General features: G+C 39.9%; 9 protein-coding genes across 16 annotated transcripts; 4 read left to right on the top strand and 5 right to left on the bottom strand.

Annotated features, from left to right (window-relative positions):
* The first annotated feature begins 10,344 nt into the window (after positions 1-10,344).
* LOC128733415 (MICOS complex subunit MIC13 homolog QIL1) lies at positions 10,345-11,019 on the top strand. Its single transcript, XM_053826986.1, has 3 exons — positions 10,345-10,415; positions 10,485-10,635; positions 10,707-11,019. Exons 1-3 carry the CDS (start codon positions 10,408-10,410, stop codon positions 10,929-10,931), a joined length of 384 nt encoding a protein of 127 aa, XP_053682961.1. The 5' UTR covers positions 10,345-10,407; the 3' UTR covers positions 10,932-11,019.
* A 26-nt stretch (positions 11,020-11,045) lies between these two features.
* Positions 11,046-15,162, bottom strand: LOC128733413 (proliferation-associated protein 2G4). Its single transcript, XM_053826984.1, has 6 exons — positions 14,832-15,162; positions 14,239-14,336; positions 13,680-13,816; positions 13,133-13,610; positions 12,488-12,620; positions 11,046-12,186 (listed from the first exon to the last, which is right to left on the bottom strand). The coding sequence occupies exons 1-6, from the start codon at positions 14,929-14,931 to the stop codon at positions 11,747-11,749; spliced, it is 1,386 nt and encodes a 461-aa protein (XP_053682959.1). The 5' UTR covers positions 14,932-15,162; the 3' UTR covers positions 11,046-11,746.
* A 4,172-nt stretch (positions 15,163-19,334) lies between these two features.
* LOC128737089 (nedd8-activating enzyme E1 catalytic subunit) lies at positions 19,335-20,866 on the top strand. Its single transcript, XM_053831650.1, has 2 exons — positions 19,335-19,564; positions 19,628-20,866. Exons 1-2 carry the CDS (start codon positions 19,408-19,410, stop codon positions 20,818-20,820), a joined length of 1,350 nt encoding a protein of 449 aa, XP_053687625.1. The 5' UTR covers positions 19,335-19,407; the 3' UTR covers positions 20,821-20,866.
* A 13,477-nt stretch (positions 20,867-34,343) lies between these two features.
* On the top strand, positions 34,344-40,825 carry LOC128734134 (vitellogenin-1-like). Its single transcript, XM_053828166.1, has 4 exons — positions 34,344-34,548; positions 39,493-39,741; positions 39,814-40,447; positions 40,511-40,825. Exons 2-4 carry the CDS (start codon positions 39,498-39,500, stop codon positions 40,770-40,772), a joined length of 1,140 nt encoding a protein of 379 aa, XP_053684141.1. The 5' UTR covers positions 34,344-34,548; positions 39,493-39,497; the 3' UTR covers positions 40,773-40,825.
* A 2,937-nt stretch (positions 40,826-43,762) lies between these two features.
* Positions 43,763-62,727, top strand: LOC128736640 (centrosomal protein cep290). Its single transcript, XM_053831127.1, has 13 exons — positions 43,763-44,151; positions 44,215-44,278; positions 44,337-45,441; positions 45,498-45,653; positions 45,717-47,254; positions 47,321-47,474; positions 47,544-47,772; positions 47,833-48,049; positions 48,108-48,499; positions 48,554-49,216; positions 61,021-61,782; positions 61,848-62,020; positions 62,085-62,727. The coding sequence occupies exons 1-13, from the start codon at positions 43,981-43,983 to the stop codon at positions 62,725-62,727; spliced, it is 6,267 nt and encodes a 2,088-aa protein (XP_053687102.1). The 5' UTR covers positions 43,763-43,980.
* Positions 62,728-62,852: 125 nt separating this feature from the next.
* On the bottom strand, positions 62,853-63,944 carry LOC128737111 (charged multivesicular body protein 5). Its single transcript, XM_053831676.1, has 4 exons — positions 63,803-63,944; positions 63,543-63,694; positions 63,028-63,484; positions 62,853-62,950 (listed from the first exon to the last, which is right to left on the bottom strand). Exons 1-3 carry the CDS (start codon positions 63,869-63,871, stop codon positions 63,028-63,030), a joined length of 678 nt encoding a protein of 225 aa, XP_053687651.1. The 5' UTR covers positions 63,872-63,944; the 3' UTR covers positions 62,853-62,950.
* Positions 63,945-68,243: 4,299 nt separating this feature from the next.
* On the bottom strand, positions 68,244-83,705 carry LOC128734789 (integral membrane protein GPR155). Of its 6 annotated transcripts, XM_053829136.1 has the most exons (9): positions 83,551-83,705; positions 82,726-82,851; positions 82,243-82,611; positions 71,598-71,887; positions 71,390-71,532; positions 70,239-71,174; positions 69,667-70,181; positions 69,096-69,605; positions 68,244-69,036 (listed from the first exon to the last, which is right to left on the bottom strand). In XM_053829136.1, exons 3-9 carry the CDS (start codon positions 82,467-82,469, stop codon positions 68,835-68,837), a joined length of 2,823 nt encoding a protein of 940 aa, XP_053685111.1. In that variant the 5' UTR covers positions 82,470-82,611; positions 82,726-82,851; positions 83,551-83,705; the 3' UTR covers positions 68,244-68,834. The 6 variants fall into 6 exon arrangements, with proteins under 6 accessions (XP_053685111.1, XP_053685110.1, XP_053685113.1 ...); XM_053829135.1 differs by lacking the exon at positions 82,726-82,851; XM_053829138.1 differs by lacking the exon at positions 82,726-82,851 and having other exon boundaries at positions 82,243-82,669.
* A 335-nt stretch (positions 83,706-84,040) lies between these two features.
* On the bottom strand, positions 84,041-92,562 carry LOC128733572 (probable E3 ubiquitin-protein ligase HERC4). 3 transcript variants are annotated; one of them, XM_053827240.1, is made up of 9 exons: positions 92,358-92,562; positions 91,854-91,970; positions 91,624-91,795; positions 90,954-91,347; positions 90,485-90,899; positions 88,774-90,410; positions 88,489-88,714; positions 88,311-88,424; positions 84,041-84,897 (listed from the first exon to the last, which is right to left on the bottom strand). In XM_053827240.1, exons 2-9 carry the CDS (start codon positions 91,920-91,922, stop codon positions 84,745-84,747), a joined length of 3,180 nt encoding a protein of 1,059 aa, XP_053683215.1. In that variant the 5' UTR covers positions 91,923-91,970; positions 92,358-92,562; the 3' UTR covers positions 84,041-84,744. The 3 variants fall into 3 exon arrangements, with proteins under 3 accessions (XP_053683215.1, XP_053683213.1, XP_053683214.1); XM_053827238.1 differs by having other exon boundaries at positions 91,609-91,795; XM_053827239.1 differs by lacking the exon at positions 92,358-92,562 and adding an exon at positions 92,035-92,146 and having other exon boundaries at positions 91,609-91,795.
* A 1,194-nt stretch (positions 92,563-93,756) lies between these two features.
* Positions 93,757-96,595, bottom strand: LOC128737999 (uncharacterized). Its single transcript, XM_053832795.1, has 4 exons — positions 96,521-96,595; positions 95,490-96,461; positions 94,158-95,438; positions 93,757-94,101 (listed from the first exon to the last, which is right to left on the bottom strand). The coding sequence occupies exons 1-4, from the start codon at positions 96,593-96,595 to the stop codon at positions 93,757-93,759; spliced, it is 2,673 nt and encodes an 890-aa protein (XP_053688770.1).
* Between the last annotated feature and the right edge of the window lie 47,029 nt (positions 96,596-143,624).

The following is a 143,624-nucleotide window of genomic DNA, read 5'->3' on the forward strand; positions in this document are numbered from 1 at the left end:
CATTGGACAGATTTTTGCACAGATATTTTTCTTCGCCGTACAGATTGTCAGATTTATCCAACAAAAAACACAGAATTATATGTGGCATCCCTGTATGAGAGTATGAATATCGTTCCCGAAACGAGCGCGTCAGTTTTTGGACGAACGTAGATTTGGACGGACGTCTTTTGGTGCGTTGTGCGTATTTCGGAAATTTGGCGTAGAAAAACGACCAGACACTACATTGGCGCAAGTAACGCTCTCAAAGTGTGAGTATAGTTTTCTCGGCAAAATATTGTGTGCTAAATCGTTACTGAGCTGCAAATTAGAAGCGGCTTTGTGTTGTAAGCGATATAGCATGTGGTATTGAAAAATGAACGGATGCTTGTGCGCATCTGGTATTCTGGTGACTTTTTAGACTGTCTCTAGAAGGTTATGAAAATGCGCTTGTGTGCGCGGTTTGAATGCCTCTGAGAGGGCTACGAGTAACGCGCTTGTGTGCGCTGGTTGAATGCCTCTGGGAAGGCTGTGAAAATACGTTTGTTTGCGCTGCTTGAATGCCTCCGAGATGGCTACGAATAATGCGCTTGTGTGCGCTGTTTGAATGCCTCTGGGAAGGCTATGAAAATGCGCTTGTGTGCGCTGCTTGAATGCCTCTGGGAAGGCTATGAAAATACGTTTGTTTGCGCTGCTTGAATGCCTCCGAGTGGGCTACGAATAATGCGCTTGTGTGCACTGTTTGAATGCCTCTGGGAAGGCTATGAAAACGCGCTTGTGTGCGCTGCTTGAATGTCTCTAAGAGGGTTACGAATAATGCGCTTGTGTGCGCCGTTTGAACGCTCTGGGAAAGCTATGAAAATGCGCTTGCGTGCGCTGTTGGCGTTGATAATTTTAATGATGTTGACGATTTTGAAGATGATAATTTTAACGGTTTTAATTGCCAATATGCCAATATAATATAATAGGCGATATCAAAAAAAGATGCTTGTGCGCGTCTGGCTATGTAAACTGCCCCTGTGAGGGCTACATCTTTAGCATTTCCAACTGCTTGCATGCATGATTTGTGCAGTTGCGGGAAGGCAGAATCCGTTGTTGAAATAAGCTAGTATGCGTTGTTTGAGCGCCTCTGGGAAGGCTTTGAAAATGCGTTTGTGTGCGAAAAGTCCGCTGAGAGGGACGCCTAGTAACGCGCTTATATGCCTCTGCGAAGGCTATTTGTCACAACCATTTGATTGTGCAGACATTAGGTAAATATCTATTAGTTATTTACAGAGGATGCCAAGCTTTGGTTTCTGTATATCAGTGCTACGATTCGAGTATTTAGGAAGGATTGATAACGATGATAACGATGACTTTGATAAGGTTGACGATTTTGATGACTGATGTTGGTCATTTTGATGATTTTGGTGGTGTTGAGAATATTGATGATGATGATTTTGATGGTGTTGAAGAAGTTAATAGGGTTTGTTGCGATATGCAACGAAAAAGAAGGCGATTTTCCGATTTGATAACGTGTATTTAACAGCAGCGTTAAAAAATTCCTATGGAACGAAATTATAAAATTTTGTATAATATAATTGATTGGTTTTGTTAATCATATCGCTAAAGTTCTTTGTATGTTTTTATGTAAATAGTAAGAATGTTAGCCGTAGACATAAGAGAAACTTACGTTTAGTGTCCCTTCAGTACTTCGTTACGCAATCGGGGTGTCAATACTGTTTTCCGCGTTTTGTGCTTATTTTTAGTTAGATTTTATCATATTTTTCATCAATTTAGCTCCCGAACAGCAGCTGTAGCACAATTAACATAATGTTAGTATCTAATTACAGTTGCATGATTCAGCAAAATGACTGCATATACAAACCTAAACGCTACGCTGGTTGACCGTACTAACTCGTTTAATAGCTTTTTTTCACCGTACTATAATTTTCAAACTTTATCACCGTAATACTAGTTGTAAGTTCTATCACTGTGATACTAGTTATAAGTTTTATATATACTAATATTTATGGAAAATAGCCAAAAACTAAACTCGCTGATTCATTCGCGGGCACATTTCAATTTTCGATTTTGTTTATTTTCATCTCCACTGACGTTTCAACACGATCCCGACGCACACCGGCGGCACGTCATACACGTCGTGCGAACAAGAGTGGTACACAAAAGGTGCGCACTATCGCTGCAGTTGGATGTGTTGGTGCGACGCAACGAAAAGTTGCGACACTCCCCCGCAGTACTTCGAAGTCATTAATCAGAAGTACTCACGCTTGCACCGATGTCCAACACTGCGATCTTTTCGGCTGACCTTCTCCAGAACTCCAGATGCCGTTTGCAATAGGGCGCGACGAACCTGTCCATTGCTGGACTTGGTTTCGTGAACCACACAACTTTTCGACCAGCAGTTCCCTGGTAATGTCATGTCTACGATGACAACGATGACTCCTACGGTAATTATCGATTTGGCTCGTACTATCGTCGTACGCGATCGGGGGCTTAGAACCGTCTGACGACTCGATCCACAAGTTATTCGGGATGAGCGTTTGGGAAAACTCGTCGTCTAGCGGTAATTCCGTCCGAGATCGAGAGTTAGCGAGAAGCTCGTTTTCAGTGAGTATGTTTCCCAGTACTTCGTCCGTGAATGTGCGGGTGAATTGGTGGTACATTAGGGCTTTCTTTGTAAAGTTTGTGGCAGCTTTAGCTTTAGGGTTTGGTCCGAACACTGTCCATCCTAGGCGTGTTCTAGCGGCGATCGGTTCGTCTTTTCCACCTTCCCTGCTGTCTAACACATGACCCAAGCGGCAGTTGTCCATCCCGATGAGTATCCGTGGCTGGACGTTGCGATAGGAATCCGCTGGAACGTCTTCCAAGTGCTGATAATTTGATGCTAGTTCCGCAGTCATCAACGTTTGCTGTGGGAGACCAAGACTCTCCACCGTGTGCACTTTCGTCATCCGATATGTCTTCGCATCACGCACACCAGAAATCTCCAGCGATAGCATCACGGAATTCATCTCCTGTCGTTGATAATCTCCCGTCCAACCTAGACACAACGGATATGAATCGCCTTCAAGATCCAGCTCATTCATCAAACTGTGCTCCATCAACGTTACTGATGAGCCTTCGTCCAGGAGAGCGAATGTACGAACGGACTTGCCTCGTCCGTGAAGGATGACTGGAACATAGCGGAAAAGAATCTTGCTATCGTAGCTGACGTGAGTATTGCACTGTTCGGTAGGTGTTTCTGGTGTGACATGGGAGTACGATATTTGGGGATTTTCCGCTCTCTGGTATCGGGAATCATCATGAAGCAGCTCGTGATGCATATACGAACAGCCATTTCTTCCGCAAGCTCGCTTGACTGCACACGCTCCGAAATGCTTGGCCAGACACTTCCGGCACAACTTATTCTGCTTCAGGACTGCCCATCTTGCTCCGATATCAAGTCTTTGGAACTTCCTACACGATCCCACACTGCTACATCCTCCTTGGCAAATCACACACTGTTTTTCAGCTGACTTCGATGCATTCCTAGAGGACTCCGTACAAGTCGTCGATGCTGTCGATGACCGGCTGGAGCTGGGTTGAGGCCGAACGTAAACTTCATTCTTCCTTATACGTCTTTCAGGCTTGCTAACGTAGGCACAGACTGTTGACGGAATCGTTACAACGCACGCCGCCTCCACTAGTGTCTCCAACCATTTGCTGAAATTCTCCAGTGTCACCGTCTTTAACATTTGACGATGTCTGGCCCAGTCGAGCTTCACAGTTGGTAGCAATCTCTCGACAAGTTCTTGAAGGAGTGCCACGTTACATAGATGCTCGTTCAACCCACAGGCTATGATCGTTGCACACATGTTCTGGACTGCAACACCAAAATCGATCAGAGTTTCTAGTTTCTCCGTCTTTGGCGCTGGCATTTCCCGAATTTTGCAGACTAACGAGTGGACGATAACCTCTGGTCGTCCATATAGCATTCGCAGTGTCTTGATGACACCCGCGAGTCCCACTGGATGCAGTAACCGGCTTCGAACGGTCTCAAGAGCTCTTCCCTTCAAACTGCGCTGGAGTCGAAGCAGGTTTTCCTCATCGCTGAACCCACACATCCTTGTACTGCTCTCGTACGTCGAAATAAAAAGAGGCCACTCTTCCGGATTTCCCGAGAACGTAGGCAACTCCTTTGACACTGCATGTCGCGCGGCCAGTTGAGCTTGGCTGAGTTCGTTGGAACCAGCGTCGGAGAGATTTGACCGGCTTCTGTTCATTTCCATTGCCCTTATTCGCTCCTCCAGAGCCCTGGCTTGCTGACCTTGCTTCTCCGACATCTCTGAAACCTGTCTTTCCAGCCTGGCCATTGCCGCTTGTACCTCATTCGGTGACTGATCACTTGAACTTCTTACTATCGTCGAATTTGCAATCGGTGGAGCGGTGTTAACGCTCAACTCCTCTCGTATCTCCCGCTCTCTTGCTTCCATACGACGGTCGAACTGGTACTTGAGTTTTTCAACCACGGAAAGTAACTCACGATCCTTCTGTTCAAGCAGCACCTGGTACGTCCGCTGCTGTTCCTCGAACCTTGCCTGCATCTGGTCCAGCTTCTTCTGAAATTCACTGAGTTGCTTAGCTTGCCCCTGCTCGCCTGTCGACTTGGAATCCGTTCCACCCCTTGCAGGATTTGTGACGATGACCGATGAGATTTGAGTTGATCGTTTAGACACACACGCAGAACAGCTCCAATCTTTATCTTCAACGTCCTCATTCACATCCACGCACTCGAAATGGAACCATAATCCACATTCGTCGCAGCAAACCATCCGGCTATCGTCCAGATCCCGGCACACACCACAGCTCACACTTCGCTTTGCCTTTGGCGGCATAATTAGAGCCTCCCCGATCGCGAAAATAAACGAATTTTTTAATATGTTGCGATATGCAACGAAAAAGAAGGCGATTTTCCGATTTGATAACGTGTATTTAACAGCAGCGTTAAAAAATTCCTATGGAACGAAATTATAAAATTTTGTATAATATAATTGATTGGTTTTGTTAATCATATCGCTAAAGTTCTTTGTATGTTTTTATGTAAATAGTAAGAATGTTAGCCGTAGACATAAGAGAAACTTACGTTTAGTGTCCCTTCAGTACTTCGTTACGCAATCGGGGTGTCAATACTGTTTTCCGCGTTTTGTGCTTATTTTTAGTTAGATTTTATCATATTTTTCATCAATTTAGCTCCCGAACAGCAGCTGTAGCACAATTAACATAATGTTAGTATCTAATTACAGTTGCATGATTCAGCAAAATGACTGCATATACAAACCTAAACGCTACGCTGGTTGACCGTACTAACTCGTTTAATAGCTTTTTTTCACCGTACTATAATTTTCAAACTTTATCACCGTAATACTAGTTGTAAGTTCTATCACTGTGATACTAGTTATAAGTTTTATATATACTAATATTTATGGAAAATAGCCAAAAACTAAACTCGCTGATTCATTCGCGGGCACATTTCAATTTTCGATTTTGTTTATTTTCATCTCCACTGACGTTTCAACACGATCCCGACGCACACCGGCGGCACGTCATACACGTCGTGCGAACAAGAGTGGTACACAAAAGGTGCGCACTATCGCTGCAGTTGGATGTGTTGGTGCGACGCAACGAAAAGTTGCGACAGGGTTAGTGATGTTGGATGATGCTGCCGTTGATGATTTTGAACGTTTTGAAGATATGAGGTTTGAGGCGTATAATTTTGACGATTTTGTTGATGTGGATGGCATAGATGATTTTGATTGTTTTGAATAGGATTGTGATAATATTGATGATGATGATATAGATAATTTGATAATGTTAACGATTTTGATGTGTTGATGATTTTGATATCGATAATGCTGATAATATTGATGATGTGCGTGGAATTAATCATGTTGATGGTGTTGCTAATCTAATACCGATTATTTTAATAATGTTGACGATTTAGATGATTATAATGATGTTGATCATTTTGGTGGTGTGGAGGATATTGATGATTTGGATGATTTTCAGGTGTTGATGATTATAATAACGATGTTTTTGATTATGTGGATGATATTGATTCATTGATATTTTGAATTTGTTGTTGCTCATGATGAAAAGATGAGCACCAGAAAATGTTGAAAATTTTGATGTGTTAAAGATTTTTGTATTGTTGATGTTATTGATCTTGATGATGTGGATGGCATTAATCATGTTGATGGTGTTGATGATATCGATGATTTTGCTGTTGACGATTTTGATTGTTTTTGATAGGATTGATCATATTGATGATGTATGCTAATGACTATTTTGATAATGTTGACGACTTTAAAAAATTGGTTGATGCTGATCACCTTGATGTTGTGATCATTTTGATGACGTTGATGATATCGATGATGTTGATGTCTTGGATAATGTTGGCGATGTTCATGATATTGATGGTGTTGAGGATTTTGATGATGTGGATGGTGTTGATGATATTGATTATTTTGATAGTGTTGATCATTCTGATGATTTTGATGCAGTTGAGGATATTGATGACGATAATTTGGATGGTGATGATGTTCATAGTGTTTAAGATTTTGATAATGTGGATGGTGTTGATCAATTGATGGTGATGAGAATTTTGATGAGTTGATGATTTTGATATCGATGATGTTGATGACTTTGACGACTTTGATGATATGGATGATGATGATTTTGAAACTGTTGATGATTTGCATGATATATGATGATTTTGATAGAGTGGTAATTTTTTATGGCGTTAATGATGATGATAAAAAATTCTAGATCGATGCCCATTAAGGTAAAATGAGTCGTTTTTTTCATGACAATATATTTACTGTGTTCAGATTGACAAGAAGAAGGCAGTGAATACATTTTTAGATACAAAACTCCTTTGTTGTGCTCGAAAACTTTCCGAAATTGGGCTTTCCGAAGAAAAGTTAATGACTACTAATTTCCCGTTAAGGACACGTCGTTTCTGATGTTGGGCTCAGCGTGTTCGTTCGAAATTTCCTAATGAAATCTTTGCAGTGGCGTCGAGAATTTGCATGTAAATAATGCTTAAATGTCAGTGACATCCACCGGGCTTTAGAGCCGAGAGTCTAAACGAAAAATGTGGCTGATTTTATATCTGTCATCCAGGTGATCAAAAGGATGATTAAAACCGGAAAGACTAAGGAAATTGATTTCGTGTCATATTTATCAATAGAGTAGGGGAAGGGGTGAATGTAGGGAACATGTCAGGCTAAATGAATTAGCGAGTTAATGAATCTGGATCGATTGTATCATTTGTTTTAGTGCAACTGAAATACATGCATGCATACGACATTCCGAAAGTTCGAAAGAACGAGAGAACGAACATACATTGTGTAATTCGAATCTCACTGGTTTCGTGAGACGAATAGTACGACAAAGAGGGAGATCGGAGATCGTCCGAGACGAGACGCACGGATATGAGAGTATGAATATCGTTCCCGAAACGAGCGCGTCAGTTTTTGGACGAACGTAGATTTGGACGGACGTCTTTTGGTGCGTTGTGCGTATTTCGGAAATTTGGCGTAGAAAAACGACCAGACACTACAGTGGATACTGTCGGCAAAACATTTGAGGCGGTGGGAGATCAGTACACTAGACTTAAAACACGAAGTAGAGAGGATTGGATTGAAGATAAATACGTCTAAAACGAAGTATGGTGATCATCGGTAGAATGTTTATCTTCGCTGTATCTCCTGCAGCAATCTCTTAGGATAATGGACCGAGGCCAGATCCGGAGAAAAAACCACATCCTTTACGCGATACTTCTCGATGAAGGCGGCAACTTCTGGTAGGCACTTCGTACTAGGTATATGTTCGTATCTTCTCGTTCACTGTAAACACCGACAGCGCTCTTCTCGCTGATCGCTTGCCACAGAAGGATTTTCTTCGAGAACTTGGAGCGGAAGATATACTTGCATTCTTGGAGGAGTACGTGAAGTACTTGGTCTTGTGGCAGTCATGGTTATCCAGTGTCAAGTAGTTTTTGTCGATTGTTTTCACCAGCACCTTCAACCGTTCTCTGGGCGGTTGCCTGCTACTCAGATACAGTCAGCCTCGACTGGCGCATTCGCAGAAAAATGTCCATTTTGGCCAAGTACTTTTTCACCGTCTAGCCAGTTGCCCCGACCTACCGGCCCAAGGTGCGGAACGATAAGACCACCAGTCTTGATCATTTTAAGCTGCTGCTGCACGTTACGGTCGTGCAGTACTGTCGGACGTCCGGAACCAGGCTTCCATTCAACGCTTTCGGCTTTCTCGCGGGAGAGGATGGCGCAAATGCCAGATTGGCTCTATTCAGCGGATACGAAATGCTTCACTTGTCCAATTTCTTCTGTGTGGAGCTGGCAGTACGAACAAAAGCATCAAGCGCAGTTGTTAGACTGTTTTCGCCATGGCTGTGGCATGCAAATTTACTGATAACGTGGAATGAAAAGTTATTAAAATCAGTCCAGTTTTTTGAGGGCATGTGTTACTGCTAATGCTTTACTGAATACAACTAGGAATACGAGCCCTTTTTAGCGCCCCCAAGAGCCTGCGCCCTTGACGGGAACCAGTCTGGCCAACCGCACGCTACAGCGCTGATTAAAGAAATGGTTTTTTATCCTCAACATACACATCCTCTCATTTATAGCCTTCCAGTCCATTACGCGATCCTGCATTTTGCCCATCACTACAAAACCTGTTCCCAGCTCGTTAGTCGACAAGTCCTCCATACCTTTTTGCCTCTGCGACCGGTTTCCTGCAGTGCCATGATGCCGAACTTTCGGGGTTCTAACCGGTCCAGTAGCACCCTGTCGCCATCCACGAAGTTTAGTGATCTGCTCCAGATACCAAGCATTCATTCGATGCCCTTATTCTTATTTCGTCCCCTTTGCCAATGCCGAATGTTCCGAGTCGAATTTTCTGGATTTTTCGTAGTTAGATTGGTTTGAGTATAGGTTGCCTCACTATAGGACCTTGCAATCGAGTCATGTAAAAGGGGCTGCTATCTTAGCTGTAGTGCCAACACAAAACATTTTGTAATTCAGCCGCCCGCCCGTTGTCGTGAGCCGCTCCTATAATCTGGAATACAAACGCGCATTTGGTTGGGGAATCGTCAAGCCAGCGCTTCCCCAGACATAGGTACAGTGATACAAATCCGTATTCGTACGGCAACATGCAGGTTTCGTTTTTCTACATTTGAAAGTTTAACAGAGATTTTAGAGACAGGTTATATAAGTAAAATCTTGTTCATTTTAAGGTATGATACCTGGTTTTGGAACAATTAACACATTTGACTTCAATCTATTTTGACTATTTAGCAATAGCATAGTACATTACAAAATTGCTCGACATTTTATATCAAACGACGTATTCAGATAAAAATTCTATAGAATATATATGCATATAGGGTAACCAACGTATTTTGGACCCCTTTAGCAGCTGTACATAATTTGGACACTTACAGCAAAATCAAATGGAAGTGTCCAAATTATATACAGCTGCTGATGGGGTCCAAAATAGGTTGGTTACCCTATGCGATGATAAACAAGTTATTGAATGTTGTTCGAATGTTACAGTTTCGTTTTCATTTTGACAAAGTGCTAAATGGGCATCCGCAATATGTTCACATACTATGAATTAATAAACAGTCTATTATTTCCAAAGTACATATATATTATGTAGTACAGTGGACCCCCGTTCGTTTGAACGATTCGTCATGCAAACTAACGCGGTTAGTTTTTAATTTGAACAACTGGTAACCTTAAATATGCTGGAACTTGTGTGAACTGGCTGCCTTGCTCTTTGTTATTGTTTTGGGGGTTTGATTCAGTTGGCAGTTGCAAGCAGCGAATATTCATTCTCCGATCGGATTTCTACCATAATCGTTGGGAAAACGCAATGTGAAACAGATTAAACACGCTAGATCAGCACAAACAAATCGTGTTTATGTGCATTGTCTGCATAAGCAAATGATGTCATATTGAGTATGACGTTTGAACCATTTTTAATTTGCACGTCGTGCAAACCAACGGGGTTCAAATTAAAAAGTGTTCAGATTAAAAACGGTCAAACGAACGGGGGTCCACGGTATATATTTTATAGACTAACGCGATTCCTTCTCACTCGATCGATAAATTATATTAAATCAATACTCTATTAAATTAATTCCTCATTTTTATTATTTATATGGCTGCGTAATAAGTTCTCACCCTCAAGCGCGTATCGCAATTTGTGAACAGTACTGCTGCTTTCGATGACATTGTTCTGTTTTCGTTTCTGTCTGCATCAGCGAAGATTACGTAAGGAAACAAGAAGAACAACAGACTTTTTTGTCATAATTTTTCTTTTGACAATTCCTCCTTTCCTTCTGGAACCATCAGGTCCACTGAAATGTTCAGGTGATTATTTTCGAAATAAATTAATTATTGATTAACAATATTAATATCTGTCAATTTGACTATTCAAAGGTTCGCTATTAAAGCTAGCCTAGCGGGCGGTGCCGTTTACTACTCCCGCCAGGAAGGAATTTGGAAGGAAAATACCGATGAAGTTTACGAACGATACTCGAAGGCACTGCAGCCACATCTGGCGTCGGTAAAGCAGCAGCTACCTTTCGAGGTGAGGCTATTTTTATCTACATCCTCCGAAATTAGTTCTGACTGGTGAAATGTGATAATTTATCCACACAGGTTCCAGCCCTTCCGAAGTCCGGTGAATTGTGCTTTCTAACTTCGCACTATTACAACCAGGGCGTGAAAAACACCATTTATTTCATACATCGTATTCCCTGCTACCTGGGCCAGTGGACGAAGAAGGCCACAGATGCCGTCAAAAAAGCCATGGATGCATCGAGCGTTCCGGCAGCAGAGCCGGCGGCAGCCAGTCCTGCCCCGACCGCCGGTTCAAAGAAATGAATTTGCTTTTTAAATTACCATTAATTGTTAATTAATGATCATTTCTACAATAAAGAATTAACAGTAAAAAGTAGATGGCTGTCATCTGATTTTAGAATACGTCGTGAAGGATTAACTGGTTTTGTCATTTATTTCGGAAAAAACGAAATTACATTCTTTGAAACGACTCCAAATCGGTTATGACTCTTTTATACAATATGAATGACGCGGCTTTACCATGTTTGTTGTAATGCAGCTTGTTGGTTCACAAGCTGTCACCTAAATACTTTCTCTTGACTAAAGTATGAACGCTACTAGTACGTGGATTTCAATTACTGGGATTTTCAAACAAAACTTTTTCAACTACCATCCACTCTCAATGCTTAAATGTTTTTTTTTCTTTCTTGTAGCTTATGGAACAAAACACAAATTTCAACACGACTACTGCTAACGCTTCCGGTGAGCGACAGCCACTAATCAATCGGCTGCGCACGAAGAACCATCGAATTAGGCTTATTCTAAAGAATGTAACATCTTCCTTATTTTGTTGCTGAGAAAGCTTTCACAGCATTTACTCGCACAAACGAGCACTACGCAAGTCAGTCACAGGAAGAGAATCCAAGACTATATTCTAAGCCGCCAGGATATAAGTAGAATTTGCGAATTAGAATGCTCCAACACTGAGTGAGCTTAGAGAAAAGCTTAGTGGACACAGCGAAGGGTGGGTGTAGGACTTCGGCCAGAACACAATTAAGAACGCCCTACACAAACGAACGTTAGGAGGCATCGGAAATAGGAAAGTGGGATCGGAAGGGATACTCAGCTGTGTGGTATTACTATGGCTTTGCGGCTCCGGCGTTCTCTTTATTGGCTTCCGTCGTCTTTTTCGAGCTGACGTTAGCGGCCACATCCCCGGCTCCAGCTTCTGCGTTAGCTGCTGCTGCAGCAGCAGCAGCCTTCTTCTTCTTCTTTTTCTTTTTATCCTTAGCAGCTCCACTGCCGGCTTGCTGAGTGCCATCGGCCGGAGGGGTGCTGGTACTGGCTGCCGGTCCAGTACTACCAGCAGCACTGCCAGAAGCCGCTTTGACCAGATTGGCTACTGCAGACCGCTTAGCGTCGGCCAGTACCAACTCACTTTCCAGCAGCTTCTTCATCGCCTCGTCCTGTACGCTGTGTTCGCTTTCGAAACTGGTCAAATCGAACGGATTGCTGGTGACGATTTGCAGACCATTCGGCAGAATCAGTACGGTATTCTTGAACTGGGCGACAATTTCATCTGAGGGAAATAAAGAAAACAATGATTAGCTGAAATTCAAATTTCTGTTGATTTGAAAAAGTGTTGGTTTGTCCTTTAACAATCATGGAAATAGATTCATGCTTGTTTTATCCAATTGACGGGTCAAACTCTGGTCGACTGAGCCGATTGAGAAAAACACGTCAAGTTGGAAGGACGGAAACCGGCAATAATTTAGCAAGGTGTCTGGTCGAAAATCCAAGAAAACACGGAAGTGCGTAATTCTCCTTGCATAATCAGCTCTTATCTTTCCTCAATAATTTATAACAATGACTATACTTACTATGTTTTTCATATAATACTTGGAATGGCTCAACCAATTTGTGGGTTACGCACTCATTTACTCCCATTTTCGCCTTGGCTTCCTCCTCGAAATTACGCAAGTTGAATGGCATTGAACCATACTTTTTCTTCACCTGTTGAAAAGCACACTCGTGAAACCACGTGTTTTTGTTTATAATTTAACAAGTTTAATTTAAAAAAATATGCCCTCATCTCTCATAATCTTACTACTCATTGGGGGCGCCCGTCTTCCACAGTCTCGAAGCATCCGGAATACAAGGATACGACTCTACTCGGAAACACCTTGGCGCAAGCAAGCTCAAGCTTACAAGGGAATGTCCTATTTCTCGAAACAGACACCCGCGGCTAGAGTTTCTTAAGTAAAGATCGGCCCCAAGCATCCTTCCTCAACTCGACCACAGAGAAACGAGCACTCTTCCCTCGAGCGCTAGTTTTTAATCATCGGGCACAAATCCAATATTTTTTAAACTACTCTTCTTTATCGACAGACAAAACACGTCAGCCGAGATTCGAACCCATCATCAATCATGACAACAGACAGTAGCAGAATGTTTACTGGCTTGCGCCGGCAAACCTACCGCCTGTAGCTCTCTCCCAAAATAGAATATCCAAAAAGTTGACTTACCTCGGCGTAAAACGAACGAGATGCCTTCAGTTTGAGCAAGTAATTCTCCTCGGTTTTCTTGTAGATCGAAACTTTAGTACCCAGTTCTTTGCCCAGGCCCTCTCCAGTGCTAACCAGAACATCCATTGCGTACACTTCGTACTTCTCGAACTGACATTTTTCGTGTTCCTTCTTCTGGGCAATCGTCGGATTCTGGATGATAGTCTTCTCACCGTCGATCTTGAACTGCTTGAGTTGATGGCTCAGCATGCCCTCGATCGGTTTGCATTTGTACTCGTTGGCAATCTTTTGCACGGCTTCCGTCACGGCGTAGTTGCTCGTACCGTCCTTCAGCAGCCGGAGAGCGGCTTGGCTGGCATAGTGTGCTGCTAGCACGACATCGGCGGCACGACCTTTGCATTTGTTTTCCGCATTGGCCCCAACTACGATGGTGTGTGCCGCCACTGCGATGAAACCGTCAATATGCGCTCCAAGGTCACTGAAAAGGGAAAAAAAGATTGTAACAAAATAGGCCAAACCAATCTAATGTCTTATGTTAAACACTTACATTTTAACCACATCACCTGCCTTCAAGGTATAATCTGGGTCATTCTTCGAGGGCGAAAAATGGCAGATACAGTTGTTCACCGAAAGACAGGTCGGAAAAGCGATTCCCTTTTTCATATCATCTTCATTTTTATATTTCTGTCAGAGTAAACCAAGGTATACAAGGGACGTTAATAGGAGTGCACAATAAAAATGAAAAAGGAGGAATATGTTTGCACATCTCTTTTTTTCTATGGTTTTTGGTGGTCCCAATTGCCCTCATATATCATTGTGGATAAATCACGGTGAATCAAATACAATCTAGCTCTTCCGTTGGGATTTATAATCATTGGGCAATAATGGACATCACACGAAAAAGACCATTGAAATGACCTTTTATTCATAGAGACAAAGAGATGTCAAAACTCAACCACAATACAAGGGGAGATTCGAACCAAAGACAAGCCGCTCGATGGCAAAGCATCGTTGCCTCTAAGCTGAGTCCGAATTTTTATATTTAGAAGCGATTTGTGTTTGACCCTGCACCCTTGTTAGAAAAAAAACCTTTGCTTGAAAATTACCTTGTTGGCTTCCTGTTCCAGCAGATTGTCTCCCTTCTGGCATAGTGCTTTCGCCGAGGCTCCTACTTTACAAGACTGAATGAGGTTTTGGAGGGTCTCTAATGAAATTAAATTAAAAAAAAGATATTCAAAATTTTGAGCTACCCTACGGGAAATCAAGACAATCTGGCAACCAACACTCCTTATAGATGTGTTAAAATCCGAATGTTTTCAATTCCAGTCCGAAGAGTTTTTAGGTTATACATGGGCATCAACGATTTTGAATTACTTCCACGTTTGCGTACGGTCTAGTTTATTGCAAATTAACTTATAACATTAATCAAAACATTTCTGAGAAAAAAATACTAAAATATTTTTCTAGTAAAACAATAAGCAGCAAAAATTACCAAATCTTTCGAAAACGTGGCTCCTTTCGCAACAATCTAGCTATTTCACTCGCGCGAGCACAAATCAAATAGGAAATCAGAAAGAGAAGACCGATCCAACAAAAACAGCCTATTGCTCTCGAAGGGAAGGTATCAGATTTCCCACGGACAGGCAACGGCACGCTGCTGCCCGGAAGCAATCTAGATCTAACAGATAGAGGTACTCACTGTTCACGATCGCTCCAGCTGTTTTGTACTTTTGCACAACCGAGCTGTCGGCAATGGTATTCTCGTCCTCCTGCGGTTGCTGCTTGTCGTTGTTGACCATTTTGTTGAGTCGCAAAGAAAATACCTCTCCTCAGCGATCGACGATGAAGGTTTCACAAGCCGTGTTTGTTGACCGTAGTTTGGCAAAATATCCCACACTGACTATAAAGTGCTGCGATACTTTCCGCAAGTTTGAAGAGAAAAGAAAGTAGTAATTTGCAGTGGCAGAAAACAAAGAAAGTGCGCTTTGACGCGGCAGATTTTTCGCGGACCCGATCTACACACGGACACGAACGAATGAAAAACGCGAATGCCAACCAATGCTGGGGAGCGCATGGTTGCCATCGTGCCACGTTAATTTCAAAGATGTTAGAATGAACATATTAACTTGGATATTAATTAAATATATTAATATGAAAAATAAGCGCCATTGAGATTGATCCCAATGTTTTTGCTGTTCTGCATTTCTAGTAAATTTTGGCAGACATTTCAAAATTGCTGAATGACAATAATGGTCATTTTGAGTGTCTGATCATGTTTTATAAATTTGTTTCACGACATTGAAAAAATACTGGCCATTCTGTTCTACGAAATGCGTACGCGTAAAAAACGGGGGGCAATTTGACATTTGTTTGCTCTCTTGGAATGATGAAAATTGAGGGAACACTGAAAACTGTGAAACAAGAAAAACTTTTAAATGGGGCCTAAGTGCATAAATATCGTTATTATTCAAGTTATTTTGATCTCACTGATTATATTGTCAATTGCAAGGAAAATTGTACCATCCAAAGTGCGATATCGCTCATGAAAGTGCTATTTTGCATTAAATCGTTTCGGTATCTTCGGCGCACTTTTTCGTTATCTTCCGACCAATAAGTGCGCCGAAGATACCAAAACGATTTAATGCAAAATAGCTCTTTTATCAGCGATATCGCACTTTGGATTGTACAATTTTCCTTGCAATTGACAATACTCACAGTCAACTAATTTTGTCACATCACATCTAAATATGCTCACCAGTTTACAGTTAGCTTACAGTAAGATACCGAAACGATTTAATATAAAATAGCACTTTTATGAGCGATTGCGCACCGAGTTACGCACTTTGGGTGGTACAATTTTTCTTGCACTCAGCAAAAAATTGCGCTTTGTGTCTTGCATCAATTTTATGAGTCCTACACAAATTCATATTTTAATAATATTCATCCTAGAGACCATTTTACAAAAGAATAACATTGCTGATATTAATATTGCTTTCCCGTGGGGTCATCTGTGGATTGTCAAAGTACCAGCACGGGAAAGCGCTGGCAATATCAATATCAGCACGTTACCTTGCCACTTGTCATAAAATGGCCTATACTTACCAAATACAATAAAAATATGTCGTCACTTGCTGTCAAGCAAGCAGAGGTACACTGTGGAGGCACAGTGTCTACAGAGTTTGATAGTGTCTCCAATAAGATGAACCCATCAGTATTATATAAAAGTTGCTAGTGTGTTACTGTATTGGTGGTTTGTGTGCATCTCGAAACGATTTCGTTATGGAAAAAAAAATTTCGCGATAAATACAAATCGAGTACCGTGTACCCCCGTTGGTATGACCTCCTTTAATCTGAACATTTTTAATCTGTACCCCGGTGGTATGAATGCGTTCACATTAAAAACCGATCAAGCGTCACACACAATTGACGTTAAAGTTGACCGGTAAATTAAAAAAAAGCAAAAAATCTTAATGCGTTTCCTCTTGCTCAGGAACTTTGGCAATATAGCTCATATGCAACTTACCTCTCTCCAGCACTCAAAATAGACCATTTTAGTCGAAACTACCGAGCCAATTTCGTCTTCTACAAACCGAACCTTTAGAATTCGCGCATGTTTGAAATGTTTTCAAAACGTTTGTTTTCGTCAAATCAAAACAACAAGTTCATAGGGTGCACGTCTTGCGCGTGTGTGAAATTGAATAGAGTTACCAAATATTCAGATTAAAAATGAACTCGCCCAATCTGAACGAGCTGTTTTTCACATTAGCGGGGGTTGAGTGTATACCTATGCGCGGTGAAGTGTGCGTAAGATAAATGTCAGCAATCTCTATTCTCCAAACAACAATGGCTGTCGTATTGATTTTCTATGAAGTGATTTCCCGCCCAGTGTTTTTGACGTTTCAGATTCAATCACAGAAAAATGGCGTCGTTTTGGGGGGTTGGATGGTTTAAATTGCTAAATTCTGGCTTTAGTTTTCAAAAGGTCGCATGATGTACGCAAAAGGGTTGATTATGAGACCTTCTGAAAACTAAAGCCAGAATTGTAAGCTTGATCCACATCGCAAGCGCAAGTGCAAGCGACATGCGACGCGACGCGACATTTCTTGCTGTAGTTATACGCGCAGCCCTTTTTCGCCCGAAGCAGGACTGTGCATTTAGCAACATGAGAGCGAAGTCGCGTCGCGTCGCTGTAGCGTTTACTCTGTACGGGGCCTAAGGGTACCGCTAGAGTGCAAGGGACATGCGACGCGACGCGACATTTCTTGCTGTAGTTAGACGCGCAGCTCTTTTTCGCCCGAAGCAGGACTGTGCATTTAGCAACATGAGAGCGAAGTCGTGTCGCGTCGCTGTCGCGTTTACTCTGTACGGGGCCTAACAGTTGCGCGCAGCTCTGTTCTGGTTGCTCGCAGTCAAAGTATCTCTTTTACACTCACACGAAATCTCGTAAGAAACTGTCAACGCAAGAGTGATGAGAAAAGCAACAATATTGCTCTCTCGCTCATCAGCTGAATGCTAGGGTAGCTCTACGGGGTGAAGTGGCTGTTAAATTCATACATTTTCGATATCCCACGCATAGGTACCAAAATGTTAATTTTGACAGGAACCAAGAAATTTGCTGGGAATTCCCCTTTACTGAGGACCATTTGAAAGTTGCTCTCTTCACTCCTACATGAGAAAGAGATAGCAACACACCATGCTCTTGGGGTAGCTTACTTCTTGTTTGCCCATTCAAACATGGACAAATTTTTTACAAACGCAATCAGCATTTAAATTTTATCATTTTCGGTTAATGTAAGACATTGTAACTGTGTTGTTTGTACCCAAGTAACAACGGTAGCTGAATTGTAAGAGCAATGGCTGTTTACGGGTTGGTTTAAGGCGATCAAAGCTGCATAAAGTAAGCACTCAAATGGTGTTTAAATAAGCGATGTTTAAGCTACTTTAAGTTTTTCAAACCAGTTCTCTGCCAAAAGCTGATAATAAAACTTAATAACGGATTTTTCTGCTAAACAATCTGCTTCTAAACAGCCATAAACATCAAACCGTTTTACGGCTGCTTAAAGGTGTTAAAATGTAGAGTGGAAGCTTTCATTAGGCTCACAGCTTTCAAACTACTTTAAGTCTGCTTAAGGGTGTTAAAGTGGCTTTACAAACTTCTACCGCGTTTTTTTTCGGCTCACAGCACACATACTGTCAGATCATAGAATTTCGCAATTCGGCTGACAGCCAAAGTTTATCAGTTATCGACATTATCGACTGCTTCACGCTAGGCGGGCTAGGCTTCAGGTGTAAAGATATTATCACCGTCTGTTCTGCAGATGCAAAGGGGGCGGATCATACGGTGAGTGCTTATGGATCAAAAGATGGCGGGTTCAATTCCCGGAAAAAAAACATGCATTTTTAATTAGCTAGCTTACTTGTACGAATTAAAGTTATTCGAAACTAAAAATATATCGCGTTGACGGCGAAATAAAAATGACGCGTTCCATTTTTTTAAATTTAAAAATAGATTTTTTTTGGCTGCATAAAGGTTGATGAAGCGTTGATTAAGCGACTGGAAAAGTAGATTGCAAAACTATTTCTCGTTCTAAAAATAGAATTGACAGCGTTGCGCAAACTGGCTATTTGAAAGTGCAAAAAAGTTTCTATTAAGCTTCATTGCAGCTTCGAAAGCAGCTATTAATTAGCCTGAAGCTTGATAAAATCACCAGATTTAGATGTTTAAGAGCTGAAAAAAGGTTTTCATTTCTAAATCAAAACCATAGATCAGCCGCAGGTTGAATAAAATCAGCTATAAAAGCGTTTGATCAGCTTGAAATTGTTACTTGGGTAAGTCTGTACGTAATAGAACAAAACAAAAGTAATCTAAGCAAAGAATAAGAGCATAAACATAGAAAACTTACACGTGCTTACACTGTCAATAATACATGATTTACCTTTGCGCACAACTATATAAAGCTGAAAAACGAAATATTTCCTCGGGAAGCACAATATTCAAACCAATTTTAACATATAGATTTTAACGTTATTTATTTAAAAAATCTCAAATGGCTCACAGCCCTATTCAATTTGCATGCACTTCTCTTCACTAGAAAGCTTTAGAATAATTATCAGCTCTCTCCTCTCTTCCTTTCTCATTCATTACTCATATCAGCTGTCAAACTACCGGTTTGTTATTATCACGATTTTTGCTTCGAGCTGTATATTCTTGTAAAAGTTAATTCGATAATTATTGCGTGTATTCGTACATTCGTGATAAATTAACCTGCTTAAAAATGGACCTACTTTTCCAACCTGCTGAAGTGCAAAACAAAAGATGGAATCACTTGCGGAAGATCCTGGAACGCTCTGGACCTTTTTGTCCGCCTAATTTTACGGCCTCGACAGAGACACTGGAATTTATGCTAAACACTTGTAAAATTTTGGTTATTGGTAAGTGAGGAAGCCACCTATGTTCCTGATAGATCTTGAAGCTATTTGATTTATTGTTCACAGGAGCTGGAGGCCTGGGATGTGAGCTGTTGAAAGATCTTGCGTTGATGGGCTTTCGGGATATTTACCTTATTGATATGGATACCATCGAGTTATCAAACTTGAATCGGCAGTTTTTGTTTCGCCGAGCCGACATTGGACACTCGAAAGCATATCGTGCAGCTGCTTTTGTCAATTCACGAGTTCCAGGCTGTACTGTTACTCCGTATTTCTGCAAAATTCAGGATTTTGGCGCTGGGTTCTATAGGCAGTTTCATATAATCGTTTGCGGGTTGGATTCGATCGTAGCTCGTCGTTGGATTAACGGCATGCTCATTTCGTTACTCGAATACGAAGATGATGGTTCGGTAGATGAGACCACTATTATTCCACTGATTGATGGAGGAACCGAAGGCTTCAAGGGAAATGCGAGGGTTATTCTGCCCGGAATGACCGCTTGCATCGACTGTACACTGGACTTGTTCCCGCCACAGGTTAGCTATCCATTGTGTACGATAGCCAACACCCCAAGATTGCCAGAACATTGTATCGAATATGTGAAGATTATACAGTGGCCAAAAGAAAATCCTTTTGGTTCAGATATCGCTCTAGACGGCGATGATCCGCAGCACATTACATGGGTGTACGAGAAAGCACAAGAACGAGCGAACACCTATAGTATATCTGGGATGTCTTATCGATTGGTGCAGGGTGTTCTGAAGAACATTATTCCGGCAGTGGCAAGCACCAATGCCGTAATCGCTGCGGCTTGCGCTACTGAGGTGTTCAAGGTGGCATCCAGCTGTTGCGAACCTTTGAACAACTACATGGTCTTCAATGACAGTGACGGCATATACTCATATACCTACGAGGCAGAGAAGAAACCGGATTGCCTTGCATGCAGCCAAGTGCCCCGTTCTATCGAAGTGGAAGATCCGAGCGCGATGACTTTGCAGGATCTGATTCGGCATTTGTGCGACAGTGTCGATTTTCAGATGAAGAGCCCAGGCTTGACGGCGACCATAAACGGGAAAAATAGAACCCTGTACATGGCAGCAGTGAAAAGCATCGAGGAGGCAACCAGAGCAAATCTCACCCAGTCCCTCAGTGAGCTCGGTTTGAAGGACGGACAGGAACTGATGGTGGCAGACGTTACCAATCCGACAGCAATTTTGATCAAGCTTAAATTTCAGAGCAATGAAGTTGAGATGGCTTAATGCCTGATTAATATTTATGATATTTTTTTGCTGAAATTAATGATAATAAAACAATACTAAACTAAATCAATTAAGTGGATGCTTTTCTTTTTGATGCAGGGCAAGATATTCGTATTGCAATTGTTTGCATTTCTCCTTAAGTAAATGTGCATCCAGAAAACTAAAATTCAACGAATCTAACTGGGGAAAGGTCAGAAACGCAATACACTGGAAATCTTGTGTAAAGTGCTTATTTTTAGACCATTGCTTCAGCTTTATTACCATTCCTTAGCCCATCGAACTTTTTCCCAGACGCGGGCCATCATGCCTTGCAGCCAACCGTTTTTCTATAGTTGTTCGGCAGGTAAAGGTTCTATTTTCGCTGGAATGTTTTACTCGTCGCTTGCAGTTTCTTCCTTCTTTAGTTTACCGTTTATAACCGATCAATAGTCCTGTGCCGTAGAAGCACCAAATTTGACGCGGTTAAGAATTTGAAACTTTACTATAAAAATAATAAAGTCTAGGTTTTGTACAGTAATAGTAAGACTAGCATAGAATATGTGAAAAACTTAAAAAAAGTGTTTTGTATTCTTTATATTGTATCCAATAGCGTGCCCAGACATAAACAAAATGTTGAAATGTTTTGGCCTGGAAAATGGAGTAATCGTAGGATGGCGAAACTATTATTACTTATCACAAAAATACCGGTCGATCAGTTTAATTGGTTTTGAAATCAAAGTTTAAATTGGAACTAGAAAATAGACTTGGAACTGGACCAGAAATTAGGCTTGAAATTGGACTTGTCATCGGACATTAAATTTAGACTTGAATTGAGCTTGAAATTTTGAAGTAAAGTTGAACTGTAAATTGAACTTTCACGTGAAAATTAACGATATTTATTAAATTTATTACGATTTATATTAAACTACTTTACTTGACAAAAGTGAAGGAAAAACTAGCACGATCTAGAAAAAAACCTACAAATGACTTAATAGTGGATTTAATATTGGACTTGAATTTGGAGTAATTTGAACTGGAAGTTTTATTTGGAATTAGACATGAAAACGGACTTAAAAGAGAATTTGATGTTTTTATTATGAAATTGGCCTTACATTGCAATTCTAATTTTACTGTAAATTGGATATGAAACTAAAATTAGACTTTAAATTGGGTTTACAATCGGACATGCAGTTGGACTTGAAATTGAACTTGACATTCGACATTAAATTAGACTTAAAAGGACCTAGACACGAAGTTTTACTTGAAATTAGAATTGACATCATTCGTCTTCCTCTCTCACACGTTCTACCTGTTTTCTATTCCTTTTTTTTCCAGTGCCTTTTTCCTCTTTTTCTTCTTTTTCAGCACCGTTTTTGCCCTTTTCAGTCATGATTTTCCATTCATTTTCTCTTTTCTATTTCGTTTTTTTTCTTTCATTTTATGGCCCGTTATCCATCTTTTCTAATCTCACTTTTTCTTTCCCGCTAACTCCTTTGTTATTTTTTGTTTTCGTCTGTTTCGCACTTGCTTTTGTTATGTCCTCCTTTTCCGCTTTTTCTGCCACGTTCTACTTTTAGTTTTATCCCTTTGTCTTCTACTTTTATTTTAATCTCTCCATTTTTCTCTTTTTTGTTCTCGTTTCTCAATTTTCCTACTCTTTGTTTCATTTCTTTTTTTCTTTTCTGTCCTTTTTTTCTCGTTTTCTTTAACATTTTTCATTCTCTTCTCTCATTTTTCTTCTTTTCTCTATGGTTATTCCACTTTTTCTATCCAGTCTCCCCTTTTTGCCTCATTTTCCCTTTTTTCCTCTTTTCCGTTGTGCCATTGTGTAACGATTTTTCTTTCGTTTTTCTTTTTTTCATGCCAGTTTTTCTTTCTTTCTCGCGTTTTGACGTAGAACTACGTCTTACGGTAACGAAGGTTTGGCATAGGGTGTCATTCCAAAAAATCTTTCTGAAAAGGCAGGTTTTAAACGCTAATAACGGGTAACAACTAAAATTTTGGAATTTATTTCTCAAACTGTCAAAAAAAAAAGAAAGATATTTGAAGAAGATCTGATTTACTGAAATTAAAGATAAGTTGTCCATTGTTGAAAACGATTAAAAACGGTCCGTAATCGACTGTCCGGCGAAGCTTCCGTTTAATGTCAGAACGGGAGCGTTGTACGGCCGTCATGTCAACTTTGCGAATGTATTTTTCCATTCCACCAATCAAATGTGAAAACTCTACCAGCTGGTTGTGTTTTTCTGTAGCTGTGTTTTGTTTACAACGCTCAAAAGTTATAAAAGTCTTTGCCAAGCTTCTACTAACAAAACAAAAAAAGTTTGTTCCGATACGTGGTGTAGTTTCTGAGAAAAAGGTACATAAAGTTTGAAAACCGTGGTTTTGCAGGAGCGACGTTTTATTCCGTCGAGTTTGTTCCACGCCGCACTGGAATGCTTCTGTGTTTGATCGTTTTTCGGCAACTTCCCGTGGTCGGATCATCACAAAATTAGTATCATAATTAGTCAAATTAGTCAAAATTCAAAAATCAAAATTTGTATAATAAGCGAAAAAGACTGCAGAATCAAAATCAGAAATAAAAAATTTATGACTTTTTCAAACAATTCAGTCGTTAATGTCTCCTTAATTTATATGCCTGACCGCATTTCAAGGTCAAGACCAAAACACGAGGTTGGTCTAATGATTCGTTTCTTAGCTTGAACCTCTTGTTTCGTGGTTGGTTGGAATAATTTCTAATTTTTTTTCGAAAAAGTCTTAGTACAATTCACAAATCAACGAGAAAGTTGAAGGAAAATTCCATTCAATTCAACTATAACTATGTTACAGCAAAATTAAATGGGATTTTCCTTCAATATTCTCATTGATTATTAATAAGATATGAAGCTATGAACAAGTGTATCCATTGAACTCTACTGCAATTAAACACTAATTCACCGTACAAATGCAGTGAAAACTTTGCAAGATAAAATTGCTTTAGTGACACCAAATGAAAGCAAAAAGAATCTTTTACATGATCATATAAGAATGTGTTCGTCCTTAAAAGAACGGTTTTCGGTAATTGATGAAACTGTTAGGACTGAACTGTTCTTTGGCAATAGAACAGAACGGCTTGAATGTTCGGCAGTACACCATCTCGGGCAATGGTAACCACACTGAGAAGTTTATTCAATTGTTTGCCGCTTCCAGCTCCAACACTTAGTAGTAGTGTGGTGGACGCTCATGATTGAAATGGTTCAGCGCGACGCGGATCGGTTATGCTGTATAAGCGTAAACGGACTGTACCGCGTCGAACGGTGACAATTATACGCTGACACAGCGCATAGCGTACAACGTACGACACATAGCATAGGAAGAAATATTTCAGTACAATATAGTCGAGAACGACACGTTACGAGGACCACATCTAGTATTCTTACTCCAAACCGAACCGCCATATCCCAAGAATATTGCATGGCGATCCTCGCCAGTATGCAGTGAAAGCGAGTTTCGATACGGTTAAATTTTCTGATTCACGCGTTGGAGATGCCCAAGTAAAAAAAAAAAAAAAAAAAAGTGGTCGAGTTTTGTTCCGGAAGTTATAGTTTCAGAAATTGTGCAATGAAAAACGTCCTTGTTGGTTGCAAAGCGAAAAAGCACGCTTCGAACAGTGTTCTGGAAGAGACCACGTAATACGTGAATCGTAGAGTGAAAAAAAAAAAAAATTACAATGGGATGGTTTAGTGCGGATGAAATCATCGCACCGGCCGCATCAAATAGCGTCATTGAAAAGAACCATACCGCACAGACAATTGCACCGTGCGTGATAGCAGCGTTGGCTGTAGGATACATTGTAGTGCGGATAGTAGCAAAACTGCACCGCCAACAGACAGAAAGTGTCGCCCAAAGAGCTATTAGTATGGCAAATTTGCCAAACGTGTAAGAAACTACCAAATGTTGTGATTCAAAATAAAAACAATTAAAACAATAAACAATTGCTTTAAAAAACAAACGTATAAAAAAAAAAAAAAAAAAAAAAAAAGTGTAGTGCTGTCCCAAGTAGCTTCCACGTTGCATTCGTACATCGACATACATTCTACGGATAAAAGTGCTGATTCAGTTGTACAACTGGAAATGATTTCAATCAACCAGACGATGACTGCGAGAGAAAATTTCGTTCGATGATTCCAGCTTCGGATGGATGGAAAATTTCACACTAGCGAGATATGGGAAATTTCGGCTGCTGCGGGGAAAAAATGTCAAATGTGATGACCATAGAACATCTCAAATATAACCAGAGAAATAATTGGGAAGTATCCATTAGTAAAAAAAGAAGAATATAAATTACTTTACAAAAAAAAAAAAAAAAATTTTGTTTTAGGCACTATCACTGGAATGGAAGAATTTTTCAAAGCAGGAGATGCGTTAGGGAAATTACATGCTAATTTAAAAAAACATGCCAATTATAAACCAGGCACTAAGGTAAGGAAAATAAAGGAAATCCAAACCATATTAGAAGAGCTAAAAAGGGCCGTAAACAAATGTAAAGCAATAGAGACTAAAGCCCAATTTAAAAGAAGATATCTACAACTGAAGTCTGTTGCTAGGCAGTGCTATAAGCTGCTTGGCTCAGTACCTGCTAACCTAGACGACACCTTAGCCCCTGAAGGCACTAAAGGGGGTGAGGGTGAAAATTCGAAAATACAAGATAACGAAGAAGACTCAGAGGAATCAAACGACGACGAGGAAGTTCTTCAAGAAGAATTTTCAGACTTCGAAGAAGAAGAACGCTACGAAATGGCGACCAAACTAGACCTTAGCTTGGCCATGAAGGTAGTCGACAGATATAATGGCGAACCATCGAAACTGTCCATATTTATTGAAACCGTCGAATTGCTGGAGGAATACTCCAACGGAGTTCCACCAGCAGACGTCCTGAAATTTTTAAAAACAAGACTAGTAGGCGCAGCCCACGGGGCAATCGATAATGTCCGAACAACCGCCGAGGCGTTTGATGCACTGAAAAGAAAATTTTCGGTGAAGATTACACCGAGAGCGGTGGAAAAGGAGATGGCATTGAAAAAACAACATTCTAAACAAATCGCAGAGTTCGGCACGGACATAGAAAACCTGTCCGCTAAATTGGCAGCCGCACACGTTTCAATGGGAACTTTCCCAAGTGAGGCGGCAGCCCTAAATATTGTCGAACCTGTAGCGGTTCAGGCATTTGTCGAGGGATTGAAAGATCCCTCAACACAATTTTTCGTAAAAGCACGGAATCCGACATCGCTAAATAAAGCGATATCGGATGCGTTGGAGTGCCAAAGTACTCCAAAAACTGAAAATAGTTTAGAAAATATGATGGCACTATGGTGCACATCAGGAAGAACGCCCTATAGGGGCAACGATCGAAATAATTGGAGAAGCCGAGGAAGCTCTAGAGGTCGTGGTGGTTACCGAGGAAACACTAGGTACCGTGGTAGGGGTACACAACACAATAACAACTATGGTTATAACAATAACCACCAAACCAACCAAACCTACCGAGGAAATAACAGTCGCGGGAGGAACAACGGACATGTGGCACATATGGCCGAACCTCAGCAACGACAACAACAGCAACAACAAACACAACAACAGCAACAACAACAACCTGTAGAAGAGGCACATTTAATCGATCTTTTTCGTTAATTTTAGTGCGAAGAAGGCTCTCAGAGCAAAATTTAAATTATTTGGCAGAGTAATAGAACTCATAATTGACAGTGGAGCATCTTGTTGTATTCTGGACAAAAGATGTCTTCCCGAATTTATCAATATCAATAATTCACACACATTAGAAATCAGTGGTGTAAACGGAGTAACCCGTACTCTGGGATCCGTTGACACTTTTGTGGGGTACAAGTCTGTGGAATATCCCATTAAATTTAATATTATAGAGAGCTTGCCGGATGCAGTTAACGGCTTGATTGGCACAGATTTTTTGAGAGAATTTGGAGCCATTGTTGATTTTGTGGGTATGGAGATGAGATTGCAACAACCAAAAACTGAAACATGCTACATTATACCGGCTCGTACTGAGGTGGTAAGGTACGTTGATACCGGTGTGACGGGTACTTGTGTGGTACTACAACAAGAAATAATGCCACATGTTTTCATAGCAAATTCAATATCAGTTCCAAAAGAAGGGAAATTACCCGTAAGAATTATTAATATAGCAAATAAGGAAATTTGCATTGAAACAAAAAATATTGAAACAAGGGATCTAAGGGATTACAATGTGGTAGGAAAAATTAAACTGCCAAAATACGATACTAATAGAGCAAGTAAACTTTTAAATGAGTTGAACTTGAAACATTTGACAAAACAAGATCAGGCAGAGATGCAGAGGCTATGCTTAAAATACGCTGATGTGTTTTGCTTGAAAGACGATAAATTAACAGTAACGGATAAGTACACATCCAGTATTAAAATAAAGGATGGCACAACTCCAATATTTTCTAAACAATATCGCCTTCCCCTGGCGCAAAAAAGGGAAATAAATGACCAGATTGATAGGATGATGTCAGATGGAGTCATTGAAAAGACTAGTTCCGAATGGAATAGCCCAATTTTACTAGTGCCAAAAAAGTCGGCGAATGACAAAAAGAAATGGAGGTTGGTTGTTGATTATCGGAAACTTAACAATGTTCTTGAGAACGATACATTTCCACTCCCAAATATAGAGGAGGTCATAGACTCATTGGCAGGAGCGAAGTACTTTTCGCATTTAGACTTGTCCCAAGGGTACTACCAATGCAATTTGAAGCAAGAGGATAGGCCACTAACAGCTTTCTCGACGTCGTCTGGACAATATCAGATGACAAGGCTTCCAATGGGACTAAAAATAAGCCCAGCATCATTTTCAAGACTAATGACCATAGCGATGGCAGGTCTTAATGGAGAGAAGTGTTTAGTATATTGGATGATCTCATCATATTTGGTAGAAATCTAGAAGAGCATAACAAAAATCTCTCGAACGTTTTCCGAAGATTGCGAGAGGTAAATTTAAAACTAAACCCCGAAAAATGCAATTTTTTGCAAGAAAATTTAGTATACCTGGGACATTACATATCTGCTGAAGGCATCAGGCCTGATCCTGCTAAAATCGAAGCAGTGAAAAAATGGCCGATCCCTTCCACTGCGGATGAAGTCAAGCGATTCGTTGCTTTCGCAAATTACTATCGGAAGCACATAAAAGACTTTGCTAGGCTTTGCACACCGTTAAACAAGTTGACCAGAAAGGGTGTAAAGTTTGAATGGAGTAGCGAATGCCACAACTCATTCGAGAATTTAAAACAATGTTTTATAAATCCACCAGTACTGGATTACCCGGATCTAACGGAGACCAACAAATTCAACTTACATACGGATGCGTCTGGATATGCGATTGGTGCTGTGCTATCTAATAGCAACGGCAAACCGGTTGCATATGCCAGCAAGACTCTGAATAAAGCCGAATCAAATTACAGTACGATAGAAAAGGAGTTATTGGCTATGGTGTGGGCTATCAAGCATTTTCGACCATACCTGTATGGAAGAAGATTTGAAGTCTACAGTGACCATAGACCATTAGTTTACCTTTTTACTTTAGCTGACCCCTCCAGCAGATTAACAAAATTCAGGTTAGCTTTAGAAGAATATGATTTTGAAGTAACTTTCAGGAAAGGAAGCGAGAATGTGATAGCGGACGCGTTGTCACGCATTTCGATTCAAGACCTGAAAACACTTCATGGAAAAACTGTTCTAGTCGTTACCAGAGCTTCGAAACTTAAAGGCGAAAAAGCGAATGACGATAGGACTGATCAACCTTCGTCTAAACAAGACAAATACGTTAAAATGGTAATGAAAGATAACATAAAAAGCATGCAAATCTCCACAGATGTAATTGAAATTCCCCTCAAAAGGACACAAATTGACCTACGGGCAATGTTGTCGAAGGTGGCGGAATATTCAAAAATTAATAATATAAAATATATAATCATCAAAAATAATAAGGAGACATATGACGTCATTAAAAAATATGAAGAACTACAGATATATGGTCGACCATCATCAGTAAAAACATTACCAATTTTAATAAAAATCGGAGAGCAAATAGAAGAAGTAACAGACGAAAGGTCAAAGCTTTTAATACTAAACGACTACCATATATTACCGACAGCGGGACATGCGGGTATTAGACGCACACTTGCAACTATAAGCAAAAGATATTTTTGGAAAAACATGAAATGCGATGTAGAGAATTTCATTAAAAAATGCAAGCAATGCCAGATATCAAAAGTTGGAGGATGCGGAAAAACTCCAATGATCATTACGACAACAGCAAGCACAGCATTTGAAAAAATCTACGTAGATTTGGTTGGTCCTTTGATACCTACCAATGGATACGAATATATACTAACAACGCAATGCGAGTTAACAAAATTTATAACCGCAACACCGATACCTAACAAGTCAACAGAGACAGTAGCTAAAGCATTCGTGGAGCATGTTATTTTAAAATATGGTGTTCCACAACGAATTGCGTCGGATAGAGGAACAGAGTTTATGTCGAGTTTGTTTACATCCATTGCCAAATTATTGAATATTCAAAAACTAAATTCTACAGCTTACCATCATGAAACTATAGGTTCTTTGGAGAACACACACAAATGTTTAGGAAACTTTTTACGCATCTATTGTAACGAAAAATTATTTTCTTGGGTACATTGGATACCATTTTACACATTCGCATATAACAATACCGTTCACACTAACACTGGATACACACCTTTTTATTTAGTATTCGGAAAAAATAGTAACATGCCTTCAAATTTAACAAATGATAATCCAGTGCCTATTTATGACATAGACAACTATAGCAAGCAATTGACGTTAAAGTTACAAGTATGCCATCAAGAAATAAGAGAAAACCTTCTTTCTAGCAAGATGAAAAGAACAATGAAAAATAACTTAAACATTGTACCAAAATGTTATAACAAAGATGACTTAGTCCTAATTAAAAATGAAATAGGTAAAAAATTGGACAATAAATTTATAGGTCCATACAGAGTAGTAGAGGACATAGACCCAAATATAAGGGTAGAGATCAATGGTAAAGAGGATATAATACATAAAAATAGAATAAAAAGTTATAAGGAATGAATATAATAATACATATAATTTGAAACAATAGGACGTGTGGTGGACGATTGTTTCATAATGAGTTCTTTCAAATTACATGGGAATAATACGCATTATATAAATCCTAGTTCATATTTCCTTGTTTAGTTTAAAAATTCTTAACTATAGATAACAATTTTTAAAAAATGTAAATAGGGCGTGTGGTGGACGCTCATGATTGAAATGGTTCAGCGCGACGCGGATCGGTTATGCTGTATAAGCGTAAACGGACTGTACCGCGTCGAACGGTGACAATTATACGCTGACACAGCGCATAGCGTACAACGTACGACACATAGCATAGGAAGAAATATTTCAGTACAATATAGTCGAGAACGACACGTTACGAGGACCACATCTAGTATTCTTACTCCAAACCGAACCGCCATATCCCAAGAATATTGCAGTAGTGTCCTATCACAAATGCTATAAATAGATGGTACAGTTAAATGCTAAATAACGCATTCAGCGCTATTTCTCTTTCGCATCGAACGGTTTAACTATGGGAACAGGCGACACGAGCACGAATTGAACGGGACTTTAACTTTACCTCCTTTGCCGTGTCCAGACTGAAATTGAAATATCATCAAACTGGTGCCGTCTGCCGATTTATCTACCCTGAGCAATTGGTTGCTCGAGTGTTTCTTAAATCGGGTAGGAGTCGATGGAGCGCCTCAGCTTGTTAGAGACGGCGATCAACACAGCTCCGCCACTGGATTTTCTGATCTCCACCGTATTCGATTACGTCTAAATGCGGAAAAAGCGCTTCCGGATAACTATTGCGAGTAACTCTGTGCCGCAAGTCAGGTTTCCGTTAAAACCATCATATTAAAATCCGTTTTTGTCGTAGCAATAAAATATACATATATTGGTCCGCAATCCACGTACGTTCTGGTAACAAATCAGCAGTGGATTGGTAGGGTTCAGTTGCAAATCAGGCACAGAGCTAGAACTTGTTACAGAAGTGACGTATCTCCGGGCAAATTAGTAGTTGTTCTACGTTCTCTTGTTATGTGGATATTCTCAGAATTTTCTTTGACATCGAACATATTTCAAAAATTCATAATTCTTAAACCAAACGGAAAAGAAAAATGTTATTTTTATAACAATAAAAGATTAGGAATTACCGAATGCTGTTTAAATTTTTTTTCGTATTATTTTTCTTGGATCTAAATGTAGGCGAGTTTTCATAAAATATTGTTATAGCTCTGTTCAAGAGTTATGCACTACAATGATTTTCCGATATTTCAACGAAATCGATGACGTCGAGTTTTTAAATATTGTTTTCATTCCGCACACATAAAATTTCGAGACCCTTCGGCCAAAATGCCAATAACCATTTTCAAAAAACTCAGTTGTAGTGCAGTTTCCAAAACATATGCGTAGCGTAGGGGAACTGTGGGTAAGACGAACAGGGTGGGTAAGACGGACAGGTGGTTGATTCTACCAGTTAAGCATTAAAATTCGTAAATGTTTTGATGGGAATCCAACCAGCTTGCTATCTCATGATGTCTGAACGTTTCAATCATCATTTAAAACTTTCCAATTTTGATAAAGTACAAAAAACTAAATATTGGACATGATTCTGCGTTTGGATGTAACTTTTTTTCCGTCGGAATTAAGCTTTTTGAGTGGTTTAATTCCAAAATGTTGCCCATAGCATGAAGTATTTCGATTTAATACCTTTTCAAGTAACGTCTGCATTGAAATAATACGTAATTTCATTTGCGTATGAAAAATTGTGAACGCTTTCAAAAAATGAATAATGATGGGGTGAAATGGACAACTGCTAGTGTGGGTAAGATGGTCAGTGAACATGTTATATTAAAATTGTTGATTTTGCTTCTTAGTGATATCTCAAGCATATAAATGAAAATATAACCGGAAAACGTGAACTTCAAACAAATCAGCAGCGGCCAGGCATGAAACAGTTTCTGGAATGCTTGTTCATATTGCCGCTGCCAAACAACTTTCTATTGGCTGCCTCTAGTGGGAGGGGGTGGACTGCCCCCTTCATTTTTTGCACGCTACATCACCATATTTTACGTACACTCAAGTCTTTTTTTACACAGTTTGTTTTTTTCGATTACTCGAAAACGGTGCAGCTAAGGAACTATTTACAATCTACGTGAGGAATGTTGAGCTACTCACAAATGTATTGAGAAATAAATGAATGGTCTCTAAGTTACCCCGTTCTTAATACTCAAAAAACTAAACCGTGTAAAAAAAGTACTTGAGTGTATTCAATTTGTTAAGGGTCAAAAATAATAATATGCGCTCAGTTGGGGCGATTCACAATACCTGTCCATCTTACCCCCACACATTGTCCGTTTCACCCGCAGCACTAAAAAAGTTCACTTTTTCGGACCATTTTTAAAACTCAAAATACACATTGAAAAACGTTTTTTGTTAAATATTTCACTAGCTCCTTTTGAAAACAATATGTTGAACTGAAGTAAACTGTATTTAGGTTTTATAAATCATAAGTTCTCTGTATTATATTAGCTGTTCTTCTTAACCTGTTCGTCTTACCCACAGTTCCCCTACTACCTTCTTAGTGTTGTAAATGAAGTTTCGGTCGAAACATTCGATCCACGTTCGCGGAATTTCAATTGATGAAATAACAAACTCAGACTGCAGAGTAAATACAGCTGAATAGAATCTAATTAATATTGTATTTCAGTTCTATGGTGTCTCAGATGAATGCTTAATGATATATGGGTGATTTGGAAGTTTTAACGGGGGAACTCCCTCACAGTACTGCATGCTGCAGAGGTACAAAAGAAGATGGGTTTTTGCCGATATCAATTCTATTAGTATACAGTGATTGATAAAACAGTTAATCCGCACAAATAAAAAAAAACATTCTGTCGAACATAGAAGGCATATTTCGACAATAGGACGCACATGCACGCAAGCTGGTCATATCAATGCATATTAAAGGGCTCGAATCTCTAATGAGAATGAGACTGAGAAGTTATATTGAAAAATGTGAACGGTAACCTAAAAAGGCTACCTAAGTCGCTAAAAAATCTGTATATTTTTATTCAATCAACTGTACTTAACGTAACGTAAATTACTTTAATGATATTTGCTCATTTAATTAAAGTAAAGTAAGTAAAGAAAACTTTTACTTTTTATTTATATAGTCTTACACTTTTGTCCATCACTGTATTTGGTTAAAAAAAACAGGTTTCTGCAATCATGATTTCTGTTCCAAACTAAATATTCTATATCTATTCGACATAAAATTGCATAATTATGTTACTTTTTATCGAACTGAAAGTAACAGTAAGATTTCGCTTCTGAATCGGAAGAAAGCTTTAGAAGCAAAAGGGCATCTCTTCTGACAGAATTTCTATCTCACTAAGCTCTAATCTTGATCAACATAAGAATTTCGATCGAAATTGAAAAATTACAATGTTAAGATTTTAAAACTCGGCACACGTCTGGAGAAATATTCATTTTAATGAATTACTCACAAAAAAACATTTTTTCCATTCTAAATTATCAAATGTTAACTGTAGGCCAACCTACCGAACTTCATTTATCTAAGCGCTCTGAATAATTACGTGATCGAACATATCTTGATCAACAGTTACGTTTGAAGTCTAGTGGAGCTGGAGGTAGTAAGGTATTGCCCATTTCTCTTCCTTTTTATCAAGACCGATTTAAAGGAAGCATATATTTTGATCAATTGATCCAACCTTTTGGTTAATTTGAAATCGCTTTTAATAACATTTCATTCCAAGCAAGTTCGTTCCGTTGTAATGCGTTTCCTGTAAACCGGTAGCAACTAGCAGCAACTGCACTTTCAAGTAGCTAGCTAACTGGTTAGCATTGCTACGGCATTTGTGATCTCGTGCGGACGAATAATGAATTGCCGAGTGAATTTAATGACAACGTGACACTCCGTTTAAGTTCTGTGTGGTACCGCCGCCGCCGCCGCCGTGAGCGCTTTTCAAACAGATCGAGAAATATAGTCATCGAATGGAAGTAACTTATGAATTCTATAAGCAATTCGATTCGAAATTCCAGCAAAAGCTGCTGCCATCGTAAATATATCTTTATTCTTAAAACGTCACGGAGTCCTAGGGTTGATCGAACATATTATATATACCTACGTTTAAGTGATTATTAGAGCAAAGCATATAATTTACTCAGTTTAAATCTTATGATTCAGAACATATGAACGTGAGAAACAACCCACGTGAAAGTATATAAGCTATTGTTTTTCATTGGCGCGTAAAACCGCCGATATTCGAGCCGGACGATTAAAAAACGACGACGACGACGACGTCGTCGCCAAGTAGCGCCAACATCTTACGCCGTCATGTCAGTCAGCTGCATTCTATTCTAATGCGAATCGAGCGACGCAAAATTTCATTGTAGAATAATGGGTATAAAATTTAATATTTTCCCAGACGATAGAATAGTGCGATTCGATAATCCAGACGGATAACACCTGAGGTTGAGGATCTTAACGCGGAAAAGTTTTAAGTGTGTTGTGGTTTTAGATTGAACTGAGACAGTTTTTTTCTAGTAGTTTGCTTTTCCGATAAAGAATAGGTGAGTTTGAGAGCATCACAACATAATTGAAGAAAAAATACAAGTTATTGAGCATCATTTAATACAATTGGACTGTAAATCAAGTGGCGCTGAAAGCAGTGTTGGGCTGGTTATACCTAACTTTATGAGTGATTCATTTATGACTTTTGAAATTATGCTTGACTGAGGTGGTACCGTCAAAACGGAAAGATCGAATCAAACTGCGCGTGCTAATCATGACTGAAAGCATGCTATCGGGAACAATGCGTTTCGAAAATGTGCCGTTGAGGAAATCTGTGTGAAAACAATTACAAAATCATTACTGACAGCCGAAGGAAAACAAATCACATAATCAGTTAGAATCAGTCAGTAGAATAAACGAACAGGGATGCATGTGACTAATTATACCCCAAGTCCAGAGTCGGAGTAACCAGGACGAACTGCTAGTAATTAATCAATATTCTGCGTCAGGTATTACCTAACTGAAGAGTAAATTGTTATCTATTGTATGAAAAGCATTTTTCTAGTGCAGTTTTATAGTAGTTCGTATAAAAAGTGTACGTTCATGGTCACATGATATAGATGTCAAAGTTTGCTAAAAATTCAACTTTTTTTTAAACTGTTTGGCCCCTTGGCGAAGGAGGTCTCCAAAACTGCTTTAGGCTCGCAAAACTGCTAGTACGTATTTTAGGAACTAACAAGGATTTCTCATTCACAAGAGACTCAGGTGTAGAGTTTAGCCTGATAAAGTGTAAATACATCTAGTCTTATCTAGCGATATTTTCATTGCACTGCTTAATTAATGATGGAAATATTCACCTTCGTTATGTATTCTGACGAACCTTAGTTTCGTTCGGCTTATTTATTAGGGTTTATTTCTAATTCCCGTCGTAGTAAGTAAAGCCATTCTAATTTTCCTCATTTGTTGGATGGATTTAATGAATACTCCAAAAGTTCTTGTGCTGATTTGGCTAAAACACACTTACCTTCCGATTCGTGAAATCACTGAAAAGCGATTATTGAAATTACGCAACTGACTTTATTTCTTAAATTCGTCGAACCGTTTTAAAATCCGTCCATCAAAATTGTTCATCGTCCGAAGTAAAAATCACAACAATTTTTACGAAGCTAACGCGCGTGTATTTGTGTAGGACGGCATGACAAATGTTATTCTGCAAAATTTCTGCAGGTCAGGCAAGTTTTGCTGGCTGTAGAATAACGACAATGCCTTGCGTAAGTTATTTCCATTTATGAATGATGGAAATTGAAACGATTAGTCGACATTTTCTTCTTCGTCGCCCGAAAAAACGTAGCAAATTTGTCTGATAGGACTTCTTTAATGATAAAAATCATTTAAATAGATCTCAGCTCACTTTGATTGATCGCGTATGATAGACAACAAACTAAAATATTAGGGAATAACTAGTTTTGCATTGTGTGTCATAAAAATGGTGATATTTTTAATAATTTGTGTTATTAAGTGTCTTTGTTCAACGAGTTCTAACGAATCGTATTTTGACATAAAAGATAGGACGGGAATAGGCAATTACGACGAAGCAGCAACATACCCTACGAGTAGTTTTGCCAATTTGATTTGTCGTTTCGCTGAGACGACTCAACGTATTTGGGTATTGAAGCGAATAAAAACTTATACTTGTTCAGAAGTTTCAACTTTGTTTCAATGAAGAAGGACAGTAATACAACTGAGAAATTGAATAGCAAAGCAAAGAGATTAATATATTAGTTTGACTACGGAACGGAAGCTTTTGCAACTTTTTTTTTTTTGATTTCTTTCTTGGAAATATTGTAAAATTTTCCAATATCCTTAATTCGTTTATAACGGCACAAGTTTACTTTTAATGACTTTTGTTACTCTTACTACTGAAACTTACACTTTTGTCAAACACAATTATTGCTAAGCAAGTTAGAATTTCTTATTATTGACCCAAGTAACAATTTGGGTTTTATTATACTCTTATGATGGCATTTAAGACCAAAACTGGTCCCGAACACCGCCATAAGAGTACAATGAAACTTGCTTGGGTAATTTCAACTCTTTTAATTTTTAAGTAAAGCATTGCAAGGTTTTGTTCTGCAAAGAACCTTGAGAATCAAGTGGACTGGATGGTTCTCGTTTAACCCTCTAACGGGCAACATCATAAAAACGATGCGATCGAGCAAATGATTACTTTATCATGAAAGTACACTCAACAAAAGAAGCTCGAGTGTTGATTTTCATGGGAAAATATTTATCTGGAGGACCGCTAGGTATGAAATAGTCCAATATCTCTTCTTAGTTTTTCATGCCTAACGCTCTATTCACAAAATTTTTCAGTTCAAATATATCACAAAATTGAAAAAAAGGATGTAAATTACTCATAGGAAAAATTTGAGATCGAACATTCTGTTCTAGATGTCCTTTTTCTTCAAACGTAAAAAAGAGAATATTCGCACCATAACTTTTTCCGAATTTTTTGGGATTCTTGTTTTTGAAATATGATAACTTTTGAACGCATGGTCAGAATCTTGTGATATTAGTATCAACATATCAGGAAATTTGTTCTGAACATATTTCTCATATTGTCAATTCAAGACAAATTTCGTATGTGGCTCTGGAGCTCCAAAAGCGAAGGCCGTCTACAGACGGTCTTACCCGTTAGAGGGTTAATTATTTTTTCTCTAATGACTGTTTATGGCCATTTTCAAGTAAGATTTCGAGTCCAAATGCAAGTCCAGTTTCAAGTCTAATTTCATATACAATCACAATTCCAATTTCAAGGACAATTCTTAATTTAATTTGAAGTAAAATCAAGCAAAGTTTGAACTTACTTTGCTTCCGTTGATCCAAATTTAAGTCCAAATCATGTGAATTTGAAGTCTACTTTCAACTTCAATTGGAAGTTTAATTTGAAGTGTAATTTAAGGTCCAATTAAAGTTCAATTTTATGTCCCATTTTAAGTCGGAAGTTTTTGGGGCGTCTTAGTAGAATACGAAACGTGAAATTAAATAAAAAAGAAAACTTTTCCAATTAAATTCTACTTACTTACTTTACTTTTTCGGCGACAATCCGTTTATTGAATCCTTGCTGAACTCGGGAGGCGTCTCCACATTACTCGGTCTCTGGCTGCCGTTCTCCAGTCGCCCGTAATACCCGCTGTTCTAGCATCCTCGTCAGCAGCGCTCATCCAACGGGTACGGGGTCTGCCTCTGTCGGGTTCTCTGCTGAATATTGTTTTCGCTGATATCTCGTCCGATATCCTTGCTACGTGGCCAGTCCATTGTAGCCTGCCGTGTTTTAGGTGGTTTAAAATATCCGTTTCTTTATATAGCTGGAATATTTCATGATTCATGCGCCTGCGCCACACTCCTTCATCTAATATGCCGCCAAGAATTGATCGCTGGATCTGTCGTAAGGTACCAACTCGCCAACAAAGGTTCCCTGCAACGGCCTCAGTCTGAGAAACAGGATGTGAGAGAGAATTTTGTATGCAGAATTGAGAAGAGTAATGCTTCGATAATTGCTGCATTCGAGTCGATGGCCCTTTTTGTAAATAGGGCATATGAGACCTTCCAACCAGTCCGTCGGTAATTCCTCCTCAGTCCATACCTTTAGTACAACCTGATGGATTGCACAATACAGCTGATCGCTCCCGACTTTCAGAAGTTCGGCAGGGATGCCGTCCTTTCCAGTCGCTTTGCCGTTTTACAGGTCTCTCGCTGCTTTCCTAACCTCGTCCAAAGTTGGTGGATCTGCAGATTGTCCATCATCCTCAATCGTTATCTTGTTTCTGTAGACCGCTCCGTCTTGTTCACCATCCAATAATACATCGAAATGGTAGCCACCTCCGATCTTTCGGTAATCAGGTTCACCTCGTTGTCGTTGCACATAACAGGAGTTGGCACGGTCCGGTTCCTGACTCCGATGATCGTATTAAAGAAGCTTCTCGTATCGTGCCTCTCGAAGCAATGATTTACCACCGACCATTTATAGTGCAATTTTAAGTTTAGTTTCATTCCTTATCCTATTTTATGTCTAATCTCAAATTCATTTTCCAGTTCAGTTTTAAGCCCAGCTCTGAATAAACTTTAAGTCCATTTGTGGGCCCAGGCTGGCACACGTTTTCCGCATTCTTTATAGACTTTAATGCAAAAAAATGTAACTGGACACGAGAGTCCGAAGTTTTTAAGTAGATTAATAACGTAAAAATAAATTCACCATACTACGATTACTTGATTTTTCCGCCCCACCATCTGTTTATGTCTACACACGCCAGTGATAGTAACTGATGGTAGTCCTGTCGTAAAATAGTTCGAATCCACGAGGCAACTTCAAGCATGTTTTGAATAAGTTTGCAAAATATGTCATGGTTTGTCATGGCATAGTCTAATTGTACTGAATTTAGCTATACACACTTCAGAATCATAATCTGCAGTTTCTATATATTACTGACAAATCAATTAATAATTAATAACGGAAAATTTCCATCCTATGTTGGGGGAAATAGAGTTATCAATTATTGCGTCAATCAAAGTCAATATCTTGCTTTAATTACTCACGCATATTAATGTTAAGCGGCTAAAGCGAACCGTAACAAGATAGAGCCGACAGGGTTAGTTACATTTGTATTTTACCTGTATGTCGTCAACATTGAGAATCACAATGTTTCCTTACGACACGAAATCGAGGAAAGTTTCTGTTGAGACTTGCGTGCTCGCGGTGCACCCTGCTCAGCTCATTGAAATGCATTTAATGAATCATCTTTACCCGGACGGTTGCAGTAACTAGCTCAAATCACATGTGTATGAGGAAAACCCTTTGATGGCTAAGGTTTGAAACATGCTTTGATTGCATGTTTTAGATATGCAACAACAACCTGGCGTCTTTGTTTAATTAATAGGAATACTTTTGTATGACAAGACAACTACAATTAATATAATCAACTTCACTTTGATTCACATTGCAGAAACGATGACTAAATTCAAAGCAACGCTGATAGTACTTCTATCATCAGCACTTTGCTTCTCAACAGCTTTCGACTTTAACGACCTGGCAAAGAAGGCAGGCGATGCCGCTAAGGTAGCTGGTAAGGCCACCAAAAGTCTGGTGGAGAAAACTCCTGAGATCTTTTCACCGGAGCAGCTGCTTGATTTTGGCAAACAATCTATCGCTGGAGTGCCACTTGAAGCGCTGGCCGCTACTATCAACAAGATTTGTAAGCATTTTGTTAACATCACCAACAATCTCGATGGATTACTTACAGATAGCAGTTTTCTCATCATTGTAGGTTCCATAGCTGGATCGACGAACGCAACAGAATCGGAGAACTCTGTCAACATCACGGAAATGAACTACGTTTTGCTAACGGAGAAGGAGAACGTTACTATACCTCTACTGGAGTCCGATGATCTGTGGAGCCATGAACTTTTTAATGATTCATCAGAGACCGTTATACTGGTAACAGGTTGGACTACGAATATCAAAGGACTAAACAAGGCGATCGATACGATTTATAAAGCATATCAAGCGCGGGGTGGCTATAATTTTGTCGTAATCGATACTTCCGATTATGTAGATACTTTGTACACTTGGTCCGCTTTTAATACGAACGATCTGGGGAAAGGCTTGGCGCAGGGCTTGGAGGAGTTGATAAACTATGTACAGTCATCATCCATACATCTGATTGGACACAGCTTGGGGGCACACATTGTCGGGACTGCAGGACGCCAATTTCAGTACAAGACCGGCCGGTCTGTTCCACGCATAACCGGGTTGGACCCGGCGAATCCATGCTTCAACGAAGGCGAAGCTTTGAGCGGAATATCTCGCGGCGATGCCGATTTCGTCGATATTATTCACAGTAACGCCAAAGTTCTCGGAAAGCGTGATCCAATCGGGGATGTGGATTTCTATCCCAATGGGTAATGTTAATTTTTAATGTTGTTTCGATTGATTTTGACACACTTTTACGCATTTGCTTGCAGGGTGGTGTCCGTACAGCCGGGTTGCTTGAATCCAGCCTGCTCTCATGCTCGAGCTTGGGAACTTTACGCGGAAACCGTCTATCCGGGAAATGAGGAAAATTTACTGGCTACGAAGTGTAATTCCATTCTGTCGCTGGATACGGGTGCTTGTCCTGGAAATCCTATCCCGCTAGGATTTGCGTGTCCGAAAACTGCCAAGGGAAACTATTTCCTTAAGACCAACGATAAAACGCCATTTGGGAGAAAGCTAAAGGGGCAATAGGATGCTCGGTTGTTAACAATAAAGATTGAGCTGTTATTATTCTGGCAATGGTATTAGTTTGTTGTAATATTCATTCCATATCACATTTCACTTTTCATGTGCTGCCACAGGATGTCTACCCAGTTTCGAAAAGAGAATTTCGAATGTTTGGGAAACGGCCGCGAATAACTAAACGCATCTCCCTGTGCTGTGTTTTCTCTATACAGCGGGTCTTAACATAAGCTACCGAAACGTGGAAATTTCCTCACTTACTCTATTTCCCTAGGCGAGTTCGCCATGGGAAAATCGCTTTCTTCTACTCTGCTAACCGGCAAATTACACTCCGGGCGTGAGTTCCTTATCTGTTATTTTCCCGGGCAAGTTCAGAACAACAATCGCACTTTAATCACTTACCAATGCGCGCTGTGTACTCACAGCACAGAATTCTTTAGCGCCTATTGCGGCTGACTCTAGAACTCGCCGTGGTGTTTTTCTGCAAACCACACAGAAATGTTTATATGTTTAAATTTCGTCCTCCAAGCCACAAGGCACGCAAAATTTTTATGCCAACGTCGGTCGTTCTATTTTCTTACCAACGCGGCTATAGTTTTACTTTGCATAGATTGACCGGGATTTAATTTTCTGGGTCCAATCTAGATTTCTGATAGAGATCTAGATTGGAAGATAGAAAATAGGGTTGTTATCCAAGTCTGGGTACAGTACTGTGAAGAAAACATTACGATAGGTTTTAAGAATTTCCTGAGGTTGGGTGAAATTCGAAATTCGGCTTTTCAAATAATCGACATTTATATTTGCAGTAAAGAAACAAAATTTAAAATTTTTGGATTAAAAAGGATTAGATAAGAGTGTGCAAAAAAGTCTATTCTCTGCTATACGTTTACAATATTGCCCACAAGCTCTTAGAAGTTATTGTTTTTTTTCCACAGGAGAGTTTAGAAACGAAAAATATTGAATTTCCGAACACTACCCTGTTTTACAATTTATTATTCTCATTAGCGTGCTGTGGTAAAATTCAATGCAAAACAAAAAAATATCTGTACCTTATTCAGAAGTTCGCAGACCACTATTACGGTAAGCAATTGCGTAATATTCGTTACTGGCTGTTTGTTCTGTTATTCCATGTGCGAGAAATTTTTCGAAACATTTTTTCTTGCTGATCAATTCGGCACCAACTTTTCAAAAGGGTCAATCTGCAAAATGTAAACAAACCGAGTGAGGGTTATTTTCTGCTGGACTAGCATAAGGAAAAAAACCCTCACTCGGTTTGTTTATATTTTACAGATTGACCCTTTTGAAAAGTTGGTGCCGCATTTCTAAATAAAAATAGAGGAAATGAGACGGTAGGAGAAAAAAAGGGGAGAAGAGCACGAAGGAAAACGTGACAAAAACTGGACAATCGAGTTAGGAAAAGAGAAAAAACGCGAGAGAACAAATAAAAAGTGACGCGAAAATAAGACAAGAAGATACATGAGAGATCGGGAGGAAATATGGGACATAAAAAAGAAAAGACTGCACTGAAAAAGGAGGATCGGAATCGAAAAATGAAAGAAACGAAGGAAACCCCCTAAAGAAAAGGAAGAAACCGAGAAAGAAATTGAGGATGAACTAGACATAAAGAGAGAAAAACGAGATAAAAATGGAGAAACGGGGTATAAAAATGGGAAAAGAGAAGGCGAAAAAATATGGGAACAGGAGAATTGAGCAATGAGAACATAAAACGAGTAAAAACAGAACAGAAAACAAAATAAAATGAGAAGCAAAATATGATAACAATAAAAACAGAACGTGACAGAAAAGAAGGAAGAGCAAGGCATAATAAGAGAAAGAACGAAACATACGAACGAAACGTACGATTGTAAAGTAAAACAAACAAATAAAAAAGCAATGAAAAAAAGTCTGGTAAAAAGAACTGGTCAAAAGACAAAAAGTTTACAAGAGTTAGAGAGCGAGAAAGGAAAAGAGGAGAAACGGGCCTGGAAACGGAAGAAAGACGAAAAACAGAACAGACGAAATTTAGGACTTAACAAAAAGGCGCAAAACAGGACAGGAAAAGAAGACAAAAAGAACAGAGAAAGAGGAAACAGCGCGCATAAAAAGAGGAAAAACGAAAGGGAAAACGAGACAAGAAAGGAGAATGAAGAGTCATGAGAGAGAGAGACGATAGAGGAAACGAGAAAAAGAGTTCGAACGGGATATAAAAAGAGAAATTTGGCAAAAACGCAAAAATGGGACAGAAAAGAAGGAAAGAAAAACAAGATAAACAGACAAAAAAAAGGAAACATGGAAGAGACGAAGGCCCAAATCGGAGATAAAAAGAAAAACTGGAGGAAAAGGAAAAAAGGGAGCCAAAACAGAATGACAAAACAGACAGAAAAACGGGGTATCATAAAGAGGAAAAAGTACAAACGAAGACGTTCGAAAGAAGGTAACGAAAACTGGAAACAAAAAAAGGTGAAAAAGTAGAGAGAAAAGACTGAAAACGGGAAATAAAATAGCAAAAAAACGAATAACAAGCATGAGGAAAAACCGGACTAAAAATAAGTAAAAAATGCCAGCCTACGATTACTTCGTTTTTCCCGGCCAGAACAATCTTCTGAAAACTCGTGTGCTCCACCTTTTGTTTATCTTGGTTTATTTTGGTCTGTGCATGTGCACGCTAGTCAATATTCATAAACGACCCTTGTCAGTAACTTGTTTTGCTCATTTTTTGAATTTCTAATTTTCCAATGCAAACAACGCAAATTATTAAAATAATTTAGCGTAAAAATTTATATTATATAATTTATATGCACTATTCTTTGCTCCACTAAATTATTAATTTTAATATAACATAAAATAAAACACGTTTCACTGTTAATAAAAATACTGAAAAATGTATTGCTCTTTTAGAGTAACAAAATTGCCAAGCGTAGTTCTAGACCGCTAAAGTTGAAATAGTCTTATCATTTAAGGGATTAAATATGCGCTTTACAGCTATCTGTATATTCTCCTCCCAAGCGGAAAAGCGACGCATATCCTCTGTCACGCGGTACGGCAAAGATACGCTACGACGCCCACCCGTGGCAACGCGGTTTTTCCTTAGCAACGGTTTAACAATAACAAACACAGCATACCGAAAAAGTGTTCACGTTCTGCAACCGATTACGAATCGTTTGATTACTTCATTTAATTCAATTATTTTTGTACTAAATTTCTACTTTCACCCAAAATGGATTGGCGTTCGTTGCTGTCCGTCTCGCCGCACAATGTAGCCGACGAGAGGAAGGACGAATTGGCCGTAGCCGTAGTGTCCGTTCCTACCGATCAAAAGTTGGACAGTAAAAGCAGCAAAAAGCTTTTCCGGCTTGCTCAGGTGGTGTTACGCTTTCGCAATGAGCAGGTGCGGGATTAACTATAATTGTGAGTGAGACGCAATTAATGTTGTGGTTTTGGCTACTTTCAGGTTGGTCAACTTCGTATAGAGAATGATCGTTTAGTTGAGCAACATGAGCAGCATGTGCTGCAAGGTAAGTCGAATGTTTCCCCTATTGAGAAGGTGGGGTTAATCGCTCAGTTCTGTTTTAGAAACGTCGACTGAGTCGCTGATCCGACAGGAGGTACAGGAGTTGAAGCGAACTGTAGAGATATTGGAAGCAGAGAAGCTGGCAAATCGTGTCAAAATTAAGGAACTATCGGAGGAAATTTTTATGCTGCAGAGAAAACAAACTGAATCTAGTCATTTTGGTAGTGATGCGGAAGATTCACCGGATGCTTTGTCGGAAATCGATCGCCAACAGGAGCTGTATAACAATATCAGTATGAAGAACAAACACATTAAACGATTGCTGCGGGACATAGATGATCTGGAAAAGCGGAACAATTCGCAAATTGATACGATTAATAGTTTGCAGGTAAATTTGAATGACGCAACGATGAATTTGACAGCGTTGACCCAACAATACGAAGAGGCAAAGACCATTATAAAGGACCAAGAACAGGTGATAAACGATACTAATGAAAAGCTTAAAAAGCTGGAGGAGGAAATTAGGGAGATTGTGGAAGAGAAAAACAGATGTGAAGATGATTTGGAGGATTTTGCAAAGAAGTTGGAAACGAAAACCGATCGCTGGAAGGAAGTGCTTGCAGCGAAGCAATCACAGTTGGACGAAGTGCAGGCGAAGTATGCGGATCTGCTGCAGCAATTCCCCGGGTACGACATCGAGGCCGAGCGAAAGGAGTTCAAGAAGATGGCTTCCAGGTTGAGCGAAAAGGATGAGTTGATTGAGGAGTTGGAAAAGAAGATTACATTGCTTTCGCAGGAGATTCTCACTTCTACGGAGTTGATGAATAGAATTTCTCAGGAAAGGGAAACGGCTGGAAAGACTACCAGTAAAGTAAGTGTGTGCTGCGAGGAGAGCCGAATTTCGTTGGAAAAAGCTACTAAACGATGCGAGGAAATGCAGGAAATCCTCTCAAGTGTGGAGGAGGACAACATGTTAAAATCGAGACAAGCTGTCGAAGCTATTGAAGCACTTAGAAGGTACGAGAGTGGCGAAGAAGGATTGGCGAGTGCGCTGAAAAAGATCAACAGGTTGCATGAGAAGGTCAACGTGAGAGATAAACAAATACGGGAGCTCGTGGCGGAAATCAATCTCGCGAATGAGATCGCGATGGAAAACGCTGTATTGAGGTACGATAAATTTTGGATCATATTTTTTAATCTATAAAAAAAACTTTCGTTCATAGAAAACGTTTAGGAATCAGTGAGGATGAAGCTGTCCCTATTCATTCAGTTCTTTCTAAACAAAGAAAAATTGAAAAGGTTAATGAACGGCTTGCATTAAAGTTACGTGCTTCAGAAGAGATGCGGCTTCAACTTAAGTTGGAGAAGAACGATTTGAAGTAAGTGAAAGTGAGAGAATCTAGCATTATATATATATATATATATATTCTTATGAATTTCAGGAGAAAGTGTTTTCAACTTTCCAACGCTCTTAGTAATCAGAAAGGTGATAGCAAAGAAAATGAGATTGAATCGAATCTAACCAATTTGGAGGTTGCTGAAAACAATACTGATCCGATGTCCCTAGACGTTGAAGAAGTGTCCAAAATTAGTGATCTTGCGGCAGTAAAGTTTTGCGAAAAATGTATGAAGCAGTACAATGTGGCAGACAGTATGAAATACTGCAAGGCATGCATATTTCGTCAAAGTTTTAATTATTGCGATGGTTGTATTGGAAAGTTAAAAGGTAATTTCAGTGCTAGCGAGATGTCCAACAATAAGCATGATCAACAGATTGTTGAACTGGAGACAAAATACGCAGCCGTGTTAGAGGAGAACGAAAACTTGCGGATAGGAATGCATGAGATTCTTCAAAAAGTACGAGAATACGATACCATTTCTAATAATTTAACGATCGATACGTCTACTCTGGAGAGACTGCTACAGGCGTTAAACACAAGAAGCGCTGATTATCCTACCGGGATGAATTTCCAACAGCAGCTTAGCGAGCGAGATTTATTGTTCAAAGAACGTATGAATCTTAGAAGCAAACAAAGTACGCTCTCTCTAGGAAGTCGGAACGACTCTGGCAATGTGTGTGACGAGGAAGAAAACATAGGTGACATGGAACCGACAATCGTAGAACAACCTGATTTCAGTGAGCAAGTTCTGTTGAAAGCAGTTGAAATTGATAGATTGAATGAACAAATAGACTCACTGAAAGAGGAACGCGAGCAATTACTGAAATCAAATGATGAATTGCAAGCAATGAAAAAAATGTACGATGAACTGCTCCAATATGTCAAATCAACGGACAACGAAAAAGATCATCTTCTCGTCAAAACCTTAGATCGAATGAAACAGATTGAATCGAACATTTCCACCTTTCAGCGGAAAGTAGAGTTCCTGAAAGCAGACAACGACAACATGCACAACACATTGCGAACAATCAAACAAGAACATTTGAATGTTCTTCACGGGTTAAAATCGGAACTTGTTCACCATAAGACCGAACTAAAAAGAGCAAAGCAATCCCTAGAAAATCATGCTGCGAACGAAGCGAACTCGGATTCGGAAGCAATTGAAAGATTGGAGAAGGAGATTACTCAAATGAAGTTGGAGACCACCAATTTTTATGCAATCTTCCTAAAAAATATCCAGGAAGTGGACAAAGAAAACCTACTGGACCTTGAGTACGACCGTTTGTCTCGGTTCGGATTGGTTGAATCCAATCTGACTGTAGACTTTATAACGAAAAATGAATTTAAAAAACTCAAGCTTCAACTAAAGACAGCTGAAGAGGAGCTGCGGCGGCAAACCATCAAGTGTGGACACTTGGAAGAGCTGTTGACCGTATCACAGGAGCAAATACGTTCACAGCAGATGCTGATCGCGAAGTTTTCGGACGAGGAAATAAGTCTACGACACTTGGTCGCAGATCTGCAGAGTTCGTCGAACGAAAAATACTTACTGGTCAAAACGCAGAAGGAATTGAATGCCGGTAAGTTTTTTTGTGACTTTAGTTAAAAGATATCTTTGTAATGGAGAAGATTTGACTCTTTTTTAGTTCGAGAACAAGAGGAACTTCTTAAGTTGGATAACGCTAAACTTAAGCAGTCACTAATTGAAGCGGCCGAAACTTTGAACCGGGTAAAGCAAGAACTGGCACAGCAGGATTTAGATTCAACGGATCGTCAAAAGGATTCAAACATTAAAATAAAGTGTGTCGAATTGAAGCATCAATTGATACAAAATAAATTTTATTAATTCATTTTATGTTTATGTTTTAGCTTTTTGGTGAAAAGCGTCAAAATGTTGCACGAAGATTACAACTCATTCACACCAACTTATGCGGTGACGGATTTTGTGAAACAGTATGCCAGACTTTTGGAACAAAAAATAAATCTGAAACAGGAGACGTTTGTCCAGCAGAGTCAAGTGCGGGAACGAGAGTACGAACAATTGTTTGCAAAGTTGAGGGAAAACCTCAACAGTAGTCAAGTTCAAGACAAGATCAACGTAAGTGAAATTGGAACAATGAAATTGTCGAAAAATAATTTCATATTGCTCTAATTGCAGCTGATAAAATTCGAAAGTCAATGTGAGTATCTCACAAAGCAGTTAATTATGTGTCAAAAAGAGGTAGAACAGCTTCAGCAAGAAAATTCCGCACTGAAAGTCAAAGAAGTTGAAGCCACAAGACACTGGGATACAATCGATTTGATTTTCAATGAGGAAAAGAGGACTAATAAACAAGAAGATCAGTTTTTCGATAAAGCTATCCAGGTCGCTGTGGGTAAGTTTTCATTCTTGCACTTATCCTAGGAATCTAATCAAATATTACTACCTCATAGAGCTCAACCACAAGTGCATCAACACCATTCCGATCATTGACGATAGTCTAGCGGAGAAGCCTCGACCGGGAACACCTCCTCCGGCATCGGCCAAGCAAACAACGCTCGTCGAAACTGGCCAAATGACGGATAACCGATGCAGTGAACCACCGACACCGACACGGACCGCTAGCGTGGCGCAAAAGTCCCTCGAGTCGCAGCTGAAACAGGCCATGATGCTTGCCTCTTCCAGAAGTGCTCTGCTGTTGGAGACCGAAAGTAGACTCAGCGAGTGTCACGGGCGCATCAAGCTACTAGAAAAGGCACTCGAGGATAAAGAGCAGCAACTCAAGAAGGAAAGATCTAACGCAACAGTGAGCGATGAAAATAAGTTAAACGATGGTGCCCTAAGCGTATGTTGGTTTCAGTTAACTCAAACCTAATTTTTATTGAACTTTTTATTACAGTCCACGATAGGGTCACTTCAAAATTTACTACTACAGAAGGACACAACTTTATCTAAATATCAAGAGCTGCTGAGAAACGAGCGCGAGGAGCATTCAAAGGCGTACGATGAAAATATCGCTCAGATTCGAATGCTAAAACGGACGATTGACGAACTGGAACAAAAACAGTACGACAAACAAAAGGAGATAGACAATCTAACGACTCAGCTTATAGACAGACAGCAGAAACAAAATCAGCGTGAGCTGATTGCGATTTCCGAAAGTACAGCAGAAAAACGCAACAATGAACCGGAAATAATTTACACTGACAAGATAATCGAAAACATTTACGAAATGGACCAGAAAAAGGAGGAAGAAATCGAATCACTGCGAATACAGTTGAAGGTGCATGAAAACAAACTCCGTGATTCGACTGATGAAAGCAAAAAGCTGCAAGAACAGCTTCGAGATGCCACCGCTAAAGAGAAACGTTCCGAGCGGGCATTGCGGGAGAAGCAAGCTGAGATTGAGGCGCTAAACGAAAAGCTCTGCAGCGAACATGATGATTTGAAGGAGTTTACCGAAAGTGTAGCTACCGCACAAGAAGTGGAACAGCTAAGGGAAATGCTAGAAGATAAGGATCGACACATTCAGGATCTCACGGAGACGTTGAGTCAGTTTCATGTAAGTAGTTTGATACTAGGACTTGATAGTTCGATCATTTTTGGGGGTGTTGGACTCTTTTGTCCTACGAACCACACTTTTTTGTATACTTCAAATCATTCCATCGCGTGTCAACCTTGGCAATAATCAACGTTGTGCTGCGATCGAGTTGAGTCGATCCAAAACAATTTAGCAGTTAGGCTTCGTACACAAATTACGTAACGCTTAGAGGGGAGGGAGGGGGTCGAGTTAGCGTTACTTGTTGTTACATAGGGGGGAGGGGGAGTCATGAGAATAGTTACGTAACAAATATATGAATACCAAAAAGGCAGTTGCCAAATGAGGAAAGGACGTGTTGGAGGTGGAAAACAGTGAATACTAATAAAAATTATGATACAAAATTATGGTTTGTAGCTGAAGAAGATAATCCTACTAAATTTCCAGTTATTACGGTTGAAGACCATTTCAAGCTGCCCAGGTTGCTTCGGGGTACGATGCTGGCCTAACAAGCCGTCGTATGTTCGAATCTCGGCTCGGAAGTGCTGCTATAGAGCCAGTAGGATCGTTGCACTAGGCCCGTAATTGTTCTGTACTCTAATAGCCGGCTGCGAAGTCTGTCGATAAAGAAGGGTCAAGTTCTCAACAGGACGTTTATACCCATGGCTTTGCTTTTTTTTACTATTCCAGCTTATCGTGGGCCGATGCCTGATTGTTGTTTTTAATATGAAGCTTGCTAATTTGCTAATCTCGCTAATTTGGTTGAATATCTTAAAAATTCAAAAAAAAAATGTGGTTCAAGTCGTTTTTATTGAATGTTGAGGTACGGGGGGAGGGGGGAGATTTGATCAACGTTACGTAATTTAATGGGGGGGGTTATGCCAATCGTTACTTAATGTTACATAGGGGAGGGAGGGGGTCAAAAAAAACCGACATTTTTGCGTTACGTAATTTGTGTACCACGCCTTATAGAGCTTCTCCAGCAGTCGGTTCCTTTTGGTTTGTCCTGGCTATTTTGTTTTTAGAAACCACGTTTTGTGCATAGTCTCTTGGTGTGGGCATTAGACCACCCAACGAGATGCAGAACTACACGGAATTACCGGGAAACGAATAAAGAAACCACCAGAGAGCCAAAGAAATAACCGTTAGTACTTTCGGGAGAATAACGAGAACACGTTTGTACATGAAACTGATTTATTGTGGAATGACAAATATGTAAACTGCAGTGCAGCCAGTATGTACTGAAAAATTACAAAGGTTTCAAATATAAGTGTACGAAGGTACGATACGCAAGGTGCTCATCCACTCCCAACACTCCTCCTGGATGAGTACCGTGTCACTTTTTCAATCCTACTTTTACCAAGAACTTATTCAACTTTGCCGGGCCTACTGGTTTAGTAAGGGCATCGGCAACCATTTCCTCACTTGGACAATAAACTAACTCAATAGTCTTTTGTTCACACAACTCACGGATAAAATGTTGCTTAGTATCTATATGCTTCACTCGACCACTACATCTCTCCGCTTTCACAAAGCTTAGACATCCCATGTTATCTTCGTAAAGGAAAGTCGAATTCCTTTCTGGTTCCTCCAGCTCCTGCAACAACCGTCTTAGCCAAATCGCTTCCTGGCAGGCCAAGGACATCGCATTATATTCGGCCTCTAAGGACGACAGAGCGACCGAATCTTGACACTTGCTGGTCCAGCTAACAGGACCTCCTCCGTAGAAAAATATGAAACCGGTAGTAGAACGGCGAGTACGTCTGTCGCCGGCCCAATCCGAGTCTGAAAATCCTACCAAGTTCCATCCATTCTGCGATGCATAGCTCAGCTTGAAATCCTTGGTCCCATTTAGGTATTGCAATATACGTTTCGCTGCATGCCAGTCACTGTTGTTCGGCTGACTGACTTTGCGTCCCAGCAGACCCACACTCAATGACAAATCGGGCCTCGCATTAACAGCCAAGTACAGTAACGCGCCAATCAGGCTCCTGTACAACGTCGTGTCTTCGAACTGTTTACTACCTTCATTCTCTGCTGCGTAGCCTGGATCCATGGGCGTTTTCACCGTGTGACAGTTTTCCATTTGAAATTTCCGCAGTACGTACTCTATGTATGGCTTCAAGCTCAAGGAGTAGCAGCCATCTTCCAAATCGATTTCATAGCCAAGAAAATGTCGAAGCTTGCCAAGACAAGTAACTTCAAACTTATCACGCAGGTTCACGAAGACTTTATTAATTTCCTTCTCGTCGACACTGCCAATTACCAAATCGTCAACGTATACAATGAGGTAGACGACACAATCTCCTCGGCGTATGTAGAGACACGGGTCAGATTCACAAGCTTTAAAATTCAGATCCAATAGCACTGCGTGTAACGTCTTATTCCAGCATCTGGCCGACTGACGTAGGCCATATATGCTCTTACGCAACCTGCAAACCATATCCTCTTTCCCCTTGGTAACATATCCGGGTGGCTGGGACATGTACAACTCCTCGTCAACTGTCCCATTGAGATACGCTGTCTTAAAATCGAATTGCTTCAGCAACAGACCTATCTTACCAGCTACTGCCAGCAACACACGTAACGTTGCCTGTCGGGTAACCGGAGCGTAGACCTCGGTGAAATCTATTCCAAACGTCTGAGTATAGCCTTTAGCTACAATGCGGGCTTTGTGTTTAACTATCTTCCCCGTTTCATTCCGTTTTAATTTGAAAACCCATTTCACTCCGATCACTTTCTTTCCAGCGGGTAAAGGAACCAATTTCCATGTCTGATTTGCGGCGTGTGCCGCCATTTCTGCGTTCATAGCGTTCTTCCAATCTGGAACTAATATCGCTTCTCTATAATCTTCGGGCTCTTCATCGACAGTCACTTGCCCTACTACGTAGTCTTCGAAACGAGCAGGCAGTACTCCACGAGTACGCCGGTCAGCTCTGTTCAACACTGATGATTCTTCTGGTAACTGTGGCTCAAAGCCCAAGAAGTCACTTTCGTTCATTTCACTTGCATCGTCATATTCCGACTGTTCTTGATCGTCAAGCACTTGCTCTTCGTATTCATCATTGTTCCGATTTCCAAAAATGATTTCTTCTTCACAATCACTCACACTATCCCTGCTTCGCTCTACAGGAACATCCGAAACAACCGGTTTCTCCTCCAGTTGTTCTGAACCATTTCCCAGTTCTAAAAAATGCGCGTCACGGCTTATAGTGATGCGATTAGTTTCACGGTCGAGAAAGCGATATCCTTTGTGCTGACTGGAGTAGCCGACAAATATAAACTTCCTAGCTTTCGGGTCGAATTTCTTCCGTTTTTGGTCGGGTACGTGTACATAAGCTTCGCATCCGAACACTTTCAGCTCTGCCAAATCAGGCACTTTCTTTGTCCAAAGTTCATAGGGAGTCTTATCTACAGCTCTTGATGGCAAACGATTTTGGACGAAATTTGCTGTGAGTATGGCCTCACCCCAATAACATTTTGGCAACCCTGCGTCCAATAGCATGCAGTTGGCCATTTCCTGCAGCGCACGATTTTTGCGCTCCGCCACACCATTCTGTTGCGGTGTATACGGAGTAGTATATTGCGCAACAATGCCTTCGGTCTTATAAAACTGCTTTAGAGACTCACCAATATACTCGCCTCCTCCATCAGACCTAATCGCCTTAGGTTTTCGTCCGAACAAGTTTTCGGTCCACCTAACGTATTCCCGAATCTTGACTTCTGCCTCACTTTTCGACGTTAGAAGAAACACCGCACAGAACCGGCTGTAGTCGTCGATCATGGTAATAAAATATTTATTTCCACTCGGCGTTGCATTTTCCATTGGTCCGCATAAATCTGTATGCACCAGATCCAACGGTTGTGCCGATCTGCGCTCACCTAACGGAGGAAACGGTTTTCGTACTAGCTTACCTTTAATACAGCATTCACATACTATACGCTCTTCGCAGTCCTTGACCGCGAACCCGGTGGCTAGTCCTTTCGATGTAATGACGTTCAACGTATTCATGTCACGGTGACCAAAACGTCGATGCCACGTGTGTTGGCACCGATCCGTATGGGAACCTCTCACGGTCATACACTTCTCACCAATCTTCAGCTTATACTGACAGCCAACCAGCTCACCAACTGCGATAACTGCGTTTCGCGAATCTTGTATCTCACAGCCTTTACCATTGAATACTACTTTGAACCCTTTTTCGGCCATTTTCCGTACCGAAATCAATCCTCCCTCCAATGTGGGAACGTACAGTACTCGCTCTAACGTAATCAAAACGCGCTGTCCATTGGCATTCACACCAATAATGTTTCCATTACCGACACCGCACGACTTTGTTTTCGTACCATCGGCTAAAGTAACATCAACAACGATACCACTTTTGTACTCAACAAAAAACTCGCGATCATTTGTCATATGACAAGTACACCCGCTGTCGATTGTCCAAGCACCCGCGATAGCACTACCCGCAACGAAACATACCGCACCACAAAAAGATTCATCCGCTACCACTGGTTTCGGTTGCTGTGCATTTTCTGCTTGTACTGTTTTTGCCTGCTGCTGCTGTCCGGAACCCGATTTCTTACTGGATTCGCCCGAACTGTTACCGTTCTTCAGAGCAGCTAACTTGCGGCAATTTCGCTTGTAATGGCCGGGTTGCTTGCAGAAAAAACACTTTAATTTGTCACTGTTTACGTTGGCATACGCTTTGTGGACTTTCTCCTCCTTAACACTGATTCCATTAGCACCCGACCGCTTGTTACACTCATCGCGCAATTTAGCCACTACTAAATCCATCGTTAAATCGCCATCGGGTCGATTTTCCAGCGAAGTAACGAAAGTTGCGAAAGAAAGCGGTAAACTACGCAATAACATTATCACTCGCAACTGCTCACTAATCTCGACACCGCTACTGTCAAGCCGATCGTACAAATTTTCGACTTCTTCTAGATGTTTTTCTACGTTGCTGCCTTCCTCGAGATCAGTTGCACACAATTGCTTCAGGAGCATTGCCTGAGTGCTCAGCGTTGCTTTTTCATGGTACACTTTTAGGTTATTCCACATATCACGCGCGGACTCCGCCTTCTTGACAAAACGTAACTGGCTGTCTTCGATAAACAACGAAATTGTCGCACGAGCTTTCATGTCGTTTTTCTGCCATTGCGGATATTGTTCATCCACTTCCTCTGGCTTCGGACTACCAATCACGTTCCACAAATCTTCACGCTCGAGTAGCGCCTTCATTCGAAATTTCCAGGCAGCATAATTTCCGCTACTGAGCCTCGCGAAAGATACTCGCGTGATGTCCGCCATTTTATTTTCTTCTCCGCACTAAACTTTTCTCGGAAGAGCAAACACCGCACCTTCCGGCAAACCAGCTCTCGGTAATAGCACTAAAAACTTCTTTAATCACTTCCGGTCACTGGGCACATAACCTGTGGGCATTAGACCACCCAACGAGATGCAGAACTACACGGAATTACCGGGAAACGAATAAAGAAACCACCAGAGAGCCAAAGAAATAACCGTTAGTACTTTCGGGAGAATAACGAGAACACGTTTGTACATGAAACTGATTTATTGTGGAATGACAAATATGTAAACTGCAGTGCAGCCAGTATGTACTGAAAAATTACAAAGGTTTCAAATATAAGTGTACGAAGGTACGATACGCAAGGTGCTCATCCACTCCCAACACTTGGAGAACCTTACGTAATCATCCCTAAGTTAGTTTTCATGTCATTAAGATGTTCATAGAAAATTTGCGCCAAATCAACCACCTCGGACTCAATTGTGATCATTCTTCCCTTCTCGCCTCTTTGCATGTCGGCTTTCGACGTGTGGTGTATCCCTCAAGACAGCGTTTCACAAATGGGATTTAATGAACTGAACTGAATTTAACTTGCAGCAAAACAGTATACGGAATTCCACCAGGGGATCCGCCTTGGAACCAAAAAAGGTTGAGAACACACGAGATCGGTTCACCTTTCCATACATCATTACCTACTTTAATTTCTCGCCATCTTAATCCTTCTGTTGACGTCTCTCTCCTCAGGATCCTAGTCAATTTATTTCGTACTCGTAATTATTTGGATTCTTAATTATAAAGAGACAGAGAAATCTGCTTCTCACAACGACCCAGTGTTTTGAAGTTACCGTTCAACTGTTTGTTCTACCTCCGACGGATGCTAAATAACTTTTTTTTATGTACTACAACTTATTTTGCGTAGAAAAAGCACAACTCAAGCATAGTAAAGTTTTTCTTCACACCCTAAATACTTAAGACTATTAAGATTTTGCTCCGCTTGACCGAAAAGAATACCGGAAAAGTAATTATACCGTCTGAAACGATAAGCTCTTTGGCGTTCAAAGCATGTATTCTGTAGTGCTCTGGCAGAATAAAAAAGATAGAACAAAATTGATGGTCATTGGCAACAGATTAAAGGACCGCAAAAGAAAAAAATGCTCTTCGCTTTTTGGAGTGTTGGTTACCAATTTGGATGAGTCACCTGGAAAGTAGCCTGGAGGGCCTGGCAAAGGTCGAACATGTGCAAATTTACTATCTCTTTTCACTAACTCATATCCCTGCCTCCTGTGGCGCCGACTGGGGTACACAACCTTAGTTATCAATTGTCACACGAAGACAGAGAAGGCGGAACAGTGGCTCCAGCCCACATGTAACATGGCAGCCCTATCAGCGGAATAGGGACCTTAGGCTAACAACCTAACTGTATCCGAAAATTCTACGTTACAGAAAATGAAAGAAGAAATCGGTCTGGATTATTGGCAATAGCCTTTAGCATGAAAACACGGACATGAATCGGAACATGGAATATACTAAGCAGCAGGTTAAGTTGGGCACCTTGCAAGAGGCGCTTGAAGCTTGAAATCCGGCGCTAAGCAAGATCAGCTGGCCAGGTACTGGCAAACACAATACATCATCCAAGCAAGTCTAGCTCTACGCTGGCATACGAGGTGGAAATGCGGGCTGAACAGAGTGGTTGCGAAAATCCCAAAGGGGGACAAACAAATCCACTTAGGCGAGTTCAACGTAAAGATTGGCTCGAACCACGCGGACCTTGAACGCGTCATGGGACGCTATGGCCTAGGAGAGATGAGCGAAAACGGGGAGAGTGTTTACAGAATTCTGTTGTAATAACGACATGGTCATTGGTGGATCGCTCTTTCCCCATAGACCAGAACATAAAGCCACGTGGGTTTCCCGCGACGGCCGAACAGAAAACCAAATCGACCACATCTGCGCACGTGTCCAACGACGGGAGGAGAAAGTTGGGTGCCGCTACGACGTCCGCCGATTGGAGAATCCTGAGGTGAAAAGGGCCTTTGTCGAACTTGAATCTCGAGCCTCGGAGCTGCCACCTGGTGGAAGCGTCGAAGAGCAATGGACCGGCATCAAGAACGCCTTCATCACGACCAGTGGGCGGAGGGAGTGGAGTTAGGATGAAACTTTGAGGAAGATCGACGAGCGGAGAGAGGCGAAAGCCGGCATTGAGCGAGCGCGGACCAGATCGGCTAAGACAGCTGCCCGTCAACGATACACCGAACTGGAGAGGGCTGTTAAACGTGCTTGTAGGCGGGACAAGAGAGCCTGGACTAACTCCCTAGCCGAACAAGGAGAAACCGCCGCCGCCAATGGTGATATCCGTTTGTTGTACAATATTTCTCGCCGCCTTAGTGGTGCCAGGATGAATACAAAGATGCCACTAAAGGACAGAGCTGGTCAGCTATTAACTGATCGTACAGAACAGCTTAAGCGATGGACTGAACATTTTGAACAACTCTTCCGAGTTTCAAATGTCAGAGACCAACAAAACCAGCAGCGTATGACGCCTACAGTTTGTCGAATAAATCGCGTGAACTCGAAGGCGCCATCGCTGGATGAAATTGTAACAGCCATCAAGAGTATGAAATCCAATAGAGCGCCAGGGATAGATCGTATTTCAGCCGAAATGCTCAAAGCTGACCAATTTTTGTCAGCTCAGATGATGCATCAGCTTTTCAGCAATATTTGGGAAACCGCAACTTTTCCGGTGGACTGGATGCAGGGCATATTGGTCAAAGTCCCTAAGAGAGGAGACCTAACGGAATGCGGTAACTGGCGTGGCATCACGTTGCTCTGTATTACTCTCAAAGTACTCTGTAAGGTAATCCTCAACCGGTTCAGGAGAAGATCGACGCTACTCTCCGGCGGCAGCAAGCTGGATTCCGTGCTGGCCGATCATGTGTAGACCATATCACAACGCTCCGCATTATATTGGAGCAGATCAACGAATTCCAGGACTCTCTTCTGCTGGTGTTCGTTGACTTCGAAAAGGCGTTCGACCGACTCAATCACGAAAACATATGGGGCGCACTTAGGCGTAGAGGAGTTCCAGATAAGCTAGTCCATCTCATCGAGGCTCAGTACGAGGCGTTCTCGTGCAAGGTTTTGCACGACGGCGTCTTGTCCGACCCCATAAGGGTTACTGCTGGCGTGAGATAGGGCTGCATTTTATCACCGCTACTGTTTCTCATCGTTATGGATGAGATATTAGTTGGAGCAATTGACAGTAGACCAAATCGAGGATTGCCTCTAACGATGGAGCAGCTAAATGACCTCGACCTAGCCGACGACATTGTCTTGCTCGTACAACCCCGAAACGATATGCAGAGCAAGTTAGACGACCTCTCCGAGAGCTCCCAGGCAGCAGGTCTCACAGTCAATGTAGCGAAAACTAAGTCTATGGTAGTGAACACTGACAATTCCACCAACTTCACAGTAGCGGGACAACAAGTTGAGCAGGTAGACGCCTTTCAATATCTTGGTAGCCAAACAACGCCCGATGGTGGTACCAAGACTGATATAGCCACACGGATCAGGAAGGCCAGGGGTGCCTTTGCAGGTCTGCGAAACATTTGGCGCTCAAACCAGATCACTCTACGTACGAAAACCCGAATCTTTAACTCAAACGTTAAATCCGTTCTGCTGTATGCCTGCGAAATGTGGTGCGTCTCAGCGGAGACAACGCAAAAACTGCAGGTATTCATTAACCGGTACCTGCGATACATTATTCGTGCCTGGTGGCCTGATAATTGGATATCCAATGAGGAACTCTATCGTCGGTGTCATCAACGGCCGATAGCCACAGAAATTCGTGAACGTAGGTGGAAGTGGATCGGACACACCTTGAGGAAAGGAGCGAACGAGGTTTGCAGAGCAGCACTCGACTGGAATCCACAAGGACAGCGTAGAAGAGGCAGACCCAGAGGCTCATGGCGACGGAGCTTAGCCAATGACATCCGGGCTGTAGACGAGAACCTGTCTTGGCGACAGGTAAAAGCCATGGCGGGTAACCGTCAGCAGTGGAGATCTCTGATTTCATCCCTTTGTTCTGCCGGACCGGCGCACTATGGGGCAAAACCTGAAAATGATCGGACAAAACCTCAAAATTTTTATTTGAGATATTCTATCAAACTTAATATTCTACGTATAGTAGACACATAATCTATAAGGAATATACATAAATTGTTTTAATAAGTAGTTTTTCAATAGGTATTCAAGAAGGTGAAACACAGTGTAAAAAAAGTTTGGAAAATGAAAAAAATAAATATCATTTAATCTTTTAGTATCTGGCTACTATGCTGCTTAAAGTTCTGTACGTTTAAAGGACAATTCACATTAAAGGGATTATAAACTAATAGTTTAGGTGATATTAAAACAGATTTTTACTAGTAGGCTTTGTTCTGACGAAGTGTTTTAGAACAAAAAAATTGAAATTTTTGTCAATTTTCAATAGTGTTTAGAAAAAGATTTCCACAGATTTCCGCTCTGACACTATTGTAAAATAAACAATCAGGGTGTTAACTAGTAATAAGCAAAAAATTAGCTGCTACTAGTTGCGATGTTCGGAGATATTCAAGTTTTGCGAATGCATGTTTTCCGCCATTTTAGGCTACAAATTAGTAAATGCGCGCGCCAGTGCGTAGCTCATTCCTGCTGTACGGTAACTAGTCGTGCTTGTATATGTAAGACACAGCATTTATTATCATTATGAGATACATTGGAGTCGATTAGGGGAATTCAGCACATTGTAAAGGCGACCACTTAACAATTTTTTCCCAATTAGCTCTGTTTCAAGTCAAATTGACAGTAGAATATGTTCGGTTGGACTTTCAGTTCGATTGAACTAGCCTCCATTATGTTTATTTAGAGTCGAACATGCTGATACGTGTTTGCAGGATAAACAGATTGCAATACTCTGTCAGTTATTTTTGTGCCTTCTGCCAGAATTTGGCTGAGGCCGATGACGGCCTATCTCGCCACTCGTATCCTTTTGCTGCGTATGGCCAAACTGATGAATTAAAAAATTTGCATGATTGCACTAAAGCAGATAGTAGGGTAAGTTAACCCATATAGTAAACCCTCTACCTGTAATGGACCCTCGGATGAAATTTCGGTATTTATTAGCTTATACTTCTTATTTCTGAGGATATATGACATGAAACAGAACGTACTAAACATAACACACATTTGAGTTTATAAAATTTTAGCTGCATTTCATTATTAATACTTTAAAATTGACGGTTTCAACAAGTGAGGGTTCATTATATACAATGCAAAAAATGTCGCCATTACCGGACTCTTTCTATGCAAAATACACTAAAATTCATGGACTCGGTCGTTATTCTATTGTAAACCACAAGGGTCCATAAAAGGAAAACGGACATTCCAATCTGTTTTAAAAAATATGTAAAGTATAGAGATTTGCAGCAGAAATTTATATATTGAGGCTTATTCGAAAATTACTAATATTGTAAGTGCCATTGGTTGGGTGTTTAGCGTTACGAGTTCAAAATAATTTACAGAAAGGTCCACAAATGGTTGATTTACCCTATACCAGAATAATAATACTAAATTACTCTGGATATACAGATTGTGATAATTTGTATAGGAGGTCGTCAGACTACCAATTTCGATTACATACTTAAAAAGAAGTGTTTGAGTATTTAAAATATTTATAACTTGATTCCTGTAAATCTTACAATTTTGGTATGTTCAGTAATTTTACGTAACTTTACAGGACAAACAACTTTTCTGAAGACACAACATTTCTAAAGTCATTATTTAAAAAGTTAGATCTCAACGCCATCTATAGGAATAAAAATACAACTACTTAAAATTTACAAAGAGATGCGAAATTTTGTAACAAACAATGTTGCTGAAGACAATAAAGCTCTACGAAGCAAATGAAAGAAGTTATGAGGTTTTGTCCGAGCTCCGGGTCAATCTGCCCCACTGTGCGGCGTACATGGACACATAAGTAAATAAGTAAGATTGTATGAGAAATAGAATGTTTGATTTGGGGCGTTATCGTACAAGCTTAGGCTAAAAGGTCACACAAAATTGATCACGGCAGTGGAAACTGCAAAAGAAGTTTGAAAAATTACGTTCTACCTTCTACTTTTGCAAAGTATTTTTTTCCTTAATCGCTCTTGAGTTCTTGAGTTACGGGAAACCAACGCTTGGTCATGAGTCGTTGTTAATCGTTAGTCTTTTGGTAAACTGATATTTCGGATTTTAAGGATTGCTCACGGCTTGTGCTCCGATTTTAGTTTTGACTATATCGCTTCAACCGAGTAAAATTTGAAAATGTTATGTGCCGGACGCTTGTAGAGCTAATTACTATCTATAATATCGCCAAACACTAAATAAGCAATATTCAGCTCTATCAAGCATAAAGCATGGCAGCTCAATTGCAACGACCTTGTGAAAACGAATACGGAATTGGTCACTATCCTAATCTAACACTGTTTGCACCGCTTTCAGGACGATCAGCAACGATTCATGAACGATACTTCGCTACACTCAGCCGAGCAGGTTTCACAGCTCAGCGCAGACCTGAATCGAAGCGAAGCCTCCAACCGTATCCTGAAGACTCAAATCGATGCTCTAAAGCGGCAGGTCCTCAGTATTCAACAACGCGAGAAACAATCACGTGACTTGGTAAAAACACTCAAAAATCAACTCATTAAGCGACCTGTCATTGCCATGAAACCGGAACGTACAACCACTCCCCGAGAGGACCAATTAACTAGAAAAGTTCAACAACTTGAAACGGAGTTACTGGATACGAAAGACGATCTGCGAAAGCAGGTGAACATTAACGAGAACCGTCGAGCTAAGAATGCTGCCGAATTGGACTTGTGGAACAAGCAAAAACGTTGGCAGCAGACGGCCGAAAAACTCAAGGTGCAACTCAAAGAAAAAGAGACCGAATTGGAAAAGCTAAAAGTTCATTTCAATTCGGCAAAGTCGGCAATCGCTCGTTTGGAGCGAGAAAAGGCAATCCTGGAGGGACGCTCGGTCGCTGGTGGCACTCGAGGACACAGTGCGAGCTCGGCCGTTGGAGGTAAATACACCCCGGCCGAATCGCCGGACGAATGCTGTACGACCGAAAGTACCGCTTCCGAAGGGGCTAGTGATGATTTGAAGATATTTGCACAGAACAGTAAGGAAATTATACAAGCGCTAAAGAGTCGAATTGAGTCACAGCAGAGGAGGATCATCGCTATGGAGTTGGAACGTAAGGTGAGTTTGAATTTTCTTTAAATTCTGTGGAGAAAAAGAATGAATAAACTAACTCAACTTAACAGGGTTCTAATTCAATGACAAGCGAACTGGAGAGAATGCAGGAAAAGATATCCAGCTTAGAAGCACAGAATATCCGTTTGGAAGCAAGAACGCTCCAGTATCAGTTGGACAATGACATGCTGCGGCAGAGAGATGATTCCGAGCGGCAACGAAACCAGATCAAACATCTGGAAGAGTACGTATAAATTTAATCTTGCTTGCCAATTTTTATATGACTTACTAAACTAAATCTCGTTTAGCTATATTATTCTGCTAAAGGAGGAATTCACCAAGGCAACCGCCGGTTGCCCGGAAACGATAAACTTCAATAATCTGTGCCAACGTTGCTCTGGTGCGAACGGACCAACTCCTGCTAATAACGAACTAGCAAGTTACAACTCAAAGTTAGAGCAAACTGTTATCGCCCTGCGGAGAATTATTGAAAAACTCAAAGTAGAAAACAAACAACTGAAGGAAACTAAAAATGCTACCGAACGCTCCAAAGTGGATGGTAAATCACCGTCGGTATCGGAGATAATAGAGAATCATGATCGATTGAAAAAGGAGCACGAAAAACTCCAACAGAACTATACCGAAGCGCTCAATCGGGTGGCCGCACTGCAAGTGGAGGTCGAACTCCTTTCGAGCGCGAGTTGCCCTCGATGCCATCCCCGGAACGATAGGCAAGAGCAAGACACGCAGGAAATTAGTGAGGAAGAAAAATCTAGAAGTGAAGAACTAAAGGAAAGCCTCGAGAAGAAAGCACAGTTGCTGGAAAAAGCTAAAATATTACTAACAAGAGCTGCCGCCAAAGAACGCCATTTGAAGGATCAAATTTCGCTGCTGAAAAGGAAATGTTCAGATTTACAAAACGTACCTGTTATCGACGAGATTAGCGAGTGAAGTGACGAGCTTCCTACTTTTTGCGAGGCGGCAAATCATCATAAAGTTTTCATTTTTTCCTGTTTTGTTCTTGAATGTGTTCACTCTTTTTTCTATCTTTCATTCGCAAAAACCGAACTATGTTTTCACAGTATGTGAGTTTAATAAAACGTATCATAAATGACTAAATATCGCGTGCATTTTCGTATTCCACATATAAAGAAATGCCTTAAGGCGTGAACATCTAAAGCAAAACAGAAAACAACAAAATAATTAAATATAAGTTTTGATATCCAGACACAAGCAAACACACACACCAACCTAAGTGGATTTAACCTGTGTTGGAATCTGTGGCAAACCAAACTCATCAACCAAAATACCGTCCTTATTGGTGACACTGTCTGCGCCGGGTTCCTTGTCGGGTGCGGCCGGCGCTTTCACCACATCGTCCAGATAGCTGGCATCGTCGTCCAGGGCGATTTCATCACCAAGAGCATCAAGCTCCGCTTGCAGTTCGTCGTCATCAATCTCGGGCATTCCGTAGGCACGACCCATCGCTTCCTGTACTTCGTCGGCCTGTTCCAGCATGTCGGCCATATCGTCCTGGATGTCTTCGATTTCTTCTATGTTGATCTTTTTGAACTCCTTCTTCATTGACTTCATACCGTCCTTCATGGCGGCTACCGTGGTGTGAGTATCCTTCAGGGTTTGAGCCGCAAAATTTGCCTGCTCCATGTTGAAGGACTGATTGCGAAGGTTTTCCACCTGGTTTTCATATCTAAAAATCAATTTTCGTTTGTTCAGGTTCGAGAAAATGATTAGAAAACAAAACTCACTGTTTGCGTTGCTTCAGCACTCGCATCGCTTTTTGTTTCACGGCATTTTTTGCCGGTCCTTCGCGCATTTTCGCCATCTGATCCTTGTATTTTCGTAACTCGGCATCTAATGTTTTGATCTTCCCGTCGATAGTGTCTGCTCTGGCATCAACCTAATAAAGAAAACAATCAAACATTAACCGCAGAAGATGAGTCATTCTTGACGCAATTTCGACACCATCAAAATGTTTCGAATGAAAGGTAGTTTTTCAATACATTACCCCTTGGATACAGTCATTGATGCTTGGACCGGGTTCTTTGGGTTTAGATTTTCCGAAAAGTCGATTCATTTCGAATAAAAATCACAAAATTACGCGAGCTTGGATGAGGAACGAATTATTTTGTTGACTTCACGATTTAAGAATAAATAATTGAAAACAAACACTGAGCAAACAAAAAAACGAATGTGACAGCAAACGCATCAAACGAACAACCGAGAGCCAGAATCAGAAACTGTCGGTAGTTTCCAACTTTCAAACAAAGGTGTCGCTTTCTTGAATGTAATAGGGTGATGCAAGACGTGATCGTATTTTTTAAAACTACACTTCCTCTTCCTTTCTCCTCTTTGGCTCAGTCCATTTGATCCATAAATGAAAACTACACTTCCCGAAGCAACCATTTTAAATTTGTAAGCAAACGCATGACTGCGTTACGACACTTAGCAGTTTCCGTTTTGCTTTAATTTGATTTGTCCATCGATTGCAGATTGATTATTGTAACCATCACGATTGCAACCAAATCTCTTTCGTCTGGTCTGTTTCGGAGATGCGTTCCGATCACGGGAGTGCGACGACACCATGCTTATGTCGCCGGAATCCCAGTACATTTTTTTTTAATTTTAGACGTGTTTTATGTTAATAATCTAAACAGACGAGTATTGTAAATACGTTACTTAGTTATTTCTGTCATTGGAGTGATATTTTACCTGTTGACGTTAATAAAATAAAATGCGGTCCCAGTAAACGTTAGGTCTGTGGTTAGGTGTTCGATACGCACCGTTAAATCCTTTTAGCGCACCTCGCGCAGCGCTACGACGTCGTACCTGCGGCTCGGAGCACTCGAGTATTCTCTTGGAAGTTTGAGAGATCGGCAGTTCCACGTCCCGAGCTTCCAATCCATTCCATTTTCTTTGCGTGGTCTATTCCGATTGCTCTAGTCCGAATTTTATTGTTTCTTGTCTGTTGATTTTTCGTGGTGGCGACTTCAAGAGCTACGGTATCAACCTCCTCTCTCGCTGAAGGCCCAAGTAAGCCTAAAAATTGCTCTCCTTCCCTATCCGCAAACGACCTTGGATTCCACCGGGGTTGGTTACCCGATCTCCACCAAGATTGCTTGTATCCCGGCTGACACCAGGGTCCAGATATAACTTACTGGATAAAAGGCTGTGAATCACTGTAGTGTCTATTCAATGCCCACACGTGCGCATGGCACCGACAGTACTCGTTATCCAGCCATTTACCAGTTCAAAGTACATACATGCGAGGAAACTGAGTCAACCAACGCCGCTTGGGCAGTAGTGATGTTGGTCAAATCGGTTCATTGTTGGCGAAGACAGACAGAAATACCGCGTCCTTCTGACGGAGTCAGGCTCGTACTAGATTGTAGCTCCTCGTGAGTACCAGTAGGTAGCTCAAGGAACTTAGCTTACCTGCTAAAGCTAAAGCTAATACGTTTCGTCGTCATCAAGAAACGGTTTCCCTTGGCGTCATTACTTTCAAAGGTCAACTATTCACATTAATCGGTATCTTCGAGATCCCCCACAGCGCTGGTTGTGGATGCGAACTTACTTGGAAACGGTGCGCGATACATGTTTCTAGCATAGCACACTCCACAATCAGCTTTTACACCACATTCCTGCAAGTTTAGGCCAGTTCCAGCGCCCTTTCGGACAATCTTTTCCACAGCCTGCATGTCGCGATGGCCAAGACGATGATATCAAACATGAATGCGATTTGAATTAGCAGTCGCCTTAAACGTCCTCTGAACAAAGCAATACAAGTTGCCACTGCTTTTACCAGACAAAATTTTCCCATTCTTTTATACTTCGCAGCCATTTTTGTTGTGAAAGAGTCGTCAGGGTATGAAATGGGGAAGGTAACTAGGAAGAAGCGCCTAACATAGCTCTAGCCATCCCAAGCCCCTACCTAGCGCCTCTACGTGGCCATACTTGGAAATACTTCAATTTGTATAATTGAGTAGCCAAGCTAGGAGGTGCGGGGTCGTGCGGTTTTCAGTTCCTAACCTTACAAATGTAGTTTTAGGCAACCATTAAACCACACGACTTTTGTTTCAAGTATTATATGATTTAAACTAATATTTTTGGCAAGCTAATCTATTTCCAGAGAGAGAAATAAGGCGCTATATCCTTGGCCAATTGCAGCCTGGCTTCTGGTCTATATACCATTAGTTCATTCCTGAGGGTCCGGAGTATCACTTAACCTTTATTAGCAAAGATACTCCCAACGATTGTAAATAAATCATTATCTATGTATACGGGAAGCGTTTGGTACGAGAGGTCCACGTTTTCTTCCTTCCCCTTGATTTCAAGGAGTTTAATGGAATTAGATATTTTTCTGGTTCCACTTGATTCCTTGGAATTCTCTCTGCGGTACATGCTGCGCAGTTGGCCTGGCCGTTGACAAGAAAAATGATTGATTCAAGTAATCGTCATTTTCCAGGATGCCTTCAAGAATTCGCTGCGTTAGTGTGAGATTAGATTAGATTAGAAAAAGTCGTCAATCGAGAGCCCGATCATAGTAAGTCTCTGTCATTTTTGTGGGTCCAGGACGGTTCCTCTTTAAGTTGGGTACGCTGCTGAAAAGTAATGGGTAAAAAGATAGAACAAGAAATGCTCTACAGACCGAAAAGTTCTAGTCCGGAAAAAAGCACTCAAACCGATTCCTGACCTGAATTCTCCACGTTCCGCGAACTATGTACGTTTGCGTCGCGGGCCCATAACCTGTTGACCAAATCGGATGTTGACTGCTAGACGGCAAATGACATGGTGTACTTTTCAGTTCAAGGCAAATTTGTCTATTTTGGTTCACTTGTGACCGGGGATATTGACACCAAACGTGAAAATTAAAGGCGTTTTATTAGTGGAAGTCGTGCTTCACAATCAACTACTGCCGAGCGGGTTAAGTCCTCGTACAACGTGGACACTGTACAAGACGCTGTACATTTTTCTACGGGCATGTAACGTGGACAATGCTCGAGGAGAACCTACGATTGCTGGGTGTTTTCGAGAGACGAATGCTAAGAACGATATTCCGTGATGTGCAGGAGAATAAAGTATAGAGGCGAGAGATGAACCAACCTTTGCACCTCTGTGGATGCTGCTGGGTATGGACATTCTTCGCCGAAATTGCTTTCTCTTTTACTTTCTCGAACTTAAATTCCTACAGACACTGGTAACGTTTGTTGAAAGCGGGTATTAGCGTGCCGAAAATTTTCTTCGTCGGGATTCCGTCGGAATTCACTCAACGGTTGGGTGAAAAATTATCTATAGCTTCCGCGGAAGACGCCGTACGCTTAAGATCAACCACAAATTCGGCCTCAGTGCGGCCAATCGTAAGAAGTTGAACCATTAGCAGGAGACTCCTGAAGGCCTCCGCTATGTGGTACTGAATTTGACATACTCCTCGGCTTCGAGTTCTAGAGCGGTTGAAACTTTTCCTTGTCATCAAACCGATAATTGCAAAACTATTAAAAATACAATACGGGAAAACCTACTTACTTACTTATGTGTCCATGTTCGCCGGTCCGGCAGAACAAAGAGATGAAATCAGAGATCTGCACTGCTGACGGTTACTCGCCATGGTTTTTAACTGTCGTCAGGGCGAGTTCTCGTCTATAGTCCGGATGTTGTTGGCTAAGCTGCGTCGCCTCTGGGTCTGCCTCTTCTACGCTGTCTTTAGGGATTACAGTCGAGTGCTTCTCTACAAATCTCGTTCGCTCCTTTCCTCAAGGTATATCCGACTTTCCTCAAGGTACAACGGCCGTTGATAGCATCGACGATGATGGAGTTCCTCATTGGACATCCAGTTGTTACGCCACCAGGCACGAATGATATAGCGTAGGCACCGGTTAATAAATACCTGCAGTTTTTGCGTGTTCTCCGCTGAGACGTTTCGCAGGCACACTGCAGTACGGATTTAATGTTTGGATTGAAAATTCGCGTTTTCGTATATAGAGTGATCTGGTTTGAGAGCAAATGTTTCGCAGACCTGTAAAGGCACCCCTGACCGTTCTGATCCGTGTGGCTATATCATTCGTGGTACCACAATCGGGCGTTGTCTGGCTACCAAGATATCTCGAAGAGGTCATCTAACCTGCTCTGCATATCGTTTCGGCCCTGTGCGAGCAAGACAATATCATCGGCTAGGTCGACGTCAACTAGCTGTTTCATCGTTAGATACGGTAAAAGTTGGGGAGAAAAATTTTCAAAAAGCATAGGTTACTTTGATGTATGATACCTTTGATGATACTTCCATTTCAAATTTCTTCATTTTCCTGCCGAGTGAATGGCTCGTATGAATAACTCTTATGTAAATCTTATGGAAGAAGTGAAGCCACTCTTATTTGGCCTAATGTGTCATTAATTCGATTGCACTTTATACTCAGTTATGTCATCACTATCATTAAGAAACTTTCAAATAATTTGCCTTAAAATATATTTACTTAGAATTTTTTTTTCTAATGTAAAGTCTTGGTGATACGATGACTAAAAACTTTGCAGGTATTTTATTTGTCTTGAGAACCTTTAGGCAAGCTTTACTATAGCTAGTAGATACGCTTTTTGAAGGCTACTGTAACTGTATATCGCAATATGTTATATGCACTAATTAGACAAATTGTAACTTTGTCACACCTATAGTTGATTTTCCCTAATGGAGTAATGTTGCTTTCTTTTAGATTTTAGCAATAAATACTTAAAAAATACTAACCAAAAACAAAACTAACTAATATATGAATGAATTTCATACAAAAACTAGTAATCACAATATTTTCCAGCTTCGTCGATTTTTTTGGTATGATAGTTTTCTAAGAGCCCTTGGCACACTATCTTCGAACTACGTCTAGAAATTTTCTGGTAACATTTTAATGTGTTCTTGAGTTAAAATTGTAGTCATTTGAAAGATTTCTAGAAATACTGGCTGCTGGCGAGATAGCAAGCGAAGCACCTCTCGTTCGAGTGCGAAGATTGGTTTTAAAACTACGAAACAAAACTAGGTAGGGTAAAATTCAATAAACTTACAAACGATCACAAAACGTATAAAGCAGATTGCGGTCGTGGAAATGGTAAACATTATTGATATGCCGCAGGACCCGACCGTCCACCAGGCGGCGTGCGTAATGTGTCGCATCGGAACGATCCTTCGCCAGGCCCAGCTCTAGCAGCCAATCCACGAAAGCGCTGCCGTAGAAAACTTTTTTGTAAACTTTAATGCGCCACCTGTTGAAGTAAGTGTGGAAGTTAAATAATGATTTCACCAAATTCTGGTAAGAAATAACCTTTTGTCCTTGGCAATTGTCTTTCGACAATTCTCTAAATGATGCGTCGTGAATTGGTCACAGATGTGCCGCGTTTCGGCACTTATGTCACTCCAAATTGGTAACTGCAGCATGTTCGCACCATACCAGATTTTACGCCAGAATTTCATCAGCGGCAGCAGCAGCTCTCCCGTGTCAGTTATGAATACTGCCAGTACGATAATACTTTGACCAAAGTTGAGGAACGCATCTAGGAATGTCAGCTCGACATAGATTCCGGACATTCCCTCCATTATCAGAGTCCACACCGAAAGAGCCAAACCAACGAACATCGAGCAAAGTAGCAGAATCAGCAAAACCATGTGTTTGAGAGTTTGATGTGCATCAACGGCGTTATCAACTTCCAACGGTTCTAAGCCGTCACTGGCTTGTTCGCGATACCTATCGATTAGCGATTGGCATTGCTGTTTCGAAGCCGATGGGCAATTAAACTGAGCTGAGCACATCCCATTGGCTGCGGTTAATTCCTCACTAAAAAATTAAAAGACAAGTTAAAAACTGATCTTTTCTCCATACGCACAAGATCACTTACTTATTAGCATCATTACTCACGCTTCGTTGAATAAGCAAATCTTCAATATCGACCACCGTGCGAACGGAGTTCCGATTAGAGCAACAACCGTTACTTCCCCCGCACTCATCTGAATGATTGTTTCCTCGCAGAATCTCATCGTCGCTGGAGGTTAACGAATGCCTTCGTCGTTGTACTGTTGATCCTGACGTTTCACCCGTGGTTCCGTTGGCCATTTCTTCTTGAATCAAATTGGCCACCGAGCTTGAGCCCATTGTGCTGCTATCCGTATCCGGCGAGGATACTTCCCTGGATAGGGTCAAATACTTTTCGTGTCGCTTTTTGAAGCGTTGGTGTAAAATCAGACAACCAACGGTGACGATGAAGCACATGACCAGCAAAAATACCGCGATAGCGGCTTGTGCGTTGCCGTACTGAAAGCTCGGGTTGCGTTTCTCCGTTGGAGTGATATTTTTGTTGTCTAATAGAAACAGTAGAGACACGATCAACGTCGGCAAACCCCAAGCGGCAGCGATCTGATGGAAGGGTAAAACATTAGTTGCAACTCAAATGTCATCCACTTGAATACTTACAAACAGAGGCCATAGTTTAAGTACGAAGCACAGACTGCGACACTGCAGGAATAAAATCGTAATCGCCAGAAAAGCGGTCCACAGACGACTACTGTAGCAGCCAATTGTGAAAAAGTAGAACTGCAAGTACATCTTCCAGCCACTGTTTTGCTCGAAGGAAGACCACATGATCACACCGAGGTTGCAAATCAGCTGCGATATGATCAAGCAGCTCGTTACCCGGTGTGGCATTTTGCGAATCCGGCGGGTAAGCGTAAATAGCAACAACATCCACACCGAACAGCAAATGGCCACGATGCTAATGTCGAACGAAAACTTGTCCAGTTCGTTTAGGTAGTCCGATGGTTTCAGATTGGTGATGGTGATCATCTTTGCCGATATGAACATCAGCGGAGCGCTTATGAACGTCGAGGCCACCATACTGGTCGCGATCAAGTCCACATCCTGGTTGTACTGCGACGCAATGACGAATACTCCCGGCGCAGCGGGAAACGTTCCGTACAGGAAACCAAAAGTGCTGAGATCAGTCGTTTCGGAGAAGTTAGCACCGGCGTTCATTATGTTGACCGTTTGGCGAGTCACCAACGGTAGCACTAGAAGTTTTACTATAATTAAAATACCCGGCAGGATAAAACCGGGACCTTGCAGCGTGGATGCATTGCCAACCATTCGTAGCCCCAGCAGGAAAAGAGCCGTGGCGGAAAATGAATTGCCCAACACCTGCAGGATACTGGACAGTAAAACGGGCAGCCCGTTGCTAAAGATTTGTCCACCCACAACACCCAGAACCGTCATCAGCAGCACCGGGTTGAAAAATACGGATTCGATGGTTTTTATAATGACTAGAAATTTGCCCTTTAATAGGCTGCGGCTGGAACCGCTGGTATCCGATAGCTGTGAGCAGGGTGGTAACGAAGGGCGACGAGCGGCAAGAGCCTGCAATGGGAAAAACAATTGATGATGCATACAAACAATAATCAGCCAGAAATTATTTAAGTAATTTTCTCGAAGATAAAGATATTATAGTGCCACACACGGTTATGGCGAATCTAAGATTAGAGTTCTAATGAAGCACGCGATGCACAGAGCTCACACATGATCTCTCTAATGACGGCTTACGTGTGCTCGGTTCCGTGGCAATTATATCTTACCTCATTTTCTGTCGCTTTCGCTTTGATTTTCGAAATTTCCATCAACACATATCCGATTGGATTCAAAATTGCCAGCGAAATTGGTGCCAGCAGATAGATATAGGACGCATACTCCGGGTGAATTTTGGAGTACAATGCCGTGACTGCAATGGAAAAAGAAGGTTGCACTAAATGCTTATTTTTATTTTAAGTCGAATAGAGAACTTACCGATCGGAAATCCAATCGCAAAATCGTTGCTCTGTGTGCAGAAAATTGCGAGCAGCCCCGCTCGGCCATAGTTGGTAGGTCGTGCCACCAGTAGCGAGATGATTGCTACCGCCAGGAATACGACGGTTTTGGAAATCAGAATCGCGAGTAAAAAGTTCCAATTAACCGTGCTCCAGTTTAGTTCGGCAAGCGAGAGGAAAATCACCGCCGGCAGGGCGAATGTACCGACAAAGGTGTTGAGACCTTTGGCTTCGGTGTTGGTAATGATGTTCAGCCGACCAGCGAGATACCTGCGAGAGATTGGGAAAGAAGAACGGAAAAGTGCTATGATGAATCACGTTAATTTAGGAATTTGAAACAAGAATCTAAATTGATGAGCAGTTTCGTAAGCGAAGAAAATTAAATTACGAAAAAACATTCACTCTTGTTATATGCTAGTGAAAAAAGACCATAAAAAATCTTTTAAATTTGCAACTACCTATCTCTTTCTAATTTCAATTATTGAAATAAACTTGTAGTTTACTGGAATGTTTCGTTGAAAACCCCAATCAAATGGGCAACATTATATACAATCTATGATCTACTACTACGGCGCTAAACTTCGAAAAAATAAATCCAGGAAATGCCAGCAATTGTTCAACTGATACGGATCAGTAGTCTCTGCGCGACTAATTAATTGCAAACAGTCATAAAGAATTTAAGACAGTTATAAACTTATAAAGTTTATAATACTTTGTATGCAGTGCAAATCAAACGCGCACATGTTGAGCAGAATTGAAAGATATAAGTCAGTTAATTTTTTTTCTTTTATCGACTATAGGTCACTTTACTTTTTCCTTTTCCGGGAAGAGTAAATGTTTAGTGTGATAAATCAGAAATAAGATGAACTGAAAATCTTGATCTTAGACTAAAAGGAGAGCTGTGAGTTCGTCTCTCACCCTCGCTTAGTCGATAGTTTTTCAAGATTTTCAGTTCATCTTATTTCTGATTTATCACATTAAACATTTACACTTCCCGGAAAATTTAGTTATTTAGCTTCAATCCTGAAAATGCTTAAAGAGAAAGAATTGGATATAATGCACTGGCTCTCGGATAAAAAGAGAAGTCAGGTTCCAAAAATAGAATGTAGAAGCGACAGAACTTTGACTGGTTTTGTTCGGAAACCTTTGGAGCACGGATTCTGGACACACTGTTTTGTTTAAAGGATCGCCACCGGGGTGGTTGCTTGCTGGCTCAGTAAGACTTAAAAGCTTCGTGGACGCAAACTCTTGGAACTGCATTGCGGGTGGCACCGAATTTTTTCGCTGGATCTCCAGGTTGTGGTGTCTAATTCCGCTGGCATCTGGTGCTCGGCAGATCTCGCTCCATCTGGTCTGGCCACCTCGCTCATTGTGCCCCTCTTCGTCTTATCAGCCGGAATACATAACATATGATATAATTTTTTTAACAGAAGGCGATCCATATGCCACGATATATCCCACCGTAGCAAATCAATGCACCTCGGTCGTGGCTATCATTGCCAGATCTACGGATTTTCATAAACTTCACAGAAATTGTTGAAAATTTTTTTCAGTTACAAAATTCTTGTTCTATTTGCCCTAATTAGTTTACTCTTTTCGCGCGATATTCAAAAACTGTTGAACATTTAAGCCTTCAGAAAACACAACAATAAAGACGACAGGAGGTCTAAGACATCGGAAAGACGCCGTACAGATGAAAAAGCGATTAAAAAATTACAAAGCTATGAGTAGATGGCGAAAATACAATGAAAGGTTGACAAAGAGACAATGAAAAACGACAAAAATACGACGGCAATAACATGAAAATGAAACAACATGAAGATGTAAAGACGCACAAAAGCGATAAAAAGAACAAAAAGCCGTTTAAAAGAGTTAAACTAAAAAAAACGATGAAAAAGGCAAAATTCGAGGAAAAGCGGTAAACATTCCGAAAGCAGACTTCAAAAAGCGACGAACAGAGGACGAAAATACGTTGAAATGGTGGCAAAAAGACTATGAAAAGACGACAGAAATATGGCAGAGAGATGACGAAAAAAAAGCTTTTTATTGTCTTAACAGTAAACAGGATGACGATAAATTTGCAGTAATAGCCGAAAAGACAATAGAAAACGGCGAAACAATGACAAACGACAACGGAAAGATGACAGTGAAAAAAGAAGAAAAGACGACAAAAAGATGCCAAAACAACAACGAAACTACCGACAAAAAGCCGCCGAGAAAATCAACGAAAAATGCCAAAAACTACGGAAATAACATGAGAATATGATGAAGACGACAAAAAGACGCCAAAACAGTGACAAAAAAGAGCGTCCAAAAACACGACAAAATATGCAAAAGAACGATGAAAAAATGGTGAATGTTTGGCAGAAAGCCGACAACATGACGACGAAAAGAAGCCAAAACTGCCGCAAAAGTGGCAAAAAAAACCGTCAAAAAACCAACAAACACCGAAAACACAACAAGTAATGATTTGGAAGGCATCAAAAAGACGACAAAGGACGACATTTTGGTTGCATTTTTATATGACTTCGTTGGGCACTTTCTATTCTAGCTGTCCAACACAAAATATGGGGCATCCAGAAGATAGAGGAGTTTTCTAGTATTGATCGTACTAATGCACAGTACAATGCTTTCAAACAATGCGGATCTTGAAAGTCACGAGCGAGTTTTGTGATAAATCTCAGTTGCTGCGACACTCCACAAGATCTGCAGCTGCAAGTTCATTAATCCGATTGACGCGTTCGAGAACAGCTCCGTTTATTTGTTAGTCAAATGAGATACACGCACTACAACGATAAATTGTTATTACCACACATTTGGCGATGCTTATTGTTAGCTTGTTTCTGTTACACCAATCAGCGAAGAGCAGTGCAGCAGTGTTTGCAATCGGTGGCAATCGCCGACAGATTTCACAACTAGATAGATCTCTAGATCGTCGGCATATATCAGTATATCCGGAACCCAGCAGAATAGCAATGTCGTTAAAGTACAAGGCAAGAAGCCAAGGGCCCAAGTTACTGCCTTGTGGGGCATCAGAAGTATTACTGAAAGCATGTGATACTGTGGAATCCAGGCTTGACACGTAAAGTACGGTCTGTAATATATGAGCTCAACCATGAAGTCAGTCTATCAGATACACCCACTTTATAGAGGCTGTGCAAGAGTATTTGATGATCTACTGTGTCGGACGCGGCCTTAATATTTGTGTACACAGCATCGATTTGCATTTCGGCATTCATTTGTGAGATGCAGGTACTTCGATCAAGTAAGTCGACACAGAACTCCCTGGCATAAAAACAATGGTGGGCTACTGAAATACAGTTTTTGGTGCTGTTCAGAAGTTACACTACTGACGATGATTTCAAAAGGCTTTGATCCAGCAGAAAGACTTGTAATGCATCTGTAGACCGTTACGTCGCGCTTTCCTCTCTTCTTGAATACGGGAGACATGTAGGACTGTTTCCACAGCGTAGGAAACTTCCGCTGCTCAAACCATTTGTTCAAAATTCGACTGTAGGGCAAGGCGAGAGCAGTAGCGCAGTGACAGAAAATAATAGCTGGAATACCATCGGGACCAGGTGTGTAGGAGTTCTTCAATATTTTGGCACCAGCAATAACCATAGCTGGAGTTATGTCAAAAACATCCTGATCAACAGCACCATCAAAGACATCCTATTGCCGTGTCAGATTATGTGGTACAGTCACTAGCGAACACAGAAGACGCGGTAGTGGACCGGCCGCGTAGTAAGGATGCCGGATAAGCAACTAGCAAATACTATATTTAGCAGGTAACCCTACAGAGGCTGACAACTTCGAGGCAGACCCTGATACCCGATGGATGTGCACTGTTGACGAGGTTGCTAGAATAGCAGGTTTTAGGGATGGTTGGAGAATGACAGCCTAAGACCGATAAACTTGGAGACAGATCGTAAATACGGCATTGATGGTTAATAAGTAGGAATGCCAGTGTCTTTTCGTTCTATATTCTTTCAAACGCCAGCCGAATACATGTTAGGACATTCACTAAAGGACCAGTGGCGCAGGATTTGCTTTCTTCTGGAAATGGAAAAACACAAAACTTTTCCCAACGAAGAACATATTATCGGTCATTTCGAAATGAGCTCAAACCAGATAAAATTTAGTTTATTCCACCTCATTTGTTTACTATTTTTAAAGGCAAGAATGGTTTGTATTTTGATATACTCTACGAGTCGGTAGTTATCTCATTATTATCACATATATTTGCAGCGTTCTGCTTGTATATTTTCAACGTTGTACTCGAAAGTTAGTTTATTTTATCGCAAGTAGGTCAATGTTCGTTTCGAAGCAATGTATTCGATGGTGTGTTCTTCAAACTTTGCTGTTGCGGCCGTTTATGCTTTCGGTATCATAAAAATTCGGTACACAGAACCGAGACTGAAGGGCCACGTAATACCCGGCGTGAGTGTCATGCACTCATGCGAACAGGCACAGTCAGGCGATGAAACGCGGAATCGTTTAAATTAACCGCGACTCAGTCAATTTACAGGCTGCAATTGGTATTTACATTAAGATCGTTTTTAACGCGTTTTTTACGTACATTTTTTAAACAAAAGCGTAAATCAAAATCGACCAATTTTGTGTTTCAATAGTACAGGTAACGGATGTTCCGGAGCGTTTGGAATAGTTCAAAAGGCATCAAAATGTACATTTCAGAAATCGTGTGATTTGATGCTACATTTGCAATATTTTTGAACCGATGACTGATATTCCGGAGTATGCTGATTGATTCAAAATATGTTCAAATATCCATCCAAGAACTTTAGATATCGCATTTATCATATTACTGGAAAAAGAGAGGTTTTTGATTCCGGTAGAAACGGTAACGGATGTTCCGGAATGTCGATTCCAGTGCTTTGCAGGTCATTTTTATTGAGCGAGAATGAAACTTTTACTCAGTCAGTTAAGCAGAAAAAAGTATTGAAATTTTCTCAACGGTAATCACTTAACCGGCAGCGTGCTAAACACTTGTTCAGTTTCTTTGACAGAAATTTAATTAGCATGCTGTTTTTCCTGTTTCCAATCGGTCTTCCGTAAACTGGACACTGTTTGCCAGAAACTGGATGTTTGACATCCAAATTCATACTTGACTCCTAATTAGTTTTTATATAATTTAGGCAAATAAATTCAGTTAAACAGCATTCGAATCGCATAGTGGGTTTTCCACTGCATTTAGAGCATGTTTTGGATCTAACAGACTAAGCAAATATACTTAGCTACGTCGTAGATTGCACAGCGCGTGTTGTTTGTTTGAAAACATCTGTTATTTGTTATTTGACTTTTTACTGTATCATCCAGACATAATTAGGAAATGACGTACAGAATTTGTCCCACCGCTGAACAGTGTAAATTACGAGAGTAATCATCGGTACGTGACAGGCGACGACAAACGTTGGAACTCAGGACCATAAGTACCCCATACATTGTAAATACTAACTGAACGTAGAAATTATGGCATCCTACTTAAACAAACAGTGATCGCTCGTACTACGTACGAGTCAATAAGTTATCACTACCCCACCCGCAACGTAAGGCATTGTTAGATTGAGTATCATTTGTTGCCGACTGGAGAAAATTAGTAGGAATCGTGCGATAGTCGCATTGTCATCAGTAGTACTTAGCTGCCGACCGACAACCGTTGGAAGAATGATTGTTATGCTGTATGGTAGATTGTCACGCTATGATGTAATTATTTCACATTTCTTTGTGGATAGATAGTCACATCAAATAGGGAGCCGTAAACTGCGATTATTAAGCCTCCATTGCATTGTTTCGAACCAAAAATATGGGAATATTAAATTAATGTAAGTAAAATAAACCAAAACAGTAACATTCAACTATCGAAACATTTGTACTGATGCAAACGTATTCGACAAGCACCAGAAGTTGCTTGAAAAGGTTAGCATTGAAAGACATCGGCTTATATCGATGCACTAAGACCGGACACTTGTAGCATTCAGCAGCGATGACTGGTCGGGAAACACCGAACATAAATCACGCGCGTCGCCTAAGATCACGGTTAGTTCGATGCGGATAAATCGATGACTGTCCCTACTTAAGAATCAATGCATTTCGTCTGAAAGATCGATTTCGCACAAACTGGTTATGTCTGCTGTATGGGTAAACAACCTAGAGCTAAATGTGACCTTCATTCATAACCGTAAATAAAGCTAATCCGTTTGGGAGATTTTTGAGTAACAGTTTCATTGACAATCGAACGGTTCAAAAGCGAACTGCCGACTGATTAATCTACTTACAGTGATACAAATACGTATTCGTACGGCACCTTGCAGATTTAATTTTTGCTACATTCGAAAGTTTAACAGAAGTTTTAGGGACATGGTATTCATGTAAAATCATAGTGCCAGATGTTGTTTTTAAGGTATGATATCTGGCTTTGGAAAAATGGTTTTTATTTATCTGACAAAATATTATAAATTAGCATATGAAAAAATCCACTCAAACCCATATTCGTATGGGCTGCGAATTACCACCACCCCAGCCGTGCTTAACCATCGCTTTCAGATTTTTTACATTTACTTCATCGTTTGGCTTTTCCCAATACAAAACGACGACCATCTGAACCAAAGGGGTTCAATTTGAACTCATCTGCAAAAATAATATCTTACTGGGAAGAAATCTATCATCTTTGGCTTTCACTTGAGCAGAATTGATTAGTGCGTTTTGCAACTTTTTTTAAAGTCGGTCACCCTGATAGTGTAAAGAGATACGCTTTTACTTTTTAATAATTTTTTTTGAAGATGATCCCTTGGAATATGACACAATTTTTACGCAATGGTAAATTATCTCTATCAAGAATTACTACCTCGGGAAATCCTTCAAATTCTTTTTGTGAATGTCGAGAATTCTACTGATATTCAATATAACAGCAACTTGTTGCCTGTTCTCTAAATAGATACTGTTTGTCATCATGTTTTTGCTGTTTCATTGAGCACACACTTGAGAATATCAGGCAAAAGGTAGGAAATAAATAAAATCTCATACGTATAAACTTTTGGCCTATATTTTTCCTGTAACTTTCGTAGAATATTTTTGCCAACGTGTGCCAAGAAACTTTCAAGTTCAAGAACGCACTGCCAAGGTTTGTCAGTTAACAAAATTGAAAAGATTGCGTCTAGCGGTATCTCTAATTTGTTTTTTTGTCGTTCACCAATTGTCGTATGCTTCATTGTTTTGTTTTAATATACGCAGCAAATCAGTTTCATACCTAATGTCTTTTAATTATTATTTAATTTGAGGTCCTTCAACCTAGACCTGTGTAATTACAAGAAAATCGTTTGCTATAACTGGTCCTTTAAAGCGAACCAAGCTTAATCAGACAACATAACAACCGATGTAAAATACATTTCGCCAATAGTAATTTTAATCAACAAGTCTGGTGACAATAATGGAGAAAGGAGTGACCGACAGACAACGGCAGACATACGTAGACAGTCAGACACTTTCATTCATCAAGCTAATACCAAATTAGAAGCGGATGGCGGCGAATAAACTGCATGAATTACCGTGCGGATTGAATTCAGTCAGTGGCGGCAATGTTGACACCGCTAAATCAGTAACGCTCACTAAAGAGGCTCCAGACCAGACAAAGCAACGTTCACACTTGGATTAGATTTGCACTGGAATCCAGCGACTATAGTAGAGAGCTTTAGATTCGGTGTGGCAACCGTTGACTATAACATTCAAGCAAACGCTCTCATTTTTCAAAACTATATCCAATGCAGCGTTACCGCGTTACGGTACATTTAGACGACTGCCGTAGTAAAATTGTTCATGACTCATAGCCTTTAAATTGTCTTTTAAGTGATAAATTGCCGGCAGGCTTTAAACCTTATTTAACATATTCTTTTGATGAGAAAATCGAAACTCAGCAGTAATCCTTTGTCATACTGTTCTAAATTATGCAAAATGTATCGTAAGATATGGCATGAAAGAGGTGAAGTAACACCGCCCGCCGGGCGGAAAGCTTCTGAAATAAAGACTCTAATTCCAATTCCGACATGCCTTGAATAACATTAAGACAAGACTCATCTACGGCACACGTCTAAACACTGAGCTTGTCTAACCTGTTAATACTGACAAGTTAAGCTTGTCAGTATTAACTGGTAAAACAGACTGACAGTAATTATTACGTAGAATCGTATTATAGCTTACGAGTTAATTTTGCTGCATATAAAAGAGGGACAACCTGTGGAGAAACTAAACAACGCCGTTGGTTACTCTTCTCAGTTTCTGGCAAATAAACTATTTTGCTCTACTATATAACTATGGCAGAATTTTCCACAGTTATGCTTTTTTTCTGCATTATGGCGGTATTGTTCATATCCGGAGAGGGAAACTAGAATGTCAGGAAGCTGCTGTTTTATTGACATTAGATAACAGGAAGAAAATAATTAGGTTACTTATCAACAGTAGTTTAAGGTCACAGATATGCATTGAACGTTCATCTAAGGTAAATAACGTAAAACAGGTAGGAAACATTCCAACTTTGTTCAACTCAGTGAAAAAAATTAAAAATAATTTGCCATGCTCTTCGCCAAAGACCAGGTGAGTAAATATGCTACAATTGTCGATAGTTCTATTAAGGATACCTGCGTTTTAGCCAAATTGATCCAAATTCTTCTCGTAAAATAGTCTGTCAGAGCATCTAGACCTCCTGAAACCTGCATGTTAGTGCACTTGTTCAAGTGTAGTTCAAGTGTTATCAGAACCGGAGACCCTAATGTTTTTAGATCCCTTCGTATGGCTCATCAGTTCGTGTGAGGTGATTTTTGCTTTCTCCTGTACTAAGCTGTCTGATCGATTAACCTCGGCGACTCCCTTAGTGACAGAGTACTTATGTGGGATCACAATCTTTTGTCCTAAATTGTGAGACATTACAAACTGCTGACCCAGCGCCTCCGTTTTTTCACTTAGACTGATCGGTAGAATTCCATCGCCTAAGCTCTCATAAGAGTCAAGAGGAGAGATGGACTTTGTCCTCTTCTTAAGGATATTAGTCATGGACCAGAATGGTGTTGAATGGGATGGAATTTAATGGAGCTTCTTTTGGAATTCCTTATTTCTTAGGAGCTCTAGAATACGCTCCTGGATAACCCTAGCGAGACCTGAGTATAGCAGTATGAACATTCGAAAGGCTATTGGTAACCCAAGACTGGATTAATAAAGAATTTTCATCTAGACGAATAAGTTCGAGGGATAGATGGCTAGGAATAAATTTGAAGAGCCACGAAAAATGGTTTGCCGGTTTATCGTTGAGAAGTGTAGAGGATTGTTGCTTATATATTTCAAGGCTTTCTCTAATTTACACGGTGTAATTGAGCGGGCGAGATGAATGTTTTCAGGAGTTGGAACTGTTGGATGATCTTCATCAAAGCTATGTTCTTTGTTCTTTAGCAAGTCAACTTTGTCTTTAGTGGATCCCGAACTAGTTTTGCTTTGGTTATTTCTATTGGTGTAAATAATAGGTAAGACGAATCTTTTCAATTTTAGACGAAGTTGGTGTGTTAATACCGTATCATATTCACCAGCTATGTTTTTCAGATTGTCTGTTATCGTGACAATGATTTTCTACACTCGATCTTACGTTTCTTATCAACAATGGCTTGAATGTTATTTCTATCATAGCCATTTAGCCTGGTAATTTCAAAAATGGATTATCCATTTCGATTTATTTCGCTTCTGTACTGAGGAACAACAATTCCGTAGGTACGAGGGATCATACGGTGGAAGAACGCCATTTTGCCGTTGAAAAGAATTGCTTGAAGTGCTAGATATAACTCTTTAAGTTTTCGTGGGCTTCTTATAAACTTTAAACTCGAAACTTCAAAATTTTCTTATGGCAACAACGTATAGGATCTGGAATCTGTCATTCTGCGCAACTTCGAATGTAAAAGTAATGTCCTTGTGAATATTATTAATATTTAAAAAAGATGCAAGACGCATTGCCACCACCGGTATGGTAGGATAGTTTCATTCAATTTATTTTGTATATTTGCCATCAAGAGCGCACATCGAATAGGTAAAGGGGGTTTCCCATGGGTGCACCTTTCGACTGTTTAAAATTTTTTCCTCTGAATCAGAAATAATTTACTTCTACACATAACTTGATTTACGCTGAATATTTTTTAATTTTGTTTTTCCAATTACTATAAATGTGCTGGGAAAGCAGCCAGTCTTTTAAAATAGTCAAAGTTCCATTACTGGTATGCTCGGAACCAGTCACGTCTAATGAAACCATTACCTTCTCATCTGTATTGTCATTGTATTTATTGTGTATTGTGTAGGATATTCCTTTTTGATTCAGTCATAAAACTCAGTCTACGTAATATTGATGTTTGCATTTAAAACGGTACTCTCCAAAAGTGCGCAATCGCTGAGAAAGTAGCAAATTTACGTTGATATTTCTGGTGTTTTCGACACTCTGATTGGTATTTAAATTCAAAACGAAAAGAATGGTTACAATCGCAATTTTACCGTCGATTCCGCATTTTTAAAAACTTTCTTGTTAAATATCAATTTTGACCAATTGAATAAGTATAGAAAATAAATTAAGCAACACTCACCCGCAGATGATAATGGCAAAGCACTGGACCAGCGCCGGATACAGATTCTCCATCGAGATTGTTGTCTGATCGTCGTCATGGTCACCTTCCGGGGACGGTCCAGCTGCGGTAGTAGATTCCCCGGCTTCCAAAGCATTGCTGAACGCACTCGGTGCCAATGTGGCCATCAGGGTCTTATTTATCATGGCCAGTGCGTTGCCTCCGCCGCCGGTTAGGTGAGTTTCCATTTTATTCTTCCTTTCTCTTGTGCAATTATTTTTTACTTTTATACACAGTTTTGTGTATAATTATTTTACAGAGAATCTGTCTTTGTTATAGTTAGGTGGCACTTTCATACATTTTTAACACTTTTATTCACTTGCCGTTTAACTTTTAGTTGAATAAAATATTTAAATCATACATTCATAAATGTGCAGAAAACGCCTCACTAATTTTTCTGATCGGTTAATTTTCAGATAGTAGGCCAAGATTAAGGTTACATACAATTCATGTGTCATAACACGGCGTTTCGTTTACCGATGAGATGGTTTCACCGATGTCGTCAAGCCAGCAATAACTCATGCACTATTTGGTTTACATATTTCATTGGAGGCGTATATTTGCATATGCCTTTAAATAAAACACAATACGATCATAATGTCGATTACGCTATAGTCGAGGTCATTAACTTATTCATTCAGTAATAAACATTTTTATTCCCTCTATCCGGTATCAGCACGGGCAAGAAAAATATTTATAGGACAGTCAATATTGATTTGTTTTGAAGAATGAAGTCAACGACTGCTGCTCTGAAGAATGATCAGGCAACAAAATTAAATAGTTACTAATTTCAATATTGGTAGCCAATGGTAGGTATTTGAAAATAAATGTACGCAACCTTTGCATGATCATATAACATTCGATTGAAAGTAGAATTTCTAGATATAATTTATTATTAATAAATATTAATTGTCAGATTCTAAACGATACGAATGATTTACGATCACTTAGATGATAGAGATAACATGTACATCATGCTTCCTCATAACATGCAATACGTAATCAATTAATTTAATAAGAATGATAAATGGACATTTTCGCAAAAAGCACATTGACGGGATTATCGATCAGCACAACCTTGAAACGTATTCGAGAAGCAGTGACGCGAATGCCAATTTTTGTAATAATACAAGAAAGGGTGAAAATCTTTCCCTTCACTTTTATCGTTCCACTGTCCACATAATAAATTGGTCAATTTTATTCATGTTTGATTTTCTTTCTTTGCCACAATCCCCACCGCCAAAAAAAACACTAATTCAGCTTAAATACCCAATAAAAAGCCAAACAGTGGCCACTTTTCACTCGATATTTTGAAACCATCAACTCAGGTCACACAAAAGAGCAGACGTCACAATTTTTGCACAACTGCGCACTCAACGAATCGCCTACATACAAATCTCAGCTGTTTCCGCGTGCTTACCGAACGAATAAGTACCGAGTACTGACGCTGACGCACGGTCGTTGAAAAAATGCAACTCAACATTTTGTTGCGAACAGTTGTGCAAAGCAGAAACGTGAGTAAATGTCAAATGAAAAGCGAGGCGTCGTATATACAGTGGCGCAATCTGATGGAAATGCAGAGCAATTTACGAAGTGTGCAATTTTGCATGCAGAGTTAGCAGATCGTATTTTTAACACTAGATTTACCAGACCAGTTGTTATTGTTAAATTTGGATTAGCTGGAAGAAAAAATAAGATGACGTTGCTGTAGTTTCTCGGATATATTTAAGATAATGACAAAACTGTAGGTATTATGAAAACGAGTTTTATTATCAACAGCTTTAATCCTGGATAATTCTAGCTTCGTCACGCAGAAGATATCTGCGCAGACCGCGTGTCAACGTATATATTATTATTGCGTAAATAAAAACTTCGCACAATTGACAGTAATAAAAAAAGTATTTCCCAATTAAATAAATATCTCATCGGTTAGTACGTCAATCAACATTAAATAGGTATAACAAAGTTTAGAGAACCCTTAACAGAAAATTTGTTCTTTCGAATTTGAACGTTAACCAAACAATAAGCGCAACGTTGGTTTAGATTTATAAAACACGTCAAATACAGTTTATATTAAAGGTGCTTTCTAGCACAAAACTCCAATAACCAATGTGCACAATCTTTGTTTAGGAAGTTTCAGCCGCAGACGGAGCACACTCTAAACTAGACCGGGTTCAATTTAAATTCGGAAAAAACGAATACCTAAAGAATGAAATACAATATAAATTTGGACGACAGGCAAAACTAAAAACTATCCACTGCCGGTTCGAAAATAGAGTTAAGAGAAGGCAAACATGCACACATACGTGTCGGAGCAATTCTGTAAAATTTGGCAATTCTATCTTCCGCACACATTCGCACAGTCAATCATTCATGCACTCTTCTCATTCAACCGAAAAAAAAGCACAGGATCAATTACGGCCTTGGTCTCCTGTCTTCTGGATATACACAATTGATGATAGTTTAAACCAAGCTAAAGCCCTGAGTCTGTTGGATCGCCTGTAGCAATTTGTACTTCAGCTTTTCCTTCGTCTGATACTGGGGCAGGTCAAGAAGATTGAAGCACGTGTGAGCTACAGGGAGAAATTTATCGTCGGTGGTGGGTTGAATGTAAATCTGAAATGGAGAAAGAGGGAAATAGACGAATAGATTTTTAGTTTATGATTAGAATAGAACAATTGATGCACTTGTAGGCTGCATTGTAAAAGTTATTGAAAACGGGGGTTGCACTGAGGACTTCATAACACAGCAGAAAGATATTGCTCACTCTCGAATGGATGGATATGAAAACATGGATGGATCCTCCTCCTCCTCCTTTAGCAAGGACATAAAGGAGTGGCTCGTGCTGTATCCAGAACTTGTTTTCATGGTCCTGAGCTATTCGTCACTAATTAGTTGAGCATCTCGACACACATAAATCGGCTTCAACCTGGTCGCGCTTTCTTGTACGTTGGGCCCCTCCTGGTGCCAGTGCGGTGAGGTTCTTGAAGAGAACAGATTTCAAGTCCAGTCCAGTCCAGTCGTTCGGCATCCTTGCACCGTGTCCGGCCCACCATTGCCTCCTAACTTTCGCATCACGTACAGAAATGCATGCTAATAAATCGTATTTAATGCGCAAAACTGGCATATTTGAAGGCGATATACGTGATGAGGAATATTTATACGCGTTTCATCTATAAGTATTTGTGTACGTACGATGATATCCGATTAAGCGAGACGTACTGCTCTACAAATCTATGCTGAAAATGTGTGTCAGTTATCATTATTATATACGATTGAAAATCAACTTTCTCACACTTTATTAAGCTTTAGTTACTACTCCGAATTTGTTAAGAGACATTTACCTACGATTATTTTTGTACATTGATGTAGGATAGGGTGCTAGCTGGGTGGAACATACGTTTGCGTTCCTCTCCGTTTTCTATTTGTACTCCGCCAAAAACAGTCAGCAATAGTACCTATTTTTCAAACGCGGCAAGTGCACGTATATCTCAAGTCTGTAGCATCGCAATAAATTTGTAACCCATTCCTCCTAGCCTCCGTTTTTGGTCTGGTGTAATTTGTCTCTGTCATCCCAGGGTTTTTAGTAATTATCAAGGACATCTGCGAAGACTAGGAGTTGGCTACTTTTGCCGAAGATTGTTGCTCTCGTTTCGATGCCCGCTTGCTGGATCACACCTTCAATACACCTTCATCTTAAAAAAACATACGGGATAGTCCATCCCCTTACCGCAACCCTCTGTGATTCGAAAGGACTCAAAAGTGGCCCGAAACCCGCACGTAGCACATTTCTCGCTCCAGGGTAGCTTTAATCAATTAAGTCAGTTTGGCCAGGAAAGCCATCTCGTGCATTAGCTGCCATAGTTGTTCGTCCTCGACTGTATCTTATAAAAAAAAGTTTCTTGAATGTCCCATATTTCCTTGGTCTTCCTCCACTTGGTCTAACCATCTAGCATTCTGCGCACCTCTGCGTCTGATACCAAACGGATTCGAGGCGAATAGCAGTTTTGCGGGGTTGTTATCCGGCATTCTCACAGCATGTCTCGCCCACTGTATATGTGCTTCCAGCTTTATAGTGCATTTCTGGATACTGAATCCGACAAAGATTTTCGCCAGCTCTTTCATCTTCCCACTCTATATACCGTTTTCACATCCCCGACAAATTTTACGTCCGTTTAGCTAAGAAATTTGCTCAGGTATCTTTTCGTCTGCTTGAAAATCAGAAGGCGAGTCAAATGGGCGGACTCTATCCTAGAATCCCTGTCGATCGAGGTTCAAAAGCATTATTGTTGGACAGATTTCAGGGATGTCTCGTGCTGCAAGCTGCACTCGGATCATCGGTGCTACAGCCAATACGGTTTGCGCACGGGTCAGTGAGATCCTACCAAGTTGAACGTGGCGGACAACGGGACCTAATCCTAATCCCAAGGTCGATTGCTACCTGTACCAGATAGCACAAGGGACTGCGTACGGGAAGTAGTACGGGTAATTCTATCTGGTCTTCGAGAATCATATGGAAAGCAAATCCCTAAGAGCAGCCCTCTGTTTCGCCTCTGTCCGTTTATAGAGGAAAAAGGACTCCTTAGGGTCCGTGGACGAACCCTTTCTCGGGAGCAGAACATTACCAGGCTCATCATGCTGGACATCCATCAGTGGCATCTGCACCAGGACCACGAGACTGTTCTAAATGAACTGAGATAACGCTACAACATTTCCAGAATGAAAGCCATGTGCACAAGTCAATCCGGAGTAGCTGTCAGACCTGCCGAAACGAACGAGCTCGTCCACAAGCTCCGCTGATGAGTGATTTGCCGCCGTCACATTTTGCAGCCTACAGCAGACCGTACAACCACATGGGGGTGGATTTCTTCGGCCCAATAACAGTATCAGTTGGACGTCGAGTGGAAAAACGTTGGGGGAGTATTGGCCACTTGCCTGACTGTACGCGCCGTCCATTTGGAAGTTGCGCGCTCGCTCTCAACGGACTCGTGCAAATTGTTGGGTGGAATTTTGTAATTCTCTTCTGAATAAAGCATTCAAAAATAAAAAAACTTCGAGTTCTGTCGCCAACACACATGTTTCCAGTACATACGGAGGGCAATAAAAGAAACGTAGACAGCTATACGGAAATCTCTGTCTTATGTGCATTATCGAAACTCTTCGAGCTTGTTATGATTGTGGCAATTTCTTACGTCGCCGAGGAGTAACACGGATGCAGGCCCAAGCACTCAACGTCTGCCAATTTAATAATACTGACTCCCTACGCAATGGTTTGTTCCTACGACCGTTCTGAGACAGACGGAGCTCTCTGCTGAATCATCAAATCGCCGCCGGAAAACTGGGCAAACTCCAGCTAATGTCGGCTCAAATGTCTAGTTAATTGATTGGTTCCTTTCGCCAGATTACATTGCTTTTTCCGAAGTTCCACAAAGTAGCTATCCCGGACCGTTATTCTTTCTTATTTATTTTACCGATGCCAACATAATGGTTAAAGGTCCTAGGCTTGCGTTCGCCAACTACTCGAAACTGTTCTCAAAAGTCAATAATTTATCGGACACTCTTGCACTCCAAGAGCAGCTGACGAACCTTCGCTGGATGGTCCTCTATTGCGTTCTGTTCATTATGCTAACAAGTGCTTGATTTTAGACGTATTTACTAACACTCTAACCTTGCTGATATTCCCAGTCAATCTGTTCATTTTGTGCACTTGGTGTTGGGTGGTTGTGATCTCTCTTATGGTCGAGCTTATCCTGTCCCATTCGTCTTCGATGGTGGAAACACTTTGCTGCACAGAGAAAGGCAGATCCTAATCCTAATCCTAGAAGCTCAACTATCGTCTGTATTCTTTGTATGACACGCTCAAGGGCGCTGTTGAACAGAGCAATCACGAAAGTCACCTTCTCTAAATCCTAAGAACGACTACGGACAGCATTTGGAAGTATCTTCGAAACACACAATGTGAAACATCCCATGATTTATAACCCTTTTCCAGTGGCGATTAGTATCTTGCTATTTTCATTAGTACTTACCTTTATAGCTTTCATACCCTGGATTGGTATACGATCACAGCCTGTTAGGAAAAGTAGAAAGTTCTTTTTCTCCACCAAAGGCAACTCGTGGAATACTTCCCAGAACCAACGTATCTAAAAATGGAATGCGTCAATTACAGCTACTGCAAACACCTGCTATCAACGAGTAGAATGGTACCGTCTGGTCACTGGACTTATAACCGTTCTTATATTCGGCATTCTCCTCTAGTGCGAGCCAGTCGTACTCTTCGTTTCCGATAACGACGGCCATCAGTTCTTGAGCTTCGAATAGTTTCAGTACGCGACCGCCGCACACTTTCATTAAGCCGGTGCAGAATTGTTTGAAAGATTTTTCCACCGATTTGTTCAGCGTGTAGTCAATGTAAAGTTTGACAAAGTCCTCCCTAAAGAAAAACAAACATTACAAGACGTTGTTTCTAGAAATTATTGTCGTAATACTCACTTATTGTCTAGCGTCACGCGAATATTTTCGCCATTCGGTTTTAGCTCGATTGTTTGAAATTCACCAAAATAATCTCGGGTGGTGGAAAATGTTAAATCAAACACTTCCACGAAATCTGCTTCCCCGTAGTCCAGAATACTCTGCATGGAATTGGCAACCGCCGGAGACAAATCGCGCAGATCGTTCAGGTTCACTTCTTCCCCTAGGAGCTTCTTGTACAGTGCCAGCGGAAACGGAAGGTTGATTATCGTGAAGTTGTAGATCGCCAGCCCACACAAGATCCCGATAAGCGCAAACATTGGGTCCTCGTTGTCGAAGTAATCTTCGGTGAACCAAATGGCCCGTGAGTCTTCGTACGTTTTGAACATTCCGTACTTCGGGTCCAGCACGTCCTTTAGTAAGAGCATGAAAAATTCTTTTCTCACTCCACCGGCATCTTCGGCTTCCTCACCGTGGAAGCGCACCTTTAAGGGTTTCTTCAGATCGTTTGCCGCGTATTGTGCCAACTCGCGCAACGTGTCCTGTACAATGTTCTCTCTCGTGACATTTAACACGATAAACTGCGAACCGGTTTCGCTCGGGTTAAGCATGGCAAAAAGTCTCGCAGCGGCCGCGGTTTGCATTGCTTGGTGCATTTGTAGACTCTGATCTGTTTGCAGTAGTATCATTTTAGATGCTGCGTTGAAGATGAACGGATAGTTACAGAGGGAAAAGTAGGTCCCATGTACGTCCACCACCCAACGTACGTAATCTAGCCGGATGTCGACCAGATCGTCAATTTCATTTATGTGGAACTGTTGTTTGGTGAGTTTTTGTAATCGAAGATTATTGTTGATTTTGTATAAAATTTCCAAAATCTTCAACATTGATTCGAGATTTGTTTCATAACGAAACTCTTGTTTTTCTTCACCCCCAATCGCTTTAGGGAATTTAAAATTTATTATGTACAGAATAACACTTTTAAAGTTCTCTACCAGGCGTTCGAAGTATTCTTTCGTTTGCCGAGACCACCACTGGGAAACAATTTGCAGCGGTATCTTCTGCAGGTTCTGAACTGCTCGACTGAATGGCGAGTGCAATCTAAGGTAGTTCTTCGAATTGATGAATTCATGATACATGGGAAGGGTTAGGTACACTCGAAGCGTTTCAACGTCAGCAGGAGACGAAATAAGCGAACTGAGTAATTCATTGCAAATGGCTTCCCAAATGGACTGCTTAAGTGTGTCGTGCTCGATTTTGCGAATGTTTTCGAAGGACTCTTCAGCCGCCTCGACGTCAACTCCTGGATGCTTCGATGTGCAACACAGATGCTCGCCATTCGGCAGCAACCAAGAAGCGTTAAAACAGGCCAGACTTTTGAACACAGTTTCCACCAGTGCGATTAAATCTATGTCCACTGTTTCATGCGGTTGCACAATGGACAGGTTTTTGCACACTTCAACAGACATGGAAAGAATTTGAGTACTTGCATCGTACAAGCGATAATCGGCTGGGTTGATTTCCGGGTGTATTTGTGTGATGAGCGAAACAAAGCATTGATCACCGCCGGAGAATATTTTACCTACAACTAGCTGTGTAGGTGGCGTTGGACCGGAGATCTGAAGCGAATGGATCTTGGGCTGAATGGGGGACTCGACCTGTGAACAAAAAAAAAAAAACACATTTAAACTAATGTTCATAAAATATTTTTTCCTTGTTGATTTTTACTTACCCACGGTCCCCGTACGATTTGTGGCGTACTAAAGTTGGTAGTAACTCCGACACCCAGTTGACCGACACCTCCCAGGCCAAACCCGTATATCTTTCCTCGCGATGGCACAAAAGCCAACGTATGTCGTCGGCCGCATGCAATTTGCGTTATCTTGCTTCCCATTAGTTCGAACACCATTCGTGGCAGTATTTCGTTGCTACAGGTTCCGTGCCCCAGCTGGCCAAAAGTTCCGGCCCCACAGGTCAAAACGCCACCTTCTTGTGTAAGAAACACGGAAAAGTCATCTCCGCAGCTGATGTACCGTACTCCGAGACTGCGCAGAGTTTTCAACTGAGTGGGATAACATCGCGGGCTGAGATCGTTTAAGCCAAGCTGACCAAATATATTTTTGCCCCAGCAAAATATTGCACCAGATCTGCAAATGGATGTTTTGAAATAAATTGCAAACATTTAATTTAACAAATCTTACTTGGAAATAGCAAAACTGTGGCATCCACCGCAGGTAATAAAAGCTATTGGAATTCCCGCTAAAGACTTGACCAGCGTTGGAGTCGAAACCTTCTCATTTGTCATTCCCAGTCCTAGCTGGCCATACCCGTTAGCACCCCAGGCGTACAGTTCTCCACTGTTTGTCAATGCCAGGTTGTGCATTTGTCCGGCGGCAATCTGGACGACCGTTTTCGTTGCTATCGATTTGACCATCCGAGGTGTTGGAAAACTGTTCTGATCGCTATCGTGACCCAACTGGCCAAGGACGTTTGAACCCCAGCTGAACAACTGACCCCAGTTGGTTAAAGCCAGTGAGTGTGCCGAACCACTGCGGACTTGTGTAATGATGTAGTTTTCTAACGACGATACATATTCTGGTAGTTTTGGAGAAAAAATAATTTTGAAAACATGTAGCATAAAAGTTGAAAAATTCCTAATCTTAAAAACTGAAGAAATAAAACACACTCATCCAAACTAGTTTGTACGTTTTTTCGACTATTGAACCAAACTAAACCTACTACCAACGGCTAATTGTAAATTGTAATAAAGCATAGTGAAAAATGATATTTAGTAGAACAAAAAGACAACTGAAATACTAGTGGTATACGTTTTCATGTGGCAAAAGTGTCACATACTAAACCGGGACATACGTGGCCTCTTGTTCGGCACGTCGGCGGTGTCGTGCCCCAGCTGGCCTAGGTCGTTGTTTCCGCAGGCGAATAGCTTTCCTTCGACGGTCAGTAGCAATGTGTGCGAACCACCGCAGGCAACCTGCTGAAGGCTGGCCGCATGACACCAGTCCATCTCCCGAGGAAGCATCACCTGCAACCGAAAGGGGACTGCTGCAGGAAAAAAACCTATCGCAATGGAACCTACTAACCTGCTCTTCTTCAATTCCGCCCAAACCGAGCTCACCATGAACGCTACTGCCCCAGCAATAGATGGCCATTTTTGATTCGTTAGGACTACTTTGTTGATTGGTTGTGGGTGAATAGAGCTGAAATTAAAATACACAATATAGCCATGACTTTCAGTGGATACTTCCAGAAAAATCGACGCACTCTTCTAATTGTACGGTTTACTTCATAGGCAATGATAACGTAGTATTTAATATTACGATACAGACAGCTGATAGTGCATCTAGCGCACCTGTTTCATATTCATAACAGAAAGGTATAAACATAAATTGGAAAAAGAAAATCAATAGTGACAGCGCGATGTGACGTTGAACTTTCCATTTTTTTACTGACGCAATTATTTTAAACCTGCCTCTTAATGAAGTTATTCTAGAAAGATCTTTTACTGATAAAAATGCTCTCCAACACTAGTAGAGCTGCTGATGAAATATTACGAATAAATACAATAAGTAGCAAACAAAACAAACCTGTTCCAAATATCCGGGCAGAGCGAATCGGTAACCATAAAGTTTCCGCCATAAAATTAACAAATTAGATTCAAATTGTAACACACCTCGGTAACAAAACAAATAATAAACAATGACCCAACATCATACAAGCTATTTCGGTGATAAAAAGAATGCCTTCGATAAGAACTCCGCTAATTTATTGTACCAGCTCACAACTTGCAATGTTCAACTTCTCAAATTTAGAAATGCACTGAACAAAATTTCATGCTTAATATCGCAACATTGACAGCTGCGGAAAAACATCGCGGCAACCGCTTTAAAAAGGGCGTAGCCATTCTGATCGAATTGTTCGAAAGCGCGTTGCAATTTATAATTCAAGCTTGAATTATAACGATTAAAACCAACATTTAAGAATTCAAGCACAATTCTCGTCGATGATACAAACAGATTTTGAAACCAGAACTCTCGTTCAAAAAATAGAATTGGATCGCAAATCACTTTCGACCTGGTCGAGCCATTTTGCACGTTGAGCAGGCCTCCTTTTCCTGGTGCCGCTGGGTTTGTTAAAGAGAAGTTAAAGTTTGTTTTCGTCGCACTGTCGTCCAGTGTCCTTGCGACGTGCCCGGCTCACCGTAGCCTACCGACTTTCACCAGATGCACGATGGGAATCTCTCCAATTAGTACCTAGGAGAGGACAGGACGTGCCATCTATAGTTACTATATATATAGTTCGGCGGATAGAAAACCAGGCGAATTGGCATCCCTGATTTATGAAATTAAATTTGAAATTATGGTGAAATGTGCAGGTTTTTACGAAAAATAATCACTGGTGGGTGTTGAAAATGACTAGTTCTATGAAAATAAAGTGTGTGTTTTTAACATTACTCCTGCATTTTGGATTTTGAAAAGTTTTTGGCTCCGCTTTTGACGTTTATTTGGCTCCCGATTTTCTATCCGCCGAACTATATATATAGTAACTATAGTGCCATCTGGCTTCTTACTCTTCTTCTTATTATTACCGCCATCCCGATTGAATATTCTTTGTTACCACTGTTGCTTGCACATATTATTTTAAGAATACCTTCGTTTGCCGAACTACAGCTCCCGAATACGTCACAGTTTATGCGACTAAAATCATGTTTTGCATTTCATTTTGAAAATTAAAATTCGTGTACAAACAAAACTAATGTAGAACCAAGCATAGAACTACAGACTGGGCAGCCCAGTTCAGTTTTTTTAGGATAAATCCCAGATGTTTGACTTTATTAGTGAAGCTTAGTCTGACACCATTCAAAATCGCTATTGGTATATAATGGTGTAATAAGTATAATAGACCGATAATAAAGTTAACAACAGTTAAACAAATTGTATTGTTATTTAATAAATCACCTAAAATTTAAGAATCATTTAAAAAGGTTTACGGCTTCAACTGCGCCGTAATAAATGAAACCATCAAAGCCTCGTGAACGGACAGCTTAGCGGTAGGCTGGAATTCCCAGCGTTGGCATACCTGCAGCCAAGCTTTTTCCGCGCTCATCGACATGGGCGTCTGGAACCAGCTGTTGTAATCAATATCCAGTTGGCCACTAAGCAGCTGATCGAACGATTGATTTCCGATGTGGAACATAACGTCGATCAGCGTTTGCTGTTCTTCTTTTATACTCTGTCCCGGACTTCTCTGAAGCGGATTGGTTTCCACATCGCTGACACCAAGCTGCTGCAGAATCCATTCGAAATTCTTACGAATGTATTGATAGATCATCTGGAAGAAAATTTTCTTGCGTTCAATTCTGCGTTGAAAGAAACCGGGAGCATTACCTTCATACTCAACTTTCCAACTCCCGTCACTAAAATGTCGCTAACCAGCATTTCTGCAATGTACTCCGCATTCTCAACGTCAAATTCTTCCTCGGAACGAACACTCGGTGTATTGTGAACATAAGCGTCCAATTCTTCAATTTTAGAAGTACTGGCAAAACTCAACCCAACAGCTTCCTCCATTTCATTGTCCAATGTGTTCGCTGCTCGCTGACTCTCCCGGGCTTGATTGATCAGCGAATTTATCTGTTCCGTATGCTTATTATCCTCGTCAATGAAACATATTGCCTCGGCCAAAGTTTGACAAATTACCGATTTCGGTTTTACGTTAACCGTGGAAACAACACCTTCTGCGGAAGTGGAAGGTTGCACGTCTTTTGGCTCTCGTTGCTCTTTCAACTCAGCTTCCGTTTCACTTTCAGCTGCTTCCAACAACTTTGAATAGAGAGCGATATACAATAGTTGAATCAGCACGGAATCACCGAGGGGTCGAATCTCAGCCGGTAGAATTTCCGTCAAGCAGCTGACCACGGTGTAAAGACAGTCGGGAATACAATCCCACATTTCCGAAAAGCACGATAAAGAAAGCGACATTGCCTGGTAGACACTTGCCGTAGTCTGAACCGCCGAAACGAGCATAACAATTATCGGTTCCAAAATCGGATAGATGAGGTGCAGAATGGCTTCCAGCCATGGTGGACGTTTCTGATTCCAAACCTGTCGGCGATCCAAACAGGACGCCCAATCGTTCATTTTGCTTTTTTCCAAAGCGGATATGAGGGTTTTGTTGACGTCAGATGTTTTACCGGCCATGATAACGATGTAGGTTAAACCCATGAGCACCTGGTAATTGGTTTGTCCGATTGGATCTTGCTGTTCCAATGACCACTGGACGATATCGTTGCACTCCAAACCGCACAGGAAGCCTTCACATTTCTTTGACATGCTCTCTCGATTGATGGACGGTTGTTTCGAGCTAGTTATGAAATTATCGCACGAAGGCAAATTCTTGATCAAATGATGAAAAATCATCGACGACAGATGGGCATCTCGCATGAGAAGAACTTTCAACAGCAGCCACCAGTTTGCCTGAGGAGCTGCCAGTAGGACCTTCAAATCTAGCGAAAGTGCTGTATTGGTGGGAAGTTCGGAGCAACGGGTGGCCCAATGGCCATTCTGGTTGGTAGGAAATAGCTTCGGCATAACGAAAATAGTCCACGGTGTAATAAGCCCCTGACGTTGGTTGAACATGGCGATTGAATTGACACCCTTTTTGGTTATCTGAAAAAGTTGTAAATTAAAACAAATGACTTGATTGGTAAAAGCGCTTACCTTGTAAAGAACGCCCAAAGGCACACCTCGCAATAACAAGCAGCAGAAAAGTTCCTGACACTTCGAGTGGATGTCTCGAATGATCTTGCTCTGGCTGGTTATGTTGAGTCCAACAAAGGCTTCACCATTTTCACAGATGGCCGGCAGTAGCTCGCCAACGCAGAGCAAGATATTGGAAATGTCCACCAAAAGAAGCATCGATCGAGCACGACTTGGAACCGTTTGAGTATAACGAACGGTTAGAACGGTGAGCGTCTCATTTAGCATCCCGGCGAAGACACGCTGTGCCATGGTTGGTGGTACGGAATTCCACAAGTCCTGTTTTGTACCTTGCATATAAAGCCACCACATTTGAATGGTGTAAGAACCACGCTCTGACTCGAAAAATGGATGTTGACTTTCCCAGTGTAAACAATCGGAGTCCTGGGTAATATAAAGAGTCAACAAACGGCAGTGAAGATCGAGCAGTCGTTCAGCCAAAGCCTCCGTCATCTCGGAATATTGTTTGTAGCTCATTTTTAGTGAACCACCCTTCTCGTCACCTTTCGGTGGACAAACGTTCTTCGTAACGCATCCGAGCCAAACAAATAGACTATTTTTGACTAAAGCAGCTGCGCCGATCGTGGCCGTCAGCACAGTTAGGTCGGCATGATCCAGAGCTTCCTGTGACAAAGTGTGGAGATGTTCCAGCAGATTGTCCACCGATTTGACCACTAACAGGACAAATTTCTCCGGATCCGAAGACTTAACTATACCACCGCACCCAGCGGCTTCGTCGGTGTCTTTGCCGTAATGATCCTGCAGTACGTCACTCAGATGCAACAAACCGGAATTTTTCCGATAAGCCGCAAAATACTCATCCTCTAGCCAAACTACGATCTTCACCGATGCGAATGAGGCAGAGCGCGGGAAATCTAGCTTGCCACCCACTACGCCAGGACAGATGTTTTCCTGCAGAACCTTTTGGTTGGCCTTGTGGAAAAAAAGTTACGTAACATCATTTAGTAGTGAATAAAATCTAATTTCTTTACCTCGTAGTATTGCAAGTCTCGCTGGAGCAGAATCGGAATCCTGTCCATGAGATTTCCTTCTTCCATTACCTCCATGATTAGCTTCAGGTATTCGTCTTACTTTTACTTTCAACTTCTAACCTGTGGGATGGCACTGAACAACGTGCCTTTACATCCAAATACTTTACCTTAAAATGATATACTTATCGATCAAACAAAGTCGAGTTTCGTGGGCTGAACAGAAAAAAAATCGAATAAAAACATTCACGAACTTGACCTACATAAATGACGCAAAAAACAACCCTAAAGAACCCCATAATCTGTTGCCATCAATATCTGTTGCATTCTGTCACGAAAATGAAAACGAGTTGTCACAACATCAGGCGCCTCAGCCGCGGCACGTGATAGTGAAGGCGAGTCGACGTGACACCGGATACCGGAGCTTTACCATGTTCAGCCCAGCTGCTCCGAGCATCGACACCGAAATTTTGTAAATGAATAGTAAATTTTGCTAACAGCTAAAGTTTACTATAGGTAGGTACGGTTGTCTACCATTTTATTAATCACCACATCTGGCCTGCAGGATACTGGAACTGATTTCAGATGGGGGTAGCGTTTGCAGGATTACCGTCACGGAACCGAGCGAGCAACAAAGTTTTTGCTGTTCGACGATAGGAATATGAATTATTAATTTGTCTAGAACTAATAAAGTGCAGCTTTCACACAGGTCAATAAAAATCGACAGCAAATTACCGCGAACAGGAGAAGTTTTCCTTTGATCTAAAAGTTACACGAGAGAAAGTACAGCTGTGCTATGATTGATTAGTTTTCTGCCGATTTGCATCGGAAATATGGAACTGAGATTTAATCCATCGTGAGGTTGAATTCGATTCCACTTGAATCTTCAATTGAAGTTAGTTTGGTATTGTTAGCATATTCGAATAAAACTAAAAAAATATAAATGCAAGGAATATAGACTACTAGGCCCGTATACCTGGGTAACCAGGCTGACCCAGAGCGGAATTTACGAATCAACGAGATGGCTATGAAAACGTTAAAACAAAGATGCTAATAGCTATAATCTAGGACTATAATGAATTTACCAGACCTGCTAGATAAATCTAAAATTGAAAATCTAATCGATGGGGGAGACGATATCAGTCAAGCTGGGAAGTGAACATTCTCTTAAGGGAGGTACTTAATTGGTATCCAACGTCCAAAAAAATATACAGTCTGTTGGGAGGGAAATGTAAAATTAAATATTTGTAAAATTTCTTTCACGAAACATGCATGCCAATACTTTCCAACACGTGTTGCGCCGGTACCATCCAGAATTTCCCGTGCCTCTATGCTCAACAATCAATCCTCATTTCCCCCTCGGCCTATCGGTGTCCGCAAATTTTCCAAATTACTTCCCAGACCTTGCGACATTATTAACGGGGTTGTAAAGACGATGCCGTAAAATGGCAATAGTGTTGCCGCTTCCGTTGCCGTCTGCCGGTGTCAGCCGCTGCTGTCGTGTGCCGTACGATACAAATACAAAACAGAATCCACTGAATATTTTACTAACCGATTTCCGTCGATTTGACGGCACACATGCGCTTCGATGAATTTACACAGGTCCTTTGCCGTCTTAAGTTGTCAACCGCCTAATCGCAGGGGACCGATTCATGGGATCCGGCGAAGTTTACTTTTCGTATCTTTTCAGACGCGGACGACGACCGGAACGGAAAACGAGAAAGCACATTGTTCTCACGAATTTACGACGTTATTTTATGGATCCAAATTTGAGCAAAGAACCCTTCTCCGCTCATAAATTGCCATTCACAACATCTTCATCTTAATAAATGGTATTTTCGTTATAGTTTCAATCGAGGTCAGCAGTGTGTTTAGTTGAGACCGTTACGTATTATAATCACCGTTGTTCGAAGCACTACAGTAAAATATACGGCAATTTTAAAACCAAAAAATGCCGATAAGATATCACGGGATTTTCACTTTCTTCAAGTTCGCAATCGAAAAAAACCTTCACAAGTTCGTACCCGCAGCGCTGCATTTGGCTATCTAATTGGACTCATTTTCCGCTTCGGGGGAACGGCTTGACTCGGTTACATTCGTTGCTAGCAACTATTAACATCCTCTTAAGAGATGCTGCCACTCGTGGTAAAACTTTTCTTCGCCACTTGATTTTTGAAAAATGCAGGAAAACTCAAGTGGAAGTGAAATTTTCCCGTTTATAAAGGAATCTACATAGGTACCTACATAGTTGCCGGTGAAAACAGAGCAACTTTCTGCTTCCGAGGCTTAATGTGGCAGATTCGCAATTTGCTGCCTATCACATACCATCAAAAAAAGGACAGTAGTGCATTTAGTTGCCTTGGGTTCCATAAATTGGGACCATACCATACCAATGGGGTTAAAGATAAAAACATTTATACTGTGCTAGATATCGTGATTGAAGTTTAGAAGCTGTGGTTCAGTATTCGCTTTCTCAAGATATTCGAGATTACATTTCGGTTCGAAGACACGATATGCTCCTGTTCCAGCTGATTTTGCAATTCTTTAAAACGAGCCTTGGCTTATGAACCATTTTACTGTACCTATCAAACCGTTTTATAAGGGTATCCGAAGAAAAACATAAAAAATTTTGTTTCTCAATGTTATTAGATACATCAAAGTGCGTAGAATCATACGGTTGATCATGTTTCGAATTAATTTTTTGACGTAGGACTTCGTCTTACGGCAAGGTTTGGGATAGGGTGTCATTCCAAAAAATCGAGAAAGGCGAGCGTCACGAAAAAATTAAAGATTTTGAGCGTTAATAGCTTAGCGGTGGTTTGCCAATCGATTTTCAATATTTTTGCGTCTATCGATCGAAAAATCTAATACGGGTATGAAATGGGGAAGGCAAATGAGGATCGAGCTCCCAATATAGCTCTAGCCATCCCAAGCCCCTACATAGCGCCTTCACGTGGCCATACGTGGTAATGCTCTATTGCGTAGCTAAGGTAGGAGGTGCAATGCTGGGTGGTTCCCAGCTGCCTGATCTCAAAACCGCGGTTTTGGGCAGACGGGGAGCCACACGGCCTTGCTAATAGGTAAGTCTAATATAAGTTATTTTAATTATTTTTTTTTTTCGTTTTAGCTTATGAAGCATCTCCTGCTATATAGTAAAAACTTTGGCCAAAACGAGTTTTAATACTGCACTGCTACTATCTATTTTTCCCCATATATACCACATGTCATCTTAATATCATATTATTAACAGAATTATCATTGATATCATAAATGTGGAAGGCTGGATGATGGAGTGGATTGCCAACCTGAATCCTTAAGGTCTGAAGCAAATATGGCACTTCTCAATTCAAAACAAACAAATCATCACGTGGATTAAAGTTGGTACAGCGAAATTGATTGTTATATGGAAGGATCCTAATGCTGAAAGGCGACTCTCATAACCTCGGAATGCGCACAAGTGCCTCTGCTTGTGGGTCCGCCCAATCCCTTTTGGCCTTTCTGTAACAGTATTAGTGTGAAATTCACTTGATAATCAAATTTGGATCTACTGTAATTCTGCCTACATGCATTGGCTACTACTACTACTACTACTACTACTACTACTACTACTACTACTACTACTACTACTACTACTACTACTACTACTACTACTACTACTACTACTACTACTACTACTACTACTACTACTACTACTACTACTACTACTACTACTACTACTACTACTACTACTACTACTACTACTACTACTACTACTACTACTACTACTACTACTACTACTACTACTACTACTACTACTACTACTACTACTACTACTACTACTACTACTACTACTACTACTACTACTACTACTACTACTACTACTACTACTACTACTACTACTACTACTACTACTACTACTACTACTACTACTACTACTACTACTACTACTACTACTACTACTACTACTACTACTACTACTACTACTACTACTACTACTACTACTACTACTACTACTACTACTACTACTACTACTACTACTACTACTACTACTACTACTACTACTACTACTACTACTACTACTACTACTACTACTACTACTACTACTACTACTACTACTACTACTACTACTACTACTACTACTACTACTACTACTACTACTACTACTACTACTACTACTACTACTACTACTACTACTACTACTACTACTACTACTACTACTACTACTACTACTACTACTACTACTACTACTACTACTACTACTACTACTACTACTACTACTACTACTACTACTACTACTACTACTACTACTACTACTACTACTACTACTACTACTACTACTACTACTACTACTACTACTACTACTACTACTACTACTACTACTACTACTACCACTACTACTACTACTACTACTACTACTACTACTACTACTACAGTAGGATTTCGAATTTGGCGTGTCACCTATGTTGCCAAAATCGAGACCCTTTTTTGAAATGAAAAAATTAAATATAAATGCGTTAGAACATGACTGCATATTATTAATCAACGATTGCCACCATTTTTTGCTTCAAAAATCCACCAAGAGATTTTGGCAACCTGCGGTAAGACGTAGTCCTACGGCAATAAAAATATTGTTCGTAACTGCAAACTTTTTTATGAACACACTGAGGGCATCATGTTTTCGTCATTTAAAGCATGTAATGTGGAAACTGACTGATATTTAAGCATATTTTTGGATATAAATATTTTGTGTTGCCAAAAACGGATACTTTTTTGCCAAAATCGAGGCATGTCAAAATCGAACCATGACAAATTCGAAATTCCACTGTACTACTTCTATCTATTAGAAAATCTTATACGCATCAACCCCAATAAAGATCATAGTTTTACCGTGTTTTTAGAATACATTGGATAATGAAATGAATGAAGCTGTTGGATTGAGTTTTGCCAGTACTTCTAAAATCGAAGAATTGGACGCTTACGTTCGTAATACACCGAGTGTTCGTTACGAAGAAGAATTTGATGGTGAGAATGCGGAATACATTGCAGAAATGCTGGATAGTGACATTTAGTGACGGGAGTCGGAAAGTTGAGTATGAAGGTAAGGCTGCTGATTAGTTTTATCATATAATTGAACGCAAACAAATTCCCTTCAAGATTATCTATCAATACTGCTTGCTTTGCTTTAGTGGCAACGGTCCGTTACCGATCCTGCGCCGAACGAATTATGGTCCTCCAGTACCGCCGGTCCTGGGCTGCCGTTTTCCAATCCTTACGAACACCAGCTGTACCCACCGGGTGCGGGGTCTGCCTCGGAGTCTACGGCCTCTTCTTGGTTGTCTGCTGAAAATAGTTTTGGCTACTCTTTCGTCGGGCATTCTGCCCACGTGTCCAGCCCACCGCAGCCTGCCACATTCCGCTACCTTCACTATATCAGCATATTTGTATATTTGGTACAGCTCGTGATTTATGTGTCTGTGCCACACTCCATTTTCCATTTTGCCACCAATTGGTACTTAAGTATAGATCGCAGAATTTTACGCTCTAAAACCCCTTGCACCCGCCGATCAGCTTCCTTTAGCGTCCATGATTCGTGTCCGTAAAGGGCCACCGGGAAAGGCTTTAGTTTTGAATAAATTCTTGCAGTAAACCAATATGACAGACCGGTTGAAAGGAAGGGATGATCGCGCTCTTTTCTAGAACAGTTTTCTTTCAGGTCATCAAGTCGATATAGGTTCAAATAATAAAATCGATTGAAAATGAATGATGGTTTTACGCTTTATAAACAAAATTGTTTACTTTCAAAACATCAACTGTTTTGAGTAATAAGATTCTAGACTACTTATCGTGCTGGTGTTACGAATGGCTGTTCTTTGTACAGACCGTATCATGGTCGCGAGGTGAGATAGCTCAGCAAATACCGATCCCTTATCGTCCTACCAACGACCACCTACGCTCGCCTCGCGTAGCAATGGTTTCGGTGGTTTATCGGTCACATGTCGCAATGGCGTATAAGTTAGGGTTTATTTAACTTAAAAAGAGCATGCAAGACTTACCCTTGACCTCAGGGGTGGTCTACACTACTGACTGCTCGAGACTCACTTCACGTTTCACTAAATTTCACTAACGTTACACCACTTTATTTTTATATACATACACACTTTTAACTTATAATACGACCTGCTGTCGTTTGCTCTTGCGACAGAATAAAAATCCCTAAATATAGGAGCTGAGCTTTTTAAAGAATCTGACAGTTGAGATTCGGGAACGTACTTTCCCCGATCATCAACAATGCCCTACTCTAATAACACCCTTCGTATGGTTTTGAACCGTGACTTTGAATGCCAGAACCGTCTCTTCCATTTGACCTTTTGTATCTGTGAGCATACAAATATTGGTAACCACTCCGTCCCAGACGCAAACCGCGCCAAGTCTGGCGTGATATTACCAATACTGCTGTGAGTGGCCGTGGTGAATTCAGTAAAACCATTCCCGGATGAGCGACCACTCCGTCCGAATCCGAATCTGCGTGAACTTCAAACGGATGATCTACTCTAATAATTTCGTGGCCAAAACGGAGAAGCACCTGATCGTCAAGGCCACGAAAGAACTGAAGAACATGCCGCCATCAATCTTTACATTCGCCAACTGCCGTCCGTAAGGTCACCCGGTAGTGCGTCGAGGCGTTTTTGTAGAAAGCTTAACAAATGTAGGAATTAGGGAAAATTTCTTCATTTGAATTGTCATTTGTGGTTTTTTCCATCGCCATCAGAAATTTTGGCTTTAGTCTTCAAAAGTTCGTATAATCAACCTTCTTGCATGGTTTATGCGACCTTTTGAAAACTAAAGCCAGAATTAGACCATTTTTTTAATGCATACATAGGGGTCAACCGCGGTGTATTGGTTAGTGTTCATTTGACACATAAGATAATAACCTAAGGATATAATAAAATTTGCCGCTTGTTCACCTGGCTGAATGAAGGAATTTTCATTTGCTAGAGTTTAGTACAAAATTGTTTCTTAGCTAGTTCTTAGTTAATAAAACGATTCACGATTAGTTACCAGATCGTACCAATTGAACAGTAGGAAGGTCAAGTTTTCCCGAAGCGGCTTTTAATTCATTCATAGCACAGCACGAGGTACAACTATAAACAGACAACAATCGAGCGACACATCCGGCGTGCGATGTGACATTTTTACGCGGCATTCTCCCTACCTAGACGGGGTAGTACTAGATCGGGAGACGCGAGCACGCGAGATAGGGGCGACTTGCACGAACGGTTTGGGGTGGTTTAGTGGGTTGCCTCTCGAATATTTTTTTTCTCCCTAGATAAAGCCGGGAAAGTACACCTTTTAGTAGCAAACCGGCAATCGCCATCGTTACAAGCGGATCTGCACAAAGGGGCTAGCGTAAATGCAGAGAAATCGGTGAAGCGTCACAATTCGCCTGATTCGACGGCTATCGGGCGCAGTGGCGCTTACATTTACTTAGCGGGTCCTGTTGTAGTCGAAGCGCATTAAACCAGGAACTGACGGATTATTTCCGTCACTTGTTTTTGTTTGTGTTTGGGTGGCGTTAATTTGCTTACTCGGTTCGCGGCGATAATTACGGTGTACGATGGACTTTGAATGTTTGCAGTTGAGCGTCTCTTGGTAATTATAGATAAAGGACGGCCACGGCGAGGAAGTTAGCTAAGATGAGTTATGCGTTATTATTGCTTAGCGAAGGACATGAGATTTTTTCAAGCGTAGACATATTCAGCAAAAGTGGTTGTTGTAAGAAAAATTATGACGAACATATTTTTCAAGTAGCTATGAAACATCCTGACTGCATGTATGATTGTATGTATGATCCTTATAAACCAGCAGCGTCTCACTCAGACCATATTACCATATTTCCATGGAATGGTAACTTTTGGTGAATAATGTCACGCTGTTTCCTGACGTTCACACCTCTATCTGATTGGAATTCTTTACGGTTTGAAGTGTACACGTTTCATTGTTAGCACTTCTCAGGCAACGTTACTGCAATATGGCTGTAACTCAGTACCTTCGACGTACACTGAACGAAAATAAATCAACTCGACTGGAATTCCTTTGCCCAGAGAGAACATAATTTTTGTTTCGGTGCTTTTCCTGGCAGGCGTAAATACTGAATATGCTTATGCTACCGTGAAAAGGGACTATCCGGTGTATGAACTGCACATATTTCACCCACATATACGGCAGCAGCACCTCTACAAGTGGTTTATTTATAGGGTGAAATGGATGATAGTCTTGAGTGGGGGAAAACAGGATTGTCACGTACTTCTCAACCGGTTCATCGGTAGACTGCGACTCGGTGCAGTACAAATAAGCGGAGCTTTCTGATCAACAAGTAATATTTATGATTCAGTTATCAACTGCTTCAACCTCAGTGCAGTGATGGCGCGAGAGAAGAAAAGGAGCAAACTGCGGGACAGACCGAGACCAGAAACGTGCATGCAGTGGGATTCCACAACCCAGATTCATTCTCGTCATTTTCAATGAGATAGCTATGGGTGTTTTCTGCTGCTTCGCAAATTGTATGGCTTAAAATGATTTGCAAAGTAAACTAATTTTGATTCATTTCTGGACTGCTATTCGAATGCCACAGCATGGCTTGGCGATAGCAAAAATATTCCGGTTGATAAGACAACAAAGTTTGATTCAATTTTTGGTGGCTATATTATGGAACAAAGGAGTTTGATTAACCATTGTAAAATCACAACCAAAATGAAATCATTATTTTGTAGCATGCTCAATTTTTGGGTTCAGTAGCAGGCATATTCGACTGGTAGGCGCAGGATTGGGCACGGTGGGGTACGGATCTCATCTCCTGTGTTTGAAGGTCAAATGATTCCCTATGTTTCATTAAAGGCCAATTCCTTGTTCATCAAAATATTATAAAATTTATTACAGTTCTGTTCAATCTATCTCCGCCGTCTGGAGGATGGTACTAAAATTGATGTAGTGTTTGTTGAACTTGAAGCAGCTTCCGATCACATAGACCATCAAATTCTGCCCATAAGCTGAACCGATTTAAAGCATCTAACAAATTTTTCTGATAGCTCCAAGCATACTTAACGAATCGTAGCTTCTCGGTACGACTGGGCGTTACCGAGTCGAGTAATGTTTGCAGTCAGTCCAGCGTTCCGCAGGGAAGTAATTAGTAAACCCAATCATCTACGCGTATAGGATCGAAGGGACTCTTCTTGAACGTGTTGCTAGCGTTAAAGATTCGGGAGTGGAACTGGATTCGAAGCTTACCTTCCATAATCATTATTCCAACATTATATCAAAAGCAAATCGCAACTTGGAATTTATTATGCGCTTAGCTAAGGAGTTTCCTGATCCGTACAGTTTGTGCGCCCTTTGCTTTTCACTGGTACACTCACTCCTTGATTTAGTGCGGAGTCCATAAAACAACCCCAGTTATTAAGAATGAACACGGAGGGTAAACCATGAACTCGAACAGTTCTATGACGAACCCCGTATTCTAAAGTTGGCTAAAGCTGGACGGATACGATGATCAGGGCATGTTGCAAGAATGCCTTACGATTACCGTGCAAAGATAGTGTTTCTGTAAAGGGAAAAAAGAATACTGAAAATGTAAGAATTATTATATTCACCTTAAACATCTTGATAATTAGAATACAGTATTGTTCCGATTATATCAGCCCCTCCGTGAATTTTAGGCTGATATAATTGGAAAACTGATATAATCGAAAAAAAGTTTTGTTCGAAGTATGTCAAGTTTACTAATGAATTATGTTCTTAGGATGGTCATGTTTCTACACATAAGGGAGATTGAAAATAAAAGAAGATAGTTTTCAATGCGTACCAAAAATACAATGTCCTTACAAAAGTTAGAATATACTAAAATAAGTAACTTTGTCGAATGTAGTAACTGTCTATCTCTTATGGTTGTCGGCATCTAATGATTTGTGTGTGAAAAGCTCTTAAAAAGCACTTTTTAAAATAACTGCAACTTTTGAGAATACAATCAGATACGGACAACTTATACTTGCTTTTATATGTTTTTTATTGTATTTTTATATGTGAGCTGTTTGATCTGCCACCAATTATCACCTTGAGAAATATTTGAGTTCAAAGAAGTACTATTTTTTACCGTAAAAGCTCAATATCTCGAGAAATTTTAGAATATAACGTATAATGATGTTCCACTAAAACATGGATTTTAGCAAGACAAATAACTTCCTGAACACGTAACAATTGACCAGAATAAGTTAAGGACAAAAAATTGTTTTTAAGAGTTTGCCCACAAATAACACTCGCGCGCAACTTTGCCGGTTACCCGTCGCGAACAGAAAGAAAGCCTGACGGCTAAAGCGGAGCCTTTGAACGTGTCGATTTCCCGAAAGGGATCTAAAACCGATAGTTGACCCAACTTCAACGTCTTAGCGGGCAACCTTTTTCCCATAACATCATTTCTATCCGTGCCTTTCCCGACCCGGTGATGTTTTGGGACTCGTTCACACTTGCATGGTAACCGAGAAGAGGGTATGATTGCGATGCTTGTTGTGAGTAAGGGATGGGATGCGATGAGTCCTGTGAGACAAGTGAATTTTGTGGAGGAGGCATAGTTGTATATATTTTGAAACCTAATGGTTCATCACAGCAAACGGATGGTGTCTTTAACTGTCGTCCCTGCCTGTAAAGCAAGGCGATCACAACAAAAATGTATGGAGATATTTGACCTTGAAACTTTTTGTTAATTTTTAGCCATTCGTTGAATGAAAAAGTAAATTATAATAGAAACTACGTAATTGCTACATTTGTTATGAGTCGATCGGTATCTATATCATGAAAATTCATTCATAATTGGCAGAGGTATTAGCGTTCAAAATTCTCCATATTTTCGTGACGGTAACTAGAATCTGAATTATGGAATTACACCCTGTAGTAAGACGTAGTTCTACGTCAAAACATTGGATTGAAGCGAAATTCTGAAAATACTTATTTTTGCATGTTTCATGGAGTGCAGACCAGAGACCCAATGTTATATATAGTTTTGGAAAGTTGAGTATCTATTTATATAAGAGGCTTATGTCTGTACCGAAAACCAGGACTCTGACAGGACGTCTACTCGATTCGACTCCTTGACACATTTGTTCGACTTACTACCCGACCCGACTGCTCGACTTACTACACGACCCAACTGCTCGACTTAATTGCACGATAGGACTGCTCGACTGGACTGTTCGATTCGACTACTCGACTAGACTGCTCGACTCAACTGCTTGACTTCACTGTTCGATTCGACACTCGACTCAACTGCTCGATTCAACTGCTTGATTCCACTGCTCGACTAGACTACTCGACTTAACTGCTCGACTAAACTACTGGACTCAACTGCTTGACTTAACTACTCGATTGGCCTATTCGAATCGGCTGCTCGACTCAACTGCTCAACCAGATTGCTCGATTCAACTGCTCAACTAGACTACTCGATGTAACTGCTTGACCTGACAGCTCGACTCAACTGACGACTGAATAGCTTGATTCAACGGCTCGGCTAGACTGCTCGACTTAGCCACTTGACCTGACTGCTCGAATCAACTGCTTGACTGGATTACTCGACTCAATTGCTCGAATAAACTGTTCGATTGGACTGCTCGATTCAACTGTTCGACTCGACTGCTCGACTCGACTACTCGACTCGAATGTTCGACTCAACTGCTCGACTGGGCTGCTTGATTGAACTGCTTGATTTGAGTGCTCGATTTGACTGCTCGACCCAACTGCTTGAGTCGATTGCTTGATTCGACTCGCCTGCTCAACTCGATTGCCTTTCGCGATATCATATGGTCGATATTAAATAAGACCAGACCAAGTCGCAAAACTTTAAAAAATTAGTTAATGACAGCAAACGATTAAAAATTTTCTAAGCAACATTTTACTCTAATCAGACTACCTTCAAGTTGCAAACAGCCAGAGTTATAAGATGATTTAGAATGCAGCAAACTTTGAATGCGTTTTTCTCGAAGTCAGAATTTTGTCACTCGATTAATTGTGCATCGAACGTGCAGAATCACACAATTTGACATTATTATTAAGAGCAATTTTTTTGTCTCTATCAGAACAATCATTTCCGAATTAACGAGTTCACCGATGTCAATTTTATTTTTAATTATGCCCTACAGTGTGCTGTAACGTTAGGTACATCGCTCGCGTCGCGTTCAGTGAATGTTCACTAATTGCTCGCAGTCGAGAAGGTTCACGTTTTGCTGAATAAAGGACGAACATAAATGTTATCTGTTAACAACCACTTGCTTTGCTGAGAAAAGTCCCCTCCATACATTTATACTGGCGGCATTAAACACGCACATCACATCGCAGACGAACTTTTGTAATTTACAACCCTCATCGTATGCAATTTTCAGCCATCATCACATCCCGTTGATTACGATTTCACGCTCATGAAAGCTTTCGACTCTGCAGTTCGCGCTGAATGAACAAAATCCTATTCTCCCGTTTTGCTTGAGTCGAACAAAAACGAAACTCATACAGAACAGTACCTACCATGCCAGTCCTACCTCTGTAACGGAGAAAACAACTTACAAACCAACCGGCACGGAGCCAGCCGACGCAACATTGACTCGAATGCACACACTCTATTGAAATTGAGTGAATTGCTATACAGCTTCCATCTGTGAAAAACGACACAGGTGCGACAAACAATACGCAGGGATTATAATGCGACATTTGATTACAGTCGACCCCGCAGTCACCTCTCGTCGGTATCGTCAAATAGCGTTGTACCTACCTGCCATACAGTACGTTTGCTTGCAAGCAAGCAAAGTTGATTTTCACAATACATCGCGAAAATAAATGATGCTTTTGGCATTGAACTTCGATGGGGTTTCGGGTTTTCACTTTTCCATTTCCGTGTAAGCTCACCATACTTTCACGATTCTTACTATTGTTTCATTGTTCAATACATTTGGATATGTAATATGATTATAATTACGGGTTAAACAAATCTGCTTAAATTGTTTGAAACGAAATTTGTAAGCTTATTTTCAGCGCAACTCTTAATGAGGCGAGCAGCGATGCGTTTATCGCAGTTTTCCGCTCTACATTTTTGATGTGTCGTAAAATTCGTGACTCCAAGCTAGCGCCTTGCATGTTTCACTTTATGCTGGGACGTGTCCAATGCATGTAGGTACACGAGAGAGCCGGCGGACAGGGTGCATCGGAACAGTATTTTATGCATGTATCCGGTGCGCCAGAATAAGGGACTGCTTGCTTCAGTCAGTCCGTGGCCGTGGTGCTTAAAAAGAGTAAAGGGCGACCACCGCACGTTTCACAGACAGTTTATGTTGCCACTACAGACAGACCAACAAGTATATCTCATTATAATATGTATGCACTGCTTGGCTTATATTGCAGACAACATGTCTTGAGACTGGTCATAAAAATGGTTGGAGACACTTGGATATTCAACAGCCCGGTATTTCCAGACTGGTGGTGGAGCTCTTGAGTTTAGAACGAATTTTATCGTTTTGGTAGAAATGCAAGGACGTGTAAGAGATTGGATGGCGATTAGTGAGTGGAAGTGTTTAGGATTAGACGTGGTTTATTATATAAGACAACAAATCATTTCGAAATATCGCAGCAGCAGAGATCACGACCACGACATACCTTCTGTGCTGCTATTTCGATTGATATTTGTGTCCCGGCATTTTTTGGCTGTCGACCTTGATGCGGGTTTCATCATTCATCATAATGCAGAACGATTTATGTGCCACTTCCTGTACAGCTTCGTTGCGCGTGTTTTCACCGCCGCGGTTTGTTTGTCATTCCGGTTCGGTGCCTTCTAAACACGCGTAGTCCGGAACGCGTGATTGTTTTTAAATAAATAGCGAGATGTTTAAGGTAGATATACCGTAAGTGCATACGGTTTTTAACTCTGCGCATCACGACGAGGGAAGTCCCCCCGTACCGGATACCTAAGGATGTTGCCATATATAAAATCAACACCTACCACAACTTCAGTTTTTATGCACTGGAAGAGTAATTTAGAAGACTATTTTCCAATAAAGGTAGGTTACACGTCCTTGCACCACCAATGAATCCATTTTGGCCATAACTGTGAAACGCCTTGAAGGTTCTTCATCAAAATTGGCACTCATATTCCTTGATATAAGAGAGTTAGCACTGTGTTACCGATCACTTTCAAATTGATCGGTACAATGAAGGAGTTTTTCAGTTTAGCGTTTAGTTCTTAAGTTGTAAATTATTGTTTTTGTATCATCGGCTCTATATTATTGTTGTTAGTTTATTAAATGTTTTGCTATTATAATATTTGTTATTTTTTGTTTAACATAGCTTTAAGGAAGTACTAACAAATAAAAACCGTTTGATCCAGACACAACCCTGGGAGCTTTCAACCGGTTCGGCTATCTGAAACGCAAAGAAAGTTTGATAGCGAACCCACTGTATCCGGTTAGAGGAGTGAGAAGGGAGATAGTCGACGAGAGGGAGATAGAGGATGAAGGAAGGTGGAGGATGGATAGGCCGAAAAGGGGATCAGTCGAGCTCGAACCAGATGGACGATAGCAGGGAGTACGTCAATCCTGCAGTAAAAGACCCAACGATACGTTCTATTAGAAAGTTTTACCGGTTACGCCGATAGGCAGCCCCGCAATAGGCTGTGTTGTCCTGCGAAAAATTGGCCAGTAGCTGCAGCTGTGAGTAGTGGTGAGTGGCGAACAAATACGGCGTGAGAAGACGAAGTCGACGGTCGTAGTATCGGAAGCCACGAAGGCAGCTAGCAGGCAGTGTTTGTTACCCATTCTGGGCTGAGGAGGATTCCCGACGCTGGACGCCTGTTTCAAATGGTCGGAGACGCAAGAACTATATCTGTGACCATCGTTCGGGCCTGTCATCGCTTCTAGGCCCCGCAATTCGACCGTAGTGCGGTCGTGGTACGTACCCTCTCTCCCTATCGTCATCCTGCATGTCATCGGTGGGCCCCAACGCGTCGTGATCGGTACCGCAACGAGAATGTAGAAACTCCGGAATAAAAATGAGTTAAAATGGAATTCTAGATTTTAAGTTAAAAGAGCCGATCCTTTTTTCCTCTGAATACTCTTTCGTTGTTCCGCTTTGCTTGATTGAGACGGTAAGTAGTCGAATGTGCTGAGTCCCCCGAACACGCTACGACCCTGAGTAGATAGAGTGAGCTAGCAGGGCAGTGTGAGCTTTCTCATACTTACAACTGGGGGGTTGACAAAAAGGGCTAATAAAGGCGGGGGGAGCTCAGAACTCCGAAAAGCCTGCATGGTTCTCCACCAAACTTGGCACACATGTTCCTTGACACAAGGGAAATAAGAATTGGGGGTTGACAAAGGGGGGTCGCTAACAGGGGAGGGAGGCCTTAACTCCGAAACGCCTGGACAATTCTTTATTGAAAACTTGCCACACATGTTCCTTGACATAAGGGAATCAGCAATGAGGGGTTGACAACAGGGGGCGATCCCCCACAAGGTGGAGGTCCAAATAAGTAAAGGGGGTTGCGTTTCTCTTGCATTTATTGATTGCAGTTGTGTAAGTGACTGTTAGAAAAGTGGGAGTTATATAAGGGATATAGGAATTTTCATAGAGCCAACCGATGCATAACTAGTTACGTGACAGAAGGGGGAGCTGACTAGGAAGGAGCTGACAAGGAGGAGGATACGGAACGTGACTATGAATATATGTTCCGGTATAACTCCCTCCGGTTCTTCATCAAACATCGTTTGTCAAAATTATGTTTTTGACGCAGGACTACGTCTTACCGCAAGGTTTGGCTGGGTAGGGTGTCATTCCAAAACATCTTTCTCAAAAAGTGGTCAGGTTTTTAACGCTAATAGCTTAGCGGGTTTCCGATCGATTTTAAATATTTTTGCACCAATCGATTGAAACATCTTCTAAGAATTGGCTCAAATGAAGAACGTTATTATTTCGTAAGTGAACACTCTTGAAAAACTTAAAATAATGAAGCATTGTCCAACTAGAAACCCTCGCATCCTGATTGGTCGAAGAAAAGACGCCATCAAAGTTTGCACGTGTTTTTTTGCAAAAAAGTGACAGAACTCCCCGTCCCAATAGGTCGAAGATTCTTTACGGCGCTTAAACCTATACCAATTTGATATCTGTGCTTGGGAAGTACCTCAGAGTGCAAAACCACCCCTCTTCTTCAACCGATGATATCGTTTCAGCATTAAACCTAGTCCAATGTAAAGTCCTGAAGGTAAACAATTTTCTTAAAGTATAAAACCACCTCTTACATTCAACTGCCTTTAACATTTAAGTTTGAAATTAGCAAAAAATTGATGTCCTGAAGATGAAACGTCGTCGAAAAGTGAGCGGTCATCCTTTCGTTTTGCCAGATCCATATAGATACTGCGAGAATTGGTTCGAAACTGTTGTCTTCCATTTGTGCATGTGACGTGACGCAGAATTCTCAAAACGAGGAAAATCAGCGACTCTCTTATCCGAGAATAGTTTTGAACGTTTCATTTGCTGCTTTGCATCAGTTAGTTGCTGGCAATTCTTTACATAGTTTCCATAGTCAAGCATTAGATTTAGATTAATTTCTTTTGAAATTGATGGTCAAGACAAGGCAGGAGGGACCCGTAGTGATGCTTTGACTGTCAACTCAGTATAAGGCAGTAAGGTACAAAACATGTTGCAAACAACTTTAACTTATTTAGTAGATTTCAATCATGGGAATGAATAAATAGCTGTAAAAAATTATCGACTTCGGATTTCTCAACCTGCAGCACAAGCAAACCTCAACTTGCAATCTCTACAAACTCTATAGAGCAAGGAGGGGTAAAAGTGCGATTCAATAATTTATCAGCACAGATTTCGAGTAAATTGACTACATTGGCATGGATGGGTGACTACTTTGACAGCTTGAATCTATCGTAAACATTTGTTGTTTACAAAGCATGGTTGCTGAGTTATGCGCAAATGTTATTTTAGAGCGGTTTTGAGGTAATATTTGTTTATACGGCAAATACGATATCAACAGGAGGATATTACTTGGTGTAAAATTGTAGCAGCGTTTCACATCACTCACATATTTCTTTTAAAAATGCGGTGAGAACAATTTACAAAATACCTTTCGTTTTTGCATAATTTGCTCAAACCCCGTCAAGCGCCTAGCGGGGCAAAAGTGCGCTTCATGGACGAAGCCCAATTGCATAGGTTCTATTATAGGATACTAGAAATGGAAGATCTGCAGGATACTGTGTGCTCTACAGATGCTGGACGAAGCAAAGTAGTGCCATCCGCCGGTGATACAAAAAATAAACTTGTGGTAAAGTTTCGATCTGGCGGAGGCTGCAGTACACCAGAGGAAAATAAAAAAGGTGCAAAATGAGAATTGAAACTTTTCGCAGATTGAAGATATTATGGTCTTGTAAACAACCTCTCTGATTTTTTTTAACATATTAGAATCATCGCAGGGGGGTTGACAAAAGAGGGAAATGGTCTCTTACCAGGGGGAAGAAGGTTCAAATAGGTTAAGGGTGCGTTTGTTTTGCATTTGGAACGATAGCAGTTGTATACAAGTGGCTGGATTTCGGAAAGGGGGAAGAGTAGCCATTAACAAGGGGGAGCTTCGAAAACGTAAAACAGGCTTTATGTCTGAAGTTTTGGAGCGTCTTAGTAGAATACGAAACCTAAAATTAAACCCGATTTAATCCACCTAGTGGTGAAAGGAACCTTTGTTATACGGTCTTACTTGCTATTTGAGATAGAAATCGACACGTCTTCGGAACATAATTCATCTATTGGTTATCGTTGCGTAGTGTGTTGGTTTACATAAAATTTTTGAAAATTGAAAAAGTTTACAAAATTTGAACAAAATAGGAACACTTTTAAATTTCGATGGATCCTTTTTTCATGAAATTGCTGAGTAAGGATAAGTAAGTTGTTATTAATCTGAGTAAGTGCAAATAAAAGTAAGTTGTAAGAGGAAATCTTATCCTTTAGCATATACATTGTCTAGTAAAGGTCTAGTTTATAGGTTTATGAACTATGCATAGTTTCCTGTAATGCCATTCTATTTGAATCACATCAATAGAGTTTTCTTGAATAATTTTCATCAATTTTTATTAACTCACGCTGTTGTATTTTATACAACACGTGTAGGTTTTTCAACGCCATATTGTTGTAAAGTTACAAATCGTTGTTTAACTAACGTATATTCTTCAACAAACTTATTGTGAGCAAAACGTCATAATTATTCAATGCATTAATAATTTAAATTGTCTGGAAAATGTATGCAGCAAAACTATCAGCAAATGTACAATGTTTAAAATGTATCCGTCTGCTGGTAGTCGAGTAATTCGGAGTCAAAATTAGGGTATTCTTTATAATCAAAGTTCTACAGTTCCTAAACAAGCAAACATACAGGTATACTATTTTCAGCAAAGTTGTGTATTTTTACTATTTGTACAATTTTGTAGTACATGAAAAAGTCATACAACAATTACAAAAAGAGCAAAAATAGAAAAACTGATTTTACAAATTCATATATAATAAATAAGATATTTCTATCTTCGCTGCAGAGATAGAAGGTTACTGTCTTTAGCAAAATTTCTTGTAATAATATGCTCTATAACTTTGCAGAACACATCAATGTGTTATATTGACACTAAAGAAAAGTATTTTTTTTTATTTCACTTTTAGGGGGATTAATAAAAATTTAAATTCCACCAGACGATAGAGCTTTCAATTTCAAGAAACTCTTCCAAAGGTTCGATAAACCTAAAACCAAGTTTTCCCAGTCAAAACTCTAGTGCACACGTTTTCTTTGGTTTGGGGCTGTTGTGCGCGCGAGTAACTGTGTTACAAAAGTTGGCGCGAGTGTTCGACGGTTAATATATTTTAACCGGTAAAACCAATTCTTATGAAATTTTGCATATATATTCGTAGTATCAAAACCTCTCGTTTGATATTAAAATAATTGAAATTGGGTTAATTATCTTGGTTAAAATCTGAATTAATTTTTGTTAATTTAGGTGTGGTGTATACGGTTGCTCGTAACTTTCAAATTAAACGTCCAATCAAAAAACCATTCAATAGTGATCTATTAGGATATATTATCTAATCTAATAGCGCATAAATCGGTTTGGCCATCTCTAAGAAACAGGCGATAATTATTACCTTGTCAAAACAGGTTTTTTAAGGCTAACTTTTAAACTACTTGTTTGTTTTCAATTAACAATTCCTGAACAATTTACCTTTAATAAGGGCTTTCATTTGATACTAAGATCGTTGAAATCGGTCATGTAGTTTCGAAGAAACCCGTGTCACGTATTTTTCATATTTTTGCTTATAACTTTTAAATGAAACGTCGTATCACGAAGCAACTCAATAGTGATCTACTAGACAATAACACCTTTCAAACAAAAGTAATAGCGAACCATTCGGTTCAGCCATCTCTGAGAAACAGGCGATAGAAAAAATCATTACATACATACACATTGTGTATACACACACACACACACAGACATTGCTCAAATCGTCGAACCCTATCGATTGGTATATGTGACTTGGCCCTCCGGGCCTCGGATCATTTTCGTGTTTTTCGACCAATTTTTAAACCTTTGTTAGAGTATAACAAAGGTAAAAAAGAAGAAATCTTATCCAATTTAATGCGAACAGAGTTCGAAAATAGACACTGAGGAAGCCTGCAAGTCGTAGGCGAAATACGTATCTGTCGTGAAGAAAATATACATAGTAGAATTAAATTGGATAAGTTTTCTTCTTTTTTAATGTTAGGCTTTATGTCGATTTTTACGGATTACCGAGAAGAAAACAGATTTACAAGTAGCTGGGGGACAACAGGGGGAAGCTAACAAAGGGAGTAGACACATTCAAATGAAGAAAAAATGTGTTGTTTCTTGCATTATGAGAATTTTCGTTACAACAGATGTACAAGAGGCTGTGAGACAAAGCCACCCCGAGTAAGACCGGGCACTCAGCCTGAGACAAAAGAGGAAGGCGGTCTCTTACAAAAGGGAAGAAGGTACAAATGGGTAAAGGGGAAACAACTAACAAAAGACAAAGAAGAGGAACGGTGCTTTAGAAGCTTTTGACCATGTTAGATTTCGTCGCCATATCGAATTTTATCCGAAAATTGCCTTTTTCGCCATGTGTGCATCAACCGATTATCATTTTAAGACCATCGTTAGAAAGATGGGAAAAATGCTACGAAAAGGGCCAACAATTGAAACAACTGAAAACGGTTAATCAACCAAACCTAAACCGTGTGGGAGTTTGTTTTCCAATGCTCCTCCAGTAAAAAATAACTCTCACTCGGTTTGTTTACATTTGGTTGATTGGCCCTTTGCAATTGTTTATCGAGAGCAATTTTACGTCTTTATGTGATTGAAAGTGTGACCCAGAGTAACGCAAAGCCTAGGTGGTACTTCGGTTCTTATTCGACAGGCGTTACAGCCAGCTGTTAGAGGACACAGGACAATTTCGGGGCTAGTGCTACGATCCTACACTCAAAACAATCAGCACGTCAAGTTTACGTGAAAACATAGGTAATTCTCATCCATCACACTTTTCATGTAACATTCACGTGAATTGTTGGTAACTCGCACTCATACTTACCAGTTTACGTGCGATCCCGGTAAGCTGTATAAATTTTCCCATTAACCAGTACATGAAGCTCGCGTAAGTTGCTGTACAGAAGTACATGATTTTTCACGTGGATGCGACGTGACGATTTTTTTGAGTGTACTGACTCTAACAACCTCTCACAGCTGAGATTCGAACATGAGACAACTGGTTTGTTGGGCCAGCATCGTACCTCGAGGCCAACTGGGAAGCTTGCCCAGGGACGACAACCTAGGAATTGAAGGAGGATTGAACCTAGACCAGACCAGGGATGTGAGGCGGCTTCGTTTTAGGTTAATCAATTCAGTCTTTTTATTGTTATCAAGCGTATAACATACCAATTTAAATGCTCCTGTCCCTTAGATAAGAACCGGCAGCTCTGTCGAAGCAGAAGGTCAATCCCACGGAGACAACATTGGTTAGGTTTTACAAACCAAAATACGCGATGAATTGCACCAGCATATGTTGATATCATCGTTCGGCTATATACGTAACCTATCCGGCAGCACATTTACCGTGTGTTTTATGCAATGTCGATCTGGGATGCATAAGTTTTCTTTACGTTTCTATTATTCAGTCTGCCGTTCTGCCGGCGTTATGGTAAAATCTCCTGCTCCGTTACCCGGAAGGCGAGAAAAGAAAATGGAAAATGCACATACGGATACGGAAATACACACTGTGTTTGACTACGCCTCACGACGACGACGACGACGACGACGATGCGGTATCCTCGAAACCGGTCGGTGCCATTCTGTTCCAGGGCAAAAATATCATCACGCTTCGATAAGTTTTTTCATCCACTTAGCTGAACGAGTGTCGTCTAGATCGGTGAATGTGTGACAACGGTGACACCGGGCCAGCCAGCCAGCGGAGCAGCATTCTGTTCGCTAATCTAAACGCTTTTCGCTCCTACATATTATTTTCGACAGTTAAGTGCGCGCCCTTTTCAGGTTCGAGACATTGTTTTCGCCACCGCTTGCGTTTGGAGCATCGGGGTTATGTCATACAAAAACACGTCATTCTAGCGGGCTTGTTTTGAAATAGTTGTCGGATAATGGAATTAAGCTTCTGTATTTACGGTTTGCTTACTGCATTTTATTGAGCGGAATAAACTTTTCGCCGGTGAAGACGTAACTGGCCGTAAATTAGTCTTACGTGAAGACTGATTTACTGCAGGAAAAATACTATTATACTAATTTGGGAAATCGTTATTAAATTTCCAAATAACAGACAATTAATTCCGAGACTTTTCCGACAATATCAAATAGTTAAACTAATTGTAAATTTTGATAGGTATGCTTAGCTGAAGAATATGATTGAAAATCAAATCAAAATGGTTTCATTTTGTTGGCGAACGAGCTCTTCAAATTCCCAAACAGGATAATCGGCATGAATGGCTCAATTGAAGCGGGAACATTCGGCATCAAATTAGATTAGCCTCTTGTTTACCAATGCGACAAAACCGTACCGTTCAATCAAGCATATAAATGAGAGCGGATTCGTAACAATTTTAATCACATAATCACGTAGTACGGGCCGCCACGCAATCTGGGAATGGTTGTTGGCAAATAGTTTGATGGCTACGCATTAAACCGTTTCTGTTTCGGCTTGAAGGCTGAACCATTTTCAAAAGCAGATTTATGTCACACAAAATCGTTCCACAGGATCGTTCAGCACGTTTCATTAATTTATTGTTTACTTTGTAGCTCCACTGAAAGTATTTGCGTGCGTGAGAAAATATTTGCGTGCGGATTTTTCTTATAACGAAGTAACTAAATGATGCATCATTTAGCGACAACGTTAATTCAAATTGGCAGCTTTCAACAGCTTTGCGAATAGTTGTAAGTTACCGTACAGCAAAATTATCATCTCGACGACAGGTAAATATTATCTACCCTCAGTGTGCATTAAAATTTATATGGCCGCACATTTTCAAAGGGCAACGTAATGAGTTTCAACGTCAGCAGAAGCACATCTAGGGGTCTAGGACAGGTTATATTCATCATCTGTCGATGTTTGCTGATTTCCCTGCCCGGTCTAGCCATAGTGAAGAATAAGCAATCTTTTCTTTGACAGTAAATATCGCAAGTATGAATAAAGAAATGTTTACTCGTCGTAATGTTTCCTCTTTCTGTATGATGGGAATTCGCAGAGGCCTTGAATGCTGTGAAGGCTGTGTGAAGGAACTTCTCCTGATGACGAAACAAATAATCACAGATAACCATAGAGATCTTTAGCACTAACAGCATATTTTGGTGGAAGTCTTTGATGTCACCAATTATTGTCGATGACTTTTTTTGTTGCTTTGAAACTTGTTTCAATTGTACCCTCTCGAAAAATGTTGACTTTTGTACAGAAGTAAGTCATTGCATGCGTCAACATAACCTCACTATTGTGCTATTTCTGGGAAGTTGGTTACAAAGTGTATTAGAATTTAATATCTATTTAAGTGAACGCTCAGCTTATAAAAGTAATAAATAAAAAGTAAAAAGTAAAAAGTAAAAAGTAAAAAGTAAAAAGTAAAAAGTAAAAAGTAAAAAGTAAAAAGTAAAAAGTAAAAAGTAAAAAGTAAAAAGTAAAAAGTAAAAAGTAAAAAGTAAAAAGTAAAAAGTAAAAAGTAAAAAGTAAAAAGTAAAAAGTAAAAAGTAAAAAGTAAAAAGTAAAAAGTAAAAAGTAAAAAGTAAAAAGTAAAAAGTAAAAAGTAAAAAGTAAAAAGTAAAAAGTAAAAAGTAAAAAGTAAAAAGTAAAAAGTAAAAAGTAAAAAGTAAAAAGTAAAAAGTAAAAAGTAAAAAGTAAAAAGTAAAAAGTAAAAAGTAAAAAGTAAAAAGTAAAAAGTAAAAAGTAAAAAGTAAAAAGTAAAAAGTAAAAAGTAAAAAGTAAAAAGTAAAAAGTAAAAAGTAAAAAGTAAAAAGTAAAAAGTAAAAAGTAAAAAGTAAAAAGTAAAAAGTAAAAAGTAAAAAGTAAAAAGTAAAAAGTAAAAAGTAAAAAGTAAAAAGTAAAAAGTAAAAAGTAAAAAGTAAAAAGTAAAAAGTAAAAAGTAAAAAGTAAAAAGTAAAAAGTAAAAAGTAAAAAGTAAAAAGTAAAAAGTAAAAAGTAAAAAGTAAAAAGTAAAAAGTAAAAAGTAAAAAGTAAAAAGTAAAAAGTAAAAAGTAAAAAGTAAAAAGTAAAAAGTAAAAAGTAAAAAGTAAAAAGTAAAAAGTAAAAAGTAAAAAGTAAAAAGTAAAAAGTAAAAAGTAAAAAGTAAAAAGTAAAAAGTCAAAAGTCAAAAGTCAAAAATCCAAAGTCTAAAGTCCAACGTGAAAAATCAAAAGTCAAAAGTCAGAACTCAAATGCTAAAAGTCTGATTGTCAAAATTCAAGGTCAAAATTCAAGCCAAAGGCAAGTCTAAAGTCAAAAGACTACAGCGAAAATCAGGTGTCAAAAGTTATACGTCAAAGTAAATTTAAAAGACTAAAGTAAACAGTCAAAAGTCGAAACTCAAATATCAAAATTTGTAAACCAAAAGTTTAACGTCAATCAAAAGTCGAAAATTAAAACCCAAGAGTTATAAGTCGAAATTTTACTCAAAAGTAAAAACGCAAAAGTCGAAATGCGAAAGTTCACGTTCGAAGGTTAAAATTCAAAAGCTAAAAAGCCAACAAAAATCAAGAAAAAGACAGAAATCAAAATTAACAATCGGAATTAAATTGAACTTGAAAGCAGACTTCAACTCGGACAAGAAGTTGAACATTAAATTTGACATGAAAGATTACTTGAAATTAGGCGTGTAAACACACTTCAAATAAAATTTTAAATTTTATTCGAAACTCGCTTTAGATTGGCCTTTAATTGAAGTAAAAGCTAGACTTAAAATTAAACTCGAAAGTAGACTTGAAATCGGACTTGAAGTCGAAGTCAAAGTTGGATAATAAAGTGGACTTGAAAGAAGACTGAAATTGGACTTGAATTACATTTGAAATTGGTTTTAAATTGAGCATAAAGTGGGCTTGAAAGCGGAGTTGAAATTGGACATAAAATTGTACTTGAAATTGAAATACCTGTCACCTGTTACATAAGATTGAGCTTGAAGACTGACATAGAATTGAACTTTTGGATTTAAAATCGGAGTTTCAAAGGGGCGTAAAATTGATCCTGAAATTTTACTTAAAAAGAGTCTTGGAATTGAATTGGAAAATAGCCTTGAATTAAACTTTAAGCTGAATATAATTTTACCTAATTTATTTATCGCCGAATACACTGGGAATAAATTAAATTCTCTGGACTACCCGATTACATCTTGGAATTTTTTCTTGTTTTGAAATAAATCTGTGAGAGTCCGTGATACCAGAGGCAGCCATTTGTTAGAAATTTGGGAATTTACTCAACTCTCCAATAATGTTAATCTCTTTGAAATTAGTTTATACAGACGTCATTGACATTTTGAATTTCAAAATGTGTTCTTTGTGTTCTGACAGACAAACAGAATGCAGTGAATATATTTTCATTTAATGTTCAGTTTTCGGGATCAAATTTCAGAAAATCAGACTTTCTGAATACTAAAACCGATGCCATCGCAGTAGCCTTCAGACTTTCTGAATACTAAAACCGATGCCATCGCAGTAGCCTTCTGACTAAAGCAAGTGACGGATGAAAATCCGACGTTAGTCAATCGCTTTATTTTGTACCGCGTTTTTGTTTTCGTAATGCGCCGCTTAGCTGCTGCCGATGATGACATTCAATTGGACGGAAAGTACCGGAAGTTGCTGTACCTTCTAAAAAGTCAGATTTTGAACCTTTCCGATTCGACTGAGGTAGCAATTTGTATCAAATGGATTCAACGGTTCAGCGAAGCACAACCGGAGGAAAAGTTAGAACGAAATAGACTTGCCAGTTTGCTGCTCGAACAACTGGCGGATAATAATTTGAATTATCCTTTCATTTTCGTGAAAAAAGTCGATCAGCCGCTCGGTGTTTTAGTGTCGGAAATTGGACGATCAGTTGATAATTTTAGTATAAAAACAGAAGGATCATCTCAGACGGAGTTGGTTGATATTTTGGCGAATGTGAAGGATTTGCTCTGTGATGCCGAAACATTAAATCTTCGCGTCGAGGAGGATTTATACTCGATTCGAAGTGATAGAAATGATAGTGTAGTTATACAACGTTTCAGTAACGAGATAGAACAACTCACAGAAATGATGTCAAATTTACGCTCTCAATTAGAATATCACGAAATCTTGAAGGTGGAACTGAAGCATTTGCTTACGCAAAAACTTCCTCAATTAATCGAGTTCTCGGATGTGGAAATTTCTTTGAATGACAATTTACAACCAGCGGATGTTGACTGGATCAAATCGGCTGTGCAGTGTATAAGGAATCAGATTTTTACGTTGCGTAAATCAACGGCTGATGACACTCCAAAGGCATGTGTGGCAACTCAGACTGGGTATGAGTTGGATTCGTTCAACCTGGAATCGTTCTATGAACGCAAGTTTGCTCGACTACGCGAGGACTTTTTGCTCAGAGAACATGCACGACAAATGGAACTAACATCCCGGGATGGTTTGAAACAAATTGATCTATCGCGAAACTTTGCAAAAGTATTTCGGAAAAAGAAAGAAAGAACCTGCGAGCTTGAGCTATTACTAACGTGAATAATGAACTGCAATAAAATGGTTATTTTGAGCCATATTTTAACATGGAACATAATTTTATAGTTGTTTCATTTTTTTGTATATCAACCTAAAATTCAGAGATCTGAATTAGTGGTTCCTATGGGTCTTCTACTTCTTTTTGTGTAGTGTGAACTTTCAAACTATGTTAATTCAAGTCCTTTTATAAAAAACTTTGAATAAGAGAGAATCTTTTACATTTTTCATGTAGTTTACGAACATTCAAACTCAGTTGATATAATTTACCGGTTACATCCTTTAACAATCATTTGACCTTGCTAAACTTTCTCCTCTCTTGACCCTTGTTCGACTATATACCATCTGCTATCGCTGGCATTAACGATTTGGGAAGTTTCTCTCCGGTTTACCTTCGAGGGAACATCAATTTAAAAGTTCTTCGTTTTTCCTTACACAGAGGCATGTCAACTTACGGCTTTCTGTGCTTGAAGTAGGAACTATTTTTTTCTGCAACCGGTTGGTACCTTCCCGGATAAATCCAGCTTTTTGTAACTCGAAAACCTTTGTAAGATTAATTTACAATAGTTTTAAGGTAATAGATATAGTTAGTTTTTGTCGTTTGAATTTTGCAGTTTCATCCAAAGCCACTGCAAACGGAATTGTTTTTAGTGAAATGCAAATGTGAAGAGCAGCATCAAACTCTTTTAATGGATTATCACTAATTCCAAACCAGATGGCAGACCAAATTCATCACGCAGTATCGTTTTTACTTTCCAAAAGTATGTCGAAATGCTATTATCATAAACCGTCAAAATTCCACTGCATTTGAATAAACATTCAGTAGGTAGAATCTAAAATGAATCAATAGAAACGTTTCTGATCACATATTGGTGTACACGTTATACCATATATGTGATGCAACAATTAATAAATCCGTTCTGCAAAGAGAACGCACCGAAAAGAGATTTGATTTGAAATAAATAAAAAAAACTACCATTAGAGCCATTTCAACATTTCGGGCACGAACTGTATTCGATTCGAAACGAAACACCCTACGGCTATCAATGAAATGAATAGTTCCACCGAATGCATTAATTAAAAATCCAGCATCTCTCCATTGCATTCTGTGCCGTTGCATTCGCGAAATGTCACGTATCGGTGGAATACTTCGTCATTTTGCCCTCATAGAAATTCGTCATTCGCATGGAAACTCATCTTTTTCGGTGCGTCAATTAGGTCAGGTAATATAAAGTACGATTGGATTTAGTGCCGTTATGAATAACATCAGGTTTTCAAGACGGAATCAAGAAATAACAGGACAATGCGACCAAATATTACCGCGGGGTATTCCACCCCGTTTGAAGATTTTCAAAATAAAAAATGCATGCATAAGTCAGTAAGTCACAACAAGTGACGGCAGTAGAGTTCATGATGACTGGGATGTTGCCGTTGTGCGGTCAAGTGCACTCTTTTATGTTAAAGAACCTGTCTTTACTTCTGCCAGCATAGGATAGCACTGAGCACGAACTTCTTGCTTTTGTTCTAAAGTGGGGGAGGAGATTGGTAGAACTTTATGGACCTGTTTTTCACAGTTGCATCTTTATAGTTAATGCTATTGATAAGAAAACCAATTTATTCTAACTGCCGAATAAGAAAGAAGCAGTAACCTTACGCCAGTTTCGAGCCACTCAAGGAAAACTTTTCAACTTGAGTTGGCAAATTTATAAGCGTTATGTGAACGCAGTGAGATGCTCAAGTGATCGATTTTCGATGGAAATACCGAATGAGTAGGAACTATTTTTGTTGGCGTACTTTGCATACTAGTTTGCAAACTGGCAAGTTTTTGTTTGTAGACGACGTTGTCGGAAATGGAGTTGGTTTGAAATGGCTGATATTTTTCGAATATATCAGGTAACATACAATATTTTCCTAAAGAAAAATCATGAGTTGCCCTAGCCCTACCGTGCCCAGACAAAAGATGGGGTACTCAACCTTTCAGAAGAATGTTTTGGCTTGGAAGTTCGAGTAATCGAGTAGTAGAATGGCAAATCTATTGAAAACTCCGGACTTTAGAGTGCAATTGGATTTAATATCGAAGTTGAAGTGGATTTAGATGTTAGTCTTGGAACTGGACTAGAAATTAGAGTTGAAATTGGACCTATGTCAAGGGCATTAAATTAGACTTGAATTAGGACTAATTTAGGTTTGACTTAATTTTAGAGTAATTAGGACTGGTAGTTTTACTTGAATTAGACGTGAAATTGAGTTTAAAAAGGAATTTGAAGTTTTGTTTTGAAATTGGACTTGAAATTTTACTCGAAATTGGAATTGAAAAAGACTTGAAGTTGGACTTAACATCGGATTTAAAATTAAAGTCAAAATTGGATCAATTCCATAGTTTTTAAATTATGCTTGAAATTGAACTTAAAATTGGAATTGAAATTGGACGTAAATTGCATTTAAATTGGACTTGGAATTACGTAGGAATTAGACTAGAAATGGGAATTCAAATGTTACTAGAAATCGGATTTGAAATCATATTTTAAACTTGACTTTAAATTGAAATTAATGTTAATGTTCCATTTGTCCACGTCAGGGGCCATCCATGAAGTACGTCAGGCTTATACGGGGGAGGGGGGTTGACCTAATCGTGACGATTTGTGACGTAGGGGGGGGGAGGGGATGAAGTTATGTGACGTCACATGGAAAAATTTCAAATGAAAAATTTATTCGGGGAATTATTACTTACTTACTTAGGTGGCTTGCCGTCCTAAGACAAAGCTTGTTGTACAAAGTTTCTCCATGTAACTCGGTTGAGAGCTACCGCTCTCCAATTCCTCGGACACCGAGTACTCTCCACCAGATCTCACTCCACCTGGTCTAACCATCTTGCTCGCTGCGCTCCTGGTCGTCTTGTTCCTACCGGATTTTGCTACGTTGCGGCAATTTGACAGTTTTTCCATGGGTTTTCTGTCAAATATCCGCAACGTAGTAAAATCCGTATGCATTGTGTCTGGGCCTTTAGTCTGCTCGACCGCAATTGCTTGTGGACAATACGCACGACTTCCGCTGACAATACGCCTCTGAATCTCACGGCTGGTATCATTCGGGGAATTATAATTTAGCTTTCATTTTAAGATACAACCTTTGAAGTTTTCTATAAAACGTACTGATGGATTTTAAAACAAGAAAACTGTGACCGCGAATGGTCGAAAAATAATTTTTCGCGTCACGAATTTTTCGCTCCTAAAATTTAAAAAAAAATACTTATTTAACCATGCACCGCAATGTGATTAGTGTTAAATGGATAAGTTTTGAGTGAGTGAGTGATCGGCTTGCCTTTTGAACGTGAGGCTCGGACGCGGAACTTTGTTTGGATCTTGAAGGAGTTCTCTCCTCTGTTGGGTACTCTTACCACTGCGTCCATTATTTTGAACTATTGTGGTATGCCCCGTTTTATTATTATACTATACGCTTCAAGCTTACCTATCACTTATTGAGGAAGTGACAGGCTGGTAGCTGGAGCGAGACATGTGCCAGTCAGGGATGACTAGGTTTATGAACCTAGTATCCTGATCGGCGACGCCAATCAGATCTCCCCGTTTTGAGATACTGCAGTCTGCGTACTATTTGTGCTCCACGATAGCAGAGCAAGTGTTCCGAAGTTAAATATCATCTTGTATGAAACTGAGATTCCGAAAATGATATTTACTCGGAAAATGTCCTGTCACAAGACCGGTAAGCTTGCTGAGATCTCTCTTATTGAGACTCAGCAACTTTTGAGTAACCTAGGGGTGGATACTAGACGTTATATATTCTTTTATAGATTGTTTGAGCGATTGTACAGCCATCCTACTGGCCATAACTGTTCGGCTCTCCTTTTGTTTCAGCCCACCCTCCAGCACACAGTCTAAGATCAGGCAGAGTGAATCTCGACCCGTGAGTAGAGAGTTGGAGCCACATATTCGTTTGTCGACTCACAACGAGTCGACGTGTTGAGGATAGACGAGGATCAGGACTGAACCTCTGCTAGCGCATCGTTCAAGTCCTGCTCCTCCACTACTCTCCTCTCCGCCTCATTCGTTTCTTTGTTTTTCGGCAGAGAGAGCTTGCACGGTAAGAAATCGTCCACTGCATCAGTGACCGGCTTGATGCAGCAAGGGCAAATTGCTGTGGAGGGCGCCCTGGTACTCCACAGGCTCCGTTGCGGCGAGAGAATTTATAGAACCCCCTCCACCATTCATCCCTCGGCACGGGTCGCGTCACACCTTGGATTAGGGGTTTATCCATTCAAATTTTTACGTAATAGCCATAGATAACAGCTATTACAACCATCTCCTTTAGGGGCTTTGGACCCTCTGCTTTGGTTCATGGGAGTCAAGATAACCGTCCTGCAGGCGGAGAGTTTACACTTCAGCTTTCGCATTAGTGCCCCCTTCTCTGTCCGCATACGACCCTAGTTTCCACCGGTTGTCCGATTTCCACTAAGGAACGTATCCCGGATGGTCGTCCACGAGGAGGTCGAGATAGGAGTTGCTGAATAAGAGGCTGTGGAACCTCTCGGTGGTTCTGGAGCGCATTATTCAGCCATTTACCATCCAAGCAAGGAGTTGCTAACGAGTTTGCAATGTTGCGAAAATCGTCACATTCCGGAAGTAACGCGTGTGGTCGGCAGCAAAAGTTTTCGCAGTCAATTTTTTTCTTAAAAATTACGACTTAAGGAAAATCAAACTCTCCCGAACCCGGAGCTCCTGGCGGCGACGTTCGCCGACAACCACGGAGTCGAAGATTCTTCCCTGCTATATAACTCGTGTTCCTTCCAACCTGACAGCAGGATGGCAGCAAATTTACAAACCTCATTGTACTGATGGAACGGGCAAGAGAACATTTTGCAATTGCATGCCGGTGAGATCGTTTCGTATTTTACTTATTTATCATAACTATGATTTTCTCTATGCTAAACGTAGAATAGTGGATTTTACAATTCTTTAATCTGATTTATTGAAAATTGGTGTTAAATTAATTTATTTTACTTTTTTTCTTTCGCTAATTTGGTTTTGTATCAATTTTGAATAATTATTAAATTATTATGTCGATATATTAATAATCAGTTATATGCATATTTTATTAATTAAGCTTTAGTATGAATGCGCTCTCATCATTTTTTCGTTTACGCTGGTTTATTGATCAATTATTTTGCTATTTTTATATCTTTTTCTATTCTAACACTACGATAGCTGGTGCGTCTTATCTATTTTCAGAGAGCGAAATAAGGCGCTATAACCTTGGCCTATTGCAGCCTGGCTTATGGTCGAAATGACATAAGTTCATCCCCGAGGGTCCGGTGTATTATTTAATCTTTACTAGTTGAATACTCCCAACGAGCATTAAAACTAAGCAATAAAAATTGAACAGAAACGGTTGATACGAGACGTCCCTGTTTCTTCCTCCCCTGTTGATTCAGAAATGTATTTATGTATGAATAAATTATTCACATAAGATTCATTTCACAGAATCGTCTTTGCGGCAATACCTCACAGTTGGCCTGGCCGATTTGATTTTTGTGATATATCGGAGATATTTTACAAATGTCAATACTGACAAGAAAATAGTTTGAAATATTTCTATGTTAAGAAATAATTTAAATTATTTCCAGGAATCCTTTATTGTGGCTGTGACAGTATTAATGAGTAATGAGTAATGAGAAACGTACTGATGGATTTTAAAACAAATAGTAAAATTTTTTGAATGACAACTTTCTATTTTCAACATATATGTGTGAACAGGACTTATTTATTTTTCTAGTATGAACTCTCCATTAAGGCTTTACAGAATATGCTGTACACCACTGAAGAGCTTCTTGAGTACTGTTCTGCCTATAAAAGATAACATAAAATAAAATATAAAAGATTCTGCCTATAAAAGATTAACATAAACACATATCGAAGTTCCACGGCTGGTTTTAAGGTTCTTCCGTATAACGTATAACCTATACTTCCCTTCACTCAAAAGCAGCCTGATGGATAGAGTTTATGCTACTTGCTGATTATATTTCGCATCTAAGGTAACGTTGAACGATTGCAAAAAATACACAAAATGATAAAACCCGTCAGAAAAGCAGCAAGACGTTAGCAGGACGTCCTGATTTTTTCAACTAAATCAGACGAATTTGATGTAAATGATGTGGATTTGCGCAAAACATTAATCGACAATACATCAGCGACTTCTGAAGTATATCATGAAGGAGATGATCATCTTGAAAATCCGTGAATCGATGACTTATAAGCTGCGTGATGTACTAAATGGATGTCGCCATAATAATTAACCTGAAATTGCGTAAAATAGATTCGGTCAGTCTCAAGTCCAATTCCAGTTCCAATTTAACTCCCTTTAGTCCATTTAGCCAAATTCATGTCGTACCACAGCGTCAATTCCATAACAAATGTGTCAGAATACTGCCTTGAGGAACTCTACATGGTATAGGAAAACAATATGATTTAGCTTCTTGTATATTTATGAAAGCAGTGCGACCAGTTAAATAAGTGGCATATCCATCAATTTTCTCATCTGCTAGCAAATGTGGAACTTTATCGAACGCCTTGGAGAGGTCGATACCAGTAGAACAGAAGAACCAAGCAAAGTAAATTGGTCCAATTTGAGTTCAATTTCATGCGAATTTCAAGAAATGTTTCAAGTCCACTTTCAACTTCAATTTCAAGTCTAATATAAAGTGTAACTTCAGATCCAGTTTAAGTGCTATTTCATATTCCGTTTTTGGTCTTGCAAGTTCGAAGTTTTTAACATATTCTGCCGGGATTTTGCGATAAGTGGAAGAATAAGTAAAAGAATAATTCCGCTCTTCTGCGATTATATGATTTCTTCAAGCTTGGCTTTGTAACGTTGGTCGGTGCCCCACCTTTTATTTCCATCTGGGCACGCCAGTGTTTAAGAGGCACGCATGTGAACAAAATTTGCGTTTGATATTCCCATTTCAAATGTCCGATATTTATTTCGTTATTTGTGAGACTGTTAAAGTTTGTTCTGTGACCGATATTTTTACAATCCCGAGTAAATTTTACTCCACTGTGGTAGGTACAGAGCGGTCCAGTGACATAAATTAACCACACTCGGCTGATAACTGTCACGAACATGAAGCTTGCGTTTATTCCGATGCATTGAACCGACGAACATTACGTCGCAGCATGTGCATTTTCTTGCGCTCCGCCGAGACGAAACGGATTTGGTCAATGGCCTCACTCCTCTAACAGGCAACAGACGACGCCAGACGACGAACGTTGCCAAATAAGTATTATTTATAGACCATTCTTTTAGTCATTCAGAGTGTTTTTTTTTGTAACGAAAAATATGGTTGTGTAAGGGCTTATTTCAATTCCTTACAGTGCATTCGAATGGAGTGTGATAATCGAAGTTGGGACGATCTTTTAATTTATTGGGAGCTCAATTAGAAATCCATTAGGGAGTTCCGCCGTTTCAAGTGGAAATAAAAATAGCAGCTGACATTATACGGAATGTCACAGGACTGAATTTTCAGCTGGGTGTTATTTAATGTGTTCCACATGTTATAATTTTAAAACTTTGCATCCACAAACTAATTAAAAGTCATAGTAAGTATTTGTTGTCAGGATAAGCTTAATTTGTATGCATCAAGGCGTTTGCATCAAATGAAAATGCCGGATTATCCATCCATGAGTTGGCTCAACTGTTGAATTATCTCAAATCCACGATGTATGATCGCGGACCATCAACAAGAAATATGGAACGGAAATAAACTAGGGATCAAAACGAATTGTATTCTAATTCTGTATATTCAGGTCAATGTCCCTTCAGCTCAGCGATCTGTTTAGTCTAGAAATAGAGAATATCCCATCAACATGTCATGCAACATGGCGGCAGAAGAATGTCACACCGTACCGTAGTACTAGAACCGCTCGCTAGAGTTTTCCGCTACTCTGTTCTGTTAGCCGAAATTGTGCATTCGCTCTGCCATCAGTCGTTTGCCGGCTGTTGGCGCGCTCGGTTTACCCGACTAGATTGGATGCTTGCTATCTTAGGAGGTCTCAGACGAAATCTCAAACTTCGGTGGGTGGAAGATTTTCCGCCAGTTGTTTGTTATTGTGGATTAGTGATTTACAGACACTCGTCACTGTTGGTTGGTGCCGTTAATGCTCAGCGAGAGCCGGAACAAATCCCGGAGAAGTTGAACAAACTTGCGAAGAGGATGCCGTACACCCGCAACAGCATCCGGTGGGAAAAGCTGTAAAACAAGTGGGTCAAGTGATGCCCCTGTGATGGATTAGTATCTTAACCTCGAGGTGATGAAAGTAGAAAAGGATTAGTGAATAGAAAAATCACATTGCTGGACAGTAGCGCAGTGGTGGGGCAAAAAAAACTTTTCAAACCAGTGAATGGTAAGTGGCCGAACCGAACGTGTAGCGTGGGGCAGCTGTTTTTCCGGTTAAATAACGATAGCGTGTGATTGTTATTTTTACAAAAAAAAAACTGTGAAAACAAGATAGCAAAAACGAACGTTTCACAGTTTGGTGCGCCGTTTCGAAGAGGATAAGCTTGAGAGTGTCACATGATAGCGATTCTGCCGCGCTGTTGGTGCTGTGATTTTAAGCAAATTTAAAAGCATCGTTCATTGTTTGTGCAATTTAGTAGATATAGGATAAGGCCTTCACATCAAACCGTATGTGGCATGATACCGGCAGCAGATTGAAAACCGTGTGCTGATGATGTGCTCACGACAGATTTTGCTCACTTCAACCGGGTTGTGGTAATCAAACGTGGCAGTATTGTGCCTGAAGCAAACGAAACAAACGTGGCTCTTTTCAACAACGTTGACGAAAGGATTATTTCGCTAGCACGCACCGGTGGCAAAGGGGGTTGAGCATCGGGTGAGATAAGTAAGCCATCCCGAACGCCCGGACGCTTTGTATGTTTCTCTAATTAGTACCCGAAGCAAACTTTATCCCTGGGAGAGCGCAGCTGAACGGATTTCTGATGGAAATGCAGTGGAACAGATCCCGAGGATTTATTATGGTATGAACTATGGATTTGGCAAAATAATTATGATAGCATTTGGGAAATTTAATTTCCCACGCTTTGCAGTTGGCTTGAGGTAATGAAAATAAACATCACTAATGAGTGCTAAATTTTCCTCTCATAAAACGCCATGAGCGTAACTTTTTAGTATATTCTATTGGACACGACTACCTAATTGAAGTTTTCTATTGGATTCGTTTTATGTTATGTATGCTAGAACAAATATTTCAACCTACCGGTTGAAAGCCCCATTAACAAAGTGAATAAATAAATAAATTGTAGTTAAGCTATTAATAATTAGGTGAGATTAACTGTTACTCACCCATTTTGTAAATTTTACTTTTTGCTGTAAAATAAAGAAGAAATTTGAATTTGAAAAGCGATCAGAATGTTTTTCGTAACATCATCAGGCTTGTTATTTCATTTACCCCAAACTAATTTAGATGTAGGTATATTTTTGGATGGTATTCTCAACAAACAATATACTGTAAGCAAAAGAGTTATGGCAAAGGTACAAGATTTGTGCTCTGCGACAAAACAAAACTGTTCTGAATGGATTTTTTCTGGGTAATTAATTCAATTTTCTTCTCACGGGTACGGGTACCCGTCCGCCGACAAAAGCTCCACTTCTCCACTCCCATGCTTTCCGTGTACAGTGTATCAGCAGAGACGACGGAAAAAGTAGCTGTGCTTTCCTTTCTGAAGCGTGTTTTCCTGTGTACAAGGAAAATGTTAAACAGTAACCGGGGCAACCGGGGGGAAACGATATTACAATGCGGACTGTGAACGAATGTAATGTTTTATGTTTTCGTCCGAAATTAGACTTGAATGGTAGGTAGGTAATGATTTGTTTTTTTTTTCGTTCGAACCAAAGTCATTATCAGCTGCAATTGTTTATTTTGGGGAAAAATCAACGAAAGTTAAAACGAATGAAATTGATCGGTGTTAAAGCATAAAAATTGAAACGGTTAGCTCAGCTTAAATTTCGTATTTGAATATTTTTATCGTTCATGTTACAGATATGACTTCCAGAAACTTTTTATTTTATTACGTTTCTGGGACATAAAACGAATTCGGGATAAATGTGATGAAACTCCTGAAATGTACGACCCGTATATAATGTTTAGTGTAGGGCATTAATTTAATTGCTTCAGTTAAAGAGTTATGACTAAAGTTCACTCTTTCTGGCAGTTTTGCAAGCAGCTCTATGGTATTCCATTAAAAATCAATTTCAGTAGGTACTGGTAACGGCTACTGTACGGTCTCACGTAAAATGAGCATTTGCTGTGAAGGTTGCTACCAAATAAAAATCTTCTCTCATGGGTAGTATCGATTTCAATTTCGGGGTACTGCGTGATTGTACCGTAGGTAATTGTTTTTTTTTGCGAACGAAGTATATTCAATGCCGATTTCTGGCAAACTCGTAAACCAAGCAGGTTGATGAATAATTTTTGCATAATTTGACATATTTTGTTTGCAGGGAGGAACTTTTACTTACAAGAAATCGGCGATCGATGTATTTGTTTGCAAAAGCTATTTTGTCCTAACCATAAATCACTCATTTAAACTAGTACAAATAAATAGATGAACTTGCTCATACGTAGTTATAGCATTTCCACGCAGGTGAAATATGCTCGAAATAAATTCTACCACTGGCGTGCCCAGGCTGGGCCACACTGAGACACGTGTTCCACCTGCTCTTTAAAAATTAATATAATTTCTGGAAGTCCGAAGTCTTTAATCTAATCTGCCACAATTTTTGCGATAACTAAACAATTTACGTAAAAATAGTTCCAGTTTCTAGACCAATTTCAAGTCCGGCTACAAATTAAATTTTCAGTTTAGTTTTTTGCCTAATTTAAAGCTTAACTTCAAATCCAAACCTAATTCTAATTTTATGTTCAATTTCAACACATATTTTAAGTCCAAGATTAAGTCTAGTTAAGTTCAGTACTAAATGCAATTTCAAGTGTAATTCAAATCAAATTTATTACCAATTAAAATTAGACCAAACCAATCTAACCAGACACAAATTAGTTCAAATCCGACCAAAATCGCCTAAAACAAATTGAAATTAGTTCAAAGCTTCACCGGATCAGTGCAAATTCGTTCCAATTTAGTACTAATCCAATACAAATTAGTTCATGTCTGATCAAAATCATTTAATTTAAATAGAAATTAGTTCAAATCCAATCCAAATCTGTTCAAATTACATCCAAATTAGACCTAATCCGTCCAAATTAAACTCTATCTAAACCCCAATCCAAACCCAACTGAAAATTGTCAAAATTTAATCGAAATTTGTTCAAATCCAATGCAGATTAGTCCAAAACCAATATAATACAAACGAATTAGTCAAAATTCAACAAAAATCATCGAAAACGAATCTGAATTAGTCCGAAACAACTCCAGTCCAGTGCAAATCCGCTCCAATTTAGTCCAAGTCCCATCGAAATTAGTTAAAATCCGACTAAAATTTTCTAAATCAAATCGAAATTAGTCCATACCTGCTTCAAATCAGCGCAAATCTGACCAATCGAATAGAAATTAGTTTAAATCCAACCCAAATCAGTCCAAATCCTATCTAATTTAGTCCAAATCCCATTAAAAATAATTCAAACCCGACCAAAATTATCCAAATTCAATCGAAATTAGTTCAAAAAGTTACTCCAAATTAGTGCAGTTCCGAGAAAAATTAGTCCAATATCGACCATATTAGTCAAAATCCAATCAAAAACTGTTTAAATTCGATTCAATTCAGTCCAAATTTGATTCTAATCAGTGCTAATCAAATCAAAATTATGTTTAAAGCTAATCTAATTCGGTCAGGTTAGCCTAAAATCATCCAAATTGATCTGACAGAAGTCCAAAGCAACTGAAGATCAGTGCAATTTCATTCCAATTCAGTCGAAACTCAATCTAAATTAATTCGAATCCCATCTAAATTAGCTCAAATCCGACCAAAATCCAATCCGAATCAATCGATATCTTATTCAAATTAGTTCAAATTCAATTTAAATTAGTCCAAATCCATAACAAATCAGTCCGCACCCAATCAAAATTTGTCCAAATTGAAATTAAAAAAATCCCCATTAAAAAAATATCAAATTCGACTAACATCATTCAAGTTCAATCAAAATTAAACCAAATCCAAAGGAAATTAAACCAAATCCGATCCATATCTGCCAATTTCCAATCTAAATTTGTCCAAATCCCGTTCAAATTGATCCGATTCTAATCAAAAATTGTCCAAATCTAATCCAAATTCCGGCCAAATTAACCAAATGCAATCCAAGTTTGTTTCACGGCGAGGTTAGGAAAAACACAATCTTTTAGCGTATCAATGTAAATTGCTTAAAGCTGTAATAATCATTTCAATCATTTTAAATTGTACAATATAATTAATTTAAATTAACATTTTAGTGTTTAAAGTGTTTCCGTACAAAGTGTTTACCGGCTATGAGCCGAACATATTTTAATTTTAACTAATTTTAACTCAGAACGAGATTTTAACTGTTGCTGCCACACGTTCGATTCGTTTTAATTTGTTGTGACGTTTTTCTGTGCTGTGAGCATGTTACGCTGTATGGTTGGTAGAAGCTGGTCCAATAGAGATGCCGAAGCTGATATATTGAGGAACACAATTACTGCATCCGCGAGCTGTCATGATTCTGAAGGATACTCGGATCCTCTCCGTTGTCCCGACACAATCTAAATTAGAAAGAACTTACTCCAAATTCATTCCAAATCGGTCCAAGTTCAAACCGAATCAACCAATTTTTCATCAGTCATCTTGAAGGGTGTACTTTTCAAATGGATTGAAGACCAGACGTTTTTACCCTGTTGTTTTATGTTTATAATTTATCTTCGTATTCTGTCAAATTTGTTTCAATTCTGTCAACTTCATCATATTTTCTTATAGTTTCTAGATTTCGTGTGCCAAGTTGAAAAAAATATCGCCGCAATTGCAAAACACTGTCGAAAAATTAGAATTACATTTAAACAATATTCCAAATCAAATTTTTGCTAAAACGCAACTGAAACGCTCGTCCCGTAATTGCCTTGTGCTGTAACAGCCTGCTGCGAAGTCTGTCGATAAAGAAGGACTAAAGCCCTAAAGACGATAAATTTGAATCAAAGATAAATCGGATTGAAATTGAATTGATAAATGAAGAAAATTCTGACAATATTAAACCAAACACCATCAAGAGAATTGAATAAAAATTAAAACAAAATCAGAAAACACAGAACATTGAGAAATTATTTGGCTCGGTTTCGCGTCAAATCAGCATGTTTTATTTACTTTTAGGTAAATTTGGTTTTAATTCTTGTTGCCTTGACTATTTTTTTGTCATTTTTTGTCTCATCTCTCTTTGAATGCTGTTTTGATTTTTTACCAATTGTCTTCGTTGCTCCAACTTGAACCCGTAATTTTGCCTTTATGTTAACTCTCATTTGTGTTTTATTATCGACAGCTACTATGTAAAAAGGTGTATTGTCTAAATTTGGTCTTTTCAATGCACAAAGTAGTCTAAGTCCCCCCCCTAACAAAAAAATTGGTCTTAATGCTTTTCAAGTTTGGTGCTGATTATGTGAAACAATTCCTAAAATACGTTTTATTTTATTTTATCAGAAATCTCCTTTGAGCAAAATACGATGAAAGCTAACATTATGACAGTGATCAATTTGTAGATCTCGAAAGAAGCGAATCGCTAGACCATCTCAATATTCCTTAGTTTAGAAAATATTACCACGGATAGAAAACTGCCATTCTAATAGAAATTTTGACCGTCTGATTAACATGATCCGCAACCTGAAATTAAATTAAAAAGAAAACTTTCCAATTGAATTCTACTATTTTAATTCTTGACAGATACGTATTTCGCCTACAACTACGAGTTTTCTTTCTAATTTAGATGCTCCAAAAACTTCAGTCGATGATCCGCAATTCACAATTCTGAACAGTTTACACAGTTTCACTCCATTTGGGCCAAACTTCGGTATACCCGGGTCATAATGGGTTATGACACACTTTTAAATTGAATTGAATTCCGGCCATGCAAATTTTGGTCATCTAACTTCTAACTTACAGTCAAAATCTAACTTTTAACATCTAATTTTTAACTTACAGTCAATTCATTCGGAATAATTTGCAGTTTAATAAGTAATAAAAAAATTGCTTGGCCACTGCCTTAGTATTAACCACGTCTGTTTGTCTCGCTGTTCCCGATAGGAATGTTTTATGAAAAAATAGTGAAATAGTGGTGTTAGAAAATAATTCAATTGTCATATTCTTTTATTATTGACAGATTTCACGCCAACTCGACCAGAGGTTGGCATGACCCTCTCAGAATTTAATGAAACTTTGTGTGTGTAGAGTTCATGTAAATAAACATGTTTGCATACTAAGTTTTTCGAAAATTGGTCTAGATTAACTTTTGGAAAGGGCTTAATTTTTTTTCTCTTGTTTTATTATAAAAAATATAACTTGAAAACTATAAGATTTACTAAAAATGATATATGGGTGACTTTTAGAAAATCTTCTGAATTTTCATAAAAAAATACTGGAAAAAATAAAAATTAATTTTCTACACTCAGAAAAAAAGCATTTTAAAAACTAAAAATCGATTTTCCAAAAAAGGCCATCTCAGAAATTGATGAAATTATTTTTAAAGATAGATAATCATATGGACCACAATTCTTTCATACATCACAAAATGGGCATATTTAAGGGAAAAAAGTTTTTCTAACAAAAACTTTTTCCGGAAAAAGGTGTTTCAGTATTTTCAAAAATTATAGCATCTACAAAAAATGATGTATGAGTGACTTTTTTTGTTGGATTTTCATAAAAAAATACTGAAAAAAATAATAATTATTTCTACACTGAGAAAAAAAGCATTTTAAAAACTAAAATTCGATTTTCTAAAAATGCCCTTCTCGGAAATTGATAAAATTTGTTCTAACGGTAGATATTTATATAACCTAAAACCTACAAGTCTCTCGTACGTTGCAAAATGGGCATATCTAAAGGAGAAAAGTTTTTCTAACAAAAACTTAGCTGGCTTGTTGTTATTACTCTGATGAAGCTTCACGACTAGACCGTTGTATGCAGCATTGAATGTTCCGCATTCTCTCTATAGATTTACGGTTTGGCTATCACCTAGGATTTTGATGTGGAACATTTCCGCTGTTGTTCTGGTCTTCTGGTTCTTTATCCGTTCTAAAACCCGAGTTTTGGCGAAATCAAAGATGTGTCCTTCCTCCACTGTATGCTGCGAAAGTCTCGATTTCGCCTCGCCTTTTTAGCATCATTTTTGTGTTTCTAGCTTCCTTCCCGTTTGTCCGATGTAGACTTTTCCATCGTCCGTTCCACATGGTATCGAGTATACAACATTTCTCTGTTTTCCTGGTGGAACGGGACGTTTAAGTTTACTAAACAACCGATTCCGAATTTAGAATGGATAGAGAACCAGGAGACCAGAACAACAGCGGAAATGTTCCACATCAAAATCCTAGGTGATAGCAAAACCGTAAATCTACAGAGAGAATGCGGAACATTCAATGCTGCATACAACGGTCTAGTCCTGAAGCTTCGTCAGAGTAATAACAACAAGCCAGTTGGACGGAACGAAAACCAGCCCACTGGTGAAGGCTGAATAAATGATATGAATGTGGCGTAAATACTAGAAGAATGTAAGAGTTTTGTAATCTGTGTTTTTTGTACCGTTTAAAAAATTGTATTTCGCGAATTTGATTGTTGACAAATACCTAAATAGCACAATTTAATGGTAATAAATATTTCCAGGCGTCAGACGATAGCTGAAGAGTAGTAGGCTGAAACGTTACGCGATATATTCATCAGTATCATTATTTCACCGAAAATTTTCAACTAAACCAGAAGATAGTGATTTTGCGGTGACTTAAAATCAAAGAAGAAAAAAAAATTAAGCCCAACTTTCCAAAGGTTTTTTTTCCTTGTTGGGGACCTCGGACCACTGCAACCAGTTCTTTGATCTATTGTGGTGTGTCCTCTTTTGCTGTATGCCCTTACTTATGAACAGCTACTATGTTGTTTAGTAATTGTTATTTTAATTGAAGGCATCATCCCGACACGGTAATATGTTGAGAATAAATTGTACTACCTTCTAAGGAGAACTAGCCCATATTTCCGAAAGCTCCAACAGTCCTTTATTAAGAAATTTGCGCCTTTTATTAAATAATGCCGTGCATTCGCACAGTATATGATGAGCACTTTCACATTCTAGATTGCAGAAACGACATCTATCATCATTAAGCTTTCCTATTACCTTCAGATGATATTTGCTTGGACAACGACCAGTAACCACTCCGCTAAAAGTACTAAAATCTTTTTTTGAAAGATTCAATAGCTTTTGCGTGATTGAGGTATTTGGCTTAATAAACCGTTTTGCATGACGGGCTGATAGAGTATTAGTCCAGTTCAATATGACCTGATTCTCTTCCCATTTTTTCAGTTCCATCCTGCACATACTATTGGATACCCCACAGAAAGGTTCCAAAAGTTAGTCCAGACCAATTTTTGAAAAACTAACTATGCAAAGTTGTTTATTTACATGAACTCTTTACACACAAAATGTTTCAGTGAAATCTGACAGGGTGCTGCCAACCCCATAGACGAGTTGGCGTGAAATCCGTCTATTATCTTTCATATACTACCTGATGCCATGAACTAAATTTAGTCTGTTCTTGAAAATGACCTCAAAATGACTGCAATAAAATTTACTTAGAACCTTTACTTACTTAATAAGTTAAGACATTTTATTCTGCAAACTATATTACGTGATGTAGGTTCAGAAATTTCACTTTCCACGAAAATATCATGAAACTTGTATGCTTTATAGCGAAGATATTCCCGTAGACTCACTGTTCCTTCTGTCTCATTGTTGACTACTTTCCCCTACCTATTCGAAATTCTCCAACTGTAGGTATGTTTATTAGCAATAGGAAGGTGACCATTTCAGTTTAATTTTAAAAATAAACCAAGTGCTAATAATGGTCGAAGCTTTGCACCGTCCCGCTTCATAATTTACCGTCGACTAACGGCTGCCATTCGCTCGTACTCTGATCCCATTTTCGTCAAAACTTACTGGTTCACTGGAATTGGTTGCAGACCACTCGTATTTTCGCTAGACTGGATGAACTAATCTACTTTGTTCTAAATAAAAAAAAAAACTTTGGAAAACAGCTAAATTGATCGTCTCATCACATAAGAAGCAAACATAAAGCTCAGTTGCTCGGGTCGAGGGGTCTCGCCTATTTGACGAAACAATACTGAAAGTCGTCGACTTGTTTGTTTTCCCAGTTCTCCGAATTCATTTAAGAATAAGGATAATACGTGAACGTGCATATTTTCCAGTGAATGACGGTACACAAGTAAAGTTCCGGAATAGCTTCCTAACTAGGAAGCTTCGCCAGAGCAAAGCAAATCAAAATTTCGGAGCTGCTTTATAACCGAAACTTTTGATACAGGCTCCGAAATGGAATGAAGATGCTAGAAAATGTTACAAATTACGCAAACATGCTAATATTATAAATTAGTTTGAAAAATGTTGTAAGGATTAATCACACTTTTGTACCCGTACCGAATACAGCATTAAAATGTTGGCTCATACGATTCAAGACCTCGAATGTGAATTGACCGTATAATTAATACCCTCCGCATTGCGTCTCTTTGCAAAATAAATCACTTAACCGATTGTCTGCATTGTGCCGATTTTCGTTTCCTTTGATCCAAGGATGCTTTAGTTTGGAACATCCGGAACGGATGTACAGCTGTGTTTCTGTAATTAAAAACATTTCTGGGTTGTCATTTTCCAGAAGCGTTCTCGTTCTTGAAAACTTTCTCCGTTAGTTTGTAGGTACACGATGTTCTTCGTACATGTTGCTGGAAAAGTCTGCTCTCCAATTAACAAGTAATTTTCCCCACCACGTGAGATTGGGTGAAACTCGGTCGGGGTAGGGAGCGGGTGGCTTTCGGTACCATTTCATCCAAAGACACATCCTTCCTTACAGCTCTAGGTAAGATTCCAGAAGTGTTTTGCGCTTTTTCATTCCGATTACCGGCACAATGGAAACCGCAAGTACCGGAGCAAATTACCGGATGAAAAATGAACTTATTTTGTATGGCTTCATTTACTTTCATTAAATAAGGAGAAGAATGCCAATTGAAATAAATGTAAGTTGTTGGCGTTTTACCTGTTGGCTTCTGTCAGGAGTGAGCCACTTTACGCTGGTGGCACTAAACCGAAACATTTAATTATTTTGCTACTACGCTGAGGCTGTAGAGTAAAAAGGAAATGAAAGATTTCTGTTTCTTTTATGTTAATAGAAAAATGCTTAAAATTAATTTGAAGCAGAGAAAGTTTTTAACTTGAAATCGTACCGTAAAACAGAGAGAAGAACTAGTTATGTAAGGATAAATTTCGAAGCTTCAACGGAAAACGTTACCTGATTGGGCTCAGCTATCAGCATCAGTCTCCTTCAGAGTGATAAATTATGATGCAGTTCGGAGTTTATTATAAATTCCATTGTTTCGACAACGAACCGAGGAAGGAAGCGAGTTCCGGTATTTTAATTCATCAAGCCAGAATCACTGAAGGAGAGAAGAAAAATCGCAGACTGTCATAAGCAACGATTTCCGTCCCGTTTCTATTGTGGTACGCAAAAACAGGGACAACGTCGCACAAAGTTGAGCGGAATGAATTGCCTCACCGACCGCCCTCTTTTCATTATTCCGAATGTTCAGCATTGCGTGAAGTTGGTTCCAAATCACCGATCGAGGCGATACAATGTCCGAACCTGTGCTCAGAAATTACCAGCAAATTGGTTTAACTCGATTCAACTCAAATTGCCTCTCGGTATTCACCAGCAAACGGCCAATTTACCACGCTCAAATGGATGTGATTTTTATTTTCACCGTACGGTTTTGTTCTTCGGTTTCGTCCTGATTTGAGGAAAGACAGAAAACTTTTTTCTTCCTAGCGAGTGCTGGCTCTGCCGGTGACAATCAGCCTGTGTAAGGCGGTACCCCTCGGGGGAAAATTCTAAAGGAAAAACTTTTTTGGCGACCAACACCGTAAAAACGGACAAGATTCAGTCCGGTTTGTTTAGATTGTCTAGCTTTTTGGCTGGTCATTTGGTTACTAGGGTGTGACTGTTAGGCACTAATTGCCTTTGCTCTCATAGTTGATGAAGCGCTTTCTACATTTGTTTTCTTTTGTAATACCTTAAAAGAAGTATTGAGTTACAAGAACGAAAGAAGTGATATTCCTCACAAAATAACAAGTAGAGTAAGCCCATAAATACGTTTCAAAGATAGTAAAATGTTGACAAGGCGAAAAAAAAAATAAATTGCTTGCAGTTGCAGTCATTAGTTACCATCGTCTCTTGTTCTGGAAAGCCTCGAGATTTTGCCTTCCTTAAAAAGGAAAGCCTATAATTTAAAAAAAAAGTGAGTATTGTAAGTAGAACTTTCAAAATAAAAATGACTGTGAAAACACTGTCTGTGTCTGTCAACCTTTTTAGGATAAAATGAAACGAAACGAAATTCTGCTGTAGCTTAGAGGCCTCGAATGGGTTTAAAAGTGTGATCTAAAGCCTAGGTGCTACAATCCGTTATCGAAACTTGACCTTCTGTTTTTATATGACAGACATCGCAGCCAGCAGGACAATTGCAGGGCCAGTTGCTACGATCTATTGACTCTAACAGCCTCACCCAGGCGAGATTCGTACATACGACGACTGGTTTATTAGACCAGCATCATACCTCGTGCCCAACTGCGAGGCGAATCTATTATTACCTATCACAAAAATACCGGCCGATTTGGTTGAAAACTCTGGACTTTCAGGTGCAATTGGATTAAGAATCAAAGTTGGACTAGAAATTAGACTTGGAACTAGACTACAATTGAAATCGGACTTGATATAGGACATAGGAAATTAGATTTAAATATGTAATAATTTGAGCCCGAAGCTTAATTTAATATTGAACTAGAATATTTGGACTGGAAGTTTTACTTGGAATTAGACATGAAAACGGACTTAAAATAAATTTTTAAGTTTTTATTTGACATTGGAGTTGAAAGTTGGAATTGGAGTTGGAGTTGAAATTGAATTAGACTTGAAATTGGAAATTCAAAATATACCTGAAATGGGATATAAATTGATTTAAATTGGAATTGAGATTAGGCTTGGAATTACATTTAAAATTAGTCTTGAAATTGGAATTCAATTGGACTTGTATTAACCCTTTATAAGGCCGTGGCAATTATATTGCCACCAACGAAAAATATTTGTTTTGCTATAATGACATCAATATAATTATAGAAGCAAAATAATTTTTTTTTGTTGGTGGCAATATAGTTGCCACTGCCTTATAAAGGGTTAAAGTTTAAATTTGACCCAAAATAGCACCTAAAACTGAAAATAAATTAGACTTGAGTTTAGACTAATTTATTTAAAATTGAAGTTTTACATCAAACCGGACATGTACGTGAAATTAGACGCTAAGTTTTACTTGCGATTAGAAATGACATTTTCCGTCTTATTCTCTCACACCTTTTACCTCTTTTCTTTGTTCTCTTTTCCAGTCTCGTTTTTCCACTTTTTGTTTGTTTTTTGTCTTTTTCTGTACCGTTTTCTTGGTTTTTGCTTACTTTCCTCCCGTTTTTCCTCTTTTTCTCTGACTTTCCTTTTTCTGTCCCGCGTTTCCTGTTACATTGTTCCATTTTTCTTTGTTTTCTGTTCCT

This window comes from Sabethes cyaneus, chromosome 2 (assembly GCF_943734655.1).
Source record: "Sabethes cyaneus chromosome 2, idSabCyanKW18_F2, whole genome shotgun sequence".
NCBI lineage: Eukaryota > Metazoa > Arthropoda > Insecta > Diptera > Culicidae > Sabethes > Sabethes cyaneus.

What these genes read in the sequence shown, in the direction of transcription:
- LOC128733415 (XM_053826986.1), top strand. An exon ending in AGCAGCAGCTACCTTTCGAG is followed by an intron (nt 10,636 to 10,706) that starts GTGAGGCTATTT and finishes TTATCCACACAG; the next exon opens with GTTCCAGCCCTTCCGAAGTC.
- LOC128733413 (XM_053826984.1), bottom strand. Translation starts at nt 14,931, where the DNA reads ATGGTCAACAACGACAAGCAGCAACCGCAGGAGGACGAGAATACCATT. An exon ending in GCAGGTGATGTGGTTAAAAT is followed by an intron (nt 13,611 to 13,679) that starts GTAAGTGTTTAA and finishes TTCCCTTTTCAG; the next exon opens with TGACCTTGGAGCGCATATTG. An exon ending in CTCGTTCGTTTTACGCCGAG is followed by an intron (nt 12,621 to 13,132) that starts GTAAGTCAACTT and finishes GCTTTTCAACAG; the next exon opens with GTGAAGAAAAAGTATGGTTC.
- LOC128737089 (XM_053831650.1), top strand. Translation starts at nt 19,408, where the DNA reads ATGGACCTACTTTTCCAACCTGCTGAAGTGCAAAACAAAAGATGGAAT. An exon ending in TTGTAAAATTTTGGTTATTG is followed by an intron (nt 19,565 to 19,627) that starts GTAAGTGAGGAA and finishes TATTGTTCACAG; the next exon opens with GAGCTGGAGGCCTGGGATGT.
- LOC128734134 (XM_053828166.1), top strand. Translation starts at nt 39,498, where the DNA reads ATGACTAAATTCAAAGCAACGCTGATAGTACTTCTATCATCAGCACTT. An exon ending in CGCTACTATCAACAAGATTT is followed by an intron (nt 39,742 to 39,813) that starts GTAAGCATTTTG and finishes TCATCATTGTAG; the next exon opens with GTTCCATAGCTGGATCGACG. An exon ending in GTGGATTTCTATCCCAATGG is followed by an intron (nt 40,448 to 40,510) that starts GTAATGTTAATT and finishes ATTTGCTTGCAG; the next exon opens with GGTGGTGTCCGTACAGCCGG.
- LOC128736640 (XM_053831127.1), top strand. Translation starts at nt 43,981, where the DNA reads ATGGATTGGCGTTCGTTGCTGTCCGTCTCGCCGCACAATGTAGCCGAC. An exon ending in TACGCTTTCGCAATGAGCAG is followed by an intron (nt 44,152 to 44,214) that starts GTGCGGGATTAA and finishes GGCTACTTTCAG; the next exon opens with GTTGGTCAACTTCGTATAGA. An exon ending in GATTCAAACATTAAAATAAA is followed by an intron (nt 47,475 to 47,543) that starts GTGTGTCGAATT and finishes TTTATGTTTTAG; the next exon opens with CTTTTTGGTGAAAAGCGTCA.
- LOC128737111 (XM_053831676.1), bottom strand. Translation starts at nt 63,871, where the DNA reads ATGAATCGACTTTTCGGAAAATCTAAACCCAAAGAACCCGGTCCAAGC. An exon ending in TCAATGACTGTATCCAAGGG is followed by an intron (nt 63,695 to 63,802) that starts GTAATGTATTGA and finishes TTTCTTTATTAG; the next exon opens with GTTGATGCCAGAGCAGACAC. An exon ending in GTGCTGAAGCAACGCAAACA is followed by an intron (nt 63,485 to 63,542) that starts GTGAGTTTTGTT and finishes ATTGATTTTTAG; the next exon opens with ATATGAAAACCAGGTGGAAA.
- LOC128734789 (XM_053829135.1), bottom strand. Translation starts at nt 82,469, where the DNA reads ATGGAAACTCACCTAACCGGCGGCGGAGGCAACGCACTGGCCATGATA. An exon ending in TGCGATTGGATTTCCGATCG is followed by an intron (nt 71,533 to 71,597) that starts GTAAGTTCTCTA and finishes TTTCCATTGCAG; the next exon opens with TCACGGCATTGTACTCCAAA. An exon ending in TTAAACTATGGCCTCTGTTT is followed by an intron (nt 70,182 to 70,238) that starts GTAAGTATTCAA and finishes CCCTTCCATCAG; the next exon opens with ATCGCTGCCGCTTGGGGTTT.
- LOC128733572 (XM_053827238.1), bottom strand. Translation starts at nt 91,922, where the DNA reads ATGGCCATCTATTGCTGGGGCAGTAGCGTTCATGGTGAGCTCGGTTTG. An exon ending in GCCACGTATGTCCCGGTTTA is followed by an intron (nt 91,348 to 91,608) that starts GTATGTGACACT and finishes CAAAACTACCAG; the next exon opens with AATATGTATCGTCGTTAGAA. An exon ending in ATAAGTCCAGTGACCAGACG is followed by an intron (nt 88,425 to 88,488) that starts GTACCATTCTAC and finishes TTCCATTTTTAG; the next exon opens with ATACGTTGGTTCTGGGAAGT.
- LOC128737999 (XM_053832795.1), bottom strand. Translation starts at nt 96,595, where the DNA reads ATGGAGGTAATGGAAGAAGGAAATCTCATGGACAGGATTCCGATTCTG. An exon ending in GAGACTTGCAATACTACGAG is followed by an intron (nt 96,462 to 96,520) that starts GTAAAGAAATTA and finishes TTTTTCCACAAG; the next exon opens with GCCAACCAAAAGGTTCTGCA. An exon ending in TTGGAAAGTTGAGTATGAAG is followed by an intron (nt 94,102 to 94,157) that starts GTAATGCTCCCG and finishes ATTTTCTTCCAG; the next exon opens with ATGATCTATCAATACATTCG.